Genomic DNA, 144,179 nt, shown 5'->3' with positions numbered 1-144,179 from the left:
TGTTTGCTTCAGTGTGCCACTGTGCGAGTTTGGGTTCTGTTGTGTCCCTGTTTGTATGTTTGCTTCAGTGTGCCACTGTGCGAGTTTGAGTTCTGTTGTGTCCCTGTCTGTGTGTGCATTTCGGTGTATCACTGTATGAGTGTGAGCTCTGGTGTATTTCTCTTTGTGTGTGTTTCATTGTGTCACTGTTTGAATGTGAGTTCCGGTGCATCACAGTCAGTTAGTGTGTCAGTGAATCACTCTGTGAGCGTGAGTTCTGGTGTATATGTGTCTGTGTGTGTCAAAGTACAACAGAATGAGTCCTGGTATACCTCTGGGGAGTGTGTGTTTAATTCTGTCACGGTGTGTGTGAGTACTGGTGTATCTCTGTGTGGGTTTCAGTGTGTCACTGTGTGAGTGTGAATTCTGATGTATCTCTGTGTGTAGTGTGTAGTGTGTGTGTGAGTGTGTAGTGTGTGTGTGTGTGTGTACTTCATTGTCACTGTGAGAATGTGAGCTCTGCTATGTCTCTGTCTCTTGTGTGTGTTTCATTGTGTCACTGTGTGAGTGTGACTTCTGGTGTATTTGTGTGTGTGTGTGTGTGTGAGTCTGTGTTTCTATGTGTACGTGTGTGTGCGTGCTTCAGTGTGTCACTGTGTGAGTGTGATGCTCCCATGTATGTTGGTGTGAGTGTGTGTTTCCATCGGTCTCTGTGTGAGTGTGAGTTCTGGTGTATCTGAGTGCCTGGCTCAGTATGTCAATGTATTGGTGTGAGTTTTAGTGTGTTTCTGTCTTACTATGTCTTTCAATGTGTCACTGTGTGAGTGTGAGTTCTGGTGTATCTCAGTCTCTGTCTGTGCTTCAGTGTGTCACTGTGTGAATGTGAGTTCTGCTTTACCTCTCTCTGTGTTTGTGCTTCAGTGTGTCACTGTGTGAGTGTGAGTTCTGCTTTACCTCTCTCTGTGTTTGTGCTTCAGTGTGTCACTGTGTGAGTGTGAGGCCTGGTGCACCTCTGTGTGTGGGCTTCATTGTGTCACTGTGTGAGAGTGAGTGCTGCTGTATATCTGTCTGTCTGTCTGTTAATGTATGAGAAGAGTCCTGCTCTAGCTCTGTGGAGTGCGTGTTGTATTTTGTTACTGTGTAAGTGTGAGTCCTGGTGTATCCCTGTGTGTGTTTCAGTGTGCCATTGTGTGAGTGTGAATTCTGGTGTATCTCAGTCTCTTCTGTGTGTTTCAGTGTGTCACTGTGTGAGTGTGAGTTCTGCTTTAACTCTCTCTGTGTTTGTGCTTCAGTGAGTCACTGTGTGAGTGTGAGGTCTGGTGCACCTCTTTGTGTGGGCTTCATTGTGTCACTGTGTGAGAGTGAGTGCTGCTGTACATCTGCCTGTCTGTCTGTTAATGTACGAGAAGAGTCCTGCTCTAGCTCTGTGGAGTGCGTGTTGTATTTTGTTACTGTGTGAGTGTGAGTCCTGGTGTATCCCTGCGAGTGTTTCAGTGTGCCACTGTGTGAGTGTGAATTCTGGTGTATCTCAGTCTCTTCTGTGTGTTTCAGTGTGTCACTGTGTGAGTGTGATGTTCTGGTGTAAATTGGTGACAGTGTGTGTTTCAGCATGTCTCTGTGTGAGTGTGAGTTCTGGTTTATCTCCGTCTCTTGTTTGTGTATCACTGTGTCACTAGGTGAGGTGAATTCTGGTGTATCTCTGATTGTGTGTTTCAGTGTATCCCTGTGTGAGTGTGAGTTCTGGTTTATCTTTTCTCTGTGTGTTTGATTTTGTCACTGTGTGAGTGTGATGTTCTGGTGTGTGTCGGTGTGAGTATGTGTTTCAGTCTGTTGCTGTGAGAGTGTGAGTTCTGGTTTACCTCGGGCTCTTGTGTGTCTTTCACTGTGTCACTGTGTGAGTGTGAGTTCTGGTGTATCTCAGTCTCTGCCTGTGTTTCTTTGTGTGACTGTGTGATTGTGACTTCTGATGTATGTGTGTATGTGTGTGTGTGTGTGTGCGGGCGCATGTTTGTGTGTGAGTGTGTGTTTCAGTCTGTCTCTGCGTGAGAGTAAGTTCTGGTTTGCCTCTGTCTCTTGTGTGTCTTTCATTGTGTCACTGTGTGAGTGTGAGTTCTGGTATATCTCTGAGTACTTGGCTCAGTGTGTCACTGTATTGCTGTGAGTTTTAGTGTGCCTCTGTCTGACTGTGTCTTTCAGTGTATCACTGTGTGAATGTGAGTTCTGGTGTCTTTCCCTTTGATTGTGTGTTTCAGTGTGTCACTGTGTGAGTGCGTGTTTTCGTATATCTCTGTCTTAGTGTGTGTTTCAGTCTGACACTGTGCTAGTTTGAGTTCTGGTGTATCTCTGAGTGTGTGTTTCAGTGTGTCACTGTATGAGTGCGTGTTGTGGTGTATCTCTGTCTGTGTGTGTGTTTTAGTGTGTCACTGTTTTACTATGACTTCTGGTGTATCTGTTTGTGCGTGAGTTCCAGTGTATCACTGTGTGATTGTGATGTTCTGGTGTATCTTGTTGTGAGTGTGTGTTTCAGTGTATCTCTCTGTGAGGGTGAATTCTCTGTGGTGTATCTCTGAGTCTGTCTTTCAGCGTGTTACTGTATTAGCATGACTTCTGGTGTATCCCTGTCTGACTGTGTGTTTCAGTGTGTCACTGTGAGTGCAAGTTCTGGTGTGTCTCTGCCTGTTTGTGGGCTTCAATGTGTCACTGTGTGAATCTGAGTTCTGGGGTATCTCTGTCTACATGTTTGTTTCAGTGTGTCACTGCATGCTTGTGTATTTTTGTGTACCTCTGTCTGTGTTTGTTTTTCATTGTGTCACTGTGTGAGTGTGTTTTTTGGTGTAACTCTGTCTGAGTATGTGTTTCAGTGTGTCACTGTGTGAGTGTGAGTTCTGGTGTATCTCTGTCTGAATTTGATTTTCAATGTGTCATTATGGAAGTGTGTTTTTTGGTGCATCCCTGTCTAACTGTGTGTTTCAGCGTGTCACTGTGTGATGCGAGTTCTGGTGTATCTGTGTGTCTGTGTGTGTGTTCTGTGTGTCACTGTGTGGCTGTGTTTTCTGGTGTATCATTGTTTGAATGTGACTTCTGGTGCATCTCAGTCTGTGTGTGTTTCAGTGTGTCACTGTGTAAGTGTTAGTTCTGGTTCATCTCTTCTCTGTGTGTTTCAATGTGTCACCATGTGATTGTGATATCTGGTGCATATTTGTCTGTGTGTATGTGTGTGGGTGTATCAATGTGTGTGTTTCAGTTTGTTCCTGTGTGACCTGAGTTTTGGTTGATCTCTTCTCTGTATGTTTCAGTGTATCACTGCATGAGTGCCAGTTCCGGTGTATCTCTGTCCATGTGTTTCATTTTGTCTCTCTATGAGTGTGAGATCTGGTGTATATCTGCCTGCGTGTGTCAGTGTGTCAATGTGTGAGAATGAGTCGTGGTCTACCACTGTGCACTGCCTGTTTAATTCTGTCACTGTGTGAGTGTGACTTCTGGGGTATCCCTGAATGTGTATTTCAGTGTGTCACTGTGTGAGTGTGAGTTCTGGTGTTTCTCAGTCTGTGTGTGTGTTTCAGTGTGTCAATGTTTGATTGTGAGTTCTAGTGCATCTCAGTATGCATGTGTTTGAGTGTGCCTTTGTGTGAGTGTGAGTTCTGGTGTATCTCTGTGTGTGTGTGTGTTTCATCGTGTCACTGTGTGAGTGTGAGTTCTGATGTATATCTGTCTGTGTGTGTGTGTGTTTCAATGTGTCAATGTGTGAGAATGAGTCCTGGTCTACCTCTGTGGAGAGTGTGTTTTATTCTGTCACTGTGTGTTTGAGTTTTAGTGTATCTCTGTCTGAATATTTGTTTTAGTGTGTTACTGTGTGAATTCTAGTGTATCTCAGTCTGTGTGTGTTTCAGTGTGTCACTGTGTGAGTTCTGGTTCATCTCTTCTCTGTGTGTTTCAGTGTGTCACTGCATGCGTGTATGTTTTGGTGTTTATCTGTCTGAGTCTGATTTTCAGTGTTTCACTATGGGAGTGTGTGTTTTGGTGTATCCCTGTCTGAGTGTGTGTTTCAGTGTGTTGCTGTGTGACTGCAACTTCTGGTGTATCCGTGTGTGTGTATGGACCAGTGTATCACTTCGTGAGTGTGATGTTCTGATGTATCTTGGCCTGAGTGTGTGTTTCAGTATGTCACTGTGTGAGTGTGAGTTTTGGTGTATCTCTGTCTGAGTGTGCTTCAGTGTGTCACCATGTGATTGTGATATCTGGTGTATATTTGTCTGTGTGTATGTGTGTGGGTGTGTCAATGTGTGAGTAGGAGCTGTGGTCTACCTCTGCGGAGTGTGTGTTTAATTCTGTCACTGTGTGAGTATGAGTTCTGGTGTATCTCTGTTTCTTGTGTGTGCTTCAGTATGTCACTATGTGAGTGTGAGTTCTGGGATATCTCAGTGTGAGTGCGTGTTTCAGTTTGTCAGGATATGAGTGTGAGTTGTGGTGTATCTTTGTCTCGGTGTGTGTTTCAATGTATGTGTGTGAGTTCTGTTGTATCTTGGTCTGAATACGTGTTTCAGTGCGTCACTGTGTGAGTGTGAGTTCTGCTGTGTCTCTGTCTGTGTTTTAGTATGTTTCCCTGTATGAGTGTGAGTTGGAGTATCTCTCTGACTGAGTGTGTTGCTGTCTGTTACATAGTGTATGTATAATTTGCAGCTTATCTAAGTATCACTTTTATGTTGTTGAGCTTGTGTTGAATATGATCAGTTTTACTGTGCCTGGCTGCCTGTGTCTGAGTTCCAATGTATCTTTAGTGAGATTTTTAGTGTGTTTCCATCTGAATGTGAATGATGTAATTTCAGTTTGTGTCAATCTCAGTCTGATGTGTACTGTGTGTCCTACTCTAAAGGTGAATTTCACTGTATCTTTAAGTGGGTGTTGTTGTGTGTAAAGCACCTTCACCCTGATGGCCCTGTGCATTGTGGGCCTTCTGCCTATTTTCAAATATTAACCTGGCTCCTGAAGGTGCATCCATTCTGAAGTGCCCCTCGCTGCCTCAGCAGTGCTCACCTCTGCTGCCAGGGCTATTTGTCCAGTGCTGTGCACCCTCTGATTGGGCCTTCCACCTTGAGAACCTGCCCACTGTCCTTAATTGGCTGGTGAATGGGAAGGAATCCTCTTAATTGGCTGCATCCCAGAAGGTTCCAACAGTTGGTGCACCTCTGACCCATGCAGAATTGGGATCTGGAAATGGACCCAATACCTGTGATTTCTCAAAGGATCTCAGATTCCAGCCTCCGTTTCAGTCTGAGATTTAGCATATCACTAAGTGTGAGGCTCACTGTGTCTTCATTTGAGTGTGAGTTATATAATATCTTCCTTCCTATCTTTCCACCGTGTACAAGCATGTTTAAGATTGCCCTATCATAGTTATGGGAATCAATGCTTGAGGAAGAATATGCTGAGTGTGAAAGGGAATCACATTTCGAATTTTCTGTAGCTATATGTATATGTACTACATATCTATACAGAGATTACACCTATATTTGCAAACATAAGCAATAACAACAACAATTAGCATATGTATAGTACCCATCACATGCAGGAAGTCATAGGGTACTCCCAAATGAGGAAGAAAGGTTGCAACAAACAAGGGAAAGGGGAAGCAAAACAGAATGGATAGGATGAAGGCAAAGCTAAAGGGCATGGTGGTGAGATTTTGAAAGCAGTGAGGTGACTAGGTGGAGGGAACTGGGTGGGAGTTCTAGAGGGCAAGAACATAGTGACTGTACAAGCAGTAAAAGGAAGGGGAATGAGGGGTGAAGGAAAGCCTGGCATTAAAGTGCAGCAAGCTGTGCTCATGGATGTAAAGCAGGAGATTTCAAAGAGTGGGGTAAGGAGACAGAGCGATTAAGAAACAAAGGAGAGACTTTTTAATATCAGTGTGCCTGCACAGAGTTTGCATTTACTTTTTATCAGGGTCAAAGAAGAACAAAGAACAAAGAAAAGTACAGCACAGGAACAGGCCCTTCGGCCCTCCAAGCCTGCGCCGATCATATTGCCCATCAACTAAAACATTTTGCACTTCCGGGGTCCGTAGCCCTCTATTCCCATCTTATTCATGTATTGTCAAGCTGCCTCTTAAACACCACTATCGTACCTGCTTCCACCACCTCCACTGGCAGCGAATTCCAGACTCTCACTACCCACTGCGTAAAAAACTTGCCCCGCACATCAGCTCTATAGTTTTTTCCTCTCACCTTAAATCTATGTCCCCTATTAATTGACTCTTCCACCCTGGGAAAAAGCTTCTGACTATCTACTCTGTCCATGCCACTCATAATTTTGTAAACTTCTATCAAATCACCCCTCAATATCCGTTGCTCTAGTGAGAACAATCCGAGTTTCTCCAGCCTCTCCTCATAGCTAATAACCTCCAGACCAGGCAACATCCTGGTAAACCTCCTCTGTACCCTCTCCAATGCCTCCATATCCTTCCGGTAATGTGGTGACCAGAATTGCACACAGTATTCCAAGTGTGGCCTAACCAAAGTTCTGTACAGCTGCAGCATGACTTCCCAGCTTTTATACTCAATACCCCTGCCAATGAAGGCAAGCATGCCATATGCCTTCCTGACTATCTTATTCACCTGCGTTGCCACTTTCAGTGACCTGTGGACCTGTACACCCAGATCCCTCTGCCCATTGATGCACTTAAGGGTTCTGCTATTTACTGTATAATTCCTGCCTGTATTAGACCTTTGTACGTATAGGTCCTTTGTATGAGTGAGGGAGTGCCAGTCCATCCTCTCCTTGATCTGTGTGTGACATCGATTCAAATGTTAATTTAATTTCACCTGTGTGTGTAAAGGAGTCTGAGTGTGAATATGTACGATTGCCACTAAATGTTCATCTGTTACTGTCAATGGCAAGTTTCTGCTGTAAATATCAGATTGTGAAAGTGTATAAGTATCTGCAAAGCTATTTATATCAGAGACTTTAACAGTTCTGTCAGTGTGTATCTGTTTATTTCCTTCAATGTATCATGAGGGCATCCACATCAACGTGTACAGGTGTTCCATATTGGAGGAATCTTTATATAAGGGAACAAAGTGTGTGGCATCAAAATTATTATCATTGTGTTTGTATGGGTGATTAATTCAATATATGAAGGCACTGACCAACTGGTGTGAGTACATTTTAGATAAGCGTGACAGGGCTGTGTACATCAGTGTGAGGGGTTTATGTTTATTACTGTGAGCAGCTTGTGCCTGTCAGTGTGATGGTCCTGTGAATTTCTGTGTAAGAGTTTGTGAATATCAGTGTGTGGGAATTTTGTCTATCAGTCTGAAGGGTCAATGTATATCAGGGTGGGGGATTTGTGTATATTGGTTTTAGGTGTCTGTGTATATCAGTGTGAGGAGGCATTAAATATCAATGTGAGGGGTTTCTGTAAACCATTGTAAGGCAGTTGCGTGCATCAGTGTGTATACCAATATGAGATAGTTATGTATAACTGTGAGGGATTTGTGTATATCTGTGTAAGTGAACTGTGTATATCAGTTTGGGTTTGGGTATATCATCTTGAGGGCACTGTGTATATTAATATGAAGGGGCTGTGTATATCAGTGTTAAAGATTGGTGTACATTAGTGTGAGGGGTCTGTATGTATTAGGGTGAGGGATCTGTGTATATTGGTATTACAATTTTGTGTATGTCAATTTGAGTGGTCGTGTATATCCGTGTTAGGCATTGTGTATATCAGTGTTATTATGCATTGTATATCTGTGTCTATGAGGATGATAAAATGAATGTATTTGAGATTTTTGTATCAATGTCTCGGGTGTTTATAAAACAATGTTATGGCCGGGGTTTGTAACAATGTGTGAGTGTTTGCACCATTATGCTCAGAGTGCTTCATTGTGTATATGTGTGTTTATTATCAGTGTGGTAAAGGTGTTTATATTGATATATAATGATTTTTATATTAAAAAGGGTGTTCATATCAATGTATAAATCTGTTTATATCAGCCTGTTAAATGTTTATATAGCGAGTTATTCAATTCAGTGTGTGAATCTGTTTATATCAGTGTGTTAAATGTTTATATAGTGAGCTATTCAATTCAGTGTGTGAATCTGTTTATATCAGTGTGTTAAATGTTTATATAGTGAGCTATTCAATTCAGTGCGTGAATCTGTTTATATCAGCATGTTAAATGTTTATACAGTGAGTTATTCAATTCAGTGTGTGTGAGGCAGTTTATATTAGCATATTAAGATATTACTATTAGTGTGTTAAGGTATTTATATTGCTGGGTTAAGGTGTTTTTTTCAATGTATTAAGATATTTCTATCAGTGTCTTGAGGCTGTTTGTATCAGTGCTCATGTTAGCTTCTTTATATCAGTGTGTTTATGTCATTGAGTGTGAAGCCAATTTTTTCAGTTTGTGGGTTTTTATTGTAAGTGTCAATGCAATGTTAATGAGTGAGCTGAGGGGCTGTTTCTATCAGGTATTTTATGAGGATTTTTATACCCTTGTGATTGAGGATATTTATATCATGATGTGAAGGCATTTATGTCAGTATGTGATGGTTTTTATCTCTGGGTGGAGTTTACATCAGTATGTTAGAGCGCTTCTGCCAGTGTCAAATTCAACCTCTCTCTCTCTCTCTCTCTCTCTTTCGGATGCCATGTTTGAATCCCTTCAACCTGGTTTCCACCCTGTCACAGTATTGAAATCACTCTTATCAAATTCACAAATGACATCCTATGTGATTGTGACAAAGATAAATTTTCTCTTCTTGTCCTCTCGACCTGTCTGCAGCCTTTGACATGGTTGACAACACCATCCTTCTCCAATGCCTCTCCACTATCGTCCAACTACATGGGACTGCTCTCACCTGGTTCCATTCTTATCTATCTAATCAAAACCAGAGTATCACTTGCAGTGGCTTCACTGCACCATTACCTCTGGTGTCCCCCCAAAGATATAGTCCTCATATTCCTCCTATTTTTCTTCTACATGCTGCCCTTCAGCGACATCATCCAAAAGCAGAGTTAGTTTTCACATGGTCAATGATGACACCCATCTCACTACCACCTCTCTCAACTCGTCCACTGTTCCTAAATTATCAGCAAGCTCATCCATCATCAAGCACTGGATGACCAGAAATTTCCTCCAACTAAATATTGGGAAGTATGAAGTCTTTGATCCCACTATGAACTCTGTTTCCTCGCCACTGACTCCATCCCTCTGCCTGGCACCAGATTGAGAGAGATTAGGCCAGTCTATTCGCAACTTTGGTGTCATATTTGACCCTGAGATGAGTTTATGACCACATATCCACACATCCTTAAGATCAACTATTTCCAGCCCCAAAACATCATCCGACTTCGCCCCTGCCACAGCTCATCTGCTGCTGAAACCTTCACTCATGCCTTTGTTATCTCTGGACATAATATTCCGTTGCACTCCTAGCTAGTACAGATTTACTACGTTCTGTAAATCTGAAGTCATCTAAAACTCTGCTGTTTGCATACTAGCTTGCACAATGTCCTGTTAGTTATCACCCCTGTGCTCGCTGACCTACATTGGCTCAATGTCAAGCAACACCTTGATTTTAAAATTCTCATCCTTGTTTTCAAATCCGTCCATGGCTTCATCCCCTCCCTAACTCTGTAATTTCATCTGGCCCTACAACTCTCCAAGATATCTGCACTCTTCTAATTCTGGCCTCCTAAGTTTCTCTGGTTGCAGTGCTCTGCCATTGGTGACTGTGCCTTCAGCTGCCTGGATCCTGTGTGTTTTGTGCTATTATCATTTCTTGATGAGGTTTTGCCTACCCTTTCAGTGACCTGAGATAGCCTGTACATAGTTTTTCTAGAAACTATTTTCTAAGAACTATTTACAAAGACCTCATTGTGAGTACATGGTTTTCCAGACACAGTCTGCTCTGTGTCTTGCTCTCTTTGAGCCTTTTGGTCATCTGACTCTTGATGTCATGCTTACATCATCATTAACCGTTTACTCTACACTATGCTCTGTAATTCACTTCCTACACCTCTCTGCCTCTCTACTTGCATTTCCTGCTTTAAGATGCTCCTTAAAATATATCTTTTTGAGCAAGTTTTTGGTCACCTGCCCTAATATTGACGTATATGGCATCATAATTTGCTTTATAATAGCCCTGTGAAGTGCCTTGGAAAATTTTAATAAGATTGAGGTGCTATGTAAATACAAATTGTTGTTGCATATATGTGTGTTTTGTATCAATGTCTCTATAAGGATATTTTGATCAGTATATGAGGGTAATTATTTAGGTGTGTGTCTGCTTATATCAGTTGATAAGAGGATGTTTATATTAGTGTGAGAATGTTGATATTGGGTTAAGTGAGGGTATTTGTGACTGTTTACATGAGGGTCTCTATCTGTGTATGTGAGGGCATTTACATCAGTGTGTTAAGGTTGCCACTTGGTTTCCACTCCAGAGCTGATTCCAATAATTCAATTGTCCTTTCTAAAACTATTCTCCTCCTCCTCTTCCCCTCACCAGGCTTCTCCCTTTCTCTAACATCAAACTGCCCCTCATTACTACTCTCATCATCGTCCCTTCTCATTCCATTTCAGCTCCTGCTGCAATCCGGGGCTCGAATGCTGCATGTCTGAGCCCACAGCCCCTGCCTCCCTCAGAAATCTCTGCCAGACCCATACACCAATTCCAACTGCTCCATCTTCCACTGTCTCTGACCATCACGCCCCCAGTGTGCTGCATAATGGTGAGCCCTGTGATGTCCATCCTATCCTGCTCATGCTGCTAGCACCGTGCCCACTGGACCCCACCAGTGGGTCAACAATCACTGCCCCTCTTCACTCTGTTTTCCTACTTACTCACAAAGTAGACCTTTGTCAACCACAACTTCGTTGTGGATGATTATATTCACACTGACCAATGCATGACTCATGAGTGCTGAGTCCCTCTCCCTTGCAGTAACTCTCTGTCCACCACCTGTTCCAGCCAAAGTACAATGGTGATGATGTGGCCTTTATTCCCAAGACTCACCTTGTCCTCTTTCCATACGCCTCCAGAACATTCTCCTATTTATCCCATCCAACTGCCCTTCCTGGGCCCTATGTTAACCAATGCAGAATATAGTCCCCAAAATCATCAGTTTTCACCCCGCCCTCAAAAAACCCACTCTTGAATCTTGAATTAACGTCAGCAACAATCCCTTCTTCAATCTCTCTTTCCTCTCATTGCTGCTTTTCCTTGTCAGCCTCTTATCTTTTGCCCATCATAAACTTTCAAAAATCTGTTACACATATCCTGTCCACACTAAAATCCACTCACCGATCATTCAAGTCATTGTTGACATATCTTAGCTCTTCATTCCCCAGTGTCTTCAATTTAAGACCCCACTGGATATTTTAAACACCTTCAAGATTTTGCCTGCACTTCCTTCTGCCCTGAATTCCTTCCTCTCCCTTCCAAAACTCTCGAATTTCTAACTCTTGTCTATTGTGCACTCTCCCCATACCAATATTGGCATCAGCCATCTGGCTGTTACTCCCTCAAGTTCCACCTCTAAACGTTTCTTCCTCTCTTTGCTTCTTTTCAACTTCCTCAGAACCACACCTCTTCAACCACCTCTTACTAATCTCCTTTCATGCTCACTGTCCATTTTTTATTTGCCTGTCAGTAAAACAACTTGGGATTTTTTTCCATAAAAATTGCTATGTACTACACACTACCTTTGCTTTAGTACCTGGAGAATGCTTGTCTCATTATGTATACACTGGTATCTGGGAGGATATTTCACTCACTATGTTTGAGAGTGTCTGACTATAGAATTAGGGTGATCCACAGAGACTTCAATTTTCCTTTTTTATGGAGCAGATCTTTATTTTATTGCCTATGCCAATGAAGTAAAGGCTGTCATCTGTCCTTTCAGATACAAGAACATCGACTGTCTGCTCCTGCAGCTGTAGATCCTCCAGAAGCAATACATAACACCACTTCAGTAACATCATTGTGTCTGAACCGTAGTATCATAGGAGTTTACAGCATGGAAGGAGGCCATTAGGCCCATCATGTCCAAGCTGATCAATAAGTAGCTATCTGGCCTAATCCCACTTTCCAGCTCTTGGTCCATAGCCTTAGAGGTTACGGCACTTCAAGTGCATATCCAAGTGCTTTTTAAATGGTGTGGAGGTTTCTGCCTTGATCACCCTTTCAGAAAGTGATTTCCAGATCCTGCCCCCCCATCCTCTGTATGAAAAAATTCACCTTCAAGACACCTCCAAACCATTTGCCTCTTATCCTAAATCTATCGGATAAGCTGGAGGCAGAGTTTCAGACTCTGTGATGCATCAGGAAGTTGGAAAATTACCTGGACATTTTGTTCCAGGAAACAGTCACATCTCTTAGGAAAGGGTCATCTGATTTGGCCTGTGGTCAGGGAAGGTATGACTTTAAGAGTGGCAGGTGTGGGGATCCTGAAGGTAACAATGGAGGAGGCTCAATACTTGCAATTTGCCAACACATTCTGTGTCCTTGCAGCTTGTGGGGATGAGAGCAGGGACTGCAGGGAGGATAAGTAAGCTGACCACAACATGTGGCCATTCAGGTGGGGAAGGTAAAAGGGAATGCAGTTGTAACAGAGGACAGTATAGTTAGGCGGCTAGACACTGTTCTCTGCAGATGAGAGTGCGAATCCTGAAGGCTGTGTTGCCTGCCTGGTGTCAGGGTTAAGGACATCTGATACAGGGCTGGAGAAGAACTTGGAGGGGGAGGAGTAGGATCCAGATGTCGGTAGTCCAGATAGGTACCAATGACATATGTAAGAGAAAGAAAGAGGTTCTGCTGAGGGAGTTTAGGGACTAAGTTAAAAAGCAGAACCATAAAGGTAATAATCTCTGCATTACTACCTGAGCCAGGAGCAAACTTGCTTAGGGTAACTAAGATCAAGTAGGTTTTGTGGCGCAGTGGGTAGCATCGCTGCCTTTGAGCCAGAAGACCCAGGTTCAAGTCCCACTCCAGGACTTGATGGTGTGCTCATAATGAGTAAATCCTTCTGACTTAAGCCAATGACAGGTGGTAAGAGCAGGAGAGATTCCTGGTCAGCCATGTGATGGAAAGAAATTGAAGCCTCTACCATCACTATCTGTACGTATACGGATGAATAGTATGTAAAAGTGTGCGTCGCCACAGCAACTCAGATGTCTTTGTGGGGCAGGGCAGGGGCAATTGGTTCAGTTGGATGGCTGACCAATTGTGGATCAGACTGGTGTCAACAGCATGGGGTTCTGCCCCATTCCAGCTGGGGTGGATTTGGGACCTGCCTCCTTGCTCTACCTGTATAGGGAGTTGTGGCACTGTGGGTCAGACCTGCCATTGGGCAGAGAACTCAGGAAGAAATAAGGTCAGAGAGTTGAATGCATGACTCAGAGACTGGTGTGTAAGAAAAGGTTTTCAATTCTTGGGACATTGGCCCCAGTGCTGGAGAAAGAGGGAGCTGTGCATTTGGGATGACCTTCACCTGAACTGCACTGAGACCAGTCCTGGAAAATCATTTAACTAGAGATGGGCTTTTATCTAAATAGTTGGGGGGAAAGAATGGTTCATATGGGGGATATTTGGAAATTTAAAGAGAAAGAGCAAGGCAAAAGTGCAGGATAGCAATATGGGTAATGATAACCAGAGTGTGACAGGAAGAGACAGCATGTACAAACATAAGTGTGCACCTGCCAATAAGCTCAGAGTAGGGAAAAATGCTAAAAAGATAAAATTAAAGGCTCTTTATCTGAATGCATACAGCATTCATGGATAGTGCAAATAGAAATAAATGAGTATGATTTGATGGCCATTACAGAGATATGGTTATAAAGTGACCATGGCTGGGACCTGAATATTCAAGGATATTTGCATTCCAGAAGAACAGGAAGAAAGGAAAAGGAGGCAGGTAGCTTTGTTAATAAAGGATGAGATCAGTACAGATCATTGAGAAATTATCTTGGTTCAGAGGATCAAAATGTGGAACCAGTTTGATTGGAGATAAGAAATAGCAAAGAAGAAAAGATGCTAGTGGTGTGGTTTATAGGCCTCTGTCAGTAGCTCCATTGTAGGACCAAGTGTAAATCAAGAAATAATGTGGGCTTATGAAAAGGGAACTACGATAATTGTGGGTAATTTTAATCTTTATGTCGATTGGATGAATCATATTGGCAAAGGTAGTCTGAGGATGAGTTCATAGAGTGCATTTGGGACAGTTTCTTTGAATAATACACTCTGGAACCAACCAAGAAACAGACTATTTTAGACCTGGTAATGTGTAATGAGGCAGGATTAGTTAATGATCTTATTGTAAAGGATCCTCTTGGTAAGAATGAACATAACATTCAGTTTGAGGGTGAGAAATTTGAGTCTGAAACTGGCATCTTAAACCTAAATAAAGACAATGACAAGGGTATGAAGACAGAGTTGGCTAAAGTGGACAGGGAAAATAGGCAAAAAGATAAGCCGGTAGAGAAACATTGGCAGACATTTAAGGAGATATTTCATAACTCTCAACAAAGGTATATTCCATTGAGAAAGATTCTACAAGAAGGATAAACCTGCCACAGCTGACTCAGCAACTTAGAATGGTAGCAGACTAAAAGAAAAGATGTATAATGCTGCAAAGATTAGTGGTTGGTCAGAAGATTGGGAAAATTTTAGAAACCATAAAAGGAGAGGGAGACTTTGGACTGTGAAAGAAAGCTAGCAAGAAATATAAAAACAGACAGTAAAAGCTTCTGCAAGTGCATAAAAAGGAAAAGGGTAGCTAAAGTGAATTGGTCTCTGACAGGGTGAGACTGGGAAATTAATGGCAGAGACTTTGAACAAGTCTTTTTTTATGTCTTCACTGTAGAAGACACAAGAAACATCCCAAGATTAGAAGAATATCAAGAGGCAAAAGGGGTGGGAGGGGAAAAGAAAATGGAAAAACTAATGGGACTAAAGGCTGACAACTCAACCAGACCTGATGGCTTAAAAGCCATCCTATGGTCTTAAAAGAAGTGACTGCAGTGATAGTGGATGCATTGGTTGTAATCTTCAAAAATTCCTTAGATTCTGGAAAGGACCCAGCGGATTGGAAAACTGCAAATGTAACACTTCTGTTCAAGGAAGGAGGGAGACTAAAAGTAGGAAACTATAGGCCAGTTAGCCCAACATCTGTCATTGGGAAAATGCTGGAATCCATTATTAAGGAGCTAGCTGCAGGCCATTTAGAAAATCATAATATAATCGGGAAAGTAAACTTGGTTTTTTGAAAGGAGAATCATGTTCGACAAATTTATTAGAATTCTTTGAGGATGTAACAAACAAGGTGGATAAAGGGGCACCAGTAGATGTAGTGTATTTATATTTCCAAAAGGCATTCAATAAGGTGCCACATGAAAGATTACTGCACAACATAATAGCTCATGGTGTTGGGGATGACATATTAACATGGATAGAGGATTGACTAACTAACAGGAAACAGACAGTTGGGATAAATGGATCATTTCCAGGTAAACAAGCTGTAATGAGTGGAGTGCTATAGGGATCAGGACTGGGGCCTCAACTATTTATGATCTATATTAGTGAATTGGATGAAGATACCAATTGTATTGTAGTAAAATTTGCAGATGATATAAAGACAGGTAGGAGAGCAAGCTGTGAGGAGGATACAAAGATTCTGCAAAGGGAAATAGATAGGTTAAGTGAATGGGCAAAAATTTGGGACAGATGGATTACTGTGCAATGTGATGGGAAATATGATGTAATGGGAAAATGTGAAGTTTTGGCAGGAAGAATAGAAAAGCGGGGTATTAGTTAAATGAAGAGAGACTGCAGAATGCTGCAGTACAGGGGGATCTGGGTGTCCTTGGACATCAGGCTTGTCCAGCCTTCTCACTGGGGGGGCTACATTTGCATATTTTTCTCACCCAAGGGGCTGATGAGTAAATTTTGGAAAGATAAAACACTGAACTGAATTTCAAAAAAAGCTGAGGTTTTAAGGAAAGAAACAATTGCTGAGCAAAAGTACAACAATGTCATAGCAAGAAATTGTTAACTTAAGAAAGAATAATTAATAGAAATGACCAGAGTGCGAGAGCAGCAGAATGTGTCTGTCCGGCTCATTCCCAGTCTCTGGGTACTCACTCACTCACCCTCACACGCTGTGAGTGGGTGCGTGTGTATGTGTTGTTATATGGTGGTGAGAATGAGTGAAAAACCTGAGACTGGGAGTAAGGCAGACTTGCACTCCACCACTACCACCTGTCCACACACTCAGTCTCTTGCACTCACCCCCACAAACCCACTCAGTCTCTCACAGTCACCCCCACAAACTCACTCAGTCTCTCACACTCACCCCCACAAACTCACTCAATGTCTTGTACTCACCCCCACAAACTTACTCAGTCTCTCACAATCACCCCCGCAAACTCGCTCAGTCTTTCGTACTCACCCCCACAAACTCACTCAGTCTCTCACACTCACCCCCACAAACTCACTCAATGTCTCGTACTCACACCCACAAACCCATTCAGTCTCTCACACTCACCCTCACAAACTCACTCAATGTCTCGTACTCACCCCCACAAACTCACTCAGTCTCTCACACTCACCCCCACAAACTCACTCAGTCTCTCACACTCACCCCAACAAACCCATTCAGTCTCTTACACTCACCCTGCATTCTCATTCAGTCTCTCACACTCACCCTCACAAACCCACTCAGTCTCTCACACTCACCCCCACAAACCCACTCAGTCTCTCACACTCACCCCCACAAACTCACTCAATGTCTCGCACTCGTCCCCACAAACTCAATCAGTCTCTTGCACTCCCCCCCACACACTCAGTCACTCATACTCACACACTCCCACAAACACGCTCACTCCCAGATACTCACCATGGCACAGTCAACTCCCCATGTCCGCCAAAACTTCACCCCCCCTCCCCCCAGACCCGCCGCATCCCCCGGAGCTGACATGGCTTCATGCCCCCGCAACCCCCCTCCTCCCCCCCCACCATCCCTGCCTCCGGAGCTGACGCGACCTCGTCCTCCCAGGGCCCGACATACCTGGCTCCCTAGGCTTCAGTCCCAGCGCACACTTGCTTCCCTGGGCCCAGCTGCCCTCAGCACACTCGCCAATGCCGGTGTTCACTGCTCCTCCAATCAGAGACTGTTTCTCTCCCTCATTTGCTGCTGATAGGCTTACGTTGGACAAGCCTATTGAAATGAATCACAAAAAGTTAACATGCAGGTACAGCAATAATAAGGAAGGAAAATAGAATGTTGGCCTTTATTGCAAGGGGGATGGAGTATAGAAGTAGAGAGGTCTTGCTACAACTGTACAGGGCATTGATGAGACCTCACCTAGAGTATTGTGTACAGTTTTGTTTTCCTTACTTAAGGAAAGTTATACTTGCATTGGAAGCAGTTCAGAGAAGATTCACCAGGCTAATTCCTGGGATGAAGGGTTTGTCTTATGAGAAAAGGTTGAGCAGGTTGGGACTATACTCATTGGAGGTTAGAAGAATGGGAGATGATCTTATGGAAATATATAAGATTCTGAGGGGACTTGACAGGGTGGAATCTGCAAGGGTGTTTCGCCTTATGTGAAAGTCTAGAACTAGTGGCACAGTTTCTAAATAAGGGGCCACGGATCTAAGAGTGAGATGAGGAGGAATTTCTTCTCTCAGAGGGTTGATAATGTTTGGAATTCTCTTCCACAGACAGCAGTGGAGACTGGGTCATTAAATATATTCGAGACTGAGTTGGAAAGATTTTTGATTGACAAGAGAGTCAAGGGTTATGGGGGAGAGGCAGGAAAATGGAATTAAGGCCACAATCAGATCAACCATAAGACCATAAGACCATAAGACGAAGGAGAAGAAATAGGCCATTTGGCCCATTGAGTCTGCTCTGCCATTCAATGAGAGCATGGCTGATCTGATAATCCTCAACTCCACTTTCCTGCCTTTTCCCCATATCCCCATGATCTCATTCAATGGCAGAACAGGCTTAATGGGCTGAATGGCCTACTCCTATTTCTTCTGATCTTATGAATTTTTTTCAATCTGAAATTGGTCCAGTTCCTCTTTCTGTTCTGTGTGCATTTATCAGTCTTCCCTGGATTTTGTGTGTGTATGTTACTGCCTCATTGTGAACCTGCACTCCCAACATCCCTGTGTTTATGTGTTCACACCTTGCTGTGTTTTCAAGTGTGTCTGCATTGTATGTTTACTATCTTTGAGACTGTGTTAGCATCTCAGTACGTGTGAGAGTGTGTGTGTGTGACCATCTGACTGTGTTTTTGAGAGTGTGTTTTAAGATCTCACTGTGAGTGTGAGAATGTGTATTAGCATCTCACTGTGTGCGTGAGATTGAGTGTTAGCATCTTATTGTGAGTGTAAGTGTGTGTATTAGAATCAGTGTGAGAGTGTGTGTTAGCATCTCTCTGTGAGGTGTGAAAGTGTTTGTTGGCATCACACTGTAAGCGTGAAGTTGGGTGTTTCATCTGACTGGATGTGTGAGATTGTGTGTTAACATTTCACTGTGAGTATGAGAGTGCATGCTAGCATCTCTGTGTGTGAGTGCATATTATAGCATCTCACTATGTGTGTGAGTATTTGTGTTTTAACGCCTCACTTTGCATGTGAGAGAGGGAGTGTTATCATCTCACGGTGATTGTGAATGTGTATTCCAGCATATCACTGCGGGATCTGAGACTGCGTGTTAGCATCACACTGTGGGTGAGAGAGTGTATGTTAGCATCTCATTGTGAGTGAGAGTGTATGTTAGCATCACACTGTGAGTGAGAGAGTGTATGTTAGCACCTCACTGTGAGTGAGAGAGTGTATGTTAGCATCTCACTGTGAGTGAGAGAGTGTAGGTAAGCATCTCACTGAGAATGTATGTAAGCATCTCACTGTGTGTGACAGAGTCTGTGTTAGCATCTCACTGTGAGTGTGAGAGTGTTTTTTAGCATCTCACTGTGTGTGTTAGAGATTGTGTTGGTATCTCACTGTGTGTGTGAGAGTGTGTTTTAGCACCTCACAATATGTGTTAGAGATTGTGTTAGTATGTCACCGTGTCTGTGAGAGTATGTTTTAGCATCTCACTGTATGTGTTAGAGATTGTGTTAGTATCTCACTGTGTGTGTGAGAGTGTGTTATGGCATCTCACTGTATGTGTTAGAGATTGTGTTAGTATCTCACTGTGTGTGTGAGAGTGTGTTATGGCATCTCACTGTGTGTGTTAGAGATTGTGTTAATATCTCACTGTGTTTGTGAGAGTGTGTTTTAGCATCTCACTGTGTGTGTGAGAGTGTGTTATAGCTCTCACTGTGTGTGTTAGAGATGGTGTTATTATCTCACTGTGTGTATGAGAGTGTGTTACAGCACCTCACTGTGCTAACACAGACTCTCTCACACACAGTGAGATGCTTACATACACTGTGTGTGTTAGAGATTGTGTTATTATCTTACTGTGTGTGTCAGAGTGTGTTTTAGCAGCTCACTTTATACGTGAGAGATTGTTTTAGTATCTCACTGTGTGTGTTAGAGATTGTGTTAGTATCTCACTGTGTGTACGAGAATGCATTTCAGCATCTCACTGTTTGTGTTAGAGATTGTGTTAGTATCTCACTGTGTGTGTGAGAGTGTGTTTTAGCATCTCATAGTTGGTGTTCGAGATTGTGTTAGTATCTCACTGTGTGAGAGAGTGTATTTTAGCATCTCACTGTGTGTGTTAGTGATTGTGTTAGTATCTCATTGTGTGTATGAGAATGCATTTCAGCATCTCACTGTTTGTGTTAGAGATTGTGTTAGTATCTCACTGTGTGTGTGAGAGTGTGTTTTAGCACCTCACTGTGAGTGTGAGAGTGTGTTAGCTTCTCACTGTGAATGTGAGTCTGTGCATGTTAGCACCTCACTGTGTATGTGAGAGTGTGTGTTAGCATCTCACTGTGTGTGCAAGAGATTATGTTAGCAACTCACTGTGAGTTTGAGTGTCTGATAGTATTTCACTGTGAGTGTACCTGTGTGTGTGTTAGTATTTCCATGTGAATTTGAGATTGTGTGTTACATCTCACAGTGTGTGTGAGGGTGTGTTAGCATCTCACTGTGTGTGCGAGAGATTGTGTTAGCAACTCTGTGAGTTTGAGTGTCTGATAGTCTTTCACTGTGAGTGTGCATGTGTGTGCATGTTAGCATTGCAGTGTGAGTTTAAGATTTTGTGTTACATTTCACTGTGTGCGTGTGAGTGTGTGTGTTCATTTCTAATTGTGTGTGAGTGAGTGTGTGACAGCATCAAAATGTGTGTGTGAGAGTGTGTGTATTGGCATCCCACTGTGAGCGTGAGAGTGTGCAATAGCATTTCACTGTGGAAGTGAGTGTGTGTTAGCATCTCACTCAAGAATGTGAGATTGTGTGTCAGTATCTCACTGTGAGTGTGAGAGCGTGTTAGCATCTCACTCTGTATGCGAGTATAAATATTAGCATCGAACGATGTTTGTGTGAGAATGTGTGTTAGCGTCTCACTTATTGTGTGAGAGTGTGTGTTACTGTCTAACTGTGACTGTAAGAGTGTGTGTTAGCATCTCACTGGTTGTGTGAGAGTGTGTGTTAGCATCTCATTGGGTGTGTGAGAGTTTGTGTTGGCATCTCACTGGGTGTGTGAGATTGTGTGTTAGCTTGTGTGTGTATGTGAGCATGCGTTCTAGCATCTCATCGTATGTGAGATTGAGTGTCAGCAACTGACTGTGAGTGTGAGATTGTCAGAATCTCACTGTGAATGTGAAAGTGTGTGCTAGAATCTCATTGTGTGTGTGAGAGAGTGTGTTAGCATCTCAAGTTGCATGAAAGTATGTACTAGCATCTCACTGGGTGTGTGAGAGTGTATGTTTGCATCTCACTGGTTCTGTGAGATTGTGTGTTAACATCTCACTGTATGTGTTAGAGATTGTGTTAGTATCTCACTGTGTCTGTGACAGTGTGTTTTAGCATCTCACTATATGTGTTAGATATTGTGTTAGTATCTCATTGTGTATGTGAGAGTGTGTTAGAGCATCTCACTGTTTGTGTTAGAGATTGTGTTCGTATCTCACTACGTGTGTGAGAGTGTGATTTAGCACCTCACTGTATGTGTTAGAGATTGCATTAGTATTTCACTGTGTGTATGAGAGTGTGTTTCAGCATCTCATTGTTTGTGTTAGAGATTGTGTTAGTATCTCAATTTGTGTGTGAGAGTGTGTTATAGCATCTCACTATGTGTGTTAGAGATTGTGTTAGTATCTTACTGTGTGTGTGAGAGTGTGTTTTAGCATCTCACTTTGTGCGTTAGAGATAGTGTTAGTTTCTCACTTTGTGTGTGAGAGTGTCTTACAGCATCTCACTGTTTGTGTTAGAGATTGTGTTACTTTCTCACTATGTGTGTGAGAGTGTGTTTTAGCAGCTCACTGTATATGTTTGAGATTGTATTAGTATCTCACTGTGTGTATGAGAGTATGTTTTAGCACCTCACTGTGAGTGTGAGAGTGTTAGCTTTTCACTGTGAGGGTGAGTCTGTGCATTTTAGCATCTCACTGTGTGTGTTAGAGATTGTGTTAGTATCTCACTGTGTGTATGAGACTGTGTTTTAGCACCTCACTGTATGTGTTAGAGATTGTCTTAATATCTCACTGTGTGTGTGAGTGTGTTTTAGCACCTCACTGTATATGTTAGAGATTGAGTTAGTATCTCACTGTGTGTATGAGAATGCGTTTCAGCATCTCACTGTTTGTGTTAGAGATTGTGACAATATCTCACTGTGTTTGTGAGAGTGTGCTTTAGCATCTCGCTGTGTGTGTTAGAGATTGTTTTAGTATCTCACTGTGTGTGTGAGAGTGTGTTACAGCATCTCACTGTGTGATTTAGAGATTGTGTTAGTATCTCACTGTGTGTGTGAGAGTGTGTTTTGGCATCTCACTGTGTGTGTTAGAGATTGTGTTAGTATCTCACTGTGTGTATGAGAGTGTGTTTCAGCATCTCATTGTTTGTGTTAGAGATTGTGTTAGTATCTCACTGTGTGTGTGAGAGTGTGTTTTAGCAGCTCACTGTATATGTTAGAGATTGAGTTAGTATCTCACAGTGTGAATGAGAATGCGTTTCAGCATCTCATTGTTTGTGTTAGAGATTGTGTTAGTATCTCACTGTGTGTGAGAGTGTGTTTTAGCACCTCACTGTGAGTGTGAGAGTGTGTTAGCTTCTCACTGTGAGTGTGAGTCTGTGCATGTTAGCACCTCACTGTGTATGTGAGAGTGTGTGTTAGCATCTCACTGTGTGTGCAAGAGTTTATTTTAACAACTCACTGTGAGTTTGAGTGTCTGATAGTATTTCACTGTGAGTGTACCCGTGTGTGTGTTAGTATTTCAATGTGAGTTTGAGATTGTGTGTTACATCTCACAGTGTGTGTGAGGGTGTGTTAGCATCTCACTGTGTGTGCGAGAGATTGTGTTAGCAACTCTGTGTGTTTGAGTGTCTGATAGTCTTTCACTGTGAGTGTGCATGTGTGTGCGTGTTAGCATTTCAGTGTGAGTTTAAGATTTTGTGTTACATTTCACTGTGTGCGTGTGAGTGTGTGTGTTCATTTCTAATTGTATGTGATTGAGTGTGTGACAGCATCAAAATGTGTGTGTGAGAGTGTGTGTATTAGCATCCCACTGTGAGCGTGAGAGTGTGCAATAGCATTTCACTGTGGAAGTGAGTGTGTGTTGGCATCTCACTCAAGAATGTGAGATTGTGTGTCAGTATCTCACTGTGAGTGTGAGAGCGTGTTAGCATCTCACTCTGTATGCGAGTATAAATATTAGCATCGAACGATGTTTGTGTGAGAATGTGTGTTAGCGTCTCAGTTATTGTGTGAGAGTGTGTGTTACCGTCTAACTGTGACTGTGGGTGTGTAAGACTTTGTGTAAGTATCTCACTGTTTGTGTGAGAGGGTGTTTTAGCACCTCACTGTATGTGTTAGAGATTGTGTTAGTATCTCACTTTGTGTGTGAGAGTGTGTTACAGCATCTCACTGTTTGTATTAGAGATTGTGTTAGTATCTCACTGTGTGTGTGAGAGTGTGTTACAGCATCTCACTGTTTGTGTTAGAGATTGTGTTACTTTCTGACTATGTGTGTGAGAGTGTGTTTTAGCAGCTCACTGTATATGTTTGAGATTGTGTTAGTATCTCACTGTGTGTATGAGAATGCGTTTCAGCATCTCACTGTTTGTGTTAGAGATTGTGTTAGTATCTCACTGTGTGTGTGTGTGTTTTAGCACCTCCCTGTGTGTGTTAGAGATTGTATTAGTATCTCACTGTGTGTATGAGATTATGTTTTAGCACCTCACTGTGAGTGTGAGAGTGTGTTAGCTTTTCACTGTGAGGGTGAGTCTGTTCATTTTAGCATCTCACTGTGTGTGTTAGAGATTGTGTTAGTATCTCACTGTGTGTATGAGACTGTGTTTTAGCACCTCACTGTATGTGTTAGAGATTGTCTTAATATCTCACTGTGTGAGTGAGTGTGTTTTAGCACCTCAGTGTATGTGTTAGAGATTGTGTTAATATCTCACTGTGTGTGAGAGTGTGTTTCAGCACCTCATTGTGTGAGTGTTGGAGATTGTGACAATATCTCACTGTGTTTGTGAGAGTGTGCTTTAGCATCTCACTGTGTGTGTTAGAGATTGTTTTAGTATCTCACTGTGTGTGTGAGAGTGTGTTATATCATCTCACTGTGTGTGTTAGAGATTGTGTTAGTATCTCACTGTGTGTGTGAGAGTGTGTTTTGGCATCTCACTGTGTGTGTTAGAGATTGTGTTAGTATCTCACTGTGTGTATGAGAGTGTGTTTCAGCATCTCATTGTTTGTGTTAGAGATTGTGTTAGTATCTCACTGTGTGTGCGGGAGAGTGTGTTTTAGCAGCTCACTGTATATGTTAGAGATTGAGTTAGTATCTCACTGTGTGTATGAGAATGCGTTTCAGCATCTCACTGTTTGTGTTAGCGATTGTGTTAGTATCTCACTGTGTGTAAGAGTGTGTTTTAGCACCTCACTGTGAGTGTGAGAGTGTGTTAGCTTCTCACTGTGAGTGTGAGTCTGTGCATGTTAGCACCTCACTGTGTATGTGAGAGTGTGTGTTAGCATCTCACTGTGTGTGCAAGAGTTTATTTTAGCAACTCACTGTGAGTTTGAGTGTCTGATAGTATTTCACTGTGAGTGTACCTGTGTGTGTGTTAGTATTTCCATGTGAGTTTGAGATTGTGTGTTACATCTCACAGTGTGTGTGAGGGTGTGTTATCATCTCACTGCGTGTGCGAGAGATTGTTTTAGCAACTCTGTGAGTTTGAGTGTCTGATAGTCTTTCACTGTGAGTGTGCATGTGTGTGCGTGTTAGCATTTCAGTGTGAGTTTAAGATTTTGTGTTACATTTCACTGTGTGCGTGTGAGTGTGTGTGTTCATTTCTAATTGTATGTGATTGAGTGTGTGACAGCATCAAAATGTGTGTATGAGAGTGTGTGTATTAGCATCCCACTGTGAGCGTGAGAGTGTGCAATAGCATTTCACTGTGGAAGTGAGTGTGTGTTAGCATCTCACTCAAGAATGTGAGATTGTGTGTCAGTATCTCACTGTGAGTGTGAGAGCGTGTTAGCATCTCACTCTGTATGCGAGTATAAATATTAGCATCGAACGATGTTTGTGTGAGAATGTGTGTTAGCGTCTCACTTATTGTGTGAGTGTGTGTTACCGTCTAACTGTGACTGTAAGAGTGTGTGTTAGCATCTCACTGTGTGTATGAGATTGTGTGTTAGCCTCTGTGTGTGTGTGAGCATGCGTTCTAACATCTCATTGTATGTGAGATTGAGTGTCAGCAACTGACTGTGAGTGTGAGATTGTCAGAATCTCACTGTGAGTGTGAAAGTGTGTGATAGAATCTCACTGTGTGTGCGAGAGAGTGTGTTAGCATCTCAAGTTGCGTGAAAGTATGTATTAGCATCTGACTGGGTGTGTGAGAGTGTGTGTTTGCATCTCACTGGTTGTGTGAGATTGTGTGTTAGCATCTCACTGGGTGTGTAAGAGTATGTGTTAGTATCTCAGTGTGTGAGAGTGTGTTTTAGCACCTCACTGTATGTGTTAGAGATTGTGTTAGTATCTCACTTTGTGTGTGAGAGTGTGTTACAGCATCTCACTGTTTGTGTTAGAGATTGTGTTAGTATCTCACTGTGTGTGTGAGAGTGTGTTACAGCATCTCACTGTTTGTGTTAGAGATTGTGTTACTTTCTCACTATGTGTGTGAGAGTGTGTTTTAGCAGCTCACTGTATATATTTGAGATTGTGTTAGTATCTCATTGTGTGTATGAGAATGCGTTTCAGCATCTCACTGTTTGTGTTAGAGATTGTGTCAGTATCTCACTGTGTGTGTGAGTGTGTTTTAGCACCTCCCTGTGTGTGTTAGAGATTGTATTAGTATCTCACTGTGTGTATGAGAGTATGTTTTAGCACCTCACTGTGAGTGTGAGAGTGTGTTAGCTTTTCACTGTGAGGGTGAGTCTGTGCAATTTAGCATCTCACTGTGTGTTAGAGATTGTGTTAGTATCTCACTGTGTGTATGAGACTGTGTTTTAGCACCTCACTGTATGTGTTAGAGATTGTCTTAATATCTCACTGTGTGAGTGAGTGTGTTTTAGCACCTCAGTGTATGTGTTAGAAATTGTGCTAATATCTCACTATGTGTGAGAGTGTGTTTCAGCACCTCATTGTGTGTGTGTTGGAGATTGTGACAATATCTCACTGTGTTTGTGAGAGTGTGCTTTAGCATCTCACTGTGTGTGTTAGAGATTGTTTTAGTATCTCACTGTGTGTGTTAGAGATTGTGTTATAGTATCTCACTGTGTGTGTGAGAGTGTGTTTTGGCATCTCACTGTATGTGTTAGAGATTGTCTTAATATCTCACTGTGTGTGTGAGTGTGTTTTAGCACCTCAGTGTATGTGTTAGAGATTGTGTTAATATCTCACTGTGTGTGAGAGTGTGTTTCAGCACCTCATTGTGTGTGTGTTGGAGATTGTGACAATATCTCACTGTGTTTGTGAGAGTGTGCTTTAGCATCTCACTGTGTGTGTTAGAGATTGTTTTAGTATCTCACTGTGTGTGTTAGAGATTGTGTTATAGTATCTCACTGTGTGTGTGAGAGTGTGTTTTGGCATCTCACTGTGTGTGTTAGAGATTGTGTTAGTATCTCACTGTGTGTGTTAGAGATTGTGTTATAGTATCTCACTGTGTGTGTTAGAGATTGTGTTAGTATCTCACTGTGTGTGTGAGTATGTTTTAGCACCTCACTGTGTGTGTTAGAGATTGTGTTTGTATCTCACTGTGAGTGTGAGAGTGTGTTTTAGCACCTCACTGTGAGTGTGAGAGTGTGTTAGCTTCTCACTGTGAGTGTGAGTCTGTGCATGTTAGCACCTCACTGTGTATGTGAGTGTGTTTTAGCATCTCACTGTGTGTGCAAGAGATTATGTTAGCAACTCACTGTGAGTTTGAGTGTCTGATAGTATTTCACTGTGAGTGTACCTGTGTGTGTGTTAGTATTTCCATGTGAGTTTGAGATTGTGTGTTACATCTCACAGTGTGTGTGAGGGTGTATTAGCATCTCACCGTGTGTGCGAGAGATTGTGTTAGCAACTCTGTGAGTTTGAGTGTCTGATAGTCTTTCACTGTGAGTGTGCATGTGTGTGCGTGTTAGCATTTCAGTGTGAGTTCAAGCTTTTGTGTTACATTTCACTGTGTGCGTGTGAGTGTGTGTTCATTTCTAATTGTGTGTGAGTGAGTGTGTGACAGCATCAAAATGTGTGTGTGAGAGTGTGTGTATTAGCATCCCACTGTGAGAGTGAGAGTGTGCAATAGCATTTCACTGTGGAAGTGAGTGTGTGTTAGCATCTCACTCAAGAATGTGAGATTGTGTGTCAGCATCTCACTGTGAGTGTGAGAGCGTGTTAGCATCTCACTCTGTTTGCGAGTATAAATATTAGCATTGAACGACGTTTGTGTGAGAATGTGTGTTAGATTCTCACTTATTGTGTGAGTGTGTGTTACCGTCTAACTGTGACTGTAAGAGTGTGTGTTAGCATCTCACTGTGTGTATGAGATTGAGTGTTAGCCTCTGTGTGTGTGTGAGCATGCGTTCTAGCATCTCATTGTATGTGAGATTGAGTGTCAGAAACTGACTGTGAGTGTGAGATTGTCAGAATCTCACTGTGAGTGTGAAAGTGTGTGCTAGAATCTCAGTGTGTGTGTGAGAGATTGTGTTAGCATCTCAAGTTGCGTGAAAGTATGTGTTAGCATCTGACTGGGTGTGTGAGAGTGTGTGTTTGCATCTCACTGGTTGTGTGAGAGTGTATGTTAGCATCTCATTGAGTGTGTGAGAGTTTGTGTTAGCATCTCACTGGGTGTGTGAGATTGTGTGTTAGCTTCTGTTTGTGTGTGAGCATGCGTTCTAGCATCTCATCGTATGTGTGATTGAGTGTCAGCAACTGACTGTGAGTGTGAGATTGTCAGAATCTCACTGTGAGTGTGAAAGTGTGTGCTAGAATCTCACTGTGTGTGTGAGAGATTGTGTTAACATCTCAAGTTGCTTGAAAGTATGTATTAGCATCTCACTGGTTGTGTAAGAGTGTGTGTTTGCATCTCACTGGTTGTGTGAGAGTGTGTGTTAGCATTTGACTGTGTGTTGAGAGTGTGTGTTTGCATCTCATTGGGTGTGTGAGAGTGTGCTTAAGCATCTCACTGTATGTGTTAGAGATTGTGTTAGTATCTCACTGTGTCTGTGAGAGTGTGTTTTAGCATCTCACTGTATGTGTTAGAGATTGTGTTAGTATCTCACTGTGTGTGTGAGAGTGTGTTTTAGCACCTCACTGTATGTGTTAGAGATTGTGTTAGTATCTCACTTTGTGTGTGAGAGTGTGTTACAGCATCTCAATGTTTGTGTTAGAGATTGTGTTCGTATCTCACTGTGTGTGTGAGAGTGTGTTACTGCATCTCACTGTTTGTGTTAGAGATTGTGTTACTTTCTCACTACGTGTGTGAGAGTGTGTTTTAGCAGCTCACTGTATATGTTTCAGATTGTGTTAGTATCTCACTGTGTGTACGAGAATGCGTTTCAGCATCTCACTGTGTGTGTTAGAGATTGTGTTAGTATCTCACTGTGTGTGTGAGCGTGTTTTAGCACCTCACTGTGTGTGTTAGAGATTGTGTTTGTATCTCACTGTGAGTGTGAGTGTGTTTTAGCACCTCACTGTATGTGTTAGAGATTGTGTTAATATCTCACTGTGTGTGTGATTGTGTTTCAGCACCTCACTGTGTGTGCGTTAGAGATTTTGACAATATCTCACTGTGTTTGTGAGAGTGTGCTTTAGCATCTCACTGTGTGTGTTAGAGATTGTTTTAGTATCTCACTGTGTGTGTGAGAGTGTGTTATAGCATCTCACTGTGTGTGTTAGCGATTGTGTTAGTATCTCACTGTGTGAGTGAGAGTGTGTTTTGGTATCTCACTGTGTGTGCTAGAGATTGTGTTAGTATCTCACTGTGTGTATGAGAGTGTGTTTCAGCATCTCATTGTTTGCGTTAGAGATTATGTTAGTATCTCACTGTGTGTGTGAGAATGTGTTTTAGCAGCTCACTTTATATGTTATAGATTGTTACTATCTCACTGTGTGTGTTAGAGATTGTGTTAGTATCTCAAAGTGTGTATGAGAATGCGTTTCAGCATCTCACTGTTTATGTTAGAGATTGTGTTAGTATCTCACTGTGTGTATGACAGTGTGTTTCAGCATCTCACTTTTTGTGTTAGAGATTGTATTAGTATCTCACTGTGTGTATGAGATTATGTTTTAGCACCTCACTGTGAGTTTGAGAGTGTGTTAGCTCTTCACTGTGAGGGTGAGTCTGTGCATTTTAGCATCTCTCTGTGTGTGTTAGAGATTGTGTTTGTATCTCACTGTGTGTATGAGACTGTGTTTTAGCACCTCACTGTATGTGTTAGAGATTGTGTTAATATCTCACTGTGTGTGCGAGTGTGTTTTAGCACCTCACTGTATGTGTTAGAGATTGTGTTAATATCTCACTGTGTGTGAGAGTGTGTTTCAGCACCTCACTGTGTGTGTGTTAGAGATTGTGTTAGTATCTCACTGTGTGTGTGAGAGTGTGTAACAGCATCTCACTGTGTGTGTTAGAGATTGTGTTAGTATCTCACTATGTGTGTGAGAGTGTTTTTTAGCACCTCACTGTATGTGTTAGAGATTGCATTAGTATCTCACTGTGTGTATGAGAGTGTCTTTCAGCATCTCATTGTCTGTGTTAGAGATTGTGTTAGTATCTCACTGTGTGTGTGAGAGTGTTTTTTAGCAGCTCACTGTATATGTTAGAGATTGAGTTAGTATCTCACTGTGTGTATGAGAATGCTTTTCAGCATCTCACTGTTTGTGTTAGAGACTGTGTTAGTATCTCACTGTGTGCGTGAGAGTGTGTTTTAGCAGCTCACTGTATATGTTAGAGATTGAGTTAGTATCTCACTGTGTGTATGAGAATGCGTTTCAGCATCTCACTGTTTGTGTTAGAGATTGTGTTAGTATCTCACTGTGTGCATGAGAATGTGTTTTAGCAGCTCACTGTATATATTAGAGATTGAGTTAGTATCTCACTGTGTGTATGAGAATGCGTTTCAGCATCTCACTGTTTGTGTTACAGATTGTGTTAGTATCTCACTGTGTGCGTGAGAGTGTGTTTTAGCACCTCACTGTGAGTGTGAGAGTGTGTTAGCTTCTCACTGTGAGTGTGAGTCTGTGCATGTTAGCACCTCACTGTGTATGTGAGTGTGTGTTAGCATCTCACTGTGTGTGCAAGAGATTATGTTAGCAACTCACTGTGAGTTTGAGTGTCTGATAGTATTTCACTGTGAGTGTACCTGTGTGTGTGTTAGTATTTCCATGTGAGTTTGAGATTGTGTGTTACATCTCACAGTGTGTGTGAGGGTTATTAGCATCTCACCGTGTGTGCGAGAGATTGTGTTAGCAACTCTGTGAGTTTGAGTGTCTGATAGTCTTTCACTGTGAGTGTGCATGTGTGTGCGTGTTAGCATTTCAGTGTGAGTTCAAGCTTTTGTGTTACATTTCACTGTGTGCGTGTGAGTGTGTGTTCATTTCTAATTGTGTGTGAGTGAGTGTGTGACAGCATCAAAATGTGTGTGTGAGAGTGTGTGTATTAGCATCCCACTGTGAGAGTGAGAGTGTGCAATAGCATTTCACTGTGGAAGTGAGTGTGTGTTAGCATCTCACTCAAGAATGTGAGATTGTGTGTCAGCATCTCACTGTGAGTGTGAGAGCGTGTTAGCATCTCACTCTGTTTGCGAGTATAAATATTAGCATTGAACGACGTTTGTGTGAGAATGTGTTAGATTCTCACTTATTGTGAGTGTGTGTTACCGTCTAACTGTGACTGTAAGAGTGTGTGTTAGCATCTCACTGTGTGTATGAGATTGTGTGTTAGCCTCTGTGTGTGTGTGAGCATGCGTTCTAGCATCTCATTGTATGTGAGATTGAGTGTCAGAAACTGACTGTGAGTGTGAGATTGTCAGAATCTCACTGTGAGTGTGAAAGTGTGTGCTAGAATCTCAGTGTGTGTGTGAGAGATTGTGTTAGCATCTCAAGTTGCGTGAAAGTATGTGTTAGCATCTGACTGGGTGTGTGAGAGTGTGTGTTTGCATCTCACTGGTTGTGTGAGAGTGTATGTTAGCATCTCATTGAGTGTGTGAGAGTTTGTGTTAGCATCTCACTGGGTGTGTGAGATTGTGTGTTAGCTTCTGTTTGTGTGTGAGCATGCGTTCTAGCATCTCATCGTATGTGTGATTGAGTGTCAGCAACTGACTGTGAGTGTGAGATTGTCAGAATCTCACTGTGAGTGTGAAAGTGTGTGCTAGAATCTCACTGTGTGTGTGAGAGATTGTGTTAACATCTCAAGTTGCTTGAAAGTATGTATTAGCATCTCACTGGTTGTGTAAGAGTGTGTGTTTGCATCTCACTGGTTGTGTGAGAGTGTGTGTTAGCATTTGACTGTGTGTTGAGAGTGTGTGTTTGCATCTCATTGGGTGTGTGAGAGTGTGCTTTAGCATCTCACTGTGTGTGTTAGAGATTGTTTTAGTATCTCACTGTGTGTGTGAGAGTGTGTTATAGCATCTCACTGTGTGTGTTAGCGATTGTGTTAGTATCTCACTGTGTGAGTGAGAGTGTGTTTTGGTATCTCACTGTGTGTGCTAGAGATTGTGTTAGTATCTCACTGTGTGTATGAGAGTGTGTTTCAGCATCTCATTGTTTGCGTTAGAGATTATGTTAGTATCTCACTGTGTGTGTGAGAATGTGTTTTAGCAGCTCACTTTATATGTTATAGATTGTTACTATCTCACTGTGTGTGTAGAGATTGTGTTAGTATCTCAAAGTGTGTATGAGAATGCGTTTTCAGCATCTCACTGTTTATGTTAGAGATTGTGTAGTATCTCACTGTGTGTATGAGAGTGTGTTCAGCATCTCACTTTTTGTGTTAGAGATTGTATTAGTATCTCACTGTGTGTATGAGATTATGTTTTAGCACCTCACTGTGAGTTTGAGAGTGTGTTAGCTCTTCACTGTGAGGGTGAGTCTGTGCATTTTAGCATCTCTCTGTGTGTGTTAGAGATTGTGTTTGTATCTCACTGTGTGTATGAGACTGTGTTTTAGCAACCTCACTGTGTGAGTGAGAGTGTGTTTTGGTATCTCACTGTGTGTGCTAGAGATTGTGTTAGTATCTCACTGTGTGTATGAGAGTGTGTTTCAGCATCTCATTGTTTGCGTTAGAGATTATGTTAGTATCTCACTGTGTGTGTTAGAGATTGTGTTAGTATCTCACTGTGTGTATGAGAGTGTGTTTCAGCATCTCACTTTTTGTGTTAGAGATTGTATTAGTATCTCACTGTGTGTATGAGATTATGTTTTAGCACCTCACTGTGACTTTGAGAGTGTGTTAGCTCTTCACTGTGAGGGTGAGTCTGTGCATTTTAGCATCTCTCTGTGTGTGTTAGAGATTGTGTTAATATCTCACTGTGTGTGCGAGTGTGTTTTAGCACCTCACTGTATGTGTTAGAGATTGTGTTAATATCTCACTGTGTGTGAGAGTGTGTTTCAGCACCTCACTGTGTGTGTGTTAGAGATTGTGTTAGTATCTCACTGTGTGTGTGAGAGTGTGTAACAGCATCTCACTGTTTGTGTTAGAGATTGTGTTAGTATCTCACTATGTGTGTGAGAGTGTTTTTTAGCACCTCACTGTATGTGTTAGAGATTGCATTAGTATCTCACTGTGTGTATGAGAGTGTCTTTCAGCATCTCATTGTCTGTGTTAGAGATTGTGTTAGTATCTCACTGTGTGTGTGAGAGTGTTTTTTAGCAGCTCACTGTATATGTTAGAGATTGAGTTAGTATCTCACTGTGTGTATGAGAATGCTTTTCAGCATCTCACTGTTTGTGTTAGAGACTGTGTTAGTATCTCACTGTGTGCGTGAGAGTGTGTTTTAGCAGCTCACTGTATATGTTAGAGATTGAGTTAGTATCTCACTGTGTGTATGAGAATGCGTTTCAGCATCTCACTGTTTGTGTTAGAGATTGTGTTAGTATCTCACTGTGTGCATGAGAATGTGTTTTAGCAGCTCACTGTATATATTAGAGATTGAGTTAGTATCTCACTGTGTGTATGAGAATGCGTTTCAGCATCTCACTGTTTGTGTTACAGATTGTGTTAGTATCTCACTGTGTGCGTGAGAGTGTGTTTTAGCACCTCACTGTGAGTGTGAGAGTGTGTTAGCTTCTCACTGTGAGTGTGAGTCTGTGCATGTTAGCACCTCACTGTGTATGTGAGTGTGTGTTAGCATCTCACTGTGTGTGCAAGAGATTATGTTAGCAACTCACTGTGAGTTTGAGTGTCTGATAGTATTTCACTGTGAGTGTACCTGTGTGTGTGTTAGTATTTCCATGTGAGTTTGAGATTGTGTGTTACATCTCACAGTGTGTGTGAGGGTGTGTTATCATCTCACTGCGTGTGCGAGAGATTGTTTAAGCAACTCTGTGAGTTTGAGTGTCTGATAGTCTTTCACTGTGAGCGTGCATGTGTGTGTGTGTTAGCATTTCAGTGTGAGTTTAAGATTTTGTGTTACATTTCACTGTGGGCATGTGAGTGTGTGTGTTCATTTCTAATTGTGTGTGAGTGAGTGTGTGACAGCATCAAAATGTGTGTGTGAGAGTGTGTGTATTAGCATCCCATTGTGAGAGTGAGAGTGTGCAATAGCATTTCACTGTGGAAGTGAGTGTGTGTTAGCATCTCACTCAAGAATGTGAGATTGTGTGTCAGCATCTCACTGTGAGTGTGAGAGCGTGTTAGCATCTCACTCTGCGAGTATAAATATTAGCATCGAACGACGTTTGTGTGAGAATGTGTGTTAGCGTCTCACTTATTGTGTGAGAGTGTGTGTTACCGTCTAACTGTGACTGTAATAGTGTGTGTTAGCATCTCACTGTGTGTATTAGATTGTGTGTTTGCCTCTGTGTGTGTGTGAGCATGCGTTCTAGCATCTCATTGTAGGTGAGATTGAGTGTCAGCAACTGACTGTGAGTGTGAGATTGTCAGAATCTCACTGTGAGTGTGAAAGTGTGTGCTAGAATCTCACTGTGTGTGTGAGAGAGTGTGTTAGCATCTCAAGTTGCGTGAAAGTATGTGTTAGCATCTGACTGGGTGTGTGAGAGGTTGTGTTTGCATCTCACTGGTTGTGTGAGAGTTTGTGTTAGCATCTCATTGAGTGTGTGAGAGTTTGTGTTAGCATCTCACTGGGTGTGTGAGCTTGTGTGCTAACTTCTGTGTGTGTGTGCGCGTGCGTTCTAACATCTCATCGTATGTGAGATTGAGTGTCAGCAACTGACTGTGAGTGAGAGATTGTCAGAATCTCATTGTGAGTGTGAAAGTGTGTGTTAGAAAATCACTGTATGTGTGAGAGAGTGTGTTAACATCTCAAGTTGCGTGAAAGTATGTATTAGCATCTCACTGGGTGTGTGAGAGTGTGTGTTTGCATCTCACTGGTTGTGTGAGATTGTGCGTTAGCATCTCACTGTATGTGTTAGAGATTGTGTTAGTATCTCACTGTGTCTGTGAGAGTGTGCTTTAGCATCTCACTGTATGTGTTAGAGATTGTGTTAGTATCTCACTGTGTGTGTGACAGTGTGTTTTAGCAGCTCATTGTATGTGTTAGAGATTGTGTTAGTATCTCACTGTGTGTATGAGAATGCGTTTCAGCATCTCACTGTTTGTGTTAGAGATTGTGTTAGTATCTCACTGTGTGTGTGAGTATGTTTTAGCACCTCACTGTGTGTGTTAGAGATTGTGTTTGTATCTCACTGTGAGTGTGAGAGTGTGTTTTAGCACCTCACTGTGAGTGTGAGAGTGTGTTAGCTTTTCACTGTGAGGGTGAGTCTGTCCATTTTAGCATCTCACTGTTTGTTTTAGAGATTGTGTTAGTATCTCACTGTGTGTATGAGACTGTGTTTTAGCACCACACTGTATGTGTTAGAGATTGTCTTAATATCTCACTGTGTGTGAGTGTGTTTTAGCACCTCACTGTATGTGTTAGAGATTGTGTTAATATCTCACTGTGTGTGAGAGTGTGTTTCAGCACCTCACTGTGTGTGTGTTAGAGATTGTGATAGTATCTCACTGTATTTGTGAGAGTGTGCTTTAGCATCTCACTGTGTGTGTTAGAGATTGTGTTAGTATCTCACTGTGTGTGTGAGAGTGTGTTTTTGCACCTCACTGTGAGTGTGAGAGTGTGTTAGCTTCTCACTGTGAGTGTGAGTCTGTGCATGTTAGCACCTCACTGTGTATGTGAGAGTGTGTGTTAGCATCTCACTGTGTGTGCAAGAGATTATGTTAGCAACTCACTGTGAGTTTGAGTGTCTGATAGTATTTCACTTTGAGTGTACCTGTGTGTGTGTTAGTATTTCCATGTGAGTTTGAGATTGTGTGTTACATTTCACAGTGTGTGTGAGGGTGTATTAGCATCTCACCGTGTGTGCGAGAGATTGTGTTAGCAACTCTGTGAGTTTGAGTGTCTGATAGTCTTTCACTGTGTGTGTGCATGTGTGTGCGTGTTAGCATTTCAGTGTGAGTTTAAGATTTTGTGTTACATTTCACTGTGTGCGTTTGAGTGTGTGTGTTCATTTCTAATTGTATGTGATTGAGTGTGTGACAGCATCAAAATGTGTGTATGAGAGTGTGTGTATTAGCATCCCACTGTGAGCGTGAGAGTGTGCAATAGCATTTCACTGTGGAAGTGAGTGTGTGTTAGCATCTCACTCAAGAATGTGAGATTGTGTGTCAGTATCTCACTGTGAGTGTGAGAGCGTGTTAGCATCTCACTCTGTATGCGAGTATAAATATTAGCATTGAACGACGTTTGTGTGAGAATGTGTGTTAGATTCTCACTTATTGTGTGAGTGTGTGTTACCGTCTAACTGTGACTGTAAGAGTGTGTGTTAGCATCTCACTGTGTGTATGAGATTGTGTGTTAGCCTCTGTGTGTGTGTGAGCATGCGTTCTAGCATCTCATTGTATGTGAGATTGAGTGTCAGAAACTGACTGTGAGTGTGAGATTGTCAGAATCTCACTGTGAGTGTGAAAGTGTGTGCTAGAATCTCACTGTGTGTGTGAGAGAGTGTGTTAGCATCTCAAGTTGCGTGAAAGTATGTGTTAGCATCTGACTGGGTGTGTGAGAGTGTGTGTTTGCATCTCACTGGTTGTGTGAGAGTGTGTGTTAGCATCTCATTGGGTGTGTGAGAGTTTGTGTTAGCATCTCACTGGGTGTGTGAGATTGTGTGTTAGCTTCTGTGTGTGTGTGAGCATGCGTTCTAGCATCTCATCGTATGTGTGATTGAGTGTCAGCACTGGACTGTGAGTGTGAGATTGTCAGAATCTCATTGTGAGTGTGAAAGTGTGTGCTAGAATCTCACTGTGTGTGTGAGAGATTGTGTTAACATCTCAAGTTGCTTGAAAGTATGTATTAGCATCTCACTGGTTGTGTAAGAGTGTGTTTTTGCATCTCACTGGTTGTGTGAGAGTGTGTGTTAGAATTTGACTGTGTATTGAGAGTGTGTGTTTGCATCTCATTGGGTGTGTGAGAGTGTGTTTAAGAATCTCACTGTGTGTGTTAGAGATTGTGAGAGTGTGTTTTAGCATCTCACTGTATGTGTTAGAGATTGTGTTAGTATCTCACTGTGTGTATGAGAGTGTGTTTCAGCATCTCACTTTTTGTGTTAGAGATTGTATTAGTATCTCACTGTGTGTATGAGATTATGTTTTAGCACCTCACTGTGAGTTTGAGAGTGTGTTAGCTTTTCACTGTGAGGGTGAGTCTGTGCATTTTAGCATCTCTCTGTGTGTGTTAGAGATTGTGTTTGTATCTCACTGTGTGTATGAGACTGTGTTTTAGCACCTCACTGTATGTGTTAGAGATTGTGTTAATATCTCACTGTGTGTGTGAGTGTGTTTTAGCACCTCATTGTATGTGTTAGAGATTGTGTTAATATCTCACTGTGTGTGAGAGTGTGTTTCAGCACCTCACTGTGTGTGTGTTAGAGATTGTGTTAGTATCTCACTGTGTGTGTGAGAGAGTGTAACAGCATCTCACTGTTTGTGTTAGAGATTGTGTTAGTATCTCACTATGTGTGTGAGAGTGTTTTTAGCACCTCACTGTATGTGTTAGAGATTGCATTAGTATCTCACTGTGTGTATGAGAGTGTCTTTCAGCATCTCATTGTTTGTGTTAGAGATTGTGTTAGTATCTCACTGTGTGTGTGAGAGTGTGTTTTAGCAGCTCACTGTATATGTTAGAGATTGAGTTAGTATCTCACTGTGTGTATGAGAATGCGTTTCAGCATCTCACTGTTTGTGTTAGAGATTGTGTTAGTATCTCACTGTGTGCGTGAGAGTGTGTTTTAGCAGCTCACTGTATATGTTAGAGATTGAGTTAGTATTTCACTGTGTGTATGAGAATGCGTTTCAGCATCTCACTGTTTGTGTTACAGATTGTGTTAGTATCTCACTGTGTGCGTGAGAGTGTGTTTTAGCACCTCACTGTGAGTGTGAGAGTGTGTTAGCTTCTCACTGTGAGTGTGAGTCTGTGCATGTTAGCACCTCACTGTGTATGTGAGTGTGTGTTAGCATCTCACTGTGTGTGCAAGAGATTATGTTAGCAACTCACTGTGAGTTTGAGTGTCTGATAGTATTTCACTGTGAGTGTACCTGTGTGTGTGTTAGTATTTCCATGTGAGTTTGAGATTGTGTGTTACATCTCACAGTGTGTGTGAGGGTGTGTTATCATCTCACTGAGTGTGCGAGAGATTGTTTTAGCAACTCTGTGAGTTTGAGTGTCTGATAGTCTTTCACTGTGAGCGTGCATGTGTGTGTGTGTTAGCATTTCAGTGTGAGTTTAAGATTTTGTGTTACATTTCACTGTGGGCATGTGAGTGTGTGTGTTCATTTCTAATTGTTTGTGAGTGAGTGTGTGACAGCATCAAAATGTGTGTGTGAGAGTGTGTGTATTAGCATCCCATTGTGAGAGTGAGAGTGTGCAATAGCATTTCACTGTGGAAGTGAGTGTGTGTTAGCATCTCACTCAAGAATGTGAGATTGTGTGTCAGCATCTCACTGTGAGTGTGAGAGCGTGTTAGCATCTCACTCTGTTTGCGAGTATAAATATTAGCATCGAACGACGTTTGTGTGAGAATGTGTGTTAGCGTCTCACTTATTGTGTGAGAGTGTGTGTTACCGTCTAACTGTGACTGTAAGAGTGTGTGTTAGCATCTCACTGTGTGTATTAGATTGTGTGTTTGCCTCTGTGTGTGTGTGAGCATGCGTTCTAGCATCTCATTGTATGTGAGATTGAGTGTCAGCAACTGACTGTGAGTGTGAGATTGTCAGAATCTCACTGTGAGTGTGAAAGTGTGTGCTAGAATCTCACTGTGTGTGTGAGAGAGTGTGTTAGCATCTCAAGTTGCGTGAAAGTATGTGTTAGCATCTGACTGGGTGTGTGAGAGGTTGTGTTTGCATCTCACTGGTTGTGTGAGAGTTTGTGTTAGCATCTCATTGAGTGTGTGAGAGTTTGTGTTAGCATCTCACTGGGTGTGTGAGCTTGTGTGCTAACTTCTGTGTGTGTGTGCGCATGCGTTCTAGCATCTCATCGTATGTGAGATTGAGTGTCAGCAACTGACTGTGAGTGAGAGATTGTCAGAATCTCATTGTGAGTGTGAAAGTGTGTGTTAGAAAATCACTGTATGTGTGAGAGAGTGTGTTAACATCTCAAGTTGCGTGAAAGTATGTATTAGCATCTCACTGGGTGTGTGAGAGTGTGTGTTTGCACCTCACTGGTTGTGTGAGATTGTGCGTTAGCATCTCAGTGTGTGTGTGAGAGTGTGTGTTAGCCTCTCACTGTATGTGTTAGAGATTGTGTTAGTATCACACTGTGTCTGTAAGAGTGTGTTTTAGTATCTCACTGTATGTGTTAGATATTGTGTTAGTATCTCAGTGTCTGTGAGAGTGTGTTTTAGCACCTCACGGTATGTGTTAGAGATTGTGTTAGTATCTCACTGTGTGTGTGAGAGTGTGTTACAGCATCTCACTGTTTGTGTTAGAGATTGTGTTAGTATCTCACTGTGTGTGTGTGAGTTTGTTTTAGCACTTCACTGTATGTGTTAGAGATTGCATTAGTATCTCACTGTTTGTATGAGTGTGTGTTTCAGCATCTCATTGTTTGTGTTAGAGATTGTGTTAGTATCTCACTGTGTGTGTGAGAGTGTGTTTTAGCACTTCACTGTGTGTGTTAGAGATTGTGTTTGTATCTCACTGTGTGTGTGAGAGTGTGTTTTAGCTCCTCACTGTGTGTGTTAGAGATTGTATTAGTATCTCACTGTGTGTATGAGATTATGTTTAAGCACCTAACTGTGAGTTTGAAAGTGTGTTAGCTTTTCACTGTGAGTGTTTGTCTGTGCATGTTAGCACCTCACTGTGAGTGTGAGAGTGTGTTAGCTTCTCACTGTGAGTGTGAGTCTGTGCATGTTAGCACCTCACTGTGTATGTGAGAGTGTGTGTTAGCATCTCACTGTGTGTGCAAGAGATTATGTTAGCAACTCACTGTGAGTTTGAGTGTCTGATAGTATTTCACTGTGAGTGTACTTGTGTATGTGTTAGTATTTCCATGTGAGTTTGAGATTGTGTGTTACATCTCACAGTGTGTATGAGGGTGTGTTAGCATCTCACTGTGTGTGCGAGAGATTGTGTTAGCAACTCTGTGTGTTTGAGTGTCTGATAGTCTTTCACTGTGAGTGTGCATGTGTGTGCGTGTTAGCATTTCAGTGTGAGTTCAAGATTTTGTGTTACATTTCACTGTGTGCGTGTGAGTGTGTGTTCATTTCTAATTGTGTGTGAGTGAGTGTGTGACAGCATCAAAATGTGTGTGTGAGAGTGTGTGTATTAGCATCCCATTGTGAGAGTGAGAGTGTGCAATAGCATTTCACTGTGGATGTGAGTGTGTGTTAGCATCTCACTCAAGAATGTGAGATTGTGTGTCAGCATCTCACTGTGAGCATGAGAGCCTGTTAGCATCTCACTCTGTATGCGATTATAAATATTAGCATCGAACGATGTTTTTTGTGAGAATGTGTTAGCGTCTCACTTATTGTGTGAGAGCGTGTGTTACCGTCTAACTGTGACTGTAAGCGTGTGTGTTAGCATCTCACTGTGTGTATGAGATTGTGTGTTAGCCTCTGTGTGTGTGAGCATGCGTTCTAGCATCTCATTGTATGTGAGATTGAGTGTCAGCAACTGACTGTGAGTGTGAGATTGTCAGAATCTCACTGTGAGTGTGAAAGTGTGTGCTAGAATCTCACTGTGTGTGTGAGGGTGTGTGTTAGCATCTCAAGTTGCGTGAAAGTATGTGTTAGCGTCTCACAGGGGGTGTGAGAGTGTTTGTTTCCATCTCACTGGTTGTGTGAGAGTGTGTGTTCTCATCTCACTGGGTGTGTGAGAGTTTGTGTTTGCATCTCACTGGTTGTGTGAGAGTTTGTGTTAGCATCTCACTGTGTGTGTGAGAGTGTGTGTTTGCATCTCATTGGCTGTGTGAGAGTGTGTGTTAACATCTCACTGTGTGTTTGAGAGTGTGTGTTAGCATCTGACACTTTGTGTGTGAGAGTGTATGTTAGCATCGCGACGTGCGTTTGTCAGACTGTGTTTTACCATCTCACTGTGGGTGTGAGAGTGTGTTTGCATTTCACTGTGAGTGTGAGAGTGTGTGTGTTAGCAGCTCAAGGTGTGTGTGTGTGTGTTAACATCTCACTGTGAGTGTGATATTGTATGTTTCCATCTCAGTCTTTGTGTGAGAGAGGGTGTGAGCACCTCACTGCAAGTGTGAGATTGTGTGTTTCATTTCACTGTTTATGTGGGAGTGTATGTTTGCATCACACTGTATGTGTGAGAGTCTGCGTTAGAGATTGTGTTAGTATCTCACTGTGTCTGTGAGAGTGTGTTTTAGCACCTCACTGTATGTGCTAGAGATTGTGTTAGTATCTCACTTTGTGTGTGAGTGTCTTACAGCATCTCACTGTTTGTGTTAGAGATTGTGTTTGTATCTCACTGTGTGTGTGAGAGTGTGTTACAGCATCTCACTGTTTGTGTTAGAGATTGTGTTAGTATCTGACTGTGAGTGTGAGATTGTCAGAATCTCACTGTGAGTGTGAAAGTGTGTGCTAGAATCTCACTGTGTGTCTGAGATTGTGTGTTACCATCTCAGTCTTTGTGTGAGAGTGTGAGCATCTGACTGCAAGCATGCAATTGTTTGTTTTATATCACTGTTTATGTGAGAGTGTGTGTTAGCATATCACAGTGTGTGTATAAGTGTATGTTAGCATCTCATTGTTCGTGTGTGTGTTAGCACCTCACTGTGTGTGTGTGTGTGTGTGTAAGCATCTCACAGTGTGTGTGTATGTAAGCATCTGACTGTGTGCGTGACAGTGTGTTAGAATCTCACTCTGTCTGTGAGAATATGTCAGCATCTCACTGTGAGTGTGAGAGTGTGTTTTAGAATCTCTCTGTGTGTTACCTTCATATTGTGTGCCTGAGAGTGTGTGTTAGCATCTCACTGTGTGTGTGAGTGTGTTAGCACCTCACTGTGTATGTGAGACTGTGTTCGCATTGCACTGTGTGTGTGAGAGTGTGTGTTAGCATCTCACTGTGATAGTGAGATTGTGTGTTCCCATCTCCCTGTTTGTGCGAGAGTGTTTTTCATCTCACTGTGACTGCGAGAGTGTTGGTTAACATCGTGATATGTGTTTGTCAGAGAGTGTTTCACCATCTCACTGTGGGTGTGAGGGTGTGCTTGCATTTCACTGTGAGTGTGAAAGTGTGTGTGTGTTAGCAGCTCAATGTGTGTGTGTTTGTGTTAACATCTCACTGTGAGTGTGAGATTGTATGTTACCATGTCAGTCTTTGTGTGAGAGAGAGTGTGAGCACCTCACTGCAAGTGTGAGATTCTGTGTTTTACTTCACTGAGTATGAGACATTGCATGTTAGCATCTTACTGTGAGTGTGAGATTGAGTGTTTGATCTCACTGTGCGTGTGAGAGAGGGTGTTAGCAACTCACAGTTTGTGTGAGAGTGTGTGTTAGCATCTCACTGGGTGTGAGAGATTGTGTGTCACCATCTCAGTCTTTGTGTGAGAGAGTGTGAGCATCTGACTGCAAGTGTGCGATTGTGTATTTCATTTCACTGTTTATGTGAGAGTGTGTGTTAGCATATCGCTGTGCATGTGAGAGTGTCTGTTAGCATCTCACTGTGTGTGTGAGTGTGTAAGCATCTCACAGTGTGTATGTAAGCATCTCACTCTGTGTGTGATAGTGTGTGTTAGAATCTCACTCTGTGAGAATGTGTCAGCATCGCACTGTGAGTGTGAGAGTGTGTTTTAGAATCTCCCTGCATGTGTCAGTGTGTTACCTTCACATTGTGTGCCTAAGAATGTGTGTTAGCATCTCACTGTGCGTGTGAGAGAGTGTGTTAGCATCTCACTGTGTATGTGAGTGTGTCAACATTGCACTGTGTGTGTGAGAGTGTGTGTTAGCATCTCACTGTTAGAGTGAGATTGTGTGTTCCCATCTCCCTCTTTGTTTGAGAGTGTTTTTCATCTCACTGTGACTGCGAGAGTGCCGGTTAATATCGTGATATGTGTTTGTCAGAGAGTGTTTCACCATCTCACTGTGGGTGTGAGGGTGTGTTTGCATTTCACTGCGAGTGTGAGAGTGTGTGTTAGCAGCTCAATGTGTGTGTGAGTTTTTGTTAACATCTCACTGTGAGTGTGAGATTGTGTGTTACCATCTCAGTCTTTGTGTGAGTGTGAGCACCTCACTGCAAGTGTGAGATTGTGTGTTTCATTTCACTGTTTATGTGAGAGTGTGTGTTGGCATCACAGTTTGTGTGAGAGAATGTGTTAGCATCTCACTGTGTGTGTGAGAGTCTGTGTTCTTATCTCACTGTGTGTGTGAGAATGTTTGCATCTGATTGTGTGTGAGAGTATGTGTTAGCATCTTACAGTGTGTGTGAGAGTGCATGTTAGCATCCCACTGTGTGTGTGTGTGTTGGCATCTGACTGTGTGTGTGAGTGTGTTAGCATCGCGAAGTGCGTTTGTCAGCGTGTGTTTTACCATCTCACTGTGGGTGTGAGGGCGTGTTTGCATTTCACTGAGTGTGAGAGTGTGAGTTAGCAGCTCAATGTGTGTGTGAGGGTGTGTTAAAATCTCAGTGTGTGTGTGAGATTGTGTGTTACCATCTCTCTGATTGAGTGTGTGAGTTTGCATCTGTGTGTGAGATTGTGTGTTACCATCTCACTGTGTATGTGAGAATGTGTATATGTGTGTTAGCAGCTCAATGTGAGTGTGAGAATGTGTTAGCAACTCAGAGAATTTGAGAGTGTGTTTTAGCATTTCACTGTGTGTATGAGTGTGTGTGTGTTAGCAGCTCATTGCGTGTGTGTGTGTGTTAGCATCTTACTGTGAGTGTGAGATTGTGTGTAAGCATCTCATTCCTTGTGTGAGTGTGAGCATGTCACTGCGAGTGAGATTGCATGTTTCATTTCACTGTTTGTGAGTGTGTGTTAGCATCTCTGTGTGTGTGAGAGTACATATTAGCATCTCACTGTGAGTGTGAGACTGTGTTAATATCTCACTGTGTGTATCTGTCCGTTAGCATCTCACTGTGAGTGTGAGTGTGAGCATGCATGTGTATCAGTATGTGGCATTTTTTTTCATAGGAACCATATGCAACAATGAGACACCGAATCTGCTGAGTCCCTGCCCTTGTGGCATCACAAAGTCAAGTTCATTCTGCACAGACTCTACAGCACTGGCTAAGATTAATGTCCAAGAGCCTTTAGGCAGCAGGCTAGGAGTGGATCAACCATCTCCTCACCCACCTGGCAATGAAGTAGCAACAGCAGCAATGGGCACTGTCACCTAAACCAATGTAATGAGGATTTCCTGAAGAGAAAAGAGAAGCACTCAAACTCTCACACTCAAATACACTCACATAATCTCCCACACAATCTCACAGATACACTAACACACATACACTCAGTCATTCACAGATATACATGAACACAGAGCTGGGCCCATCCTGAGCTAGCTGGCGCTCTGTCCTATCCCGTCCCGTCCTGTCCCAGCCCGGCCCGGCTCTCTCCCTCCCCCAACCTCGGTCTCGATAGTGTTAATTCCTTGTGTTATGAAGTTAATCCGCTGGTGGATTGACTATGCACGTCCTATGAATGCGTTAACCATTATCTGTGACTACCCCTGACCATCTGCTGTTGTAGGAAATTCAAAACCCTTGAGATCTACTTATATCCACATCGTAAACGAGAAAAGATGTTTTAATTAAGGGAAATCAGGTTAACTTAGCTCTAATTTACAAGCCGTCTGCTTAATGAATTGTCTGCTGCTCCTCTCTTTGTGGATAGTAAATCTTAGCATCTCATCCGCCACAGAACAGCCAATAATTAGCTGAGCCGGACTTCCAATACCAACCCCAATTCCCTCCAATAGCTTTAGCTCAAGTTGTATTGGTCACTTGCTTATACAAATTGCCAATTAAATTTGATTGATTTAACGCGAGGGAAGTTTATTTTCACTTAACTTATTCCACTCTCTCCCCCTGCCTCCTACCTCCACCTGAGTTCCTTCATCTGCCCCCCTCCCTCCCTACCAGGCAGCTTGTGTGAGCTTCTGCACTGTCCGCCTTTGTTCCCACGTATTGGCTGGGATTATTAGCATTGAAATCTGTTTCTCCCTCCGCCTCCCCACCTACCCCCCGCCCCCCCACCCCATGAAAGTGTGAGCCTCAGGATAGGGTCAAGTAGAGCTTGGTTGCACTTTTGCTCTCAAAAGCACACACACAAAAAAAAAATCGTTCGCCGTCGCCAAGCCAAGCTGCTCTCAAATCATTTAAAGATCGTTCATTATCCATCTGGCGATATCACTCAAATGATTTAATTTTTGTGAAGCAGAAAAGGGAGTCTCCTTTCCACCACAAGTGGGCAGGTTACCCAGCGCGGTGCAGGCGCTGAGAGGGGATCCTTCCCAGCTAATCGGACAGACGCCGTGAAAGGCTGGAAGATCCAAAAAAAAACCCCGAATACCCCAGGGGGTCTGCCTCAATCCTTCCCGCGGCGCGATTTTGCGAAGCATAGGTGGAGTCCAACGCCCTAGTACAAAACTTGGATGTACATTCAGGAGGAAAAAGAGCGAGCGGGGAGCTTGTGGTAGTGCAGAGGAATAAAGAAATAACGGAGGGTATGTGGTGCACGGTGCACTGAGTCAGCTGTGGAGAGGGGAGCTTCAGTTTGAGTGAGGGTGGGGGGAGTGAGGATGGGTGGCGAGAGTGAGGGTAGGTGGGTGGGGGGGCGAGAGTGCGAGTGGGGGGCGAGGGCGAGGGTGAGGGTGGGGGGCTGAGTAGGGGGGTGAGAGTAGGGGGTGAGGGTGGGTGGGTGGGTGGGGTGAGGGTGGGTGGGGCAAGAGTGAGGGTAGGTGGGTGGGGTTTGGGGGGCGAGAGTGCGAGTGGGGGTGAGTGGGGGGGCGAGAGTGCGAGTGGGGGGTGAGTGGGGGGGCGAGAGTGCGAGTGGGGGGTGAGTGGGGGGGCGAGAGTGCGAGTGGGGGGTGAGTGGGGGGGGCGAGAGTGCGAGTGGGGGGTGAGTGGGGGGGCGAGAGTGCGAGTGGGGGGTGAGTGGGGGGGCGAGAGTGCGAGTGGGGGGTGAGTGGGGGGGCGAGAGTGCGAGTGGGGGGTGAGTGGGGGGGCGAGAGTGCGAGTGGGGGGTGAGTGGGGGGGCGAGAGTGCGAGTGGGGGGTGAGTGGGGGGGCGAGAGTGCGAGTGGGGGGTGAGTGGGGGGGCGAGAGTGCGAGTGGGGGGGTGAGTGGGGGGGCGAGAGTGCGAGTGGGGGGTGAGTGGGGGGGGCGAGAGTGCGAGTGGGGGGTGAGTGGGGGGGCGAGAGTGCGAGTGGGGGGTGAGTGGGGGGGCGAGAGTGCGAGTGGGGGGTGAGTGGGGGGGCGAGAGTGCGAGTGGGGGGTGAGTGGGGGGGCGAGAGTGCGAGTGGGGGGTGAGTGGGGGGGCGAGAGTGCGAGTGGGGGGTGAGTGGGGGGGCGAGAGTGCGAGTGGGGGGTGAGTGGGGGGGCGAGAGTGCGAGTGGGGGGTGAGTGGGGGGGCGAGAGTGCGAGTGGGGGGTGAGTGGGGGGGCGAGAGTGCGAGTGGGGGGTGAGTGGGGGGGCGAGAGTGCGAGTGGGGGGTGAGTGGGGGGGCGAGAGTGCGAGTGGGGGGTGAGTGGGGGGGCGAGAGTGCGAGTGGGGGGTGAGTGGGGGGGGCGAGAGTGCGAGTGGGGGGGCGAGTGGGGGGGGCGAGAGTGCGAGTGGGGGGCGAGTGGGGGGGGCGAGAGTGCGAGTGGGGGGCGAGTGGGGGGGCGAGAGTGCGAGTGGGGGGCGAGTGGGGGGGCGAGAGTGCGAGTGGGGGGCGAGTGGGGGGGGCGAGAGTGCGAGTGGGGGGCGAGTGGGGGGGCGAGAGTGCGAGTGGGGGGCGAGTGGGGGGGCGAGAGTGCGAGTGGGGGGCGAGTGGGGGGGGCGAGAGTGCGAGTGGGGGGCGAGTGGGGGGGCGAGAGTGCGAGTGGGGGGCGAGTGGGGGGGGCGAGAGTGCGAGTGGGGGGGGCGAGTGGGGGGGGCGAGAGTGCGAGTGGGGGGCGAGTGGGGGGGGCGAGAGTGCGAGTGGGGGGCGAGTGGGGGGGCGAGAGTGCGAGTGGGGGGCGAGTGGGGGGGCGAGAGTGCGAGTGGGGGGGCGAGTGGGGGGGCGAGAGTGCGAGTGGGGGGCGAGTGGGGGGGCGAGAGTGCGAGTGGGGGGCGAGTGGGGGGGCGAGAGTGCGAGTGGGGGCGAGTGGGGGGGGCGAGAGTGCGAGTGGGGGGCGAGTGGGGGGGCGAGAGTGCGAGTGGGGGGGCGAGTGGGGGGGGCGAGAGTGCGAGTGGGGGGCGAGTGGGGGGGCGAGAGTGCGAGTGGGGGGCGAGTGGGGGGGCGAGAGTGCGAGTGGGGGGCGAGTGGGGGGGCGAGAGTGCGAGTGGGGGGCGAGAGGGGGGGCGAGAGTGCGAGTGGGGGGGGGCGAGAGTGGGAGGGGGGGTGAGGGTGGGGGGTGAGGGTGGGGGGTGAGGGTGGGGGGTGAGAGTGAGGGTGGGGGGTGGGGTGGGAGTGAGAGTGGGGAGGGCGAGAGTGAGGGTGGGGGGCGAGAGTGAGGGTAGGTGGGTGGGGTGAGAGTGGGGGGTGAGAGTGAGGGTGGGGGGTGAGAGTGGGGCGGTGAGAGTGAGGGTGGGGTGAGAGTGAGGGTGGGGGGAGGGGGAGAGTGAAGGTGGGGGGTGAGAGTGAGGGTGGGGGGAGTGTGAGGTTTGGGAGGGGGGGTGAGAGTGGGGGGTGGTGGGGGTTAGGGTTGGGAGGGGGGGTGAGATTGAGGGTGGTGAGAGTGAGGGGGGAAGGTGGGAGTGGTTGGGGGTGAGGGTGGTTGTAGGGGGTGGGTGGGGTGTGAGGGTGGTTGGGGGTGAGGGTGAGTTGGCCAGGGGTGGTGATGCCCTGTCAGGGTGGGAGCAATGGACGATTGTGGGGGGCAAAGCAGCTTCAAGTTGGGAGGTCAAAGTGATGAAATCTCCAGGAATGCAGTCAGCCAGAGTTGGCAACCCTAACCTCACACAGAAAGAATCCAGCATTCAATAATAATAACAAAAAAACTGCGGATGCTGGAAGTCATGAGGACTCGAAACGTCAACTGTGTTCCTCGCCGCTGATGCTGCCAAAACTGCTGAGTTTTTCCAGGTATTTATTATCTTTTTTCCAGCATTCAATAAACTCGCTCGCTGTGCTAAAAGGGGGGCCAAATCATTCTTGTAACTCTTTCAAGTACAAACCCGTTTCCATTTGTTTCACATGAAGTTACGTTGTTTCATAATTTGCCATTGTGAGATTTGAACTTTTGATCTTGGGGTTACAAACCCAGTACCATAACCACTTGGCTATTTAGGCCAAGCCAAATCACTCTTGTACTTGGTGGAACTTTGATGTGCTGTTAATCTTCACCAGTTCATATCCTGAGGCAATGAGGTGGATGACTGTCCCTGCTGAAGGACCAACACTTGCCTGAAATTGTCACCCACAGAATTCTCAGGGATGATCCCAAAGGAATGGAGTCTGGAGAGCCCAGCTCGGGACTGTGACCTCCAGTGAAAGGACTATGTTCTGGCGACCCTGTGTGGCACGCCTCGGAACTGCAAGCAACTCCAGGAAATGTTATCTGCAATTCTGCCTTTAGTTTCTCTTGGTGGTTTATAGAGGGGAATAGGTATACAATCGACTGTTTCATCAGGGAGCAAGAACAAACTATACTCACCCCTCCAACACGGCATTCGACAGTCCCAACAAAGAATGCCAGGGTTTGAGACCCCCATCACCCAACTCAACACAATTCTGCAGAGGGACTTTCCCTGCCTTGTCTCACCATGAAATCTCTGGTGGGCACCCTATACTCTCCCATCCATGATGCTGTACTGAGGGAATGCTGTACTGTCGGAGGTGCAGTCATTCAGATGAAAAGTTAATCTGAGGCTCCACCTCCCCTCTCAGGTGAATGTCAAAGATTCTATGACACTATTTTTGAATAATCAGTTTAGGCCTGTTCAAAAACAGTCAAAAAATAGTACTGCTGGTACTAGTACAACTGGAGTTTCATTCTGGCGAGTGCAGAGCCAGTTCGGCACAGTTTTGCTGGTACATTTATCAGTTTTACTCTTTAGTGACCTTTTACCCCTAAGTCCAACACTAAAATCAGATGGTCATCTTTTTATTGTGGTTTGTGGGAGCTTGTTGCTGAACCTTGCACATTACAACAGTGATTACACTTCAAAAGTGATCCAATGACTGTAAAGCATTTTGAGGTGGTGAAAGGCATTATATAAATTAAATATTATTTTTAGTGCTCAGCGAGATAACACGTCCAGCATCAGGCTCTGCTTTCTTTATTTTTCCACGTAAATAATTTTCTCCCTTCTTCCCTTAAAGGCTCCTTGCTGGGATATGGTTCCACAGGGATAGGACTGCTCTGCCTTTCTGTGCTCCTAAATGACCATTCTTCTTTCAGGAGGCAGTAAGCGATAACATGAGAAGCATCAGGACTGAGTTGGATACATTCCTCACCTGGCAACCCATACTTTCCAGTTATTCACTGGATAATGGTTGGGAATGGGCTAATCTTTTTCCATATTCCAGGGCAGAGTGGCTGAGGCCAAATGTGGTGTTAATATGACTAGAGGCATCTTTGAGCTCAATGTGAAGCATTGGAATGGAAGGAGTCCATTCAGCCAGTCAATCCCATTCTACCTTTCTATTGAATTGTGGCTGGTCTGTATTTCAGTTCAATTTATCCACTTTTGCTCCATATCGCTTGGTACACTTATTCAACAAAAAAATTATTGGTTTTAGTCATGAAGGCTTCATTTGACAACCACCCCCCCCAATATCCACAGCCATTTGGGGTCAGAATTCCAGATTTCTACCACCCTTTGTGTGAAGACGTGCTCCTTGATTTCACAGCTAATGGACTAGCTCTTGTGTACAATAGCAAAATACTGCGGATGCTGGAAATCTGAAACAAAACGGAAAATGCTGGCAATACTCAGCTGGACTGACAGCATCTGTGGAGAGAGGAACAGAGTTAATGATTCAGGTTGATGACTTTCCATCGGAGCTATTAGGTATTAATACCATTTATACATAAGCACAAGGCTTGGGAAAAGGTTGGGCAGTTGTGGGGTGTTGAGTAAAGATCAAAATTGAATGTCTGTGATAGGTGGGAGTGATTAAGTGACAAAAGTGATAATGGTGCAAGACCAAAAGAGGCTGGTAATAGGACAAGGAAAGAAATGAAAGATGGATCTCAGAGGTGTAAAAGGCAACAAAAGAATCATTACAAAGGTTACAACCTGAAATTGTTGAACCTGATGTTGAGTCTGGAAATGCTTAATCAGGGGATATGGTGCTGCTCCTCGAGCTTAGACTGAACTTCAGTAGAAAAGTGTAGTACAGAGAGGTCAGGGTGGGAGTTGGATGCACTGCCCCACAGGTGAGTTAAAAACTTCTTCTGGATTCTTATTGTTCAGTTATCAAGCAGCCAGGAAACCAGGTAGTGGAAATCCTAGACATGGCCATGCCTGTGAACTGAATTATAAGTACACAGCTACCTTACTGAATGGATGGCCACTCCTGGGAGAAGTTTGCATCCAATTTTCACACATATTATAACTCTGGTCAGTTGTTTTGGTGGAAATGAATACCTTCTCCTGAATTAACAATGGTGTCACATTCATTCTTTAGCATCTATTTCTTTCTCACCTGTCCATTTTTTCCTTTCTCCCTCCATCTGGATCCCAATATTTCTGTGCCTTTACATATTTTTCTCCTTCACTTTCACACATTCATCAACACCTCTTCAATTGACGTTTCTGCCACTCTGTAGGAAGTACAGAGTGCTACTATCTTCTGCTCAATTAGCTTACTGCACTTTCAGCTTAATTGCACAAAGGGCTGAAATTTGATCTACACGAGTGAATTCACACTCTCACCAGGTTCGGTATCATTTTATATACTCTCCTTGTTATTCGCTCTCAACTCCCCTTCAAACCTGCCTTCCTTTTTCTCTGTACCACACTGTTTCTCTCCACTTTACTAACTTTTCCTGTTCACTGGTTTTCCTGCTTCTCTCTATATTCTCCTTCTTCCTCCTCTGTTCCTCTGACCATTGTCATTTAGCAAACCTTTGGATTAGTGGTTGCCATTCCTTCTGCTTGGTCAGAAAGTTCAGGTTCAAACCCATTCCAAACAATCTGGGAGACCAGGACTTGGGCCCTGTGTTGGTAGCATTTCTCTAAAATACCCTACCCTGACAGTTATACATAATTCGGGCTATTATACACCCCCTACCTGTTGTACACACCCTCATCTGATACACTGCACTCTGCCTGTTGTACACACCCTCATCTGATACACTGCACTCTGCCTGTTGTACACACCCTCACCTGATACACTGCACCCTGCCTATTGTACACACCCTCACCTGATACACTGCACCCTGCCTGTTGTACACACCTTCGCCTGATATACTGCACTCTGCCTGTTGTACACACCCTCACCTGTTTTCCTGCACCCTGCCGGTTGTACACAACCTTGCCTGATACACTGCACCCTGCTTGTTGTACACACCTCCACCTGATACACTGCCCTCTGCCTGTTGTACACACCCTCACCTGTCACATTCACCCTACCTGTTGTACACTCCCTCGCCTGTTATGCCCACCCCGACTGTTATACCCTAACCTGCCTCTCATACACCCTCTATTTGATTATCCTTTCTATTGGTTTCAATGCCTTTATCTAAACATGTATCTACTAGCAGAGCCTATAATTATGTTTTAATTTAATACTGTTGAATTAAATTGTCAAATTAGCTCATTAACCAGTAAAAATGTCCTTTACATTTCCAGTCGATTGAGGATTTTCCCCCAATGGTTTGATGTTTGATTTTGAGTTGAGCAGGGCTGTAACTTATAAACTCTATAAGGCACAATGAACATGTTTTCCTTTGTGTCTAAAATTAAAGGAGAAGATCTTCCATTGAACTGTAATGTGTGGCAGTAAATGATCAAGCTGCAACATTGAGAAATGGACAGGCTGGTTTGAAATTGTCAGCCACTGACAGCCAGTGAATTGTAGATTTGTGCTGCCCCCTACAGGTTTGCTGGGCTATTTATTGTCAGCCTTGCAGTTTGCTGATGTTCTCTGCAGCAGTGCGAGCTCTGAGACCACACGCTTTGTCCCTCAAATCCCAGACAACTCAGACAACTGGCCATTTGGAAACTGCTTTTCACATGTTAGTTGCTTTGTTGTTGGATAATTCAGAGCACCAAGACATGTTACAAAAGCAAAATACCGTGGATGCTGTGAATATGAAATGGAAACAGAAAATGCTGGAAATGCTCAACAGGTATGGCAGCATCTGTGAAGAGAGAAACACAGTTTATGTTTGAGGTAATTGATCTTTCATCTGAAATGCAGCACCTCACACAGAGTAGTACTGTCTTGAACACACTGAAGTGTCGGCCCAGATTGTAAGCTTAAATCCTGGAGTGGCACTTGAACCTACAGTTTTCTGATTTCGAAGCAAGCGTGCTATTATTGAGCCCTGGCTATCATGTTACATAAATGAATGACAGTATTGTTTTAAACTTTATACATGGCTCCATGATACACATCTGTGCTGACCTCAAAGTCAAGAAACTGGTACAGCTCTGCCCTACAGGTTCATGTGTTACTGTAAGTACTGTACTGTAAGTTTGGTGAAGGTTCGTGCATTACTGTATCAGCATGGCAGCTGGGTGACAGCCCTGTCAGATTCACGGTCACCATTTAATGCATAAACACTTCCTCTCCTCAATCAATTCCTCTTCTACAGATCCCAGTCTTAAATTCTGCTTTCATGAGCTGGGCTGTAAAATCAATGAGCCTGTAAATAAATCATCACCACTTGCTATTTTAAAACTCAATTTGTTAAATTAAGCAACTCCATATAATTTTTTGCAGATTTAATATTAGAATAAATTCCTCTGAAATAAATGTAAATGTTGACACAAACGCAGCTTTTTAATGAAATGCTTTTCCTGAAGATCTCACAGTTAATTGTGTTGGTTGTGCATGTTACTTTTCTGCTGAACATTTTTCAACTTGTGTTAAGTGTGTACCCCTTCTGTAATTAAATTAATTTAAATTGTTACCACGGTTACTGTTTGGGTAACCCTCACCGCAGGTTCCTTGTGTTACTATAACTTGCAGTACGTATTGCAGTTTACTGAGGACACCTTCAGGCTTGACTTTTCCCTGAACATGTTATCCAATCCAATTGCTTTGTTGTATGTCCAGTGATTTCTAAAATTACATCCAGATACCAGAAGGCAGATATGTGAACTGACACCCACGATGTGGAAGCATTTATTTATTTATTCATGCACGGGATATGGGCTTCGCTGGCTAGGCCAGAATTTATTGCCCATCCCTAGTTGCCCTTGAGAAGGTGGTGGTGAGCTGCCTTCTTGAACTGCTGCAGTCCATGTTGGGTAGGTACACCCACAGTGCTGTTAGGGAGGGAGTTCCATGGTTTTGACCAGCGACAGTGAAGAACAGTGATATATTTCCAAGTCAGGATGGTGAGTGACATGGAGGGGAACTTCCAGGTGGTGGAGTTCCCATCCATCTGCTGCCCTTGTCCTTCTGGATGGTAGTGGTCGTGGGTTCAGAAGGTGCTGTTTGAGGAGCCTTGGTGAATTCCTGCAGTGCATCTTGTAGATAGTACACACTGCTGCTACTGTGCGTCGGTGATGGAGGGAGAGATTGTTTGTGGATGTGGTACCAATCAAGCGGGCTGCTTTGTCCTGGATGGTGTCAAGCTTCTTGGGTGTTGTGGGAGCTGCACTCATCCAGGCAAGTGGGCAGTATCCCATCACACTCCTGACTTGTGCCTTGTAGATGGTGGACAGGCTTCGGGGAGTCAGAAGGTGAGTTATTCATTGCAGGATTCCTAGCCTCTGACCTGCTCTTGTAGCCACAGTATTTATATGGCTAGTCCAGTTCGGTTTCTAGTCAATGGTAACCACCAGGATGTTGATATTGATAGTGGGGGATTCAGTGATGGTAATGCTATTGAATGTCAAGGGGTGATGGTTAGATTCTCTCTTGTTGGATGTGGGCATTGACTGGCACTTGTGTGGCGCGAATGTTACTTGCCAGTTGTCAGCCCAAGCCTGGATATTGTCCAGGTCTTGCTGCGTTTGGACATGGATTGCTTCAGTATCTGATGAGTCACGAATGGTGCGGAACATTGTGCAATCATCAGCGAACATCCCCACTTCTTACCTTATGATGGAAAGAAGGTCATTGATGAAGCAGCTGAAGACAGTTGGGCCGAGAACACTACCCTGAGGCACTCCTGCACTTTTGCCCTGGAGCTGAGATGATTGACCTCCAACAACCACAACCATCTTTCTTTGTGCTCAGTATGACTCCAACCAGTGAGGAGTTTTCCCCCTGATTCTCATTGACTCCAGTTTTACTAGGGCTTCTTGATGCCACATTCGGTCAAATGTGACCTTGATGTCAAGGGCAGTAACTCACAATTCACATCGGGAGTGCAACTCTTTTGTCCATGTTTGAACCAAGGCTGTAATGAGGTCAGGAGCTGAGTGATCCTGGCAGAACCCAAACCGAGTGTCAGTGAGCAGGTTATTGCCACTTGATAGCATTGTTGATGATCCCTTCCATTACTTTACTGATGATCTAGAGTAGACTGATGGGGTGGTAATTGGCTGGGTTGGATTTGTCCTGCTTTTTGTGTACAGGACATACCTGAGCAATTTTCCGCATAGCCAGGTGGATGCCAGTGTTGTAGCTACACTGGAACAACTTGGCTAGGGGCGGGGCAAGTTCTGGAGCACAAGTCTTCAGTACTATTGCTGGAATATTGTCATGGTCCACAACCTTTACAGTATCCAGTACCTTCAGCTATTCCTTGATATCACGTGGAATGAATCGAATTGGCTGAAGACTGACATCTGTGATGCTGGGGACCTCCAGAGGAGGTCAAGATGGATCATCCACTTGGCACTTCTGGCTGAAGATTGTAGCAAATGCCTTATCTTTTGCACTGACGTGCTGGGATCCTCCATCATTGAGGATGGGGATATTTGTGAAGTCTCTTCCTCCATTGAGTTGTTTAATTGTCTACTGCCATTCACAACTGGATGTGGCAGGACTGCAGAGCTTAGAGCTGATGTGGGATCTCTTAGCTCTGTCTGTCTATCACTTGCTGCTTATGCTGTTTTGCGCACACGTTGTCCTGTGTTATAGCTTCACTAGGTTGACAACTCATTTTTAGGTATGCCTGGTGCTGCTCCTGGCATGCCCTCCTGCACTCTTCATTGAACCAGGGTTGATCCCCTGGCTTAATGGTAATGGTAGAGTGGGGGATATGCCAGGACATGAGGTTACAGATTGTATTTGAGTACGATTCTGCTGCTACTGATAGCCCACAGCACCTCATGGATGCCCAGTCTTGAGTTGCTAGATCTGTTTCAAATCTATCCCATTTAGCATGTTGGTAGTGCCACACAACATGATGGAGGATAACCTTAATAGGAAGGCAGGACTTCATCTCCATAATGACTGTGCACTGGTCACTCCTACCGATACTTTCATGGATAGATGCATCCGTGGCAGGCAGGTTTGTGAGGATAAGGTCAAGTATGTTTTTCCCTCTTGTTGGTTCCCTCACCACCTGCCGCAGACCCAGTCTAGCAGCTATGTCATTTAGGACTCGGCTAGCTCGGTTAGTAGTGGTGGTACCAAGTCCCTCTTGCTGATGGACATTGAAGTCCCCCACCCAGAGTACATTCTGCACTCTTGCCACCCTCAGTGCTTCCTCCAAGTGGTGTTCAACATGGAAGAGGACTGATTCATCAGCTGAGGGAGGCGGTACGTGGTAATCAGCTGGAGGTTCCCTTGCCCATGTTTGACCTGATGCCATGAGGCCTCTTAGGGTCCAGAGTCGATGCTGTAGACTGCCAGGGCAACTCCGTCCCAACTGTATACCACTAAGCCGCCACCTCTGCTGGGCTGTCCTGCCGGTGGGGCAGGACATATCCAGGGATGGTGAAGGTGGTGTCTGGGACATAGTCATCTTCACAGAATCATATCTTACAGACAATGTCAGGCTGTTGCTTGACTAGCCTGTGAGACAACTGTCCCAATTTTGACACTAGCCCCCACATGTTAGTAAGGAGGACTTTTCCAGGTCAACAGGGCTGAGTTTTCCATTATAGTTTCCGGTGCCTTGGTCGATGCTGGGTGGTCCGTCCAGCTTCATTCCTTTTTGGAGGCTTTGTAGCGGTTTGATACAACTGAGTGGCTTGCTAGACCATTTAAGAATCAGCCATATTGCTGGAATCATGTGTAAGGATGGCAGATTTCCTTCCCTGAAGGCATTAGTGAACCAGATGGGTTTTTATGACAATCATCAACAATAGTCATCATTAGACTTTTAATTCCAGATTTTTATTGAATTCAAGTTCCACCATCTGCTGTGACAGGATTCAAACCTGGGTCCCCAGAGCATTACTCTAGGTCTCTGGATGACTAGTCCATCAACTATACCACTACGCCATTGCCTCCCCATTGCTTACATTCTCAAAGAAAGCAGCAGACTACGATTCAGGATCCGAGCAGAACAGCTACAGGGTCAGAACCTCATATTAGAAGAGGAAGGCTGAAAAGGCAATTTACATGTAGCTACTTGATATAGAGGGTGGCAGGTGTATGAAATAGACTGTCTAGGGAAGGAGTGGTGACTGAGTGGTAACAAGTGTGAACCATGGCTCAGATGGTAGCTTTCATACCTTAGTGCAGAAGGCTATGGGTTCAAGCTCCAGTCCAGAAATTTGAGCACAAAATCATAGAAATTTACAGCACAGGAAGGAGGCCATTTAGCCCATTGTGCAAGTGCTGGCTGAAAAAGAGCCATCCAGCCTAAACCCATTTTCCAGTTCTTGGTCCATAGCCTTGTAGATTATAGCACTTGAAGTGTATAACTAAGTTTATAACTAGCAGCTATGTCATTTAGGACTCAGCCAGCTCGGTTAGTAGTGGTGGTACCGAGTCCCTCTTGCTGATGGACATTGAAGTCCCGCACCCAGAGTACATTCTGCACTCTTGCCACCCTCAGTGCTTCCTCCAAGTGGTGTTCAACATGGAAGAGGACTGATTCATCAGCTGAGGGAGGCGGTACATGGTAATCAGCTGGAGGTTCCCTTGCCCATGTTTGACCTGATGCCATGAGGGTTTCTGTCTCTACCACCTTTTCAGGCTGTGAATTCCATACCAGCAGTCTCTAGATGAAAAAGAAATCTACTCCACTCTAAGCCTTCTACCAATTACTTTAACTCTATGTCCCCTGATTTTTGGCCTTTTTGATAAGAGAAATTGATCCTTCTATCCATTCTATCTAGACCCCTCAAATTTTATACACCTCAATTAAATCACCCTTCAGCCCCCTCTGTTCCAATGAAAACAAATCTAGCCCATTCAATCTTTACTCATGACCAAAATTTTCCAGTCCTGGCAACATCCTCATAAGTTTCCTCTCTATTCTCCCTAGTGCATTCACATCCTCCTTGTAATGCCATCACCAGAACTGTACATAGTACCCTAGCTGTGACCTAACTAGTGTGTTTTACAGGTCTAGCATAACCTCCCTACTCATATTTTATAGCTTGTCTAATAAAGTATACTTAAAGCATATTTTCTGAATGACCTTATCTACCTGTACTGCTGCCTTCAGGGATCTGTGAACATGCACTCCAAAGTCCTTCTGTTCCTCTATACTTTTCAGTATCCTGCCATTTATTGTGTATTCCTGTCATCTTTGCCCTCCTAAAGGCATTACCTCACACTTCTCTGGATTGAAGTCGATTTGCCACTTTTTTCACCCATCTGATCATCCAACACTAAGGGAGTGTTGCAGATGCTGTTGTTTGAAGGAGACATAAACTGAGGTTCTGTCTGCCCTCTCAGGTGGACTTTTAGTCACTCTTTCAAAGAGAAGGCGTGTTCTCTCTGGTTTCAACATTGAAACAGATTATCTGGTCAATATTTTATTGCTGGTTGTGGGATCTTCCTGTGTATAAATTGGCTGCTGTGGTTTATGTTATCCAGAGGTTGTGAAGTGGTTTATATGAATACAAGTCTTTGTTTCTTCCAAACTTTGTGTAGTTTTTCTGGGGGAAAAGGAGGCAGATAGAGTAGGATGAATTTTCATATTAAGGAAAGCTATGCCGATGTTGGGAAATTTATTTTTGAGGATAACCAGGAACAATGAAAAATGTCATAGAATGGAACACGTTTGAGGGAATGAATGGCCTACTCCTCCTATGATGACAAGGCTGAGTTGTAACATTTTGGTGTGCAACAAGGAGCTGTTCCCGCCCTCCACACCCACACAAAATATAACCTGGGTCAACACTTTAGTATAAATATAGACATGATACATTGGAAAATCTAGAACTTGGGGCCACTGTTTAAAAATAAAGGGTCACCCATTTAAAACTATGAGGCAAAATTTTTTCTTTCAGAAGGTCGTGAGTCTCTCTTCTGGGAGCAGTGTCTTTGAATATTTTTAAAGCAGAGGTGGATAGATTCTTGGTAAGCAAGTGGGTTTTGGATTATTGGGGGTAGGCAGGATGCAGATTTGAGGTTACTATCAGATCAGCCATGATCTTATTAAATGGCTTAATGGCCGAATAGCCCACTCCTGCTCCTTGTTCATATATAAGAGGTATTCTCTTCCAGGCAAGCCATTAAGCTGAAGCCCCATTTGGATCCCATTGCATGAAAGAAATGTTCCTTGTGTTCTGGCCAACATTTATCCCATGACTAATACTGACAAAACAGATCAAACGGTCACTTGCCGTGCACAAATTGGCCACTACAATTGTCTAAAAAAAAAGTTTTCTTTTTTGCATAGCAAAGGTTCATGGGCTATCTTAAAGTGCTGCACAACCAAAAATCATTTAAAGGCAATCCTAAAATGAACATTTCTTCTTTTATCATTCTGGGACTGACTGGAAGTGTCGGTCACATTAGGGCAAAGGTCAGTCCAGTAACACCCAACTGTAAAAAGCATCAGTTAACATTCCAGCAATTGTACTGGGTGGCTCATTTACTACCAATAATGCAGTGACTTGACTAGGCATTGGATTTTCACTTTGTTCAGCTTACTGACACATTAAACTGCACAATTGCCAAGCAGAAAGAAACTAGCTCACCCGAGTTTGACACTTTTACATAATCCAAAATGGGAACACCATTCCAGCAAAAGTTTAAATAATCGGAGTATAAGTGAAGAAAAGCTCTTCCATGAATACAGAAACATCTATTTAAATAAATGCAATCAAAAAATCATTATGCTTGAAGCTGTAGTTAAACAATTCAATTTAACATTCAGAAAAATTCAAACAATTTCACTTCTGTTAGAAGTGAAGATTGTAGGTGTGACTATTCAGATGATCCACTTTAACAGGTTTCATATGCAACTTTACTGATAAAGTTAATTGGATAAATCAATCTGGGAAGTGGTTTATTTAAAAATTCTTTATTTTACACAATAGTATTAGTTTTAATCTTCTGAAAATGTTCAGAGCTGCTTCCAGGAAAAACTGCAAATACAAAACCAAAAGAATGCAGCAGAGTTTTAAGTGAAAAGGAAACTGGACGAAGGTGATGGTGATTAAATCAACTTTTGGGTAGGAGGACAAAACAGGGACCCAATAATAACCCATTTTACACCCACCTGTGTGGAAGAGAAAATTAGTGGGGTGTAAAACAGGCTGCTGATCTGCTGTCACTCAGTGCACTGCTGCTCATGGCCAATTTCTTCCTTAATCTCTCAAGAGCTCCCTGATGCCTGAGTGGGTAGAATATCCAAACAATGAGCCATAGGAGACCAAAAGGTCCCATGTTCAGTCCCCACTCTGGGACAAGTTAGCTAGGCAGCAAAGTTAACCAAGATTCCTGCTCAAGACCATCATCCAGAGCCAATCACCATGAGCCTGGGTAACACGTGCAGAATGAGGCTGAATTGGATTACTTGTGATGCCAAACTGAATTGCCTGCCAACATTAATTTAGACAAAGAATGGGCACTTTGGGAGGCTAGGAATAGGAGCCAGTCTTCAGCCAGGTAGAAGGAAGTAGTCTTCCCACCAGCCCCGCATTTCCCTTCATATATACAACACTGCAACTCTTTGGATAGACAACATGAATCACTTAACACCATTTTTAAAATATTTTATTCTTAGAAATCATCAATACCATACATAATCATGATTAAATAGGATAGCTGCACTTTGTGCACACTGCTACTATACACATTGCTTTGCTCTTTATTATTCAGTTAGATATAAATTTATAAGAATTCAACAGAAAAACTCAGATTTCTTAATAGAATCATACAGAGTTACAGGAACATTCACTGGGCAAAGGGCATTTATTTCCTTAAACCAGAAGCTCGATTTTTCCTTCCCCCCAGGAAGTGTGGTCCAGTCCCAGGCTCCATGGACATGGATTAAGAAATCGAAAATAAGGTAGTGTCACAGTCAGAATGCCAGGGTCAAGATAGTTTACATGGCAAGGACCTGGAACCTCGCTGTTGTGTCTGAAACAAAAAGAAAAAAAGTTGGCACCCACGAGCACAAGAAACATGGAGGATTAGCATGTTGGTCAGTGTCACTTGCCCACGAGCCTGTGGAAAACTATCAACTCCAGATAGCTTAGATAGAAAATCTCAAAGCCACCTGCCCCTATATGTCAACCATTTCCAATTAGCCCACTTTCCTGCTGCATTTGACACTCTACAACATTTTTAAACAGCGGTCAAAGCCTCAGACTTGGTTCACTTCTGTTCGATGACTCTGCTTTTGGTAACTGCAATAAATGAATTCTTTTAGGTAACCTTCCCTAACTTGGGCAGTTAATTTGCCTGTACTGTTATCCTAACTATCTCTAGGCTATTGTGCCATAGTAACCCTGGCAATGACTTGGTCTATAAAACAGTTAGAACTACTAGGCAGAATTAACTGCCTTGAATAGAGCCAATGGGATCGTTTGTGACAGCTAAAGAGAAACTATACATGTGGTTTGCCATCCCATCTGAAGATGGCACCTCCAAAGGTGCAGAACTCCCTTAGTTGACAATGTTGGCCTAGATTCTGTGTTCAGGTCTCTGGAGTGGGATTTGAATCAATGACCTTCTGACTCAGGAGTGCGTGCTACCTGCTGGGTCACAGTTAATTTTTTTTAAAAAAACTGAGTTCTAGCTAAGAACCGGTGTTACACCATTAAGAACCAGTAACATCAGTTACTGCAGAGAAATGAAAAATAAACAAAGCCAATGTCAGCATGATAGGAAATGCACACCCATTTAAGATTTTTAGAAGAGAATCCTCTTTAGAAACAGTATTGATGGGAAAGTTTGTGTGGGTTGGGCTTTGATACTGATGTTCCATTGCTCACAATATTGCAATGGGTACTGATAGCGAGAGAGGGACATTGAATACAGGGATGGAGAGGTTGGGGGGGGGGGGTGCGCGGAGGGGTGGTCACTCTACAAGAAAAGTCAATGCAACACAAGGTGTTCCTAAAAACTTCCCTCTCCACAAGCCTTCCATCAGCCATAATACATGAAGAATGAGAGAAGAATTTAAAGTTAAAATTTGCCTGCTCCTGAAGTCATCTGAAATTCAAACTAGACTCCTTGATTTTATTAATTTAACGCTTCAGTGAATTTCATTGATGTCAGAGAGTTATCAGACGCCGTTGACAGGCAGCTGGGGCAGCTTAGCAGGAAATCCTTTCATGCTTTACACACACAAAAAGAAAGAGCCTTCATATTTTGCCCCCCTTCCATCAGTGTTTTTAAATGTGGCCCGAGTCTCAATCAGAGCCTTTTAAAAAGTAATTAACTTCAAGATTTGTTTCGGATTATTTTTGTTCAAACCGTGGTTACCAATTACATAATAGGAGAATTGGTTAGGAATTAAGAGTCCAATTGTGGCAGAGGCTTGATCCAGTCATTAAGGCAACCAATTGAGTGTTTTAGTGACACTGCCCACATAACTTTACAAATTTAGCAGCCATAAATGCTTGGTAATTCTAAATCAGTTTTCCCAATTACACAGTGCTCATGATTTTAATTTGAAAAAATAGAAAACTAGTAAATTACTTTCAAAATGAAAGTGGCCTAAAGAAAAATGCAATCTTTTCCCTACAACAGCAATATAGAGAGCATTTGTGTAATTTGGCCTACAGGACATCTGCAAAGTTACAGTTCATTCCTTCAGCCTGAAATTACCTGCTGCTGTTGTCTGCGGAACTCTTCCTCACTAGCAGCAATAGCACGGGCCAAGGCCAAGTCCTCCTGCTCCTCACGGCTAAACATAGGACAGACAAGGTTGGGGAAGAAAAAGGAAAGATAAACAACCTAATATATGTATTTCGACCAAATGTCAGATGCAGCACACAAGTCTCTTGTTAACAGAATTGAAAGTAGCCAGAATAGAAATAGTTTACATAGAATTTACAGCACTCAGTGATCTATGTGGGCGTTTAAGCTCCACGTTTATTACAGACCAAGGCCTGAAGTCTTTGTCCTAGTTACCTACTAAAACCAAACCCGAAGTGCACATATTGCAACTGAATTAGACAGGCCACAGTCACTGAGAATTATACCATGTAGCCCAAGTAAAACGTCACCAAGTCTGCAGGCAGCTTTACAACAAGGATTTCTGTTCCTCAGAAATGTCCTGCAGAACTTGGGTCTGAAGAGCCTGAGAAACCTTGACACAAGAACGCCACCATCTCTGGTGACTGAGAAATGCCATATTTAAACCAGAACGGCCTGTCAATTTCATGTCACCGTCACCCTGTCCGTGAACCAAGCTAATTTATATGGTGAAGAAAACAAATAGGTTATTGCCCTTCCAGTTTGTGTCAGAGAAATCCAAAAAGTGCCATAATGCAAATTAATGTAAATCCATGTTAGTTTTTTAAAAAATAAAATAGATGTACATCTTATCATTGGGGCCTTTTTGAAAGATTGTGAAACATGAAGGAGTGAGACTGCAGTGCAGGATAGCACCAGGTTTCTAACTTAACGAATGAAAGATAAGTGACTCCGAGTTTGGAGAATATAAAAGGCTGGATGATTGTAGTAGGATAAGGACACTGGTGGGACTAAGGAGAATACTTAGTTTAAGATCCTTGAGGGTACTGGAGAGTGAAAGAATCTCAATGTTTGGTCTATTTAGAGACCCACTTCCAATCGCTTCAAGTCCAATTCCCTTTTTCCAGATGGACCATTCTTGTGAATTTTACAAATAGAAGCTGAATGATCTCAGATACACTGGCTCAATAAGGGAATTCGATAAATCCTTCAGGTGGAATTTTGCAGCAGAATGGGGAAAGAGCAGTAAGACCTAATGGGATAGCTCTTTTAAAGAGCTGGCAGACTCGATGGGCCGTATGCCTTCCTTTGTGCCATATGATTCTATGAAAGCAGGACATCCCTTCTATTATTCTATGAAAAACATTCCCCCAGCTGGCTTGCATCTTGATCATCCTCACGAGCTTGCTCCAGCTGAGGGAACAAAGCAGTGCAGGCCACAAGCTCCGTTAAAGCAATCAGCAGGAGATTCGTAGCCAGGGTATGAGGTAGGCAAGACTAGATTTTTTCGGGAGATGCTTCACCTTAGTGGCCAATTGTAAATACAGGACTAGGGGATGGATTTTTTTTCCTCCTTTCCTTCTCTGTTAATTAAAAAACCCCAAATCGGAAAATAAAAAACCCCAAATCGGATATATACAAAACATAGCAACTCAAGTCTTTAAAATAAAACTTGCCTCTGATCCTCATTGACCCCGCTGCGTTGACCCACTGTTTTCACAATTACACCATTGTTTAAAATCGCCATGTGAGATTTTACATTTTCCTTCCCTCTCCACTCATCTAAGCTCTATGTAGACAGTCTAGCTGAGCCTAGCAACCATCTGAGAATCCCAATGAGGCTACGTCCGGCCTTTCAGGACAGTGTACTGGCTGCCTACACCCCATGTCATCAGACTCCATTCCATTGAACACAGGCACAGTGCCTAAACTCCTTAGAGTGCTACCCTCAACCCAGATCATCTGCCACTGGTTGAAATAGCTGCTCACTCAGTTTGAATGCCGACTCTTGTTCACTGCACAAACTACAAAGTCGTAGCTTTGCTTCATGGTTGACAAAGTGACCCTTCACTAGCTTGAAGTTAATGCCCACAATCCTAAATTGTGCTCTGCTTGAGGTACATTTGAACATGGAGTGGTGGGTGATGGGACCGAGCTTCTGATTCAAATGCATTAGATAGACTAAAAACAACAGGTCTGACAGCTTCATTGAAACCATTGGCCCTTTTCATTTGCTTTATGGATGCTGGGACAGCATATACTACCCAACAACCTTCCATGATTTCCATCTTGAAAGTAAGGAGGGGGAAAATAGCTAAACTGTATCAGCCTGTAAAATCTAAAACCCTGAAGGCAGGCTTAAAGAACTCCATTTAGCCACTAACAAGGCTATCGTTTGGCTCTGTGACTATGCACACATGAAATAAATAAATAAATCCATAAACGAAGGCCCAGAAGCATGTAGTATTAAGTGTTTATGAAATCATCAAAATATAGCCACAAGCACACTCAGGCTTATTACAGAATCACAAGCTGGGCTGTTATCACTGTGATAGATCAGTATCTTTACTCTGTCCATGACCTTTATTCTAGTTGTTGCTACTTGTCATCTAGTTTCAGTTTCCTGCAAATATTGCTCAACATCCATTGATGCAACACAAGATAATTGTTACTGTTTAATTTGTCTGATCCACAGCTTCAGGGCTGCACTCCACCCTCTAGTGTTCTCACTGTCAAACACTCCTCAGTGAACTTAATGACTGAAGACGCAGCTTCACAATGAAAACTAAATACAGAGCTCCTCTGGCAGCATCGGGTACCAAATACAGAACTCCCTGAGCAGCTCAGTTGGTGAGTGGAGTGTTCATGTTAAACCAAATCATCAAAATAGGAAAGCCCTGCTGTTAGGGCTACAATTCAGCTCAGTAAGGCACCGGCAAGACTGTAATAAAATGATATCAATACCTCTATCTCAAATGAGGGAGGAAAAAAAGCATCACCAAGGTAACCCTGCTATAAGGTAAGCCTGTGCCTCCCAAAGTGTGCATAGGGATGGGACAGAACCAAGTTTAGCTGTGATCAATAGCCTAAGACTCTGTCTAGGCTAATATAGGAAATGCCACTTGCTCTGGCGGAAGCAGCCACCAATGAAAGCAGCGCATAGGTTAGTAGATTTAGTTATGAATGGGATAAAAGTGAGAAACAGCAACATTTGGTGGCTGCGTGAATAAGACTTTCTTGAATGTTAAAATTCTAAACTTAGACAGGAACAGGAATTTAATAGATCTTGGAAAAGCTGACATTGAGGCTTTACGTCTTACCTGGGAGCTGCATTGCTGGAAGATTCAGCCAACGATCTCTCCAAAGCTCTCTGCAGTGCTTGCTCTTCACTCTTCAAAAACACAGGAGAAATTCATTCATACTGATGCTGCTTTAGTTTATTTTATTACTTTATTACAATACAGGTTTAGTGCATGGTGTCCTTGCAATTTCTGGAGCCACATCTTAACCATAGCTGAATCAGAACAGCAATTTTTATAAATCCAAGTCCTTAAAAAAATGTCTGCATTTACTGTTCCATGCTAGAGTTTTCAACTTTGAATAAGACTGCTTACAAGCCAATTATATTATTTCCCCAATATACTGGTACTGTGGGCTGATCCAATAACTATTGAACTGTGCATGTTGTGCTCCACTGACGTCTGGGGAAAACTCAGAAGGGCCAATAATAACAAAAACACAGTGCTGGCCTGAATTGATAGTCCACCCAAAGCCAGACCAGAGACAGCAAACTTGTTGAGTGCCAAAACCTGTAACTTTGCAGCTGATGACTGTTATTGCTAGGAGTCACTTAGGAGAGAAACCCCTGCCCAAGGCAGGCCTGGGAACTCACCAGCATCTACTGCCAGTTAATTTGCTTCCCGTGACACCTATAAGCGCACTCTTGCGAAGAGTTCACCATGTAAACTAAAGTCGGTACTGCTCGGCCTGTGCTGGTTTCAAGGGTCTACTGGTGTATACGTCCTCATACCAGATATCACACCACTTCTGCCACAACTGTCCATGTCTTTATAGGGTTTTAATTTAAACCAACCCTGGCACTATATTGAACTCATTAGGGACTACACGTACCCATGAAATAGTTATGTACCTGTGTAAAGAGGGGAGCCATTTATTCCCATATAGTTCAACATCTGTAATTCTTAATGTACAATCTGAAAAGTTTGTAGCAGCTCATTTTAGCTGCCACTTCCCAATAGGCTCATTTTTATTAGCTAGCTAAAATAGCCAGCCAGGCCACTGAATGACAAGGCAGGGAACAGTGCTGAGTCATTCCTGTTCCAGGTAGAAACAGGTCAGTCCATTTTTAGAGCCTTGTTTACAGAGCCATTTTCAAAGGCGAAGTCTACCACACTACGGAATAGCCTAGAAATCCCATCTACAATCAGATCCAAACCCATCGGGATTTGACCTTTTGGTTTCATGTACCCAACACACCAACATACATGCGAAGGATCAAAAATGAAATAGAAAAGGCACAGGTCAGCATGTTGGGGAGGAAAAGAAGTTAATGCTTTGTAGTGTGGGCATACATCAGTCTCAAAAAAAGGTCACTCTTGCTGTGTATTTACAGCATTTGGTGCTTCTTTTAATCTACTCTTACTTGACCATCCATTACCATGTTCTGCAGATGTGAAAATTATAATTGCTTTTCCACTGGTCAACTCAGTCAGAGTTGCTTCAACAGGGTACCTCTGCTTTTTTTTTAAAAAAAAGAGACAACACCCTCTATGATGCAGATTCAAGCATACATTAAACACACACATGCAGAAATGCACTTTGGATGTCTTTGGATTATGAGGAATTGATAGGCATCTAGACTCACCTCACACCATTAGTGTTTGTGTGGCAGATAATTGCGGATTCATGTTCCACTGCAGTACAGGGAGTGCTGCACTGTCAGAGGCACTGTCTCTTCAAATGGTTAAACAGAGGTCCCATCCTGTATATAATTCAAGGAGGATCAGGCAGCTCTCTGTTTTAGATAACAATTCCCCTTCTATCAATACCACCAAAAGACTGATCGGTTGCTCATCTTACAGACACAGATCACATTTGCCTACACAGAATGCAGTTCAAATGAACAGATTTTTTTATTCATTCATGAGATGTGGTTTGTTAGGCCATTTCAAAGTTAAGAGTCAACCACATTGCTGTGGATCTGAAGTCAAATAGATCAGACCAGGTATGACAGATCTCCTTCCCTAAAGGATGTCAATTAACCGGATGAGGTTTTTCTTTCTTCTTTACAACAAGCCGGTAGTTCCATGGTTGCCATTACTGATACAAGTTTTTTTTTCAATTCTGGCTTAAGTGGTTTCTACTATATTTTCGACAAGCGAATTTTTTTTTTTAAAAAGAGCTACAAGGAAATGTAACAGATCACACAAACAGAGCCTGCGATATTGTTCTGTAAAGTTAGAAAGTTTCTGAATATCCTTTTAGAAGGTTTCCATCCCATTTCCCTTTAACCAAGTTACGTAATAACATTTACTTAGTCAGGATATCGGCACAATACTGAACCCCTGTCCTCATTACTTTAAAAGGTAATCTCACACTGCTGCAGACTTACCAATCCTCCTTGCAGGGATGCAGCTGGAGGGACGGGTCTCTGTGATGGTCTTGGTGGATTACTGTGATTAAAACAAAAAGCACAGAATAAATCAATTTCTAATCTCAAAGGCAACTGCATTTCCAAAAGTGACAACAGCCAGCTTAAGCAAGACCCTGTGTCACCTCTTTAAACTCTCTCGTAACAAACAGAGGAGCCATTTATTCCTATGTAGTTCCACATCTGTAGTTCTTAATGTACAATCTGAAAAGTTTGTAGCAGCTCACTTTGGCTGCCACTTCCCAATAGGCTCATTTTTATTACCTAGCTGAAATAGCCATCCAGGCCACTGAATGACAAGGCAGGGAACATTGCTGGGTCATTCCTGTTCCAGGTACTGCACCTGTTTCCACCAAGTCCCAAGCATGATCCCTGGTCTGTGATGAGTTAGCTGATGTTAGGTAGGATTATAGTAGTGAGGCTCCAATTGTCCTCAACATCCCTGTTGTCATGCCCAGTACAAGGATGTCATTATGAGTTTTTAGTCAATACTTGGACACACACAAGCTGTTAAAATGGCTACCACAATCAGGTGACTTTTGGCATTTGGACTACAGGCAGCATCACGTCTCTGGCGAATATCTAATTAAATATGGATATAGGCAAGGGTACCTCACAGTTATTTGTAGAATTCACACATTTCATTTATTTAAGGATGGGCCAACACCTAAAGTCTATGGACCATCCAAAATAGATTGGGTGGGCCTCAGAAGTGTTAACCCAGTCATGTGATCAGAGCTGGTTTCAGGTGCTGCACCTTTATTACCTCAGGACCCAGATCATCAAAACTAGTCATCAACCAGTCTGAGAACCAGACTCTGAAACCAGTGACAAGTCATCAAGCAGCCAAAGTACTTAATCTGTCCCAGTTTCAAAGTTAATTTGAGAACCAACCTCCTAGATATTCAACCACAAGGAACCTCGCAACCTGCTGTGCACACTTAGATTTACAAGGAACTCACTTCAACTATAAATCAATGATTCCATTCAAGAAACCACAGGCCTGCCACTGGAAAGTGATAGACTGGAAATTGTAAATCAGAGACCGAAGTAACTTTAATCTGCAAAAGTGCACTACATTTATCTCTATACGGTGTGTGTGTGCCCACGTGTGAGACAGTGTGTGACGTGATAATTCAGGTAAGTGTAAGAGAATAAATAACCTTTATTTTAAACTCACAAAAGCTTGCTGAATTATTTAATTGGAATATACACACACCTCTTTCCATACAAAAGATACTGATTACAGGTAGTAGGAGAGCAGATACATGTGCCTGTGACACCTGAATTGGGGAAGGGTGAAGTGTGAGGAACAGCACAAGACAAAAATTAATAGCCTAGTCATATGCAAATGTTTAATTCTGCATGGCCTCTGAACAAACCATCCTGCGATCCAGTAACCACAATTACATGCAGAAATCTCTCAACAATGATGGCTGAATTTGAAAAGATACTGGAAGCCTCCCACTGCTAGCCGTATACAACATCCCCATTATACAAGGAAAAATGGGCGGGTAGGAATAAAAGTGGAGAGAAACCATCCCAGGATCCTGGGCACATCATTCAGCAGCCAAATAAAATAAAAAGACAATATTAGGTTAAGCCTATGAGGTACTGGGAAATGCTGTGTGGCATGGAGTGTCTGAGGAACAAGAAGAAGCACAAATGGCCACCAGTGTTTTAAAGTTCCCCAAGCTTTGTGAAGAACCAAGAACTCAAATGCAAGAAGAAAAAAAAATTGAATTTATATAGTGTATTTTATGGCCAACAGACATCTCAACACACTTTACAGCTACAAAGTACTTTTTTTGAAAAGCAGTCTGTTGTAACATAGGAAAGCTGGCAGACCACTTGCGCAAAGCAAAACCCCACAAACAGCAATGTAATAATGACTGGATAATCTGTTTTTTTTGCAATATTGATGAGAGATAAATATTGGCCAGGTACCAGAGATAACACCCCATTCTCCTTCGAAACAGTGCCATAGGAACTTCTACATCCACACAAGCAGGGACACGGGGCCTCAGCTTAACATCTCGTCTGAAAGAGGGCGGATGAGACAGTGCAACACTCCCTTAGTACTGCCCTGGAGTCTCAGCCTTGATTTTTGTGTTCAAGCCCTGGAATGGGACTTGGAACTCGGAACCTCAATACTCAGGCAAGAATGCAACTGCTGAGCCATAGCTGGCACAGGAATGTAGCAAAGCATTCCAATACAATTCAAAAGTGTGTTGCCAAAATCTGACATCAAAAGCCACATCAGGAAATATTAACACATGGCCTTGGTCAAAGAGCTTTACTATGCATCTTAAACGGAGAGGGTTTGAGAGGTAATTCCAGAGCAATTAAAATTGGAGATCAGAAGAGCCCAGAATGAGCAGCACCAAGATCCTAGGATTATGGGATTGGAGGAGCTTACAGAGGTAGAAACAAGTCAAATTTAAACCTCACTACTTGATCTATTTTATGATACCCTATTGACAAGTATTTTCCAAAAGGAAGTCATGGTATATAAATACATCCAGCTCACTTTCAGGCATTTGCTTCAGGAACTGCATTAGAAGCCCAGAATTATATTATCAGGCAGTTCCCTGAGCCAGGTAATGATGAGGGCTGCAAAACAGCTAGTGCAAAAAAAAAAAAGTCATTCTGATTTCAAACGCTTTTTCTAGGGAGAAAGGAAAATAAATGGCTCACCTGCACCACTGTTCAACTACAGGCAACTAACCCATGCGCAAACAACTGTTTCCTGCAGATGTGGACCAGGGCAGAAAAATAGGAACAGCAGTAGGCCATTCAGCTCCCTGAGCCTGTTCTACCATTCAATTAGATCATGACTGATCTGTACCTCAACTCCAATTACCCACCTATGGTCCATATCCCTTAATACTTGTGTGTGTGGTCTGTTGACTGTACCTGTTATAATGTGGGTGGGCCGATGCATTCAGTCCATTTGGCCGGCTGCTAGATGCCTCTTTGCTTGTAGATGGCATCGCACTGGATTTTGAAGTGCCCCGAACTCTCTCAATGGCAGCATTACTTTTAAAAAAAAATATCAGTTAAAATAACACTAAAAACAGCCATTTGGCAGATGGACTTTAACATGGATAAGTGTGAAGTTATCCATTTTGGTTGGAAGAATAAAAAGGCGACTTATTATTTAATGGAGTGAAACTTCAGAATGCTTCAGTGCAGAGGGATCTAGGTGTCCTCGTGCATGAATCGCTTAAAGCTAGTATGCAGGTACAGCAGATAATAAGGAAGGCAAATGGAATTTTGGCATTTATTGCTAAAGGAAGAGAGTATAAAAATAGGGAAGTATTGTTGTAACTGTACAAGGCATTGGTGAGTCTGCACCTGGAGTATTGCGCACAGTTTTGGTCCCCTTACTTGAAGAAGGGTGTAGTTGCATTGGAGGTTCACGAAATTGATTCCAGAGATGCGGGGCTTGTCTTATGAGGAGAGATTGAGCAGTTTAGGCCTATGCTCGCTAGAGTTTAGAAGGATAAGAGGAGATCTAATTGAGGTGTATAAGATGCTAAAGGGGATAGACACAGTAGACGTGGAGTGGATGTTTCCCCTTGTGGGGCATTCTAGAACGAGAGACCTTAGTTTTAGGCTAAGGAGTGGTAGATTTAAATCAGAGATGAGGAGGAATTACTTTTCTCAAAGGGTCGTGAATTTGTGGAATTCACTACCTCAGAGTGCAGTGGATACCGGGACGCTGAATAAATTTAAGGAGACAGACAGATTTTAAATTAATAACAGGTTGAAAGGTTATGGGGAGAGGGTGGGAAATTGGAGTTGAGGCCGAAATTAGATCAGCCATGATTGCATTGAATGGCGGGGCAGGCTCGAGGCGCTGAATTATCTACTCCTGCTCCTAGTTCTTATGTTATGTTCTTATTTAAGGCTACTTCACACATGGAAATTTCAGCTGTCACTAGTTCTGCTTTAGTTACAGCTGGGATCCTTGTTAGGAGTCACAAGGTATGACTGTCATTTCCTGTCACAAAAGTAGTCAGTGTAGATTGAGAGACATTTCACAATAAAACTGCAGACTAAATCATGTAATTCAATGCTAGAAGTCTGCAGCTTGAACACATTTTATACAACATATTCACATCATAGCTTGAGCTCTCACAGAAAATGATATTTCAGCACAATTATCTAAGTCCTGTGCAGAATTTCAGGCCCCTTTTGGGCTGATTTTACATCGTCCCGTTTTTTTCCTGCTTTCTTCCAAGTTGTTTAGTGTTGAACTAATTACCCAATACCTTTTGGAAAGCAGTAATCGATTTAGCATTAATCATTAGTCCTACAGTGCTATCGCCAAATGAAATCAATGGAACCACATCACCCCATAATTACTAGCAGAGCCCAGGAGGAAAGCAAAGATTTCAATGGGTGATGATAACAAACCTGGAAGTATCATGCAGCATACCTAAAAGGCAAGAGCACAATTTAAAGAGATAAGTGATGACTTAACGCGGAAACAATTTCCCCCCCCCAACCCTTCTTTGAGTCGCTATCAAGTAAATATTGAGGTAAAACAATATTTAACAGTAATTGTTGTGCTGTCATACCAGACTCAACTGTCCATTAATCTGAAGACAATGAATGTGGAAAGATGATGTGTATAATTCTGCATTACAACACTCGACTGCAAGCATTTTTGAAACTGGAAAGCTATATTTGGGAGCACAATAAATGCCACTTCACAGGGTTACCATACTCCTGTTTTTTGCCTTTTGCCATTGAAGCAAGGTATTGGCAAAAGGTTTGGTTTAGATTTCCTTACCCAGCTTTGGAGACACGTTTCCCATCAGCCTTGCACTCATGATCCAAAGGGTGCCTGTGCTTTAAGCAGAAGTTTAAGTGACATTGGTCACATGTCACTTTGATCATCTCTTTCTGTTTGCATCCGGTCTTTGAACACTTGTTTGTAAAAATCTGAAAGAGTTATTTAGGTGACAATTTAGCAGGAGATCTTCACTATTGCTACCCAACTATACAGCTGTTCCTTGGTTAAAAAAAAAAGGGCTACAGTGGCCATCACCTAAGGCCAGCATCATGAAAATAGACAGGGCTCTTTCCCTGACAGCATATGGAGATTAACCCAGGATGCAGAGAATTTTGATTTGAGATTTGGAGGATGAAAGCCTATGAGCACTAATGTCAGCTCTGGTATTTAAACTCAAAATGTCCAAAAACCCAAACCATCAGGACTACTTAACTGCCTGATAAGCTGGGGGTGGGATGTAAAGTGAACCTATTTTACTCTTGTTGCTTTCTCTTTCCCTCCCAACTCACCACCACCACCACCACACCACCCCCCCCACCCCATCATCCAGAGTTATATAACTTTCACCCATCTACCAATGTACCTCTTGAGGAAAAACACTAAATTAGGGGAAAAAGACTTGCTCTCTGCCTCTCTGGTGTTGCGAGATCTCCAGGTGGGGTGGTGCAAGGGTGAATCACTGCAGCAAAGCCTAGTTCACGGTATACTGGTTTATCAACACCACTTTAAAAACAAAACAAAAACAGAATTACCTGGAAAAACTCAGCAGGTCTGGCAGCATCGGCGGAGAAGAAAAGAGTTGACGTTTCGAGTCCTCATGACCCTTCGACAGAACTTGCGTTCGAGTCCAAGAAAGAGTTGAAATATAAGCTGGTTTAAGGTGTGTGTGTGGGGGGCGGAGAGATAGAGAGACAAAGAGGTGGGGGGGGGGGGGGTGTGGTTGTAGGGACAAACAAGCAGTGATAGAAGCAGATCATCAAAAGATGTCAACGACAATAGTACAATAGAACACATAGGTGTTAAAATTAAAGTTGGTGATATTATCTAAACGAATGTGCTAATTAAGAATGGATGGTAGGGCACTCAAGGTATAGCTCTAGTGGGTTTTTTTTTTATATAATGGAAATAGGTGGGAAAAGGAAAATCTTTATAACTTATTGGAAAAAAAAGGGAAGGGGGAAACAGAAAGGGGGTGGGGATGGGGGAGGGAGCTTACGACCTAAAGTTGTTGAATTCAATATTCAGTCCGGAAGGCTGTAAAGTCCCTAGTCGGAAGATGAGGTGTTGTTCCTCCAGTTTGCGTTGGGCTTCACTGGAACAATGCAGCAAGCCAAGGACAGACATGTGGGCAAGAGAGCAGGGTGGAGTGTTGAAATGGCAAGCGACAGGGAGGTTTGGGTCATTCTTGCGGACAGACCGCAGGTGTTCTGCAAAGCGGTCGCCCAGTTTACGTTTGGTCTCTCCAATGTAGAGGAGACCACATTGGGAGCAACGAATGCAGTAGACTAAGTTGGGGGAAATGCAAGTGAAATGCTGCTTCACTTGAAAGGAGTGTTTGGGTCCTTGGACGGTGAGGAGAGAGGAAGTGAAGGGGCAGGTGTTGCATCTTTTGCGTGGGCATGGGGTGGTGCCATAGGAGGGGGTTGAGGAGTAGGGGGTGATGGAGGAGTGGACCAGGGTGTCCCGGAGGGAGCGATCCCTACGGAATGCCGATAAGGGGGGTGAAGGGAAGATGTGTTTGGTGGTGGCATCATGCTGGAGTTGGGGGAAATGGCAGAGGATGATCCTTTGAATGCGGAGGCTGGTGGGGTGATAAGTGAGGACAAGGGGGACCCTATCATGTTTCTGGGAGGGAGGAGAAGGCGTGAGGGCGGATGCGCAGGAGATGGGCCGGACACGGTTGAGGGCCCTGTCAACGACCGTGGGTGGAAAACCTCGGTTAAGGAAGAAGGAGGACATGTCAGAGGAACTGTTTTTGAATGTAGCATCATCGGAACAGATGCGACGGAGGCGAAGGAACTGAGAAAATGGGATGGAGTCCTTACAGGAAGCGGGGTGTGAGGAGCTGTAGTCGAGATAGCTGTGGGAGTCGGTGGGTTTGTAATGGATATTGGTGGACAGTCTATCACCAGAGATTGAGACAGAGAGGTCAAGGAAGGGAAGGGAAGTGTCAGAGATGGACCACGTGAAAATGATGGAGGGGTGGAGATTGGAAGCAAAATTAATAAATTTTTCCAAGTCCTGACGAGAGCATGAAGCGGCACCGAAGTAATCATCGATGTACCGGAGAAAGAGTTGTGGAAGGGGGCCGGAGTAGGACTGCAACAAGGAATGTTCCACATACCCCATAAAGAGACAGGCATAGCTGGGGCCCATGCGGGTACCCATAGCCACACCTTTTATTTGGAGAAAGTGAGAGGAGTTGAAGGAGAAATTGTTCAGTGTGAGAACAAGTTCAGCCAGACGGAGGAGAGTAGTGGTGGATGGGGATTGTTCGGGCCTCTGTTCGAGGAAGAAGCTAAGGGCCCTCAGACCATCCTGGTGGGGGATGGAGGTGTAGAGGGATTGGACGTCCATGGTGAAGAGGAAGCGGTTGGGGCCAGGGAACTGGAAATTGTTGATGTGACGTAAGGTGTCAGAGGAATCACGGATGTAGGTGGGAAGGGACTGGACAAGGGGAGAGAGAAGGGAGTCAAGATAACGAGAAATGAGTTCTGTGGGGCAGGAGCAAGCTGAGACGATCGGTCTACCGGGGCAGTTCTGTTTGTGGATTTTGGGTAGGAGATAGAAGCGGGCCGTCCGAGGTTGGGAGACTATCAGGTTGGAAGCTGTGGGAGGGAGATCCCCAGAGGAGATGAGGTCAGTGACAGTCCTGGAAACAATGGCTTGATGTTCAGTGGTGGGGTCATGGTCCAGGGAGAGGTAGGAGGAAGTGTCTGCGAGTTGACGCTCAGCCTCCGCGAGGTAGAGGTCAGTGCGCCAGACAACAACAGCACCACCCTTGTCAGCGGGTTTGATGACAATGTCAGGGTTGGACCTGAGAGAATGGAGTGCAGTAAGTTCAGAGAGAGACAGGTTAGAATGGGTGAGAGGAGCAGAGAAATTGAGACGACTAATGTCGCGCCGACAGTTCTCAATGAAAAGATCAAGAGAAGGTAAGAATCCAGAGGGAGGGGTCCAGGTGGAGGGAGAATATTGGAGATGGGTAAAAGGATCCTTTGAACTGGGAGAGGACTCCTGCCCAAAGAAGTGAGCCCGGAGACGAAGACGGCGGAAGAAGAGTTCAGCATCATGCCGAGCCCGAAATTCATTGAGGTGAGGGCGTAAGGGTATGAAACTAAGTCCTTTGCTGAGCACTGAACGTTCAGCATCGGAGAGGGGAAGGTCAGGGGGTATAGCGAATACACGGCTGGGGTTGGGATTGGAAGAAAGGGTGGGGACGGAGGAACAGGCAGGGGTGGAGGGTCCTAGATGGGTGTTGGTGTCAATGAGTTGTTGCAGCTTGCGTTCCTTAGCACTTGAGAGAAAGAGAAAAAGTTTCTTGTTGAGGCGTCGGATGAGCCGAAGGATAAAATGAAACTGGGGGCACGCGCAGCTTTGAAAAAGGGTACGGCGGTGCTGCTGGAGGGAGAGGTCGAGTGTGTTCATATGGCGGCGCATGGCACTGAGTGTGGATTTCAGAATGTGACGGGAACAGCAGTCCGAGAAACGTTTTATGTCCCGGAGATACCTGTAATCCTGGGTGGGTTCGAAACATGAGGAGTGGAATTTCAGTTGAAATCCACGTGGGGTAAGTCGGAGACGGAGACAGTCACTGAGAAAGGAGATATGGCTGTGAAAGCGGGTTTTAGTAAACACCTTGTCAAACACTAGGAGGGAAATGGAAAGCAAGGAAGGTGAGCAAGACAACAGAGAGATACGGAAATCTTGTCGCAGAGAGGAACAGAACTTCTTCAAGGAGGTAGGCATTTCTTGAAGAGCAGTGGCAGTCAATTAAACACAGAGATAAAAACAAAAAAACTGCGGATGCTGGAAATCCAAAACAAAAACAGAATTACCTGGAAAAACTCAGCAGGTCTGGCAGCATCGGCGGAGAAGAAAAGAGTTGACGTTTCGAGTCCTCATGACCCTTCGACAGAACTTGCGTTCGAGTCCAAGAAAGAGTTGAAATATAAGCTGGTTTAAGGTGTGTGTGTGGGGGGCGGAGAGATAGAGAGACAAAGAGGTGGGGGGGGGAGGTGTGATTGTAGGGACAAACAAGCAGTGATAGAAGCAGATCATCAAAAGATGTCAACGACAATAGTACAATAGAACACATAGGTGTTAAAATTAAAGTTGGTGATATTATCTAAACGAATGTGCTAATTAAGAATGGATGGTAGGGCACTCAAGGTATAGCTCTAGTGGGTTTTTTTTTATATAATGGAAATAGGTGGGAAAAGGAAAATCTTTATAACTTATTGGAAAAAAAAGGGAAGGGGGAAACAGAAAGGGGGTGGGGATGGGGGAGGGAGCTTACGACCTAAAGTTGTTGAATTCAATATTCAGTCCGGAAGGCTGTAAAGTCCCTAGTCGGAAGATGAGGTGTTGTTCCTCCAGTTTGCGTTGGGCTTCACTGGAACAATGCAGCAAGCCAAGGACAGACATGTGGGCAAGAGAGCAGGGTGGAGTGTTGAAATGGCAAGCGACAGGGAGGTTTGGGTCGTTCTTGCGGACAGACCGCAGGTGTTAAAAATGTTATTACACCTACAAGACACACAAAGTGCATCATCTGGTGTAATAGCGAACCATACAGACAAGAAAGGTACCAGTTTCAGCCACTGGTAACTCAACAGAGTGAGCATTATTCATGTGCATGCCTCGTCAGCAGACAACTCAACTACAGTGGACTTTGCTATCAGGTTTGATCCTGTCCTCACCCGACATCGACATATCGCTGGATGGCAATCAAGAGCAGTGATTCTGCTTTATTTTATTCACCCTAATCTGGGTGGGTACCCAAGCTAACCATAACACCCAAGTAACTAAGCAAAGGCTAGGGAAAAAATTCTAGGCCTTGGTCTCACATATGGTTCAATAACCCACTGGATAAACTCGCCTGGTGGCAGGCTTGTCCTACAGTTCTGCTCCAGAGATCCAAATAATCTAAGAGGACAGCAGTGGGGTGCTACAATCCAAATCCAGAACCTGCGGCTTAGAAGGGGATAAAGGAATAGAACAACCAGGATTCTAGCACCCTATTTTTTATCCAGCGTGCTCTGTTGGAAAGATATGCTCACATCAGCTCAGAATAAGATTAGCTACAAAGTTAAGTAAAAATATATAAAGTGCTACCATTTAAATAGCACCTCTTGCAACCTCAGGTCATCCCAAAACACCTTATGTCATGAAAGACACTAGAATGTTTCACACCGAAGCACCTGAGGTACAGTCATTGTCGTAATGCAGGAAATGTGGCTGCCAACTATCGCACAAAAGATCCCAAATAAAGCAATGTGATTAATGACCAGATAATCTTTCCATTTTTATAAAAGTAATTTGATACAGTGCTATGGGATCTTTCACATCCACCTGAGAGGGTTAGCAGGACCTCAGTTTAACATTTCATCCAAAGAACAACACTTCCAACAGTGCAGAACCCTCCCTACAAATGCATTAACCTATATTATGTGGAGTCATACTTGAGCCCACAAAGTGACTCAGAGGAGAGATTGCTACTGACTGAGCCACAGTTGACAACTTACAGATACACTAACTAAGCTCACCTAAGAAGAATGGCAACTTCAGCACGATACTGGATGACGACTAACATCATGGCATTGTACTTCAGCATGAGACAGGATAAGGAAAGGGAAAGAAAGGTAGAAAAGTGATAAAACTCAACAATCTGATATGTAAATAGAGAGATGGTCTTACCTTACGCTTTTTCTGGGCAGGGTCAGATTTACACTCTCTGTCTATATGCTCACCAACTCGAATATCTGGCATTTCTCCCCTTCTGACAGGAACTGGTATGTTACACAATGGACACACTGGTACCTGAACATCCTGAAGATAATCAAGTACACATTAAATATAGCTCAACAAAGCAGTTTCCCTTCAGATCACACATGACATGTGGTCATATGCTAGTGTTCCTTCATTGTCACTGGGTCAAAAATCCCCAAATTAAAACCATTATGGGAACATGGGATGACAAAACATCTTGCTCATATGAACCATAACCCTCCCTCATTTTACATCTATATGTGCTCCATCCCCTTGAAAACAGAGGAAGATATTAAAACACATGCTGCAGCTAGATCTGTAGTCAAGGTTCATAAATAAACCAAAGATCAAAGAAGATACATTCAGATAATTCTTGATGCTGAGCGTTATCCAGTGACTTTTGCTTGAAAGTGCACATAGATAGGCTCAGGTTTGGTTGTGATGCCCTCCACAGTCAGATACTGACACCAACGGTCTCGGCTCATAGGAAGAATCATCATTGATTCAAGGCACCAGAAAGCTCCCGTAGGAGTCGGTCCCATCAGGGAAGGGAAATGAAAAGGGAGAAAACTGAAGAAAACTTTTCCAGAAACTTTGTCCTGCATTTTCTGAAATTATTCCGGAGGGAGTGGCCACTTGAGTTATTGGGAAATGTCATACCTCAAATTAATTTGATAAGAGTTTAAAAACAAGTTCCACTGCCATAGGTGGACATACCAAAGCGCACATATAAGAATGGTATAAAAACCTTTTTATAGGAGGATGTACACTTGTGCTGTGCATAGCTGATGTGGTCCTTGCAGAAGATCTGTGAACATGCATCACACTTCATGGGAAGAAAATCTGAAAGGAACAAGAGGTACTTTAGCAGGGCAAAAGAGACAACAGAAGAAATGGATTCAGCACATAAAAAGCGCTATATAAATGCAAATTTAATATAGCACCTTTAACATAAAAATACATCCCAAAGCACTTCACAGGAACATAATCAGAAAAAAAACTGACACTAAGTCAAAGGAGGAGACATTAAGGTAAGTGACCAAAAGCTAGATCAAAGTTTTAAAGTGTGTCTTAAAGAGGTAGATGGTGGAAAAGTTTAGGGAAGGATTTCCAGAGCTATGGGTCTAGATTGTTGAAGTCACATCCAGCTATAGTGGGACAAAGGAAGTGTTGCATGCACAAGAGTCCAAAGTTAAAGGAACGCAGAGTTTTGAGGTTAACAGCCAGGGGAGGTTACAGAAAAAGGGGAGGTCAAGACCATGGAGGGATTTGATCGCGAGGATAATTTTAAAAACAAGGCATTGGTGGACCAGGAGCCAGCATAGGTTGGTGAGCACAGGGGTGACAGGTGAACAAAACTCGGTATCGTTAAGATACAGGCAACAAAGTTTTGGAGGTATACAGAAGATGGAGAATGAGGTGCCAGCCAGCCAGAAGCACATTGGAATAATGGAGTATGGAGATAACAAAAGCATGGAGGAGGGTATCAGCACCAGTTAAGCCAAGGTAAGCAATGCTAGAGCGAGATTTAGGCAGTTTTTTGTAATGGAGAGAATATGGGGTCAGAAGCTCAACTCAAGGTCAAATAGATGAAGTTGCAAAGAGTCTAGATCAGCCTAAAACAATGGTAGAAAGGTATGGCCATGAACTTGTTCAGCAGATGTGAGATAATGCCACAAAGCTGCCTTTGTTACAAAGAATACTGTATGGAGTTTTGGTCTCCATATTTAAGGAAGGATATACCTGTCTCCAATGCAAAAATGAGAGGGTTGTCCTCTATGAGAAGCTGAGTAAACTGGGTCTATATTCTCTGGAGTTTAGAAGAATGAGGGGTAATCTCATTGAAACATACAAGGTTCTGAACGGACTCGACAGGGTAGACACAGATTGTTTCCCTGACTGTAAATCTAGGACAAGGGGGCATAGTCTCAGGATAAGGAGGATATAGGACTGAGATGAGGAGAAATTTCTTCACTCAAAGGGATAAGAGTTTTTGGAATTCTCTAACCAGAGGGCTGTGGATGCTCCATCATTTATTATGCTTAAGGCTGAGATAGAGAGATTTTGTTCTCTCAAGGAATCAAGGTTATGGGAGCTGGCGAGAAGGTGGCATTGAAGCCGAAGATCAATCATGATCATATTGAATGGCAGAGCAGGCCTGATGAGCAGTACGGTCTACTCCTACTCCTATTCCTTATGTTATGTAGAATTAACAATGGAGAGATTGGGGATGGGAGAAGTGGTGGGAAAGCTGTGGGGAGAGAGAGAGAGAGAGCTGGGAAAAAAAGGTTAAGAACAGTCACTCAGGAATGCCAAAAATAACTTGAATTTTCTCTTAAATGGAAAAGCTTTCTCTCTCCTATTCTACAAAAGGAAATACAACACAAGCATTTGAAAGATAAAATATTTTGATGAAGTATTCACCCTTACCCAGTCTTTTGCAGGAATTCTCAGAACAGTGCTTCCCCAAGTCAGGGAACTCCATTTTTGGACATGTATCCCCTCAATATTATTGTTCAGGCGCTGGTGTGTCCAAATCTGACTTGGCTGTTCTTATTACCTGTTACAGCATATGAGAGTTTAATTATTTGAAGTTTCTATACAGAGTGCAAAGAGACAGCTCACTAGTGTTGGCAGTCAGTAAATTTAGCACGGTGATAGAGACAATTGCATTAATATCTTACGATAGAACAAAATATGACAAAAGAGTGGATGCCCAAGTCTTTTACTGGTCTGTGGTGCAGGGCAGGGTACTGGTTGGGTAGGGAGAAGTGACTGAAAGCTTGATTGAAGAGATGTGTAGGAGATTTTTTAAGGCAGCCAGGGGATCTGGAAAGGAAGTTCCACATAGGAGGGCTGAGCTGCTGGAGGTATTGGCACAAGATGGAGCACAGTGTGGGGAAGTTACAGGAACGTGGAACATACAGAGCAGAGTAAAGGAGTGAAGGGCATTGGAAGAGAAGTCTGGTAAATATTGCCGAGAGTAAGGGGGTGGAGTGGAAAATGAGGCTATGGAGCATTTTGTAGATGGAAATTTAAAATTGCTTGAAGAACTGATGTTTACTTCAAGTTGCTCACACCACAAGGCAAGACCTGGAATTACCAGTGCTTCAAAGGCTTTATTTTTACTCCTATATACATTGTTTAGTATGGATTTAACATACCAGGACAATGTCAGTTTAATAAATAATAAAACCTCAAATTGTACAGCACGGTGTTTTCATTGGATGCTGAAATTTTAGTGACATTGTCACAATTTCAGTAAATGAACATAGGTCCATGATAACATTGCCAAATAGATGGAAGCTCAAAACAAACAATAAATATGTATCAATATCGATCTTACAGTTGCTGCGCAATCAACACTGCAGCAATTCTGTATGCAAGAAGTTACACCAGGGGGCAGGAGGGCAGAGTCACATGCACTCTTACCATCTGAAGGGTCCAATCTAATCAGAGCCATCAAGTTGCAATGGGGTACTTCAAAGAGAAAATAGTGCATACTTCCTTAGCAGCCTGTTACATTGATTAGGTCAGTTTCCTAACCCCGCCCCCCCCCCCCGCCTCAGTCAGGTCAATGCGTGTTGTGTACTGCATGTGGAAGTAATGAGGCATTAATATTGCAGTACAAAAACAAAAATACCTGGAAAAGCTCAGCAGGTCTGGCAGCATCTGCGGAGAGGAGCACAGTTAACGTTTCGAGTCCGAATGACCCTTCAACAGAACTAAGTAAAAATAGAAAAGAGGTGAAATATAAGCTGGTTTGGGGGGGGGGGGGGGGGGGGCACAAGTAGAGCTGGATAGAGGGCCAGTGATAGGTAGAGATAACCAAAAGATGTCACAGACAAAAGGACAAAGAGATGTCGAAGGTGGTGATATTATCTAAGGAATGTGCTAATTAAGGGTAGAAAGCAGGACAAGCAAGGTACAGATAGCCTTAGTGGGGATGGGATGGGGTGAAGGAATCAAAAAAGGCTAAAAGGTAGAGATAAAACAATGGATGGAAATACATTTAAAAATAACGGAAGTAGGTGGGAAAAATCTATACAAATTATTGGAAAAAAAGGGGGGGAGGGGAAATCGGAAAGGGGGTGGGGATGGAGGAGAGAGTTCATGATCTGAAATTGTTGAACTCAATATTCAGTTCGGAAGGCTGTAAAGTGCCTACTCGGAAGATGAGGTGCTGTTCTTCCAGTTTGCGTTGAGCTTCACTGGAACAATGCAGAAAACCAAGGACGGACATATGGGCATGAGAGCAGGGTGGAGTGTTGAAATGGCAAACGACAGGGAGGTCTGGGTAATGTTTGCGGACAGACCGAAGGTGTTCTGCAAAGCGATCACCCAGCCTGCGTTTGGTCTCTCCAATGTAGAGGAAACCGCTTTGGGAGCAACGAATGCAGTGGACTAAACTGAGGGAAGTGCAAGCTACTTCACTTGAAAGGAGTGTTTGGGACCTTGGACGGTGAGGAGAGGGAAAGTAAAGGGGCAGGTGTTGCACCTTCTGCGGTTGTATGAGAAGGTGCCGTGGGAGGAGTTGAGGTGTAGCGGGTGATGGAGGAGTGAACCAGGGTGTCACGGAGGGAACGATCCTTGCGGAATGCTGCCGGGTGGGGGGCTGAAGGGAAGATGTGTTTGGTGGCGGCATCATGCTGGAGTTGGTGGAAATGGTGGAGGATGATCCTTTGAAGGCGGAGGCTGGTGAGGACAAGGGGGACCCTGTCATGTTTCTGGGAGGGAGAAGGTGTGAGGGCGGATGCGCGGGATATGGGCCGGACATGGTTGAGGGCCCTGTCAACCACCGTGGGTGGAAAATCTCGGTTAAGAAAGGAGGAAGACATGTCTGAGGTACTGTTTTTGAAAGTGGCATCATCAGAACTGATGCGACGGAGGCGAAAGAACTGAGGGAATGGGATGGAGTCCTTACAGGAAGCGGGGTGTGCGGAGTTGTAGTCGAGGTAGCTGTGGGAGTCGGTAGGCTTGTAATGGATATTGGTGGACAGTCTATCACCAGAAATTGAGACAGAGAGGTCAAGGAAGGGAAGGGAAGTGTCAGAGATGGACCATGTGAAAATGATGGAGGGGTGGAAATTGGAAGCAAAATTAATACATTTTTCCAGGTCCAGACGAGAGCTTGAAGCAGCACTGAAGTAATCATCGATGTACTGGAAAAAGAGTTGTGCGAGGGGGCCGGAGTAGGACTGGAACAAGGAATGTTCCACATACCCCATAAAGAGACATAGCTGGGGCCTATACGGGTACCCATAGCCACACCTTTTATTTGGAGGAAGTGAGAGGAGTTTAAGGAGAAATTGTTTAGTGTGAGAACAAGTTCAGCCAGACGGAGGAGAGTAGTGGTGGATGGGGATTGTTCGGGCAGCAAGCATGATCCATTGGTTTGCAATGGGAGTCACTGCACTACAAGCTATTCAGCCCTCTCTTGGCCAAATACACAACTAATCCACTTAGGTATTTGTGCTGGCAGAGGCAACAGTCAAAAACCACTTTTGCTGATGCACAAAATGTATTTACTGTCAAAAGTGCAGCAGCCAGTGGCAACCTACATGAGCAAACTACAACAGTTTGATTAATTTAATTTTAGTTGTTTTAATATAAAGGATTAGTTTATTTTGCAACAAGAGAGACAATAGCCAGGATTAAAGTTTTTAACACCAACATTGATACCATAAATTGAATAGTCAGCAATTTATTTTAAGCTTTATGACAAAGTATTTTCCCTCTCACGCACACGTCAAAAGGGTTAACTGTAGAATCAATCTCCGTGGTCAGTTTCGGGAGGAATCTGAAAACTAGACAGAATTACTTTCTTGCTGACTGGTTCTTACTGTACTGCGAGGGGTTAAGCAAACTCACTTTCGACTCTACATTGAAACGAGAATTGAACAGGAGGCAACATTTGTGTGTGGAGCAGGATGCATCTCAAGGTTTGGGACTGACCATTTCAGAACTCAAACACAGAACTTGATCCTCACAGCTTACTGAGCTAGCATTAAAGAGATATAGGGCAACCATCTGAGGCAAGATCAAATATCTCCATGAATCAAGTTGACTGGATAACATGATAAATATAGTCCCCTGTGATGCTAATCATATTTCACTGACAGCCACTGTAGATTCTGCAGCAGTTGCTATAAATTGTAAACTAATTTAACTGATTCCCAATGGTTCAAGTGAGTCATGGCACTGAGCCACATGGCCACACAATTAGATCCAAATAAACTGGCAGCTGTGGTACTATCAGCACCCTGGGCTAGAGATGAGGGTGAAAAGTGCAAGCCAGTATTTTCATTCTCAATTGCTACTGTAAAGGGACCGTGCGAGATCTGGGTCAGGCTTGGCTGCAATATTTTTGCCCCAAGTTCAATATCCTGTCAAAGCCCTCCATCTAGGCTCTCATATGAGCAGTGAGAGCTTGAGAGACACACCAGAGGGCAAACAAGACCCACAGAACCATGCTTGTCAGCATCTGAGGCCAGATTGTGTTTTAAAGTTTGCTTTGTTGACTGGGAATATAAATTGAAATTGCATCTGATCAGGCTAGTGGCAACTAAACTTTCAACTTAAGACATGTTTACAGCAGTTCTGTGAAGGAATACCAGTGGAGCATGTGATGGAGCTACCAATGGGAATAAAAACAATTGGTTACAAAACATGTTTATTGGATACTACAACTAAACTCAATGTTGCCAGAAAGTGTGGCATTAAACTGGATTATGTTCTGTTGAAGAGTCATACGGATGCGAAACATTAACTGTGTTCCTCTCCGCAGATGCTGTCAGACCTGCTGAGTTTTTCCAGGTATTTTTATTTTTGTTTTGGATTTCCAGCATCTGCAGTTTTTTGCTTTTAACATTAATCGAGGATGTATTCAGTAACAATGTTCCTGCTCCCAGTTCTGTTATCCTGCACCATGACCAAATTTCATCACACCAATGTCAAACTCCTCCATACTCAAGATATGGAGAAGTAGCTCATACCAAACAAAAGCAGCTGCAATGTTCAGATGTTGCAGAAATATACAAAACATTGGCCTGAAGTTCCTTCCCACGGATTCCTGTTTCAGATGCTGACTCATATTTCCAACCCTTTGTTATTTCAGATTTGCCATAGTCACTGATCTTCTTTACCACGTGATCCACGATAAGAAATAGGAACAGGGGTAGACCATTCAGCCCTTTGAGCCTGCTCCACCATTCAATAAGGTCATGGCTGATCTGCTTGTGTTTCGAATTCCACATTCCCATCTAACCCCAAAACCTTTGATTCCCTTGCCTAACAAGAATCTATCCGCCTCTACCTTAAGAATATTCAATGACTCCGCCTCCACCACCTTCTGAGGCAGGGAATTCCAAAGTAGCACAACCCTCAGAAAAAAATTCTCATTTTTGCCCTAAAAGGGTGACCCTTAATTTTAAAACTGTTCCCCCTGGTTCTGGACTCACGCACAAGAGGAAACAACCTTTTGATGTCCACCTTATCAAAGCCTTTCAGGATCTTGTATATTTCATTCAAATCATCCATCACTCTTCTAAACTCCAGTGGAAACAAGCCAAGTCTGTCCAACCTTTCTTCACAAGACAACCCACTCATTCCAGGTATCAATCTAGTAAACTTCCTTTGAACCACCTCCAATGCATTTACATCATTCCTCAAATAAGGAGACCAAAACTGCACACAGTATTCGAGTTGTGGTCTCACCAACGCTCTGCATAACTGAAGCATAACATCCTTACTTTTATGTTCAATCCCTCTTGTATTAAAGGATAGCATTTTAGTCTTAATTACTTGCTGTACCTGTAAACTAACTTTTTGTGACCCATGTACCAGAACACCTAGATCTCTCTGCATCTCAGAATTATGTAGCCATTCTCCATTTAAGTAGAATTTTACTTTTTTGTTCTTCCTGCTAAAGTGAACTCACATTTTCCCACATTAAACTCCATTTTCCAGATCTTGAGGCCAGCCAAAACTCTGCTGCCCATGTCCTTACTTGCATCAAATCCCTTTCCCTGTCCCCTCCCCCCCAATCATCCCAATGCTCACTGATCTAAATTAGATACCAGCCAAGCAATGTCTTGGTTTTAAAATTCTCATCCTTACTTTTAAATCCCTCCATGGCCTCACCCCTCCCCATCTCAGTAATCTCCTTCAGCCCCATAACCCTTTGGTGTTCCATATTTACATATTATTAGACACCAAAGAGAAAGGTGGCAGGAATGATGCAGTGCTGTTAACGCTCCAACCTGTTATGTCATGAACTGAACAGGCAGTAGTCTGTATCCTCAGTTCCTTATACTGTAGTAAATGCAGAGCACAGGAAAAAGTATTACGAACTTGTATTTTTATAGCACTTTTAACATAGTAAAACATCCCAATGAGTTTCACAGAAGTGTGATAAAGAAAAATTTGAGTCACATAAGGTCAGACAGCTCAGATCCCGTGAATGAATAAAAAAAAGGCTGCAGATAGGTCGAGAAGGATGAGGGGGGATAGTTTACCTTTGTCACAGCCGTAAAGGATGTCATGGCTGTATCAGGGGAGAGAGTACTGGTTTTAATGAGGACTAGGACAAAGGTGAAGTTGAGGGTGTGGTTGATTAGTTCAGTTGTGGCAGAAATGTCATGATGAACAGAGAACAAAGTGTTACTGTTGGGATTTTGAAAGTGCAGTTGAACATAACCAGGGGATAGCATTTTTTCCAAGACTGGATGTGGACGGGTGTGGGTGGAGGGTGAAACAAGGAAGTGGTCAGAGATGGTCTTATCTGCAATTGATGTCATGGGTGTAGCAAGGCCTCAAGATATGGTAAAGGTCAAGTGGTGGCTGAGATCAGTTGGCAACTTTACATGGTAAGAGTGATTAAGGAAGGATGGAAGGCAGTGAACTCAAGAGGACAGAGCGTGATAAGCTGAGATGCAGGTTGAAATTACCAAGGACGAGAAGTCATTCAGCGTGGAGGCTGAAGAAGGAAAGCAGTGAAGATATGAGAAAAAAATTCTCATACTTGGGTGAGTGGTAAAGGATGAGGATTTGAAATGAGAGACGAGAGGGGTGGGAAAGATGTGATACTCAAGTGGAGAAAGAGTCAAAATAGGTTAGGCCAAGGTGTGATTTGGCAATAAGAGCCACAGTGCCATTGTGACAATCTTGATAGGGCAAGTGGCAGAGGGTATAGGGAGGTGGGGAAGCTTTATTTAGGAAGGTGCCCTCACCCCAGGTTAAATCAGGTTAAAAGCAATCCAACCAGATTGCAAGTATACCTGTGCTACAGGTCGTTTTTCTACATAGTTAGGTAACATACTACATCTAATAGCCTGCATGAATACAAAGCTAGTCTTGAATTGCATTTTCAAATGCAGCAACTCCTCTACACAAAGTGACAAATTTTAGCATAATTTTACATGCGAGTGCTTCAGATTCATTACTGAGACAGCAAGTGTCTATGCTTTGCACTATTCATGGTGAATCTGGCATTTCAGCAATGATTCTGCCTCATCAAAACCATGACAAGATGTTCAGTGACAGGGAGAGGCTCACATGTAAACCTGGAATGCTTACACCATCAACAGTTTAATATTATGAGCCTCCACAGTCACAGCAAAAAAAATGAGCATTACATTTACGCCACAGAGGTAAATGAGACAACACTTCCAGCTCAAGGAGTCTAGACTGGTTTAAAACAAAAAAGGGAAAATAAATATATGTTTGAATGCTTTTGGGAGACCCCAATGGGGCGTTAGTAAACTGGACACTAAGAAAGGGCAAGACTTCTACATTTACAAGGCAGAAAGAAGCTAAAGCAAACTTTAATATATCTCAACTCTACTATAATAGTATAGAAAGCATGCTTTATTTGCCTTGAGATCGTTCAACAAACATACAATCCATGCAAGTTTGACCATGCACCATTCTATAATACAAAAACACAGTGTTTTTTTTCTAGTAACTTCTGCAGGAAGTTGCATCCAGACAGTAACATGGAGAAGCCATCTCCAGTGATTGCTGGCTGACAATATTTTTTGCCACAGAAAGGCTAAGTGGTCAGTCTCTCCATACTGATGTTATTACCATGTAAAAATCTTTCCAAAGCATCTGGGGTGTGTACAGAATAGTCAAGGGATAGACAGATTTTTGGTCTCTCCGAGAATCTAGGGACATGAGGATCAGACGGGAAAGTGTAATTGAAGCCCAAGATCAGCCATGATCATAATGAATGGCGGAGCACGTCGACAGGCTATATGGTCTATTCATGTTATTTCTTGTGTTTTTGTATTATAGAATGGTGCACGGTCAAACTTGCATGCATTGTATGTTTGTTGAACGATCTTAAGGCAAATAAAGCCTGCTTTCTCTACTATACTAGTAGATTTGAGATATATTAAAGTTTGCTTCAGTAGCTTCTGCCTTGTAAATGCAGAAGTCTTGCCCTTTCTCAGCATCCAGTTTACTAACTCCACTGGGGTCTCACAAAAGTATTCAAACATATATTTATTTTCCCTTTTTGTTTTAAACAAGACTGTCACAAAAAAGAAGTGACATCTATTCCACTAATAGAGCTTCACGCCGCAAGTCAGGACTGTGATGGAATACCTTCCCTGGCCTAGCTGAGTGCAGCTTCAACACAAAAACCTCAACACCCTCCAGGAGAAAGTAACCTGCTTGATCAGCATCCCATCCACCACTTTTAATATTCAGTCCCTCCACCCACTTGGTGCACAGTGGCTGCAGTGTATACCATCTATAAGCCGCATTGCAGCAACTCGCCATGGATTCTTCGACTGCATCTCCTAAAGCAGAACCTCCGTCACCCCAAAGAATAAGGGCAGCAGACGCATGGGAACACCAGCACCATCAAGTTTCCCAAGTCATACCTCAGCCTCAGTCAAAAACATTTTGCTGTTCTTTCATCGTCACTGGATCAGAAGCCAGAAATCCCTACTTAACACCACCATGGTATACCTTCACCTCATGAACTGCAGTGCATCAAGAAGTCAGCTCACCAAAATATTCTCAAGGGCAATTAGAAATGGATGATGGTTGACCTTGCCATCAATGCTCACATCCCATGAGTGAATAAATAAAATTTGAAACGTTAGCATGGACAGCAGCAAAATCATTGCCAGTGAGTGAAAACATCCAATTTGAGGTGGGATTCTCTCATTGCCTCACTATGGTGAACAGCTGCACTGCACAACCAAGTGTGGGAGACTCATCAATATATCTGTCATTACAGAGGGCATGCATACACTGGGAGAAAGTTGCCTCGGGAGTCAATTACCCTCACAACGTGGGAATCATGCACAAGGTCCACGATTAAAAAACTACATTTTCTATCTCCATGAATAGTCCTGTAGGATGCAGTTGAGCCATATAAACCATGAAGGTCCTCTGTTTCATCCTCCAGCTGCGCTCCTCTGAGCCAGTAGCAGGATTCCTACAATAAGCTTCAGTTCCTTGAGGGTTAGGGAGGAGAAAAATAGGGAAGGATTCCTGCTTTGAGTCAGTCAGGTCTCTGGTACTGATACTGGGGGGACACCCTGCATCTGTAGCACCTTACCCAAGCAAGGAGCTTGTACCTTTAGAGAGAATTAGCCCCTTGTTGTGGCACTTGGTCATGGAACCAAAGTTTCATTGATTCAGAGAGTTAGCTCATCTCAAACGGGGTGGGAAGATTGGCACAATTCACCCTGACGCCCTGGGCTAGAGGGGGAAACTGACAGAGATGTCAGGAAAGGGCAAGATTGGCAGTGATTCTGCCCATTTCCAAATACTCTGCTAGTCATTGTCTGAGCTTACCAAATGAAAAACAAACATCGTTGAGTTATTGGAGTGAAACTAGTAACTGTATAAACACCCCAGCATGAGTAAGTTATGATGCTAATGACAGAAGTTGTGAAATCTCATGTAAGACTTATATCAAAAGTGCCTTTGTACAGCAGAGAACCCAACAGAGTGTCAGAATCCAGTTTACAGCAACAAGGTCTTGCAATTTTACCCAGACCAAAAGCAGCAGCAGGGTTTAGGTCAGATATTAAACAATGCACAGGTTTACATGAAATTTGCACAAGCAAAGAGCAGGCATCATTATGCGTGGACTGAGCTCACAAGCCTCGTCTATTTACCACACCATCATATATCTAAAACTAGTGAGGGATAGGTTATTATCACTCAAAATACCAGACAGATACAATCCCCAAGTTTTAAAGTGCAGCTTTCAGGCCAAGTTTGTTTAAATCAATTCTTATTCAAGCTTTCAAATTATCAGCCATGCCACAACAGCATTACATTCAAAAATCTACCCAAAGACCCAATTATGAACATATACCACTTATATTCAATACTCTGGAGCTTTCCTTAAATCATTTATTCCAACTTTTTTGAATCAGTTGCAACAAACTAAAGCTGACAATACATCAATCACCCATTCTAACACACCAGCCTGAGTTACTGACAGCCTCCAGTCTCACACCACCTGCATTCCCTGGTGAACCAATTTCGTTAAATAAATGACACACAGTCCAGGATACAAAACATGAAGATGCCAAGTAGACAGTTGGAGCAGTAAAACTCCATTCTCAGGGGCTGTTCTGAGATTCATCAACATGCTTCCCAACTCCTGGAGTGAGTCAGAGCAACTGACATTTTCAGAGTGTTTAGTTTAGTCAAACTTCCTGAGGTGTCTCAGAGGAGGGGAATGAGTCACGAATTGACACTAGGAAGGGGCTTTAGGAGAGCCGACAGCAAGTTGGGCCACAAGGGGATTCAGGGAGTCAATACCAGGCCTCAGGCCACTGAAGGCACGGTCACCAATTCCTACATGGAACCCCCGCCACCCCCTCCCCCAAGCCAGGTATTCAGACACAGGACAGTTTTGCAGCTGCAATTGAGGATCGGTCTCAGGGTAGCACAGGCCTGAGACCTGGGAATTGGTGACTGGGCAGCTCCATCCTGAGCCCAGTTTGAAGCCAACCTCAGTCGCAGTTGCCTAGGTCCCCAATACACTGGCCCCTGCCACACGCATGTCTCTCTCTCTCTCATATCCCAGCCCCTCCATCCTTCATCCCAACCTTCTCCCACAGCACCCCTCCCCACCCCCAAGCACACCATCCCCAACCACCATATCTCTCTCACCCACTCGGACTCACCACCCCGCGGTCGCTCACCCATGCCAAACCCACCTTTTACTCACTCACTCAACCGTCCCCACCTGCCTGCGCACCCTCTCGCCTGCCTTTTCTCTCTCTCCAGCTCCACCCAGTCCCCCGCACCACCTCCTCCCCTGCACTCTCCCCCGCCCGCCTCCTCCCCCGCACTCTCCCCCGCCCGCCTCCTCCCGCCTCCTCCCCCGCACTCTCCTCTGCCCGCCTCCTCCCCTGCACTCTCCCCCGCCCGCCTCCTCCCCTGCACTCTCCCCCGCCCGCCTCCTCGCCCACCTCCTCCCACCTCCTCCCCCCGCCCGCCTCCACCCACACACCCTCCCCGCCCGCCTCCACCCTCTCACCCTCCCCGCCCGCCTCCACCCCCTCACCCTCCCCGCCCGCCTCCACCCCCTCACCCTCCCGCCTCCACCCCCTCACCCTCCCCCGCCCGCCTCCACCCCCTCACCCTCCCCGCCCGCCTCCACCCCCTCACCCTCCCGGCCCGCCTCCACCCCCTCACCCTCCCGGCCCGCCTCCACCCCCTCACCCTCCCGCCTCCACCCCCTCACCCTCCCCGCCCGCCTCCACCCCCTCACCCTCCCCGCCCGCCTCCACCCCCTCACCCTCCCGGCCCGCCTCCACCCCCTCACCCTCCCGGCCCGCCTCCACCCCCTCACCCTCCCCGTCCGCCTCCTCCCCCTCACCTTACCCGTCCGCCTCCTCCCCCGCACCCTCCCCCGTCCACCTCCTCCCCCGCACCCTCCCCCGTCCGCCTCCTCCCCCTCACCCTCCCCCGCCCGCCTCCTCCCCCTCACCCTCTCCGCCCGCCTCCTCCTCACCCTCCCCGCCTGCCTCCTCCCCCTCACTCTGCCCCGCCCACCTCCCTCCCTCACTCTCCCCCGTCCACCTCCTCTCCCTCGCCTATCTTCCCTCTCCCTTACTCTCGCCCGACCACTATCCCTTCCTCTCTCCCCTGCCCACCTCCTCTCCCCCGCCCACCATCACTCCCTCCTAACTTTCCCCCCGCCCACCTTCTCTCCCACCCCCCCGCTCACCTTCTCCCCCCGCCCAACTTCACTCCCGCACCCCGCCCAACTTCCGTCCGCCCCTCTCTCTCACCCACCTTCACCCACTCTCCCTCTCACCCACCTTCACCCACCCTCCCCCTCACCCACCCTCCCCCTCACCCACCTTCACCCACCTTCACCCCCTCACCCACCTTCACCCCCTCTCCCACCTTCACCCCCTCTCCCACCTTCACCCCCTCTCCCACCTTCACCCCCTCTCCCACCTTCACCCCCTCTCCCACCTTCACCCCCTCTCCCACCTTCACCCCCTCTCCCACCTTCACCCCCTCTCCCACCTTCACCCCCTCTCCCACCTTCACCCCCTCTCCCACCTTCACCCCCTCTCCCACCTTCACCCCCTCTCCCACCTTCACCCCCTCACCCACCTTCACCCTCTCACCCACCTTCACCCTCTCACCCACCTTCACCCTCTCACCCACCTTCACCCTCTCACCCACCTTCACCCTCTCACCCACCTTCACCCTCTCTCCCTCTCACCCACCTTCACCCTCTCTCCCTCTCACCCACCTTCACCCTCTCTCCCTCTCACCCACCTTCACCCTCTCTCCCTCTCACCCACCTTCACCCTCTCTCCCTCTCCCTCTCACCCACCTTCACCCTCTCTCCCTCTCACCCACCTTCACCCTCTCTCCCTCTCACCCACCTTCACCCTCTCTCCCTCTCACCCACCTTCACCCTCTCTCCCTCTCACCCACCTTCACCCTCTCTCCCTCTCACCCACCTTCACCCTCTCTCCCTCTCACCCACCTTCACCCTCTCTCCCTCTCACCCACCTTCACCCTCTCTCCCTCTCACCCACCTTCACCCTCTCTCCCTCTCACCCACCTTCACCCTCTCTCCCTCTCACCCACCTTCACCCTCTCCCTCTCACCCACCTTCACCCTCTCCCTCTCACCCACCTTCACCCTCTCCCTCTCACCCACCTTCACCCTCTCCCTCTCACCCACCTTCACCCTCTCCCTCTCACCCACCTTCACCCTCTCTCTCACCACCTTCACTCTCTCTCTCTCTCTCTCTCACCCACCTTCACCCTCTCACCCACCTTCACCCTCTCACCCACCTTCACCCTCTCACCCACCTTCACCCTCTCACCCTCTCACCCACCTTCACCCTCTCTCCCTCTCACCCACCTTCACCCTCTCTCCCTCTCACCCACCTTCACCCTCTCTCCCTCTCACCCACCTTCACCCTCTCTCCCTCTCACCCACCTTCACCCTCTCTCCCTCTCACCCACCTTCACCCTCTCCCTCTCACCCACCTTCACCCTCTCCCTCTCTCACCCACCTTCACCCTCTCTCTCTCTCACCCACCTTCACCCTCTCTCCCTCTCACCACCTTCACTCTCTCTCTCTCTCTCTCTCACCCACCTTCACTCTCTCTCTCTCTCCCTCTCACCCACCTTCACTCTCTCTCTCTCTCCCTCTCACCCACCTTCACTCTCTCTCTCTCTCTCCCTCTCACCCACCTTCACCCTCTCTCCCTCTCACCCACCTTCACTCTCTCTCTCTCTCTCTCTCACCCACCTTCACCCACCCTCCCCCTCACCCACCCTCCCCCTCACCCACCTTCACCCACCCTCCCCCTCACCCACCTTCACCCCCTCTCCCACCTTCACCCCCTCTCCCACCTTCACCCCCTCTCCCACCTTCACCCCCTCTCCCACCTTCACCCCCTCTCCCACCTTCACCCCCTCTCCCACCTTCACCCCCTCTCCCACCTTCACCCCCTCTCCCACCTTCACCCCCTCTCCCACCTTCACCCCCTCTCCCACCTTCACCCCCTCTCCCACCTTCACCCCCTCTCCCACCTTCACCCTCTCTCCCACCTTCACCCCCTCTCCCACCTTCACCCTCTCACCCACCTTCACCCTCTCACCCACCTTCACCCTCTCACCCTCTCACCCACCTTCACCCTCTCTCCCTCTCACCCACCTTCACCCTCTCTCCCTCTCACCCACCTTCACCCTCTCTCCCTCTCTCTCTCACCCACCTTCACCCTCTCTCCCTCTCTCTCTCACCCACCTTCACCCTCTCTCCCTCTCTCTCTCACCCACCTTCACCCTCTCTCCCTCTCACCCACCTTCACCCTCTCTCCCTCTCACCCACCTTCACCCTCTCTCCCTCTCACCCACCTTCACCCTCTCTCCCTCTCACCCACCTTCACCCTCTCTCCCTCTCACCCACCTTCACCCTCTCTCCCTCTCACCCACCTTCACCCTCTCTCCCTCTCACCCACCTTCACCCTCTCTCCCTCTCACCCACCTTCACCCTCTCTCCCTCTCACCCACCTTCACCCTCTCTCCCTCTCACCCACCTTCACCCTCTCTCCCTCTCACCCACCTTCACCCTCTCTCCCTCTCACCCACCTTCACCCTCTCTCCCTCTCACCCACCTTCACCCTCTCTCCCTCTCACCCACCTTCACCCTCTCTCCCTCTCACCCACCTTCACCCTCTCTCCCTCTCACCCACCTTCACCCTCTCTCCCTCTCACCCACCTTCACCCTCTCTCCCTCTCACCCACCTTCACCCTCTCTCCCTCTCACCCACCTTCACCCTCTCCCTCTCACCCACCTTCACCCTCTCCCTCTCACCCACCTTCACCCTCTCCCTCTCACCCACCTTCACCCTCTCCCTCTCACCCACCTTCACCCTCTCCCTCTCACCCACCTTCACCCTCTCCCTCTCACCCACCTTCACCCTCTCTCCCTCTCACCACCTTCACTCTCTCTCTCTCTCTCTCTCACCCACCTTCACCCTCTCACCCACCTTCACCCTCTCACCCACCTTCACCCTCTCTCCCTCTCACCCACCTTCACCCTCTCTCCCTCTCACCCACCTTCACCCTCTCTCCCTCTCACCCACCTTCACCCTCTCTCCCTCTCACCCACCTTCACCCTCTCTCCCTCTCACCCACCTTCACCCTCTCTCCCTCTCACCCACCTTCACCCTCTCTCCCTCTCACCCACCTTCACCCTCTCTCCCTCTCACCCACCTTCACCCTCTCTCCCTCTCACCCACCTTCACCCTCTCCCTCTCACCCACCTTCACCCTCTCCCTCTCACCCACCTTCACCCTCTCCCTCTCACCCACCTTCACCCTCTCCCTCTCACCCACCTTCACCCTCTCCCTCTCACCCACCTTCACCCTCTCCCTCTCACCCACCTTCACCCTCTCCCTCTCACCCACCTTCACCCTCTCCCTCTCACCCACCTTCACCCTCTCCCTCTCACCCACCTTCACCCTCTCTCCCTCTCACCACCTTCACTCTCTCTCTCTCTCTCTCTCACCCACCTTCACCCTCTCACCCACCTTCACCCTCTCACCCACCTTCACCCTCTCTCCCTCTCACCCACCTTCACCCTCTCTCCCTCTCACCCACCTTCACCCTCTCTCCCTCTCACCCACCTTCACCCTCTCTCCCTCTCACCCACCTTCACCCTCTCTCCCTCTCACCCACCTTCACCCTCTCCCTCTCACCCACCTTCACCCTCTCCCTCTCACCCACCTTCACCCTCTCTCCCTCTCACCCACCTTCACCCTCTCTCCCTCTCACCACCTTCACTCTCTCTCTCTCTCTCTCTCACCCACCTTCACTCTCTCTCTCTCTCCCTCTCACCCACCTTCACTCTCTCTCTCTCTCCCTCTCACCCACCTTCACCCTCTCTCCCTCTCACCCACCTTCACCCTCTCTCCCTCTCACCCACCTTCACCCTCTCTCCCTCTCACCCACCTTCACCCTCTCTCCCTCTCACCCACCTTCACCCTCTCTCCCTCTCACCCACCTTCACCCTCTCTCCCTCTCACCCACCTTCACCCTCTCTCCCTCTCACCCACCTTCACCCTCTCTCCCTCTCACCCACCTTCACCCTCTCTCCCTCTCACCCACCTTCACCCTCTCTCCCTCTCACCCACCTTCACCCTCTCTCCCTCTCACCCACCTTCACCCTCTCTCCCTCTCACCCACCTTCACCCTCTCTCCCTCTCACCCACCTTCACCCTCTCTCCCTCTCACCCACCTTCACCCTCTCTCCCTCTCACCCACCTTCACCCTCTCTCCCTCTCACCCACCTTCACCCTCTCTCCCTCTCACCCACCTTCACCCTCTCTCCCTCTCACCCACCTTCACCCTCTCTCCCTCTCACCCACCTTCACCCTCTCTCCCTCTCACCCACCTTCACCCTCTCTCCCTCTCACCCACCTTCACCCTCTCTCCCTCTCACCCACCTTCACCCTCTCTCCCTCTCACCCACCTTCACCCTCTCTCCCTCTCACCCACCTTCACCCTCTCTCCCTCTCACCCACCTTCACCCTCTCTCCCTCTCACCCACCTTCACCCTCACTCCCTCTCACCCACCTTCACCCTCACTCCCTCTCACCCACCTTCACCCTCTCTCCCTCTCACCCACCTTCACCCTCTCTCCCTCTCACCCACCTTCACCCTCTCTCCCTCTCACCCACCTTCACCCTCTCTCCCTCTCACCCACCTTCACCCTCTCTCCCTCTCACCCACCTTCACCCTCTCTCCCTCTCACCCACCTTCACCCTCTCTCCCTCTCACCCACCTTCACCCTCTCTCCCTCTCACCCACCTTCACCCTCTCTCCCTCTCACCCACCTTCACCCTCTCTCCCTCTCACCCACCTTCACCCTCTCTCCCTCTCACCCACCTTCACCCTCTCTCCCTCTCACCCACCTTCACCCTCTCTCCCTCTCACCCACCTTCACCCTCTCTCCCTCTCACCCACCTTCACCCTCTCTCCCTCTCACCCACCTTCACCCTCTCTCCCTCTCACCCACCTTCACCCTCTCTCCCTCTCACCCACCTTCACCCTCTCTCCCTCTCACCCACCTTCACCCTCTCTCCCTCTCACCCACCTTCACCCTCTCTCCCTCTCACCCACCTTCACCCTCTCTCTCTCTCACCCACCTTCACTCTCTCTCTCTCTCTCTCTCTCTCTCCTCGCCGGCCCTCCTCCTCCTCATTCTCCTCGCCGGCCCTCCTCCTCCTCATTCTCCTCGCCGGCCCTCCTCCTCCTCATTCTCCTCGCCGGCCCTCCTCCTCCTCATTCTCCTCGCCGGCCCTCCTCCTCCTCATTCTCCTCGCCGGCCCTCCTCCTCCTCATTCTCCTCGCCGGCCCTCCTCCTCCTCATTCTCCTCGCCGGCCCTCCTCCTCCTCATTCTCCTCGCCGGCCCTCCTCCTCCTCATTCTCCTCGCCGGCCCTCCTCCTCCTCATTCTCCTCGCCGGCCCTCCTCCTCCTCATTCTCCTCGCCGGCCCTCCTCCTCCTCATTCTCCTCGCCGGCCCTCCTCCTCCTCATTCTCCTCGCCGGCCCTCCTCCTCCTCATTCTCCTCGCCGGCCCTCCTCCTCCTCATTCTCCTCGCCGGCCCTCCTCCTCCTCATTCTCCTCGCCGGCCCTCCTCCTCCTCATTCTCCTCGCCGGCCCTCCTCCTCCTCATTCTCCTCGCCGGCCCTCCTCCTCCTCATTCTCCTCGCCGGCCCTCCTCCTCCTCATTCTCCTCGCCGGCCCTCCTCCTCCTCATTCTCCTCGCCGGCCCTCCTCCTCCTCATTCTCCTCGCCGGCCCTCCTCCTCCTCATTCTCCTCGCCGGCCCTCCTCCTCCTCATTCTCCTCGCCGGCCCTCCTCCTCCTCATTCTCCTCGCCGGCCCTCCTCCTCCTCATTCTCCTCGCCGGCCCTCCTCCTCCTCATTCTCCTCGCCGGCCCTCCTCCTCCTCATTCTCCTCGCCGGCCCTCCTCCTCCTCATTCTCCTCGCCGGCCCTCCTCCTCCTCATTCTCCTCGCCGGCCCTCCTCCTCCTCATTCTCCTCGCCGGCCCTCCTCCTCCTCATTCTCCTCGCCGGCCCTCCTCCTCCTCATTCTCCTCGCCGGCCCTCCTCCTCCTCATTCTCCTCGCCGGCCCTCCTCCTCCTCATTCTCCTCGCCGGCCCTCCTCCTCCTCATTCTCCTCGCCGGCCCTCCTCCTCCTCATTCTCCTCGCCGGCCCTCCTCCTCCTCATTCTCCTCGCCGGCCCTCCTCCTCCTCATTCTCCTCGCCGGCCCTCCTCCTCCTCATTCTCCTCGCCGGCCCTCCTCCTCCTCATTCTCCTCGCCGGCCCTCCTCCTCCTCATTCTCCTCGCCGGCCCTCCTCCTCCTCATTCTCCTCGCCGGCCCTCCTCCTCCTCATTCTCCTCGCCGGCCCTCCTCCTCCTCATTCTCCTCGCCGGCCCTCCTCCTCCTCATTCTCCTCGCCGGCCCTCCTCCTCCTCATTCTCCTCGCCGGCCCTCCTCCTCCTCATTCTCCTCGCCGGCCCTCCTCCTCCTCATTCTCCTCGCCGGCCCTCCTCCTCCTCATTCTCCTCGCCGGCCCTCCTCCTCCTCATTCTCCTCGCCGGCCCTCCTCCTCCTCATTCTCCTCGCCGGCCCTCCTCCTCCTCATTCTCCTCGCCGGCCCTCCTCCTCCTCATTCTCCTCGCCGGCCCTCCTCCTCCTCATTCTCCTCGCCGGCCCTCCTCCTCCTCATTCTCCTCGCCGGCCCTCCTCCTCCTCATTCTCCTCGCCGGCCCTCCTCCTCCTCATTCTCCTCGCCGGCCCTCCTCCTCCTCATTCTCCTCGCCGGCCCTCCTCCTCCTCATTCTCCTCGCCGGCCCTCCTCCTCCTCATTCTCCTCGCCGGCCCTCCTCCTCCTCATTCTCCTCGCCGGCCCTCCTCCTCCTCATTCTCCTCGCCGGCCCTCCTCCTCCTCATTCTCCTCGCCGGCCCTCCTCCTCCCGATCCTCCTCCCCGGCCCTCCTCCTCATCCTTCTCCTGATCCTCCTCCTCCTCCTCCTCCCCGGCCACCCTCCTCCTCCTCCTCCCCGGCCCTCCTCCTCATCCTTCTCCTGATCCTCCTCCTCCTCCTCCTCCCCGGCCACCCTCCTCATCCTCCTCCCCGGCCACCCTCCTCATCCTCCTCCCCGGCCACCCTCCTCATCCTCTTCCTGATCCTCCTCCCTCCTCCTCCTCCCGATCCTCCTCCCCGGCCCTCCTCCTCATCCTTCTCCTGATCCTCCTCCTCCTCCCCGGCCACCCTCCTCCTCCTCCTCCTCCTCCTCCCCGGCCACCCTCCTCCTCCTCCTCCTCCCCGGCCCTCCTCCTCATCCTTCTCCTGATCCTCCTCCTCCTCCTCCTCCTCCTCCCCGGCCACCCTCCTCCTCCTCCTCCCCGGCCACCCTCCTCATCCTCCTCCCCGGCCACCCTCCTCATCCTCCTCCCCGGCCACCCTCCTCATCCTCCTCCCCGGCCACCCTCCTCATCCTCCTCCCCGGCCACCCTCCTCATCCTCCTCCCCGGCCACCCTCCTCATCCTCCTCCCCGGCCACCCTCCTCATCCTCCTCCCCGGCCACCCTCCTCATCCTCCTCCCCGGCCACCCTCCTCATCCTCCTCCCCGGCCACCCTCCTCATCCTCCTCCCCGGCCACCCTCCTCATCCTCCTCCCCGGCCACCCTCCTCATCCTCCTCCGCGGCCACCCTCCTCATCCTCCTCCCCGGCCACCCTCCTCATCCTCCTCCTCATCTTCCCCGGCCCTCATCCTCCTCACCCTCCCTGGCCCCCCGCCGCCACCCTGCTCCTCCTCCTCCAACCCGCCGGGCCCTCTTACCTCTGTCTCCGCCGCTCTCTCCGTCCCGAGCTCTGCTGCCGACCCCGCCCTTCACTGCCGGCGCGACCTGATGATGTCATAGCTCCGGCCTAAATATAGATGCAGTAGCTTCACTCTCTCTCGCCCCAATATTCCCTCCGCTTCCTTGTAAAGTCTCCACCTCTCGCGTTTATTTCTTTCAAAAGGCGTAATCGTAATTCTATGGTCGCGTATCGATGACGTAAGACGTCTTGTGATGTCCAACACCGATTACATCAGCGATGAGTCAGAGCGGCCGGGATTTCATTCATAGAAACTGGTTCCCAGGCCTGATGGTGTAGTACTAGGAACCCCCTTCCCCAAGTAGGGGGATTGTAACAAGTATTCACATATGGGTTGAAAGCGATAGGTTGCACTTTACACCATTAATGTTATGATAAAAACAAAAAACTGCGGATGCTGAAAATCCCAAACAAAAACAGAATTACCTGGAAAAACTCAGCAGGTCTGGCAGCATCGGCGGAGAAGAAAAAAGTTGACGTTTCGAGTCCTCATTAATGTTATGGTTTAACTTATACTCTATTCAATAGTTGACTTTAACAAAGAAAGAAACAAAGGAAGTGTCATGATAATATAATTGAGAAAAAGTAGTCATTTTTACGATTGCATTGAAAAATGCACTGTCATTGTTTACAATTATTTAATTGAAAAGATGCATTGTCATTGTTTATTTGATGGTATCGCTACACTTCCTAAGTATTTCCTTGTTTGTAAAGAGCTAATGGTTGTGAAAGCCACTATATTAACAAGTCTTACTCTTAAAAAGAAAGCATGAATAAATTGTTCACACAGCGCCTGTTACAACCTCAGGATGTCCCAAAGTGTATTGCAGCAAGTGTACTTTTTGATGAGTAGTCACTGTTGTAATGTAGGAAATGTGAATGCCAATTTACTTACAGCAAGGTTTAATAAATGACAACATAATCTATTTTAATGAAGAAGGTCAAGGAATAAATATTGGCCAGAGCAGACCAGCAAGAGTTGGCCATACCATAAGAATTTTAATATATAAATTTTATATTGTCAGCCAGTGTCTGATATGTATAAAACTGATCACAATGCTTAAGAGTTTTCAAACGAAAGTACCAAAGGATTCACAAGTGTCCATTTACCTGACATGCAGTCTACACACCACTGAAAAGGCACAGAGATAAAAACAAAAAAACTGCGGATGCTGGAAATCCAAAACAAAAACAGAATGTTTGGAGAGACCAAACGTAAACTGGGCGACCGCTTTGCAGAACACCTGCTGTCTGTCCGCAAGAATGACCCAAAACTCCCTGTCGCTTGCCATTTCAACACTCCACCCTGCTCTCTTGCCCACATGTCTGTCCTTGGCTTGCTGCATTGTTCCAGTGAAGCCCAATGCAAACTGGAGGAACAACACCTCATCTTCCGACTAGGGACTTTACAGCCTTCTGGACTGAATATTGAATTCAACAACTTTAGGTCGTAAGGTCCCTCCCCCATCCCCACCCCCTTTCTGTTTCCCCCTTCCCTTTTTTTTTCCAATAAATTATAAAGATTTTCCTTTTCCCACCTATTTCCATTATATATAAAAAAAACCCACTAGAGCTATACCTTGAGTGCCCTACCATCCATTCTTAATTAGCACATTCGTTTAGATAATATCACCAACTTTAATTTTAACACCTATGTGTTCTATTGTACTATTGTCGTTGACATCTTTTGATGATCTGCTTCTATCACTGCTTGTTTGTCCCTACAACCACACACCCCCACCCCCCCCTCCACCTCTTTGTTTCTCTATCTCTCCGCCCCCCACACACACACCTTAAACCAGCTTATATTTCAACTCTTTCTTGGACTCGAACGCAAGTTCTGTCGAAGGGTCATGAGGACTCGAAACGTCAACTCTTTTCTTCTCCGCCGATGCTGCCAGACCTGCTGAGTTTTTCCAGGTAATTCTGTTTTTGTTTAGTACTGAAAAGGCACATCTCACTGAGCTAAGCTCTGAGAACTTGAGCACAGGCGAGAGATCCCATGGTGCACATAGGAATATGGCTGGAGATTAACTAGCTCATTGTATTGGTAAAATTGTCACAAATTGAGAAAGGACCATCTCACCCATTTAGCACTGGCTTGCAAGATTATAAGGAGCCAAGTCTGAAAGAATCAGAGTTCTCACTGGAAAGATGATAGATAATGAGCCAAAAATTAGAGTTCCTTGGAAGAAATAACTTGTATTTATATTGTGCGTTTCATAACCTTAGTGGAAGTGAATTAGTTCAGTTAGCTAGATGGTTAGGGTGTGATGTAGAATGATGCCAATGGCACAGGCTCGATGCCTGTGCCAGCTGTGGTACTTCATGGAAGACTGCTTCCTCACCTTGCCCCACACTTGCGGAGTGGTGCCCCTCAAGCTGTTATAACAGTTGTCTCTCTTGAATGGCGAGGCATGCCAATGGTACTTTGCGGACTATGACCAATTACCTTACCATGATCTCAGGATGTCCCAAAGTGCTAAGGGACAACAAATATTTTAAATATGTCATCACTGTTGTAATACAGGAAAACATGGCAGCCAATTTGTGTATAGCAAGATTTCACTAACAGCAGTGAGATCACTTTCCAGAACATCTGTTTCAGTGATATTAATTAACCCTGCTCTTTGAATAGTGCTCTGGGTTTTCTTAATGTCCACCTGAAAGGTATTACTGTCTCATTCAAAAGATGGCACCTCCAACATTACAGCAGCACTCATTACTACAAAGGAGTGTCAGCCTGATTACCTCCTCAAGTCTCTAGAGTAGGGCTTTAAACTGAGAAGATGAGAGTATTACCAATACTCAGAGCCAAGGTTGACACACCAGTGACAGGTCTCCCCCTCCAGGTCCCAATAATGAGCCAGAGTGATTGAACAATCGTTAGTAGTTCCCTGGCTGAGGTCAGCCAGGCTGACATCAGGCAATTATAGTAAATAACAAATTGTATTTTTTAATAACACCTTCAATGTAGTAAAATGCCCTAAGGCACTTCACAGGAATGCCATCAAACAAAATTTGACATCAAGCCACATAGAAGCTATCAGGGTAAATGATCAAAAGCTTGGTCAAAAATGTAGGTTTTAAAGAATATCTTCAAGGAAGAGAGAGATAGAGCAGTGGAGAGTTTTGGGGAGGGAATTCCAAAGCTTAGGGCTTTGGTAGCTGAAGGCACGGTGGGACTTATCTACCAGAGATGGCAACAAAGCGGTATACAGTCAGGAGGAACTGGCCCTAGGAGTCCTCAACATTTACCTCAGACCACTTGAAGTCTCACGGCATCAGGTCAAACATGCTTAAGGAGAGCTCCTGCCATTTAACACCTACTGCCCTCCCTCAGCTAGTGAATCAGTAGTCCTCCATGTTGAACACCACTTAGTAGAAGCACTGAAGGTAGCATGAGCATAGAATGTACTTTGGGTAGGGACTTAAATGCCCATCATCAAGAGTGGCTTGGTGGCAGTGATGGAACTGGCCAAATCTTGAAGGATATCTGCCTGACAGGGCCTGCAGCAGGTGGTGAGAGAGTCAACAAGAGGGAAAAGTCTACTTGACGACATTCTCACCAATCTACTTGTCACAGATACATTTGTCTGAGACAGTATTGGTAGGAGTGATGCTTATTGGCACAGTGCTTGCAGAGACAAAGTCCCATCTTAACAGTGAGAATACCCTCCATCATTTTGTTTGGCACTACCTCTATGCTAAATGAGATAGATTCACAACAGATCTAGCTGCTCAAAACTCATGATCAAAATCCATGAGACACTGTGGGACATAAGCAGCAGAGCTGTACTTTACCATAATTTGTAGCCTCATGGCCAGACATATCCCTAACTCCACCATTACTATTAGATCAGATGATCAACCCTGGTTTAATGAGGGGTATAGGAGAACATGCCAGGAGCAGCACTAGCAAACCTAAAAATGATGTGCGAACCTAGTGAATCTAGAAAACAGAACTACATAAACACTAAACAGCAGAAGCAGCATGTTATAGACAGAGTTAAACAACCTCATGGATCAGATCAAAGCTTTGCAGTCCTGCCACATCCAAACATACTGCTGGACAATTGAACAACTAACAGGAGGAGGAAGCTTCATAAATATCCTCATCCTCAGTGATGGCAGAATCCAGCACATTCATGCAAAAGGAAAGGCTAAAACATTTGTAATCATCTTTAGTCAGAACAGTGTCACTGGTTGGAGTCATACCTGACACAAACGAAGCTGGTTGTGGTTTTGGAGGCCCATGGTTTCAGCAGCAGGAGTTCCTCAGGGTAGTGTCCTAGACCCAACCACCTTCTGCTGTTTCATCAATGACCTTCCTCCCATGTGGTTTGCTGAACAGTGTTCAGTTCCATTCATAACTCCGCAGATACTGAAGCAGTCTTTGCTCTCGTGAAGCCAGATCTGGCCAACAGTCAGACTTGGGCTGATAAGTGGCAAGGTCATTGATGAAGCAGCAGAAGGTGGTTGGGTCTTGGACACTACCCTGAGGAACTCCTGCTGCGATATCCGGGTGCTGAAAGAATGGGCCTCCAAAACCACAAACAGCTTTGTTTGTGTTAAGTAGGACTCCAACCAGTGGCACTATTCTGACTAAACATGATTACAAATGTTTCAGCCTTTCCATTTGCATGTTACTTACCACTTATCAGCCCAAGTCTGCAAGTTCCAGGCAATGGGTTTTAAAATTCATTTTATGGGATGTGGACGTTGCTGGCTAGGCCAGCATTTGTTGCTCATTCATAATTGCAGCACCTCCCACAGGTAATAAATGCTGGCCTAGCCCACATCCCGTATGATGAAATTTAAAAATGACCATCTCCCGCCGTTTCATATCACCCCTGATCAACACCCACATCTACAGGGGCTGCAGTTCAATACAGCTCTCTTTTTGATAGGTGGCTGTAAATAGATGTCCGTCTCTGATTGGCTTCAGTGACTAGCGTTCGATCTCTGATTGGTTGCAATGAATAACATTTCCTCGCTAACTGGTTGCAATACTGCTGGTCAGTGATTGGCTGCTGGGGTTTGAGCACATTCTTCTTGTTACTATAATAAAAAGATAAAAGCAAAAAACTGTGGATGCTGGAAATCCAAAACAAAAACAAAAATACCTGGAAAAACTCAGCAGGTCTGACAGCATCTGCGGAGAGGAACACAGTTAATGTTTCAAGTTGGTATGACTCTTCAACAGAACTAAGTAAAAATAGAAGAGAGGTGAAATATAAGCTGGTTTAAGGGGGGAGGGTGGGATACATAGAGCTGGATAGAGGGCCAGTGATAGGTGGAGATAACCAAAAGATGTCACAGACAAAAGGACAAAGAGGTGTTGATGGTGGGGATATTATCTAAGGAATGTGCTAATTAAGGGTAGAAAGCAGGACAAGCAACGTACAGATAGCCCTAGTGGGGGTGGGGTGGGGTGAAGGACTCGAAAAAGGCTAAAAGGTAGAGATAAAACAATGAATGGAAATACATTTAAAAATAATGGAAATAGATGGGAAAACAAAAATCTGTATAAATTATTGGAAGAAAAAGGAGGATCGGAAAGGGGATTGGGATGGAGGAGAGAGTTCATGATCTAAAATTGTTGAACTCAATATTCAGTCCATAAGGCTGTAAAGTGCCTAGTCGGAAGATGAGGTGCTGTTTCTCCAGTTTGCATTGAGCTTCACTGGAACAGTGCAGCAAGCCAAGGACAGATATGTGGGCATGAGAGCAGGGTGGGGTGTTGAAATGGCAAGCGACAGGGAGGTCTGGGTAATGCTTGCAGACAGACTGAAGGCATTCTGCAAAGCGGTCACCCAGTCTGCATTTGGTCTCTCCAATGTAGAGGAAACTGCATTGGGAGCAATGAATGCAGTAGACTAAATTGAGGGAAGTGCAAGTGAAATGCTGCTTCACTTGAAAGGAGTGTTTGAGCCCTTGGACGGTGAGGAGAGGGAAAATAAAGGGACAGGTGTTGCACCTTCTGCAGTTGCATGGGAAGGTTCCGTGGGAGGGGATTGAGGTGTAGGGAATGATGGAGGAGTGGACCAGGGTGTCACGGAGGGAACGATCCCTGCGGAATGCCGCCGGGGTGGGTGGGGGGGCGGGGGGGGTGAAGGGAAGATGTGTTTGGTGGTGGCATCATGCTGGAGTTGGCGGAAATGGCGGAGGATGATCCTTTGAATGCGGAGGCTGGTGGGATGATAAGTGAGGACAAGGGGGACCCTATCATGTTTCTGGGAGGGAGAAGAAGGTGTGAGGGCGGATGCGCGGGAGATGGGCCAGACACGGTTGAGGGCCCTGTCAACCACCGTGGGTGGAAAAGCTCGATTAAGGAAGAAGGAAAACATGTCAGAGGAACTATTTTTGAAAGTGGCATCATCAGAACAGATGCGACGGAGGTGAAGGAACTGAGAGAATGGGATGGAGTCCTTACAGGAAGTGGGGTGTGAGGAGCTGTAGTCGAGGTAGCTGTGGGAGTTGGTAGGCTTGTAATGGATATTGGTGGACAGTCTATCACCAGAAATCGAGACAGAGAGGTCAAGGAAGGGAAGGGAAGTGTCAGAGATGGACCATGTGAAAATGATGGAGGGGTGGAGATTGGAAGCAAAACTAATACATTTTTCCAGGTCCAGATGAGAGCTTAAAGCAGCACCGAAGTAATCATCGATGTATTGGAGAAAGAGTTGTGGGAGGGGGCCAGAGTAGGACTGGAACAAGGAATGTTCCACATACCCCATAAAGAGACAGGCATAACTGGGGCCCATGCGGGTACCCATAGCCACACCTTTTATCTGGAGGAAGTGAGCGGAATTTAAGGAGAAATTGTTCAGTGTGCGAACAAGTTCAGCCAGACGGAGGAGAGTAGTGGTGGATGGGGATTGTTCAGGCCTCTGTTCAAGGAAGAAGCAGAAAAGAAGCTGGAAAAATTTATTAATTTTGCTTCCAATTTCCACCCCACCATCATTTTCACATGGTCCAACTCTGACACTTCCCTTCCCTGACCTCTCTGTCTCAATTTCTGGTGATACATGCATGATGCCACCACCAAACACATCTCCCCTTCATCCCCCCTGGCGGCATTCTGCAGGGATCGTTCCCTCCGGGACACCCTGGTCCACTCCTCCATCACCCCCTACACCTCAGTCCCCTCCCACGGCACCTTCCCATGCAACCGCAGAAGGTGCAACACCTGCCCCTTTACTTCCTCCCTCCTCACCGTCCAAGGGCCCAAACATTTCATTTGCACTTCCGTCAATTTAGTCTCCTGCATTCGTTGCTCCCATTATGGTTTCCTCTACATTGGAGAGACCAAATGCAGACTGGGTGACCGCTTTGCAGAACACCTTCAGTCTGTATGCAAGCATTACCCAGACCTTCCTGTCGCTTGCCATTTCAACACTCCACCCTGCTCTCATGCCCACATATCTGTCCTTGGCTTGCTGCTTTGTTCCAGTGAAGCTCAACGCAAACTGGAGGAACAGCACCCCATCTTCCGACTAGGCACTTTACAGCCTTATGGACTGAATATTGAGTTCAACAATTTTAGATCATGAACTCTCTCCTCCATCCCCACCCCCTTTCCAATTCCCCACCCCTCTTTTTTTCCCAATAATTTATATAGATTTTTCTTTTCCCACCTACTTCCATTATTTTTAAATGTATTTCCATCCATTGTCTTATCTCTACCTTTTAGCCTTTTTTGATTCATTCACCTCACCCCACCCCCACTAAGGCTATCTGTACCTTGCTTGTCCTGTTTTCTACCCTTAATTAGCACATTCCTTAGATAATATCTTAGATATTCCTTAGATAATATCTCCACCTATCACAGGCCCTCTATCCAGCTCTACTTGATCCACCCCCCCACCCCCCCACTTAAACCAGCTTATATTTCACCTCTCTTCTATTTTTACTTAGTTCTGTTGAAGGGTCATTCGGACTCGAAACGTTAACTGTGCTCCTCTGCAGATGCTCCCGGACCTGCTGAGTTTTCCCAGGTATTTGTGTTTTTGTTTTGGATTTCCAGCATTGGCAGTTTTTTGCTTTTATCTCCTTTCTGTTATGAAGGCTGTTGCTGAAAATATAAGTAAGCAGCTTGATGTAGTGTGACAGCAGTTTAGAACACATGGGGTTTGGAAGGCTCGGGTGTGAGCGCTGAGACAAAGCACGTTTTGTTCCAAATTTCAGTTGGGCAGTGTGTCAAAATGTTGAGTTCTAGTTGTTACTTTGCTCCTTGTGACCAAAACTAGATTTGGAGGAAACAATTATTAACAGTATTTCAGCTGGTGAGCTTATACAGGACCTAAGTTAGGGTTTGTTACAACTCTGCATTGTGCTGCTTGTGTTTGTAAAAGTAATGCTTACTAGCTTTGCAATGACAATGAAAGATTTGAACTCTGAATCCCTGAAAGTCTGGCTTCTTGAGCACCCCTCTCTTCCTTTGCCCCATAGCTGTTGTCTACACCATCATCCACCCAAGCCTAAACTAGATGCCCCTTAAATCCTACTTCTTGACCAAGCTTTTGTTCAGCTATCCTAATATTTCGTTGTGTGGCTGGGTGTCAATTTTTTCTCTGATTACGCTTCTATACAGACAATAATTTGCATTTATGTAGCACCTTTTAAAGTAACAAAACATCCCAAGGCATTTTGCAGGAGCATTATCAAACAACATTTGACACTGAGCCACATGAGATAGGAGTTCAGATGACTAAAAACTTGGTCAAAGAGGTACATTCTAAGGAATGTCTTAAAGGTAAAGAGAGAGGCAGGGAGGTTTCAAGGGGAAATTCCAGATCTTGGGGCCTTGGCAGCTGAAGCACGGCCACCAATGGTGGAGTGGTTACAATCATGGATGCTAAGGAGGGCAGATTTGGAGGAACGCAGATATCGCAGTGGGTTGCTGGGGCTCAAGAGGTTACAGAGGTAGGGTGGGTTGAGACCATGAAGGGATTTGAAACTAGATGCTGCTTAAATCCTACAGGGATGCACATTTTAAAAATTGGGGCATCGTTTAATTGGATTGAAGTGTAGGTCAGCGAACACGAGGGCAATGCATGAATGGGACTTGGTGTGAGTTAGGAAGCGGGCAGCAGAGTTCTGGGTGAGCTCAAGGTTACAGAGGGTAGAACATGGGAGGGCAGCCAGGAGGGCTTTGAAAAAGTCAAGATTGGAGGTAACAAAGGCACGGATGAGGGTTTCGGCAGCAGATGAACTAAGGCAGGGCTGGAGTCGGCTGATGTTACCGAGGTGGAAATAGATGGAATGAAGTGCGTTGGGATGCTTTACTACATTAAAGGTGCTATATAAATACAATTTGTTTTAGGACTAAAAAGTACATGGTTTGCATGGCGAGTAGAAATTTACCTTGCATATCAATAGGTGCTCCAACAGATCGAGAAATCTGTAGTCCTCTTAAAATAATGAGTTAGCTGTGCCTCCCATAATCTTGTCCGTGTGGTTACTCAGCTTTTGCACAAGGAAGAAGTGTCAACAAATATGTGATTTGCAGACTCTTTGTTTATTTCTCAATTGCTGGTTCAGGTGGCATTGACAGAGCTTTGGTCAGAGTATACATCCTGATCATTAATTACAGAGTAGCTGTATCTCACTCAACAAGTCTCTGTCTTTCCAAATGGAGTTTTTATGCCCACTTTATTTAGACTATCCTTACAATGGATGAAATAATCTTCTGATATCCACTTTTTACCGCCAGATTCAAATTATATTGTTAGCTGCATCTTGCTGTCTGGCTGAGGAAATCTAGACTCAATATAACAATTTGCATTTATATAGTGGCCTTTAATGTAGTAAAACATCTCAAAGAGCTTCACAGAAGCAATTATAAAACGAATTTGAGACTGAGCCACATAAGGAGATATTAGGACAAGTGCGCAAAAGTTTGGTTGAAGAAGTAGGGTTTAAGGAATGTCTTAAAGGAGGTGGAGAGATTTCAGGATGGAAGCAGAATCCATAAAAAGATTTAAGTAAAGAAAAGTGAATGAATATTTTTTTAAAAATAAGAATTTCAGAGGGGAAAGCGTGTAGCGGAACAGAACTTTGTTGGTAACTATTTTCAGTGAGCTGGCATTGGCATGATGGCCTGAATGGCTTCCTGTGTTGTAGAACTCTATAATTTAGAAAGGACATCTAAAAAATATTTACTGTGGGTTTTTCTTTGGTTCTTGTCCAACTGTTACAACAGCAAAGTGTATCCTGAGCTGGTCTCCAATCTGTAAATGATTATACAGGATTGTTGAAACATTGTTTAGAGTGACGATTAAGCAATTTTGAGGTTGTTGACCGAAGCAAGCTCCAGGCTCCATTTTTCTTGTGCCACCTTTATGCTTAATGCAGCTGAAATCCTGACCGGAAGAAAGATTTTCAATCATGGCAAATGTCATTGGTAAATCCTCAGACAACTGGGAATCCCAAACTGCAATGTTGGTGGAACCCCTTAGCACCAATGATCCAGAGGTAAGTAAAAATGTAAAATTATTTTGTCAATTTTCCTTTAAGAAGTGACTTGTTTCTTAAAACTGTAATGGGCAAAGGCACTGCCCATTGTGGGTACCAAGCAGTACTGACTTGAAGTTTTCAGTTACCAGAACTGAGAGGTTAAAATTAACAGGAAATACTAAACAGGCTAGGCTCTTTTCTTCAGAAAAGAGAAGACTGGGGGCTGGCCTAATAGAGGTCTTCAAAATTATGAAGTGGTTCATTAGGATAAATGTAGAGAGTTTTCAGAGTGGCTCAAAACCTAGGGTCATAAATAGAAGAAAAAAATCACTAATAAATCTAATTAGGAATTCGAGAGAAGCGTCTACCCAGAGAGTGGTTAGAATGCAGAACTTGCTACCACATGGAATGGTTGAAGCAAATAGCATTGATGCATTTAAGGAGAAACTAGATAACTAGAAGGAGGAAGGAATAAAATGGAAATCCTGACAGGGTTATCTGAAGCAGGGTGGGAGAGGCTTGTGTGGAGCATAAATAGTAGCATAGGCCAGTCAGGCCGAATGGCTTGCTTCTGCGCTGTATATTCTATGTAATATAGAGTAGATAGGGCTTTAAACCCACAAGCTGGAGGTGGAGGGGAGTAGGAAAATTCAGATCTGGATAAATTTATAAGTCTTAAGAGAAAAGTCAAGGCCGTAGACCAGAATTTTGATTTGGGCAAAATCAAGCAGATTGTGTCAAAAAGGCATAGATAGTTTAACAATGGCCATAGGGCAATAGCGACAAAGGCTACATTAGGGAAAATAGTAAAAAATAAATTTAAAGGCACAATATCTGAATGTGAGGTGCATTTGTACTAAGATAGATTAATTCATGGCACAAAAAGAGATGAATGCATTTCATCTGTTGGCATTACTGAGGCATAGTTGGAGGGTGACCAAGGTTTAGGAACTAAATATTCGAGGGTGTGTGACTTTGAGAAAAGATAAGCAAAATGGAAAAGGAGGTGGGGTAATAAAGGATCATTTGAAGCTGTAGAAAGAAAGGATCTTAGCCCAGAAAATCAAGGTATAGAATCAGAATGGGTGAAACTAAGAAATAACAAACAGCAAAAAACATTAAAGTAGTTTTTGTGGGCATTCTAAGGATATCCATTGTGCTGGACAGAGTATAAATCTGGAAATTAGAGGAGCATGTAACAAGGGTTATGCAATAATTGTCAGGGACTTCAATTTTCATATAGTCTGAGTAAACTTATTGGAAAAAGTATCTTTAAGCATGAGTTCATGGAATGCCTATGAATCAGTTTTCTAGAATAATATTTCAAGGAACCAACAAGGGAACAGTCTATTTGTAATATTTGTATTGTGTAATAAGACAAAGAGTTAATTAATACTTTTATTAATAGATTATCTAGAGGAGAGAGATCATAATATGACACAATTTCATAAATTGAGAGTAATGTAATAAGTTTGAATCTCTTAAATGTAAACATAACCAATTATAGCAGAATAAGGGGTGAGTTGGTTAAGTTAAATTGGAATTTAGGTTTAAAAATATATAGATTAGCAATGGTGACGATTTAAAGAAATAATTCCCAATTCTTAACAAATGTATTTTCCCTTTAGGAATAAAAATGCCACAGGAAAAGCGATACAATCATGGTTAATTAGGGAAGTTAAGGATAATTAAAAAGAAGAGGCTTACGAGTTGCCAAAAAAGAGAAGCAAGCCTGAATGTTGGAAGGGTTTTAAAAATCAGTGAAGGCTGACCAAGAAATTGATTTAAAAAGGGGAGAAAATAGAATGAGAGTAAACTAGCAGAACAATAAAAAGTTAATTATAAGAGCTTTTGTAAGTATGCTAAAAGGAAGACAGTGTAAATATGGGTCCCATAGAGGCAGAGACAGGAGGAATTCTAATGGGAAATAAGGAGATGGCAGAGATTTGAAACACATTTTTATTGATCAGTCTTCATAATAGAAGACACAAAGAACATACCGGAAGTAGTGGGGAACTTAGGGTCTATTGAGAGTGAAGAACTTAGTAATTAATATTAGTAAATAAAAATTATTAAAGAAATTAATGGGGCTGAAAGCTGACAAATTCCCTGGACCTGTTAGTGTACATCCTAGGGATTTAAAGAGATGGCTGCAGAGATAATGGATGCGTCAGTTTTGATCTCCTAGAATTCCCTAAATGACCCCCATTGGTTGGAAGTTAACAAATGTAACCCCACTGTTAAAGAAAGGAGGGAGAGAGAATACAGGGAGCTGATCTTAGCCCCAGTTAGCCTCCTATTGGTAATGGAGAAAATGCTCAAATCTATTATTAGGGACATATTAATGGGGCATCAGAAAAATCACAATATGATTAGGCAGAGTCAATAAGGTTTTATGCAAGGGAAATCATATTTGACAAATCTATTAGAATTTTTTGAGGGTGTAACCAACAGGGTAGATAAGGGGAACCAGTAGACATAGTAAGCTTGGATTTTTAGAAGGCATTTGACAATGTTCCACAAAAGAGGTTGTTACACAAATTAAAGGCCCATGGGATTGGGGATAATATACTAGAATGGATTGAGGATTGGTTAACAGACAGAAAACAGGGAGTAATAATAACGGGTCATATTTGGGGTGGCATGTTGTAACTAGTGGAGCACTAAGAGATGTGTTCGGGCCTCAGCTGTTTACAATCTATATCAATGACTTAGATGAGAGGACTAAGCGTAACATATACAAGTTTGCTGATGATACTTTCTCATCTAGCTTTGTAAGGCATGAGGAGGACGCAAAGAGGCTGTAAAGGGATATAGACCGATTAAGTGATTGGGCAAGATCATGATAGCTGGAGTATGATGTGGTAAGAAGACTGGAAAAGCAGAATATTTTTTTTTGAAATGAGACGCTGATAAATGACACTCCGAGATTTGGGTGTCCTTGTACAAAAAACACAAAGTTAACTTGTGGGTACAACAAGCAATTAGGAAGGCAAATTGTTTGTTAGCCTTTATTGCAAGGAGATTGAAGTAGAGGAATAAGTCAGTCTTGTTGCAAATATATGGGGCGTTTTGGTGAGATCACACATGGAGTACTGTAGTCAGTTTTGGACCCCTTAACTGAAAAGTACAGTTACCTTAGAGGAGGTGCAACGAGGGTTCATTAGATTGATTCTGCAGATGATGGGGCTGTCACATGAGGAGAGATTGAGTTGAATGGACTATATGCTCTGGAGTTTAGAAGAGAAGAGTTTAGGTGATCTTAATAAAACAAAATGTTTTGGCGTTAGATGCTGAGAGGCTATTTTTCCTGGCCAAGATGCCAACGAGGGATCATAGTCACAGCATAAAGCATCAGCCATTTAGGACTGATGTGAGGAGAATATTCTTCACACAGAAGGTTATTTATCTTTGGAATTATCTAACCCAGAGGGCTGCAGATACTTAGTTGTTGAGTTTGATAGATTTTTAGGCAGCAAAGAAATCAAGAACACTGGGGATAGGGCAGGAAAGTGGACTGGGGTAAGAGGTTCAGCCGTGATCTTATTGAATGGTCTAACAGGCTCAAGAGGCTGTATGGTCTACTCCTGCTCCTATTTCTTCTGTAAAAAGAGCAGACATGCTATAATTGGATAAAGTGCCTCAGGCTCAGGAGTAGTGATGAGAATGCAGTGAGGGAGAAAATTAGATTGAATTCCAGCTCCTGATTTCTGGACTCGAGTGACTCAATCTAAGAATGAGTTACAATAGATGGTGACAATGAGACCTTACTTTTGTGTAGGGAGGGTTCTTAACCCTTGACCTGTACTGAGAAACAGCATTTATGAAGATTTTTAAAAAAATTTCTTTTTCCCTGCCAGGTGTATGAGATCATTAAGAAAGAGAAGAGTCGTCAGAGACTTGGTTTGGAACTCATTGCCTCTGAGAACTTTGCGAGCCGAGCTGTGTTGGAGGCTCTGGGCTCCTGCATGAATAACAAATATTCAGAGGGGTACCCTGGGCAGAGGTACAGAATCAATACTCACCCTTGCCTTAAATAACTTAATTCTTTGTTCTGACATGTGACTGCACCTTTTCTGTGCCGGGGGACAAGATTTAGAAGTCAAATCCTTCAGTCCTCCCAGATGCCGTGGAACAGCAACAAATTGCACTTATACACAGAGCCCTTGACTTAGTAAATCTCCCAAGGTGCTTCACGGGAGTGTTATCAAAGAAACAGTAGATGGGATAAGTTTATTATAATTCATTTATTTCACCTGTTGACTTGTTTTATTGGTCTGTTTTCAGCTTTCAGCTTGCAACACTTCCATTGCCATAGTGATTATGCTTCAGAAGTACTTAATTGACTGTAAAGTTCTTTGGGATGTCCTGGGTCGTAAAAGACACTATATAAATGCGAGTCCTTTTTTTCTTCTTTTTACTGCTTTGGAACTTAAATAGCAACGACAGTCTGTCTTCTGACCCTTCAGAGCTGATTGCTTAATATCTATCCTCAACATTAATACCCTCAATTGAGCCCAATTCAATCACGCAACCAATTCAACTGCTGTGTTCTCTGAGCCTAGTTAAGTAATTGTTAACAGAGTTGACAATGAGGAGAACTCATCAGTTAAGATCTGTACTGCGTTAGGGATTTTTACTTCAACAGATATTTTGGGCCCTATTTTAGGAACTGGACCCTGTGAGGCCCCCTTTTTACATGGTATTGGGGCTAGACAGGTTCTTATTGTTCATTGCATGGTTTGTTCATCTATGGTTTCATGGCTCTAAGAGGCCTACAGTTCCTGAAAGTTGGCCATTAGGTGTGCAGTCAATGTAACAGCTCTTTTTAGAGCAAATTCTAGGTGGAAAACAAGCCTTCAGCTGCGGAAATGATGATTTCTCCCTCTCTACCTTGGTCCCAATTCTCAGTGTTCTCCATTGTCATTCACGTGACTGAATAGATTTGTCATTGTAGGAATGAGGAGGTCATTCAGCTCCTAAGCCTGTCTGCCATTCAGTTAGATCCTGATTGGTCCGTATCTTAAATCCATTTGGCTGCCTTTGTTCAGTATCCCTTGATGCTTTTATGTAACGACAAAACTATGGATCTGGAAGTTCCAATTGAACGCCAACCTCAACAGATTTACTGGGGGAGAGAATTTCAGATTTTCACTACCCTTTGTATGAAATGATAAAGGTGTAAAGTAAGGTGTGCCATGACTTGCATTATCTGTACTGCTCCTGCCGAAGCGCCAAGATAACATATTTATGGTTTTCCAGCAAGCCCTTTTTTTATTTGTTTGTCACATGGCCTGTTTTGATTTAGAGACTGCCTTGTTTCTGTAGGTATTATGGTGGCACCGAGTGTGTAGATGAATTGGAGCAGCTGTGCCAGAAACGAGCATTGGATCTGTACAGCCTTGACCCACAGAAATGGGGAGTCAATGTTCAGCCATATTCAGGTAAACTCTGCAGGTATAATTAATTCTTCCCTTACTATCCCAAAACTACCCCCTCCTCTATTGAAGGCACTAGTTCATCCAGAGGCTACACAGCCTATTGGAACCACAAGAACCCTTGCTTTATATATTTACTTAGGCATTGAGTGTCAACCATCTGTTCCACCATGGGTGGAGATGGGGCCTTCTTTACTCCCCAACCAGGCTTGTGTCACCTTGGCAGAGATCAGTCAGTAGAGTGGCTTGCTTGCCTGCTGGTTGTGTTCTCTGGAACAAAGGGCACCTTGGGATCGACTGGCAACATTTAGCGTCAGCCTCCTGGAGCTTCAGCATGCGATTGGAGATTTTGAAGGAGTGTCAGTAATCTATGTTTCTCTCCTTGGGCTTGATAGGGTCCCCAGCAAATTTTGCAGTTTACACAGCTCTCGTGGAGCCACATGGGAGGATCATGGGATTGGATCTTCCCGATGGTGGCCACCTGACTCATGGTTTCATGACAGAGAAGAAGAAAATCTCTGCTACGTCTATCTTCTTCGAGTCAATGCCATACAAGGTAGGAGCATTTGGAAAGTAACTCAATATTGAATTAGCAGTTAATTCTTCACTGCCCATATATTTTTAACGCAAAAAAAATCTCACAACAGCATAGGAAGTTGTTTGACTCACCATGCCTGTGCTAGTTTATTGAAAGAGTTATTCAATAAAACCTACTCCCTCCCACCCTTCCCCCAGAGCTGTGCACATTTTTTTTTTCCTTTCGGGTATTTATATAATTTGCAATCAATCTGCTTCCTCCACCCTTCTTGGGGAGATCATTCCAGATCACAACAAATCTCACATGACTATGCTTGAGAAGTGTGCTTTCCTCCTTCACCATTTGTCATACCAAAATGTAAAATTTGAAATGTAAAAATTTGCTGTAACTTCCTTTAAGAAATGTGTGAAAATAGGTAATGCACTTCTGCATATCACATAAACTTAAAATCATAGCAACGTGATCATTTATTGCATAGAAGGAGGCCATTCGGCCCATCGAGTCTGTGTCAACTGAAAATGAGCTATCCAGCCTAATCCCACATTCCAGCTCTTGATCCATAGCACTGAAGGTTATGGCACTTCAAGTGCATGTCTAAAGTACTTTTTAAATGCAAATAGGGTTTAAGCCTCCACTGAGTTCTAGGCTCTAGATCATCCTTTGAATGGGAAAAAAAGTGTCCTGAATTACCCTACAATCCGTCTGCCAATTCTTTAAATCTATGCCCTGGGATTATTGACCTGCCTGGTTAGGGAAATAGGGCTTTCCAACCTACTTTATTTAGATCTCTCATAATTTTACATGTCTCAATTAAATCTCCCCTCAGCTGCCTCTGCTCAAGCAAAGATAACCCAGCTTGTCACATCCTTCCACATAGCTAAATTTCTCCGTTCCTAGTAACATCATTGTTGTAAATCTCTTCTGCACTCTCTCAAGTGTCTGCAAGTTTCCTGTAACGCAGTGACCAGAACTGTATACAGTACTCTAGCTGGGCTTTTTTAAAGTTCTAGCTTAACTTCCCTGCTCCTACATTCTGTGCCTCAGCTAATAAACGGATGTATTCTGGATGCCTTCTTAACCACATAAGAAATAGGAATGGGAGTAGGTCATTTGATTCTTTGAGACTGCTGCGCCATTTAATACGATCATGGCTGCTCTTCTACCTCAACTCTGCCTTTCCACACTCTCCCATGTCCCTTAATTCCCTTAACACCCAAAAATTTATTGATCTCTGTCTTGAATATACTCATAATTGAGCACCTACGGCTCTCTGATGTAGAAAATTCCATAAATTGCCAACCTTTTGAGTGAAGAAATATTTCTCAATCTGTCCTATATCGGTAAACCTCTTGTTCTGAGACAATTATCCCTAATTCTCGACTACCAGCCAGGGGAAGCATCTACCCTGTTAAGTTCCTTAAGAATTTTATATGTTTCAATGAAATATCACTCATTCTTCTAAATTTTAGGGATATATAGGCCTAGACTACTCCGTCTCCTCATAGGAAGTTCCACATCTTGGGAATCAGATTAGTGAACCTTCATTGCACTCCCCGCAAGGCAAGTATATTCTTTCTTAGGTGAAGAGACCAAAACTGTACAAATTACTCAGGTGTGGTCTCACGAAAGCCCTATTCAATTGCAGTAAATCTTCACTCTTATACTCCAATCCCTTTGTAACGAAAGCTAACATACCATGTGCCTTGTAATTACTTGCTGTACCTTCATGTTAATGTGATTCAGATTCTTCTGAACATATGAAATAGGGGCAGAAGTAGACCATTCGGCCCCTCGAGCCTGCTCTGCCATTCAATAGGAGCATGGCAGATCTGTTTGTGTTTCAAATTCCACATTTCCATCTACCCCCAATAACCTTAGATTCTTGTTAGGCAAGGAAATCAATCTACTTCCGCCTTAAAAATATTCAATAACTCCACCTCCACAGCCTTCTGATGCAGAGAGTTCCAAAGTCGCGCAACCCTCTGAGAGAAAAAAAATCCTCCTCATCTCTGTCCTAAAAGGGCAGCCCCTAATTTCAAAACTGTGCCCCCTAGTTCTGGACTCGCCCACAAGAGGAAACGTCCTTTCCACATCCACATTGTCGACACTGTTCAGGATCTTGTATACTTCAATCAAGTCAACCCTCACTCTTTTAAACTCCAGTGGAAACAAGCCCAGTCTGTCCAACCTTTCCTCATAAGACCACCTGCTCATTCCAGGTATCAATCTAGTAAACCTCCTCTGAACCACTTCCTATGCATTTACATCCATCCCTAACTAAGGAGATCAAAACTGCAAACAGTATTCGAGATGTGGCCTCACCAATGCCTTGTAAAACTGAAGCATAACATTGTTACTTTTATGTTCAATTCCTCTCGTAATAAAGGATAGCATTCCATTAGCCCTCTTATTTACTTGCTGTACCTGCAAACTAACTTTTTGTGACTCGTGCGCTAGAACACCTAGATCCCTCTGCACTTAAGAATTCTGCAGTTGTTCTCCATTTGAGTAAGACTGCTTTTTTTTTCTTCTTGCCAAAGTGAACAACTTCACATCTTCCCACATTATACTCCATCTGCCAGATTTTTGCCCACTCACTCAACCCATCTATGTGTCTGTAACCTACTTCACAATATCATATCATTGGGCCATAACTTCTTCGGAGTGGCAATCAGCGCAGGATTGCCACTCTGTGCCTAATTATTTATGGGAATTTCATCCATGTCTGTCTCATCCAACCTCCCTACTCAGGCTGGGCAGGATTTAGGCAGTGCAGCTGTTTCCGAAGCCCAGCATCGCATCCAGCAGAGTCAGACTGAAGAAGGACATGCCCTTTTCTTTACAGCACAAGGTGCCATAAACCAGGTAAGTTTGAAATTAACAGGCCAGGGGGAAGATAAATGGATAGGATTTGGGGGATGTGAGGAATCAGAGGTCAGAGGGTGGGTAGGGGGATATTGGATGGGGGTGGGGGCTGGGGGGGGGGGGGGGGGGGGGGGGGGGCGAAAATCAGACATCGGGGGTGGGGCCTATGGGGGGGGTGGAACTCAGACATTGAGGGTGGGGCCTGTGGGGACGGGGACCAGAGATCGGGGGTGGGGGCTGGGGGGGATGTTGGACATCGGGGGTGGGGGCTGGGGGAACGGGGACGTCAAACATGGGGGCTGGGAGGGGGGGGTTGCGATATTGGACACTGGGGGTTGGGAGATCCGACTGGGATAGGGGGTAGGGCCTACTGTGGGAGCTGTGGGCGGCTGTCTGGTCGGGGTGAGGGGTGGGGTCGGGTTGGCAGTGGGGGGTGCCTGGTAGGGCCTGTGGTGGGGGTGTCTGGTTGCGTGGACTGGGGGTGTGGGAGGGGTGAGTTTGGGCCTGAGGAAGCGGGGAGAGGTGGTGGGACGGGTTTGTGTTTGGGCCTTGGGTGGTGGTGACAGTGGGGTGATACTACGGGGTGTGGTGACAGGCCTTCCGGGTTGGGGGTAGATCGAGGTTGTGGGGGGGTGTTGACTGGCCTTCCAGGGTGGGGGGGATCGAGTCGGGTTGGTGGGGCTTCCCATGGGTAGTTGGGTTTGGGGGTGGGAATACGGTGTTGGGCATGTCCCCTGGGGAGCTCGGGTGTCGGGCGTGTCCCCTGGGGAGTTCGGGTGTGGGAAGGGTCCCCTTGGGGGGTGGGGGGTGGCAGCGAGGGGCGGTCTGTCTTATTACAGTAGTTCCTAGAAGTTAGAAGAGGTTTTAATTCTTCTAACTTTTTCTGAGTAACTCGATCGGTAAAATTTAGCTTGGTGAGCAGGCACACGCCCGACCTGCTCGGGCATAAAATGATGAGCATTGATGTCAGGCGAGTGTCCCAACGTCAACGTGCCGTCGTGCAATATTCCGTTCGGCGGGCACGCACCGAAGTTGGCAGCGTGCCCACCGACAATTAAAAGGCCTGCAAAGGCTACTAAATGATCAATTAACTTGAATTTTTTGCTGACTGTCTAATCTTACGGTTGGCTGGCAGGCGAAAATACCTTTGCACTTTTTAGAAACCTCATTTAATGGCGGGATGAGGTTTCCCAAAGCAAATAAAAATAAAATAAAAATTTTTAAATTTTATTAATGACATGTCCCTGCTCATGTGACAGAGTCACATGAGGGGACGTTTCATTACATTTTCATTTTCTTTATTTTTCTATATAATACTCCATCTCCCTGAGGCTGGGAGGTTATGAAGCTCACAGTCACGTGCACGCCACTTGCGTTAATCGGCCCACTAGCGTGAGATTGCTTTCCGGCTCTGATCACGGGCAGCAATCGGCTTCCTGACTGCCCCTGCCCACCTCGAGCCCACCCTACGTGGGTGAAATTCTAAATTCTGCCCTTTATGTAACACAGCCAGAACCGTCCAAATCTTGCGATTTAAGTCGCATTTTCGGATGGTTCCCAGAGCAGGGCAATTGCCCAGAAGAAGTGTGCACTTCGGGGCAACTGCCGTGCAAACGCTTACTTTTGAAATTCCGAGAGGGGTTCCCCAGTGCATCTTTGGGGTACCACCCCCCACCCCCCCCCCACCACCACCACCAAATCCAATGCTGGGGAGCTCGGATGTTATGGCCCAAGGGGGAAAGCGAGCAGCCAGGAGGATGCAAAAAGGCTGCCATGGGATATGGACAGGTTGTGATATGGGGGGGGGGGCCGCGTGAAGATTTTTGTTATTGTTGATAAAAGAGGCATGCTATTGAAGCTTTTCATCTTGCACTCATCAATACAATGACGCAAGATAAACCAACAGTAAAGGGAACAACAATTTATACTGCATGAGAAGAAATTAATTTTGTTTTTCTTCCATGGGATGTGAGCATCACTGGCCAGCATTTGTTGCTCATCCCTAACTGCCCTTGAGAAGGCAGTGATTAGCTGCCTTCTTGAACCACACCAGTCCATCTGGTAAGTTATCCATTTTGGAATGAAAAATAGAAGAAATTAGAATATTTTTTAAAATGGTGAGAGACTGGAAAATAACCGTTGTGTCATTGGCAAACTTGGAAGCGTTACTCTTGGTCTTCTCGTCTAAGTCATTGATATAAATTGTAAATTTCTGGGGACCAAACACTGATGATCCTTGTGGGACCCTGCTATTTAGCCTGCCAACCTGAAAATGACCCAAAATTCCTACTCTATTTATTAACCAATCCTCAATCTATTACTCCCCCTGCCCCCCAATACTATGAGCCCTAATTTTACGTAATAACCTCTTGTGTGGCACCTTGTGGAATGATTTTTAAAAATCCTGCTACCTTCAAGGATCTGTGGACATGCACTCTAGGAACCTCTTCTCCTACACTCCTCAGTATCTTTATTTAATATTGATTCATTTCCCTTTTGTCCTCCCCAAATGCATTACCTCACACTTCTTCAGGTTGAATCCCATTTACTAATTTTCAGTCCACTGGGATAAGGCAGGGGACTGGGATTAGGTGGAATACGCTTTCAGAGAGCCGGTAGAGACTCGATGGGTCAAATGGCGTGCTGCATTGTAAAGATACTATGGTACTGTCTGGTCCATTGATATCTTCCTGCAGTCTACCGCTTTATTCCTCACTGTGGGCAGAATTTCCTGCTTGGTGAGCGGGGACGGGGCCTGCTCTCCAAGTTGTAAAATTACACACGATGATGTCGGGCGTGCATCATTCACCGCGTGCCATTCAGATTTTCAGTACGACAGGCATGCAGCTGAATCAGCTGCACACCCGCCTAACTGTCAAAGGCCTATTAAGGCCGGTTAACTATCAATTAAAGCAATAAACTGAGCTGCTGGTCCAGCCTTAAAATTGGCAGGCAGGTGAAGAGCCCAGGCGGCCTTCACATTTTTCATGGAACCTCATCCATGGATGGGATGAGGCTTCATGATCAAGTCTTGTAAAAAAAAATTAATAAAATTAATAGCCATGTCCCAGCTCATGTGACAGTTTCACATGAGGGGACATGTCTTAAAAGTTTTTTTTTCCCTTTATTAAATTTTTTGGTACGTAAATTAATCCCCCTGAGGCAGCTCTGTGCCTTGGAGATTTCTGCGCCCATGAAAGAGTGCAGGCCCCGACTCATGCAGCACCCCCTCCCAGCCCACACAGGGAGCACTCAGCGCTTCCAGGCGTGCGTCACGATGGGCGGGCCTTAATTGGCCCACCTACGTAAAATGGTGGCGCCCAGCTGATCACGAGTGGCAATCGGCTGCGCGCCCACCTATGCCCACTCACGACCAGCCCCCCAGATGGGGAGAAAATTCGCCCCTATGAAACAGATGGCCAGTTTTTGTATCATTTGCAAACTTCTGAATGAGGCCCCCTAATTAATAGTATATTGATGTGCACCACGAAAAGCAAGGGGATGAGTACTGAGCCCTGCAGAACTGGACTGGAATCAGCCCTCCGGCCACAGGAATACCTGTCGACAATTACCCTTCAATTTTGCCACTGAGACAATTTTAGATTCAGCCTGTCACTTTCCCTTGGATCCCTTTTCTAACCAGTCGGCATGTGGGATCTTGTCAAAAATCTATGTAGACTATATCAAACACAGTATCCTCATTGATCCTCCTGTAACCTTTTCAAAATATTACATCAAATTAGTCAATCATTAACAAATTAACTGACTACTGTTTGTCATTGATGAATCCATGCCTGTGTGAATGAAGGATTTGTACTGTCCCTGAGAAATATTTCCAGTAATTTGCCCACCACCAAGTTTAGGCTGACTGAGTTGTAATTAGGACTATCCCTTCCTCCATTTGTTTTCTTAAAACAAAACATTGTAATTTTAGCTGTCCTCTAGTTTGTCAGCATAAGAACATAAGAACTAGGAGCAGGAGTAGGCAATTCAGCCCCTCGAGCCTGCCCCACCATTCATTACAATCATGGCTGATCTCATTTCGGCCTCAACTCCAATTTCCCGCCCTCTCCCCATAACCTTTCAACCCATTACTAATTAAAAATGTGTATCTCCTCCTTAAATTTATTCAGCGTCCTGGCAACCACTGCACTCTGATGTAGTGAATTCCACAGATTCACGCCCCTTTTGAGAAAAGTAATTCCTCCTCATCTCTGATTCAAATCTACCATCCCTTAGCCTAAAGCTATGGCCTCTCGTTCTAGAATGCCTCACAAGGGGAAACACCTACTCCACGTCTACTGTGTCTATCCCTTTTAGCATCTTATACACCTCAATTAGATCTCCTCTCATCCTTCTAAACTCTAGCGAGTTTGGCCTAAACTGCTCAATCTCTCCTCACAAGACAAGCCCCGCATCTCTGGAATCAATCTAGTGAACCTCCTCTGAACCGCCTCCAATGCAACTACATTCTTCCTCAAATAAGGGGACCAAAACTCTGCCCAATACTCCAGGTGCGGTCTCACCATGCCGATAGCCAGTGTGGACTGGAAAATGATGACCAGAGCCTCCACTCTTTCCTACCTTGCTTCTTTTCATAACTTGGGATAACATTTCATCTGAGCCTGGGAGTTTATTTACTTCCAAAGTTGCTAAACCCCTTAATATTTCCTTGCTCACTATGTTTATCCCATCTGATGTTTGACATTCCCTCCTCCACATCTACAATGTTGGTATTGTTCCCCTCTTTGGGAAGGCTGAAACAAAGTTTTCATTAAGAATCGTGCTCCCATCTTTCTGCCTCCACACATGAATAATCGTATTGGTCTCTAACAGGCCCTACTCTTTCCCATTGCTCTTTATATATTTAAAGATATCTGGGTTTTCCTGGCCAATATTTTTTATGCCCTCTCTTTGCTTTTCTAATTTCCTTCATAATTTCACCCTGTACTTTTTATCCTTCTCTAGGCTTACTCTAGTATTGAGCTCTCAGCATCTGACATAGCTTCTGTTTTTTTTGCCTTATACTACCATGTGTGCTCCTTGATATCCAGGAGGCTCCAGATTTAGGAGTGGCTTTCATTTTTTTTTTGTGGGAATGTACTTGTTCTGAACCCTCACTCTTCTTGAATTCCTTCCACTGATCTGACACTGATTTACTTTCAATTATCTTTCTCCAGTCCACTTTTGCTTAATCGTATCTCAGCTTATGACAATTGGCCTGTCCATAACCGAGAACTTTTACTCCTGGTCTATCTTTGTCCTTTTCTATAATTACACTAAATCTAATTGAATAATAATCAATACCACTAAAATGTTCTCCCATTGATAACCTTTCCAGCTGCCCAGCTTCATTTCATAAACCTAAGTTCAGAATTACCCTCTTTTGTTGAACTTGCTGTGTACTGACTAAAAAACATTCTGCTGAATACATTTTAAGAATTCCATGCTCTCTGTACCTTTTACACAGACTCTATCCCAGTCATAATTAGGATAATTGAAATTTCCCCTACTATTAATGGCCTATTTTCTTGCACTTCTCAGCAATTTGGTTACATATTTGCTCTTCTATCCACCTCTGACTGTTAGGATCCATAATTCACTGTCAGCAATTTGATTGTTCCTTTTTTGTTCTTCTGTTCAACCTACACGGCCTTATAAGATCCTGTTTGACTATCATCCCTCCTCACAGCTGTGATGGTTAATCAATATTGTGACACTGCCCCTCCCCACATCCTTTTTTATCTCATTCACTATTTGACCTGAAAATTCCGTAACCAGGAATATTGAACTGCCATTCCTGCCCTTCTTTAAGCCATGTTTCAGTCATAGCTATGATGTTATATTTCGAAATGTCTTTCGAAATGTCTTTCTGTGCCCTCAACTCATCTGCTTATTCACTAAACCCCTGTATATACCATTAAATACTGCCCAACTCTCCTCTTGTCTATCTTCTAGCCTCTGTTTCCTCTGCCTTCCACACTTGCTTACTATTTTTCTGCCTTCCATTTCCAGCTTTGCTTCTCTTGTTCCTGAATCTACACTCAAGTTCCCAGCCCCCCTGTCAAGCTAGTTAAAACCATCCCCAAAGCACTAGCAACCCCCCCCTTGGAAACTCTGGAGCCATCATGGTGCCTGCCAATTCACCATTCTCATCTTCCCCAATATACACTAAGGACAGGTTAGGTGTTTCTCACAGGAAGAGAGCAAGAACTAGACTTGAAAGGTACCAGGGACGATGACTCCTTCGTGCTTCAATGTGGGCGGCTCAGAGATTGTCCTTGGCAGGGGGATGGGAGTGAATTGTCTAGCTTTTTGCTTTTTTTAGCCAGAACTAAAGGGAATGCAAGTTGGGGGGGCGGGTGGGGGGGGGGGGGGGTCGCGCGCGCGGTGATGATGGTACAGAGCTAAAGCCCATCACGAGCTGCTTGTGAGCTGCTTCCCCTGCAGCTTGATGTCTGACTGGCACCTATATTGGTTGGCTGATTTGTTATAGTTTGGCTTCAGAGCAGAGTCTCTGGAGTGCTAGTTTCCAAGTGACTACAAGTTGTTGGGCCTAATCTAACATTTGGTGCTGCAAGGACTCGCTGCTCATTGGTCTTGGGGTGGGGAACTTCCTGACGTTAAGCCAAAGGCTCATTGTTGGAGTAGTCAACCTGCCCTGGGAATCTTTAGCCATATTTGTATTGGAAGTGGAAGAGTCCCATTCCCTAGATTTCAGGTTTGCAGATGACTTAGACTCATAGATGTTTACAGCACAGAAGGGGGCCATTCAGCCTATTGTATCCACACTGGTCAGCAAAGGTCTGACTACATTAATCCCATTTTCCAGTGCTTGTCCTATAGCCCTGGAGGCTATGGCAACGCATGTGAATATCTGAATACTTCTTAAATGTTATGAGAGCTTCTGACTCATCCCCCTTTCAGGCAGTGAATTCCAGACTCCACCATCATCTAGGTAAAAAATTTTCTCCTCAACTCCTACCCTCTTAGCCTTCTACATCTTGTCTTAAATCTATGCCCCCTGGTTATTGACCCCTCTACTAATGAAAAAAGTGCCTAGCCACCCTATCTATGTCCCTCATAATCTTATACATCTCTATTAGGTCCCCTCTCAACCTTCGCTGCTCCAAGGAAAATAACCCCAACTTATCCAATCTTTCCTCATAGCTCAGACCCTCCAGCCCAGGCAGCATCCTGGTAAATCTCCTCTCCAGTGCAATCACACTTCTAAGTTACATAGGATAATAAGTTATACAGACAGGAAAAGGAAGTTGCAAAGGGTCATGGACGGATTAAGTGAATGGGTGAAAATATGACAGATGGGCATATGTGATTGTTGGGCCCGGGCAAAACGAATCTGAGTTTTTTAAATGCTGAGAAATAGGAACAGTGCGGTCGCAAAGAGACTTTGGAGTCCCGAGTATACAAATCATTAAAAGCCAGTAGACTGGGACAAAAAGCTGTCAAAAAGGTTTATGGAACATTGGTCTTTATCTTAAAGGTGTTGGAATACAAGAGGAAGTTATGCTTCAATTGAATAGAATCTGATCTGTAAAATATATATAATCCAAACATGTTGCACTGCCCCTTTCACTGATTGCCCTGTGTTCACGGAGCTACACTTCTGATCCAGCAATGCCTCAACTTTAAAATTTTCATCCTTGTTTTCAAATCCCTCCATGGCCTTGACCCTCCCTACCCCTGTAACCACCCCCAGACCTATAACACTCAGATATCTGCGCTATTCCAAATCTGGCTTCTTCTGCATTCCTTTTTTTTGTTCCACCATTGGTGGTCCTGCTTTCTGTTGTGTGGCTGAATACCATCCCTAAGCATTTCCATTTCCCTCCAACCCTACCCCCTCCCCCCCACTACTCCCCATCGTCTTTGAGGACATCCTTAGAACCTATCTCTTCACAAAGTTTTAGGTCGCCAGTCCAAATATCATCATTTTTTGTGGCCCAGTATCAGATTTTTTTTGATAATCACTCCAGTGAAGCACCTTGGGACATTTTAATACATTAAATAAGGTATATAACTGCCATTGTTGCTGATGTTGAATGGATCCTCAGGGTCAGGCACAACAGCAAAATACAAAATGACTTTTGTGGCTGAGCTCCATCTGAAGAGTTGCTGTTTGGTTTATGACAGTTGCACATTTATTGTGTACACACCTTGTACATGTATTTTTTATGATCAGAGCATTAAGTTAAAAGGGGAAGAGCAGGAATGTTGATGGCTCAGGCAGTAAAATAAGGTCCATGAACTCATTACTACCTGTTTGACTACATTTTACTGTATCTGCAGGTTGAAAACTGGACAAACCTAATTCGGGGCAGCAGCAGCATTTGCACTTTTCAGTCTGATCTTCTCGCATGTGGCTAATGTTCAAATACTTTTATTGTGCTCAAAAAGTGAAAAAGACCTACCTTGCATTTATAATATCTGAACAAATCATGCTGGAAACACTCAGCAAGACATGGCAGCATTTGTGGAGGGAGAAACCGAGTTAACGTTTTGGGTCAATGACATTGTCAAAACTGGGAAATGTTCCAGATGTAACTGGTTTTTGCCTTTGCATTTATCTAATGCCTTCTAACTCCATGGGACATCCCAAAGGGATTTCATAGGGACTGCTACTGAAGAGTAATTGCTATTGTCACCTAGTCAAATGCAGAATCCAACTTGTGCACAGGAGGACTCCACAAACAGCATTGAGACGTGACCTTCCATCTGTTTTTGGTGGTATTGGGTAAGAGATGGCTGTTGCTCAGGATGTTAGTGGAACTCCCCACCCTTATTTAAATAACACTATGGAATCTTACATGGCTCCTTGAACAGGCTGTGGGGGCCTTAGTTTAATCTCTGATCCTAAAGAGTACACTCCGACAGTGCAATGCCCCCTTGGGATTGATGCTGGGCTTGTTAGCCTAGATTATGGCTCATGTCCTGCTATGTGGCCCAAACTCATGATCTGACTTGGATAAGATTTCTACCAATAGATAAAGCTGCCACTTAAGAATCGAGACCCATGATGCAGGATACAAGCAAGGGAGATGGATGACAAAATAGAGGGTAAATTATCACAAGTTTAAAAGCCTGAAGGTTACAGAAGAGAAGACTGAAGGAGATGAGGTGTTCAGCGGGGCAAGATGAATTGGAATAGAAGATGGTGTGAACTTGACTGCCCACATGCTAACTCGCATCAAGTCCTCATTCCCCCTGAACTCACTGACCTTTCAATCTGGCAACACCTCAATTTTAAAATTCTCATCCTTGTTTTCAAATCCCTCCATCCAGGGGAAGTCTGCCAGTATAGAATGGTTCTCTAGTTCCCTCTGTTGTATAACTGCATTTTGAAGGTGAGTTTACATCTTATATGAAATACGTATGTGTCTCTGACTACGTCTGGCCTACTTGAGAGATCTGACTGAAGGCTACCCTCTTAATAACTTCCTCCAATTTCCTCTGCACCTTTTATAAAACAAATATAAATGTGTACTTTATATCATGTTTACAGATAACACAGAAATATATGAGGAATGTGGTATAGTGGTTCTGTTATTAAACTAGTGATCTAGAGGTCCCACCACAGCAGCTGGGAAATTTAAATTCAGTTGATTAATAACAATCTGGTATAAAAAGTTAGTATCAGTAATGGTGATGCAGTGACTACCAAGTTGTTATAAAAATCCATCTGGCCCCACCTTTGGGGAAGGAGATCTGCTGTGTTTACCCAGTCTGGTCTTTATGTTGACTCTTAACTGCCCTCTGAAAAGGCCAAGCAAGCCATACAGTTAAGGTCAATTAGGGATAGGAAATAAACAAAGGCTTTGCTGGTGATACACATGTCGTTGAATGAAAGAAAGTTCCCTGCTGTTCATTCCCTTTAGGTAAACCCTGAGACTGGTTATGTTGACTACGACCGGCTAGCAGAGAATGCTCGGCTCTTCCACCCGAAGCTCATCATTGCAGGTAAGTGCCGGTGGCACCCAGTTGAGAGTATCCACAACTTAATCCCTCCCCCACCCCAAATTCAGAATCTTCATTGTGGGTGGGGTCATTCGCTCCATTTGCTGACCACAGCAAGTTCAGGTCAGGATTCCTGCAGGATGATTCTAATGAATCACTACTATCTGCTGCTGCTTTTCGCTGGGTAACAGCTGACTGGATTGGGAAGGGACTTGTGTGCGGCTTTCTTCTTTGCAGAGCTTTGAAGTAGGCGGTATATGAAAGAAAGGCAGCATGGCCAATAGTTCCTGAAAGAGTGGGGGACCCTTCTCCTCCCTGGATGATGTTTTCTTCTAACCTTCCTCTGGTTAAAGGGTTGGGTTCTAAAGATCGTCTTTAAAGGAGAGGAGAGAGAGGCGGAGAGATTTAGGAAGGAAATTCCAGACATCTGAAGGTGTATTTGGTTGGGGGATTGTAGCAGGAAGAGTCTCTATTCACGGCAGGTTCCCAATCAGCTGAACTTGAATTGTTGGTTTCCCCAGGCATTAGTTGCTACTCCCGTAACCTGGATTATGCAAGGATGAGGCAGATTGCAGACGAGAATGGTGCTTACCTGATGGCGGACATGGCACACATCAGCGGCTTGGTGGCGGCTGGAATGGTGCCCTCTCCTTTCAAGTACAGCGATGTGGTCACCACAACAACTCACAAGACTCTCCGTGGCTGCAGATCCGGGATGATCTTCTACAGAAAAGGTGAGGAAAAGTGTTTGGCTGGAGTGTTTCCCAGCCCCATCACAGAATCACACAATGCAGAAAAGGTGCATCGAGTCTGCACTGACACAAGACCCATGTCTCGGGTAAAATGCTGTTTCTGAGGTTGTAATTTGTTGGCACAACACTGGTGAAATTAACAATTGCTGTTATCAACAGGAGTGCCGGGGTCAGTTGACCATCATCTTATATAGTTAGCAGTGCCACTTCAAGTTGGTACATTGCAAACAAACATCTAATTTTTTTATTCTATCACGGGATGTGAGCATCGCTGGCCAGGCCAGCATTTGTTGCCCATCCTTAATTGCTCTTGAGAAGGTGGTGGTGAGCCGCCTTCTTGAACTGTTGTAGTCCATCTGGTGTAGGTACACCCACAGTGCTGTTAGGGAGGGAGTTCCAGGATTTTGATCCAATGATTGTGAAGGAACAGTGATAGAGTTCTAAGTCAGGATGGTGTGTGGCTTGGAGAGGAACTTGCAGGTGTTACCATGTATCCGCTGCCTTTGTCCTTCTAGGTGGTAGAGCTTGCTGGTCCGGAAGGTGCTGTCGAAGGAACCTTGGTGAATTCCTGCAGTGCATCTTCTAGATGGGACACACTGCTGTCATTGGTGGAGGGAGTGAATTTTTAAGGGGTGGATCAAGCGGGCTGTTTTGTCCTGGATGGCGTTGAACTGCTTGGGTGCAAATGGAGCTATACTCATCCAGCAAGCAGAGAGTATGCCATCACACTCCTGATAGGTGTTTGAGGACAGGGATATACCATGTCTGTGTCTTTCTACTTCTCTCCCTTACTCAATTCAATGGTGGGAATCTCCGTTACTTCAAAAAGGCAGCCCACCATCACTTTCTCAAGAAGAAGCTAGGGATGGGCAATAAATATCAGTGTTGTCAAAGATGCCCACATCCTCAAATGAATCTTTAAACAAAAAAAAAAACACTTTTATTGATGTCTGATAACCCACGAGTTGTGCTTTGCTCACTCTGCAGGAGTCCGCAGCAATGACCCGAAGACAGGCAAGGAGATCATGTACAACCTGGAAAGTCTGATCAACCAAGCAGTCTTCCCGGGGCTGCAAGGTGGGCCCCACAACCATGCCATCGCAGGTAAAATGCGTAGATAGCATCAACCCAGCCTTTGGTGTCATTCTGAAAAGGAAGCTGATTTACAGATTGCTCCACTGTGTTCTGGTTCTCAATCCTTCTGCCAATGGGAACAGTTTGTCTCTTTCTGCTCTGTCCGGACCCTTCGTGATTTTGAACAGCTTTATTAATTCTCCTCTCAACATTTTCTAAGAACAGCCCCAGCTTTTCCAATCTATCCACGTAACTGAAGTCTCTTGTCCCCAGAATTATTCTCATAAATCTTTTCTGCATCCTCTCTAAAACCTCCAGATCCTTCTTAAAATGAGGTGTCCAGAATTGGATGGAATATTCCAGTTGAACCAGAACCAGTGTTTTGTGGAAGTTCACCACAACTTCCTTGCTTTTTTTTACTCTATGTCTCTGTTTATAAAGCCCAGGATCCCATATATATTTTTAAATCATTTTTCTCAACCTCCCCTGCCATTTTCAATGATTGGAGCACATAGATCTGCCAGGTCTCCTCTCTTTCTTCTTTTTTTCGTCTTTATCTGCAGTAAGCATTACATCATTTCCCTTATCTTAGGCTGAAGTTGGTAGGGTTCTTTACTTGTCCTGCGCAGACCTAATTAGAAACAAACTGTATGTGAATTACTTTACTCATAAGGGAAAAGTTTGTCCTTGTACAATCTATGCTGAAATCTTCCCTACGTCTGTCTGGACAGGAGTTGCTGTCACACTCAAGCAGGCGATGACTCCGGAATTCAAGCTATACCAGAAGCAGGTTGTGGCCAACTGCAAGGCACTTTCCACAGCATTGGTGGATATGGGATACAAGATTGTTACTGGTGAGAATGTTGGGAACAGCCTGGACAGATGCTCAGTCTCCAAAGATGGAATCAACCATCTCCTACTTGTAAATTTGACTAACTTAGCAAGTATATTTAAACTTATCTCTAAAGTTTTAGTGAATGAGTTTAACTAAAACACTTGGTATGAGCTTAGCACTAAACATTGATTTATACTAACGTTTAAAACACTTAACTGCAGATCCAAAGTTATATCCAGGTCACTTATGCTTTTAAATGTTCCTAGCAAAACACATGCGGCAAATACAATTTGAGGACATATGAACAAACAAATTAGGAGCAGGAGTAGGCCATGCGGCCCTTTGAGCCTGCTCCGCCGTTCAATAAGATCATGGCTGATCTGACTGAAGCCTCCCGTCTACCTCCAGTAACCCTTCACCCCTTTGGTTATCAAGAATCTATCTAGCACTGCCTTGAAAACATTCAGAGACTTTGCTTCCACTGCCTTTTGAGGAAGGGAGGTCCAAAGACTCTCTACCATTTGAGAGCAAAAATTTCTTCTCATCTTTGTCTTAAATGGGCGATCCCCAATTTTTAAACAGTGATCCCTTGTTCTAGAATCTTTTCTCTTGCTCTTTCCTTCTACATTTCAAATGGTGCTGTTTCCACCCACTTTTCCTCTTCCAGCTTCTTCACACCATCTCCCAATCTTCATTCATTGGCTCAAATCTCAAAACTGTGGAACTGCTCACCTCCCTCAGTCTTCCCCTACTTCAAACAATCTTTTAAAAGTCAAAGCTGGGTGCCACACCATGACTTTCATCTTTCCTCCTATTCTCTTTGACTTTGATACTCATCTAACTTTCTGAATGTTTTAAAGACAAGCCCTCTTTCACTAATTTCCAAAAGGACACACTGCGTTTTTCCAAAAACCTTGCCAACCAGGACCCTGTAGAGACAAATCTGCCCCTTGTGAGCCACACTCAATTGATTTCAGGTTCTATTTCAGTCCAACAGCTTGAAGATTATGGAAATGTAAGGGTTAAATGTAACCTGGGTAGGAATGAGTCGAGGTGCAATCCTGTTTACCAGAAATAATGAGCAAATGGCTTTGACCAGCCTGATTGAATTTGATAGGCATTTTGAGCTGGGTTAAACGTCTTTGAGGAGAGTGCACAAGTTTAATGTTTTTAAATCAAACTTTTCTCTGCTGTCCCTCTCCAGCCAATGATACATTCCCTTTAACCTACTTTGAGCCGCAAAAAGCAGAATATCTTGACAGTGCGATCTGTCATGTAGAACTGTCCGTTTCTGTCAGTGGCTCTCTTTCAGATACCTCCTTGGATTTGTATAGAATGTTACTTTTAGGGTAAGCAAGATCCCAATCAGTCCTTGCTCCTCCATATTCCTCGATCTCTCTTTGAGACTCTAACCTAATTGCCTTGACCATGGTTCTGCTGCTCACTGTGATGGCTGTTTCCTGGTGACCTAATCCATAAATTTGCTTCCTTTGGTGTAGAGATGGTTAGCTCCAGGTCCTGTTTAATAGCTTTCAGGTGAAGCAAGTCTCATAGAGAGATGCTTTGGGTCTGAAATTCCTTTAGGCCGCATTTTCAGACCTGAATTGGCCATCACGCATCTTCCCCACCACCCCCCCACCCCCCCCCACCCCACTGCCAAGACTAGTAATCCAGAAACTGGGCCTTGAGGCCTTGTTGGTACCTGGATTGGCTCTGGATGAGAGACAGGCCATTTGAAGGGAATGATAATTGGGCTATAGGCAAATCCTGGGAGGAGGGGTATAAAGGGGTAAAGAGCGGGGGAGTGGGGTTCATTCAGATACTGTGGAATGGGATAGGGAGGGCAAGAAGAGGGGAACACTCTTTTAACTAAAGATGTAACTTCTGTTGGCAGCCAGTGCTTGGGCCAAGCTGAATGCTTGAGAATTCCGATGAGAGCAGATCTGGCTCCTGTTCTACTCTGCTCTACAATACTCAATTTATCAGAGTGGAGCTTAACCCAGCCTTTAGCCTCCTTGTTTACCTGTGCAGGAGACCTATTGCCAATTTTGGGCGGCTATTATGGAAATGTGTCTGCATGGGAGCTATTTTATTTTAATCTGCTCCTTTAATTCTTTTTCTGCCTTAAAGCTCTGTCCTCTCTCTGATTAATGCAAGCAGCCTATCCCTATATACTTGAATATAGCCCGTCTTAATCACAAAGTCTCTATCCGGTTACTCGTTTTGACTCTAGTAACTTCATAACTGTCCCAAATTACTACAGTCCCCCTACCCGCACTCTCTACCCACCCAAGTAACATCCTTACAGATATTACACACTGACCATTTGGAATGCTGAAAGCTATGCTAGATTGTGCTGTGAAAAGATTGTGCTCTGCATTGCCCTCCTTATACAGGTGGTTCAGATAATCATCTGATTCTGGTGGATCTACGCAACCAAGACACAGATGGGGGCAGAGCAGAGAAGGTTCTGGAAAAATGTGCCATTGCTTGCAACAAGAACACCTGTCCAGGTATGCATCAACAACTTTACATTTGTATAGCACCTTCAACGTGGTAAAAGGCCTCATGTTCCAAGGACTGTTACCAGGCCTAATCTTAACAGTGAGTCACATAAAGAGTTATGAAGGCAGGTGACCAAAAGCTTGGTCAAAGAGGCTGGGCTGTCGTAAAAGATGACAGAGAGATAGTGTTGGGACAGGCTTAGGGATGGAATTCCAGAGTTCCAGATGTATTTAGAGCACAGACAAAATAACTGGGTGCCAAGGCCACCATGATTTCTTGCTTTGGCCAGGCACTAGCATTAAAACACTCACGAGTTGATAGGAATCAGAGTGTGGGAAGTCAGAGATCTTGAAAGTTTGACCTTGCCTGGGTGGGCAGATAGGTAAATGAAATCTCTTGTAATTGGGCAATTTAAATAACAGAGATGTGAAGATTAGGTCTCCATAGGCTTTGCTGTGTAAAGAAAGTGTCAGAAGAGATTCCCTGAGCACACAGATTGTAGAGATATTGCGTGTCGCATTGATTGATGTAAGATTACCTGGGACACGACGAGGGAGTAGTCACATGGAGATCACGCTTCTACCTAGGATGTAAAACATAATACTGTTGCATTTTGATACTACAGCTCAGGCATTAGCAAGTCTCAAGTCTTTCTTATATTGAATAAAATATAGCCACCATCTTCAATAAGGATTATCACATTGAATTCATTTCAGAACTTGGCATGAAGGGGTTAGAGGGTTACTTTGACTCGGTTACCCAGAATTCTGACTGACAGCATTACTGACAGAGTGCTGCACCATCAGAGATGCTTTCTTTCGGATGAAACAATAAACCGAGGCCTAGTCTGCCAGAAGGAAGTTCCCCTTCAGGCGGACATAAAAGGTCCCAGTGACACCATGTTGAGGGAGAGCCAATATTTATGCCTGAGTCAGCATCACTAAAATTAGAACTAGGCCATTGAGGGGTGATGTCAGGAAGCACTTCTTCACAGAAAAGGGAGTGGAAATCTGGAACTCTATTCCCCAAAAAGCTGTGGAGGGCTGGGTTATCAATTGAATATTTCAAAATTGAGATTACTAATTTTTTATTAGCCTAAGGATAGGGAACCGAAGGTTTTGGTGAATGGAGTTAAGATACAGATCGCGTATGATCTTTTAAATTCACGGAATAGGCTTGAGGGGCTGAATGGCTCACTCCAGTTCCTATCCTACAACAAAAAGGGGAAAAAACACCCAGGTATAAAATTGTCCCTGGCCATGGAAAAGATGTGAAACGATCAAGTGGGAATGCGGAGATTTTAATCTGTTATTGTCCTGCAGGCGACAAGAGCGCCTTACGGCCCAGTGGCCTCCGTCTGGGGACACCAGCCCTCACCTCCCGAGGGCTTCAGGAGAAGGATTTCCAGAGAGTGGCTGCTTTTATTCACAGAGGTAAAGTTGTTTGGTACTGCTCGGGAATACTGAAACCACCAGGGCCTTCAGGAAAGGGCAGTGGGGTTCCTCAGAACATAACAGGCGAGGCTTGTGAAGGTTTAGTCAAGTGGGAGAGGGTGGACGTATCACCTGAGGCGAGTGAATTGCAAAAGAAAACAAAGATTCATCACCTGTGGCGGGAGGGGGAGTGGAGAGTCAAACCCCACTGGATCAGGGGTCGGGGGTGAGGGGAGTCAAACGCTACTGGATCAGGCGTCGAGGGTGAGGGGAGTCAAACCCCACTGGATCGGGGTCGAGGTTGAGGAGAGTCAAACCCCACTGCATCAGGGGTCGGGGGTGAGGGGAGTCAATCCCAGCTGAAGCAGTGGTCGGGTAGGGGGTGTCAAACCCCACTGGATCAGGGGTGAGGGGAGTCAAACCCCACTGGATCAGGGGTAGGGGGTGAGGGGAGTCAATCCCACCTGAAGTGGGGTTGGGAGAGTCAATCGCAGCTGGTGCAGGGGACTGGGAGGGGGGTGTCCATCTCAGCTGAAGCATCTATCCCATTTGGAATGAGGGTGTGGGGGTCGATCCCAGTTGAAGGAGGGTACAGGGCTGCTTTATAATATGGTCAGCCAAAGTATCAATGGATTGTGGAGAGTTCATCCACTCCTTACACCCCCCCCCCCCCCCACCCCCCAGAGAAGGGGTCAGGGTGTCCATCCCAGCTGTGAAGTGCTTGGCAAGATGACTGCCCTGGGTTGGATCTCTCAGCTACCCGATGTCACCTGAGGGCTTCTTGGTGCCTGTAGCTGTACAGCTGAGAGGCTGACTCGTGCTGATATCCATGGGGGATTTTTCTTTTAACCTCTACAGGGATCCGGATAACCCTGGAGATTCAGAGAGACGTCGGGGCAAAGGCACCACTCAAGGAATTCAAGGAAAGGATGATGACGGACAAAAACCACCAGAACAAGATCAGACAACTGAAGGAAGAAGTGGAGATATTTGCGTCAAAGTTCCCAATCCCCGGGTTAGCTGATCTTTAAAGGGGAAGAGCCTGGCATTGCTAGATCCAGCAGTTGCAGCTAAGCTATGGGATTTGTTTTGTTTTAAACACACAGTGATGAGCTTTTTCTAGCTGCCCTATCTGCAAATTGATTAAAAAGTCAATTATATGCAGGGCCTCCCATGACTGAATAATTCCAGTTCCTTTCTTAATACACAGGATTCCAGAGTTTTCACTGGCATTTTGACCATTGCATTTCATGATTCTAGGCACTTTTCCCATGATCATGGAAAGACAATGACCTAGCTTATAACTCTCACGTCTTCTCCTCCTGTCCACTATGGTCAGGATCACTGCTTTACTGTCAACCGATAAAAACCAAATTACATTTTGTTACATGGAGTTTTGGGGATTTTTTTTAAAATCAATTTGTACAATTTATTTTTTTCCCTGAAGACCACAAACCAGTCTCCTTAATCATAAGTTGTGTTTAATATTGATGCCCCATGCAAGTACATCAGATTCCAGATAATGTGCCTCATTTACAACAGCAACAACAACCTGGCCTCTTGAGCATTGCTAATTTCAATCGTTGCCCTAATGGTGGCCGTGACCTGCTTGGGACTGCCCCTCTCAGAGTGAAATTGAATGCACCTCAGTGGCAAGTTTAGAGGGTGGGTGGGTAGGGGGGGCGGCATTTAATCAGATGGGAGGGTGAGGACCGGGGACACCCCCCCCCCCCCCCCCCCCCCCCCCCCCCCCCCCCAACACTCCCATTCCCATCCTGGCTTGATTTTCACTCCATCCACCAGCTTAAACATTCGTTAATTGGCAATAGTGTGTACCATTTACACAATGCTTTGCAGTGACTTACCAAGGCTTCTTCAACAACACCCTCCAAACAAGCACACAGCATTGGAACACCACCACCTGCAAGTTCCCCTCCAAGTCACATCCCATCCTGATGTGAAACCATATCACCGTTTCTCCATTGTCACTGGGTCAAAACCCTGGAACTCCCTCCCTAACAGCACTGTGGGTATACCTACACCACATGGACTTCAGCAGTTCAAGAAGATGGCTCACCACCACCTCAAGGGCAATTAAGGATGGGCAATGAATACCAGGCTTCCCAAAAAGGCTGAATTAGATTTGTGATCTGTGATGAGTTGGGGATTATATTTGGGGAAGGCAGGAAAGTGGAGTTGAAGGCACAATCTGATCAGCCCACATCCTGTCAATGAATAAAATGTATTTTCTTCTTTCTCACTAAGCCAGGAATTGGCTACAGTCTCCTTACCCTTACTGAATCGGATGCTGAAAGACATGCAGTTGTTAGCATCCTGTTTATACTCCGCCCACAGCCTCCCCACTGGAGGAGGTACCACTGCAACAGATCATAGTTATAGCTGACTTCTGCTTTATGGCTTTCCAGTCTCCATTGCCCAACGGGGTCAGTCAAACTTTTCAAGAGATCATCAGTGGAATGTTCCAGAATGTGTTTGCTAAGGCAAGGCCTTGTTACAATTAAAGGAACAGGCCAAAAAAGGAAATCTGTCCCAGTTGAATTATGTAACTATTGTTGATCATGCAACTCCAGTGGACCTTTCAATACGAATATTTTGGTGGCAATTAAAACAAAATAAGGGAAGTGTGAAAAATCAGGATTTTAGATCTTGTAGCTCATTTTGCCAGGTTGATTTTGGATGGGATTTTTGTTGGCAAGCTGATACAGAGCAAAAGCAGGCAGAATGAATTGCTGTACAGATCAACTGTGATCCGGTTCTACTATGAAACAAACAGGGGGACTGAATGGCCTGTTCCCACGCAGTCCAAAGTGTGGGAAGTGGTGTGCAAACTGAGGGGAAATTGATAAAAGGAACAGCAGTGCATAGTGGTGTTCAGGAGCTGTAATGAAGCGCGGTATTGTTTTATATCACTTAAACAGGAGGGGAGATGGAATACAAATGAGTGCTGAAAAAACACTTTTCAGGAAAGTTTGAACAGGCTGGGGCTCTTTTTCTTCAAAGTGAAAGCTGTGCTCTTTAGGATTCTGATTGGGTAGACATAGAGAAGATGTTTCCATGTGGGGAGACCAAAGCTATGGGCCATAAATATAAGATGGTCACTAATAAATCAAATAGGAATTCCGAAGAAATCTCTATACCCAGAGTGGTCAGAATGTGGAATCTACTACCACATGGAGTAGTTGAGGCAAATGGCATAAATGGTTTGAAGGGGAAGCTAGATAAATGCATGAATTTGAAAAGAATAGAAGTGTATGTTGATGGGATGGGATGAAGTAGGGTGGGAGAGGCTTGTGAGGAGCAGTCGGCTGAATGGACTTCGCTGTAAAAATGGACGGGATTGCTGTGTGGGTTGTTGGTCAGACAGGAGAGTGCAAGTCTGGTCACTTAATCAGTGGGGATTACTGGCTGCAGAGAGGGAATACCTGTAGAGGGCAGGGATAACTGGTTCCAGGTATTGGGAATTGAAACTGGAGTTGTTTTCTCATTGGGAAGGGTGGGAATGCAGAGGGAAACTTGTCATTGAATAAATGGTTTGCTCCAGGTCTGAAAGCCACAAGGCTTTATTGTTCACAGTGATTAGCAATTCAGGTTGGACAGACTATGAGTTGGAAGTTACAGTGTAATAATCACAAGATTTTATGAAAAAAGTTTTGAAACTCTTGCAATAATTATTGATCATAGAGAATGTAAAAGGAATGCAATTTTTAATCATATTGTCAAAATCGAGCTGTAAAGGTCCCTGAATCCCAACAGCAAAGCCCTTCAGTGTAGTTAGTAGGTCAAGGGCATAGGTCATGGCCAGATACATTTGTCAGGAGGATGAGGATGCTGTGTTTGTGTTATGTTAATCTGTGAGAGCTGCTGTTTCTGCAGGGGGGGGGGGGAGGGGGGCGTGGTGGTGGTGGTGGTGGTGGTGGTTCGAGTCAGTGTGGCTGCAGTCTGGCCGATGAAGAATCTGTTTATTGCTGGGCAGGTGGACTGACTTGCCGCATTAACTAACTAGGTTGAAATCACAGCCACTGTCTCAAATTGACCAAAATGGTTCTCTGAGAGCACAGTAGGCCAGTGCAATATGGAACACAGGTCATTGTAACCCAGAGTGGTATAGAACACACCAATACAAATTCCAAAGCAGATATCAAACATTGTTAATCCAAAAGATGGTTAAATGGCTTTCAGAACAAACTGTCAGACTGTGTGGAGATAAGCATGTATCTGACTGGAACATGTGTACTACTTAACAAGATACTAATATTGCACAAAGAGACGGCTTCCTCAATTATCTGGTAACGGTCATCTACAGGATGTCTGAGGAAGAAACAAGAGCTTGAAGGTCACATTGTTTATTGATGTTGGAATGAAATTATACTTCAAAATAAAACCATATCAACTTCAAAATCTTCATTCTCACCTTCAAACTCCAAAGGCACCATCACGCACCTTTCAATCAAACCTTAATCCTACATCCCGCTGCACACCCTCCCCTACATCCCACCACTCACCCTCCCTTACATCCTGTCACACACCCTACATCACACCACGTATGCTCCCTATATCCTGTCACATCCTCCAGACTAATCTTCAGTCCTATGTACTATCATACACACTGATTCTAGTGTAATGTCCTGAACCCCTTACCTTCATCTCTATCCAACTTACAGTCCCTTTCTCAAAATCTACCTGCTCAGCTTCCTCCTCCTTGTTCCATGCCCACTGCTTTCCTTTTGTCAGGTGAAAGGCTCAATATAAATATTGTAAACCTAATTTAATTTTCACATTGTTTTGTTGGCAAAATATCATACTTCAAGAGTGTGACCAGCAGGACGTGATATTGTGTGAGTGACTGTTAGTGAGTCACAGTACCAAGGATAAGGGTCTTCTATTATGGGAAAAGACTGGAGAAGCTGTGATTGTTCACCTTAAGTGTAGAGAAGGCTGAGGGGAGGCCTTGAAAAATATGAAGGGTTTTGATGCAGTAGATAAGGAGAAGTTGTTTCCACTGGCAGGAAGCCAGTAACCAGATGACTTTGATTTAAGGTAATTGCCAAGAAAGGGGTAAGATGGGAATTTTTTTAATGCAGCAGGTTGTGATCTGAAATGGTGCTGGAAGATTATATAACTTTCAAAAGGGAATTAGACCTCTGTTAAAATGAAAAATGTTCTGGGCTATGGAAAAAGAGCGGAGTGAGACTAATTAGATAGCTCTTTCAAAGTGCTGGCACAGGCACAATGGGCTGAATGGCCTCCTTCTGTGCCACATGATTCTGTTTTGTAGCTTACCCTTCCCATGTGCATTGTGAGAATATTACCACAGGGGGGTGTCTGAGTGCAGCAATCAAAAATTAGCCAAGGCCAGAGTTCACTCATTGTAAGGATACACACTCTGACCACCCTCACAGATAGAGCTAGGTACTGCCATCTGGTGGCAGCTACTGGTGTTTTACCTATGGATATTTTATCTTCTGGTCCCAGGTTAATAATTAAAAAAGGATTTAGTATCTGAGGGGCAGGTAGTAGCTGCACAGATGTAATGTTGGCATCTTGACTGGGAAACCAGCGTAGCTGATCTTCAGACATCCCCAAGAGAAGATGAAATTTTGTTGGTCTCGACAGGATGATGTCAGCAGAATGCAGAAGAATCTAGTATTGATTGTACTTTAAAATGATTCAAACTTCATTCAAAACTCTGCTGAAATCCAAGTCCTGTTCATCCAGCACCTCTTGTGCTCCCTAACCTACATTGATTCTGGGACACCCTGGTCCACTCCTCCATCACCCCCTACACCTCAACCCCATCCCACGGCACTTTCCCATTCAACTGCAGAAGGTGCAACACCTGCCCCTTTACTTCCCCTCTTCTCACCGTCCAAGGGCCCAAACACTCCTTTCAAGTGAAGCAGCATTTCACTTGCACTTCCCTCAATTTAGTCTACTGCATTCGCTGCTCCCAATGCGGTTTCCTCTACATTGGAGAGACCAAATGCAAACTGGATGATCGCTTTGCGGAACACCTTTGGTCTGTCCGCAAGCATGACCCAGACCTCCCTGTCGCTTGCCATTTCAACACACCATCCTGCTTTTATGCCCACATGTCCGTCCTTGGCCTGCTGCATTGTTCCAGTGAAGCTCATAGCAAATTGGAGGAACAGCACCTCATCTTCCAACTAGGCACTTTACAGCCTTCCGGACTGAATATTGAGTTCAACAATTTTAGATCATGATCTCTCTCCTCCATCCCCACCCCCTTTCCGATCCCCCTTTTTTCCAATAATTTATATAGATTTTTCTTTTCCCACCTGTTTCCATTATTTTTAAATGTATTTCAATCCATTGTTTTATCTCTACCTTTTAGCCTATTTCGATCCCTTCCCCCCACCCCACCCCCAATAGGGCTATCTGTACCTTGCTCGTCCTGCTTTTTACCCTTAATGTCCCCATTAGCACATTTCTTAGATAATATCACCACCTTCAATACCTCTTTGTCCTTTTATCTATGACATCTTTTAGTTATCTCCACCTATCACTGGCCCTCTATCCAGCTCTACTTGCCCTACCCCCCCCCAACCCCCCCACTTTAAACCAGCTTATATTTCACCTCTCTTCTATTTTTCCCTAGTTCTGATGAAGAGTCATATGGACTCGAAACTTTAATTGTGTTCCTCTCCGCAGATGCTGCCAGGCCTGCTGAGTTTTTCCAGGTATTTTTATTGTATTTTAGATTTCCAGCACCTGCAGTTTTTTTACATCTTTACATTGATTCCTTCTCTGGCAACACCTCGATATTAAAATTTTCACCCTTGTTTTCAAATCTCCCCTTGGCCTCACCTCTCCCTGTCACTGTAACCTCCTACACGCCTACAACCAATGTGCCCTCTATTTTTATGGTGTGCGTGGCTGATTCTTTTCAGTGCATGGGCCCTTTAAATTATTTTGTGAGGCTGCATACATGGAGTAACTTAAAGGAACCAACTTGTGCAGCTCGCATTGGAACTTTTGGGTTGCTGCACAGTCATGCAGCTTAGAGGAAACATTGCCTATAACTGAAGAAGAGTCATTCGGACTCGAAACATTAACCGTCTTCCTCTCCACAGATGCAGTCAGACCTGCTGAGTTTTTCCAGCTATTTTTGTTTTCGTTTCAAATTTCCAGCATCCGCAGTATTTTGCTTTTATATTATATTGCCTATAACTTCCCGAGATTTCTACATTCCTCCAATTCTGGCCTCTTCTGTGTCCCTGATTTTCATCATCCAATCATTGGCATTCATGTCTTCAGCTGGTTGGATTCCAAGCTCTGGAATTCCCTCCCTAAACCTCTCCACCTCTCTCTCTCTGCTCCTTTATGACATTTCTTAAACCTACCTCTTTGACCAAGCTTTTGATTGCAATTCTGACGTCTCTCCCATTGTTTCAGTGTCAATTTTAGCCTGATTACATTCTAGTGAAGTGCCTTGGAAAATGTTACAAGATTAAGCGCACTATGTGGATACAATTTGTTGTTGGCAAACAAAAGGTTAACATCTGGAGTAAACAATTTATAGCAGCTTCCATTTCCATCCCATTTGTTCCTTTATCATGAATCACAACTGCACAGTAACCACATCTACCTGCGTTAGGCTTAATTAAAGAAACAGTGCATGAGAAGGGAGTGAAAACCAAAAAAGTAAATAAATTCCAAGGGGAAGGCTAAATAGGGCATTCAGAATTGGTGGAGCATGTGAAACTTTGAATGTGCAAAGGTGAGTACAGCCTGAATACTTTGTTGAGTTCCTTACCCCTTTATCCTCATACATGCCCAATCTTAGTCGCCCCAAGAAAATGGTGGAGACTTCCTGAGTTTTTGCAATCCATATGTCAATGGTCATTTTACAATTGGTGATTTGCTCGGCTATTTCAGAATTTGGGTGGGGCTGGAGTCATAGGAGGTGTACCAGATTGGGATTAAACAAATTTATTTTCCTGAAGGACATTAGTGAACCACATGATTTTTGGCAATCCCCCTCTGGAATTTTTTCCCTTAGCAGAATTATTGAATTAAATTTTACATCTTGCTACTGTAAGATTTGAACTCCGCACTCTGGTATGCCAGTTTAGTACCAGTGCCTTTCCATCTCAGGAACAATGCACCTCACCATATCCCCAGCCAATCACATCCCATGGGATGAGAGACCAGTATCGTAACAGCTACACAAACATTGATTGTGTGAGATGTTGGAAGGTAAGTTTGCATGGGAAGAAAACCCCTTCATACCAATTTGATCTCATCCATTACCCTCATGTTACAATATCTGCCTCCTTCGTAAATAAATCCAGTGTGTTGGCCTCAATTTACCCTTCCTGGAAACCTCACATGGAACGAACCA

The 144,179-nt window shown here is 44.9% G+C and overlaps 2 protein-coding genes across 4 annotated transcripts; one reads left to right on the top strand and one right to left on the bottom strand.

The window, feature by feature from the left end:
- Positions 1–59,582: 59,582 nt before the first annotated feature.
- Positions 59,583–100,040, bottom strand: zfand2a (zinc finger, AN1-type domain 2A). Of its 3 annotated transcripts, XM_041207068.1 has the most exons (11): positions 99,880–100,032; positions 81,637–81,665; positions 80,424–80,553; positions 78,742–78,836; positions 77,922–78,053; positions 72,003–72,154; positions 70,118–70,240; positions 67,163–67,223; positions 64,851–64,921; positions 61,660–61,738; positions 59,583–59,964 (listed from the first exon to the last, which is right to left on the bottom strand). In XM_041207068.1, the coding sequence occupies exons 3-11, from the start codon at positions 80,476–80,478 to the stop codon at positions 59,920–59,922; spliced, it is 813 nt and encodes a 270-aa protein (XP_041063002.1). In that variant the 5' UTR covers positions 80,479–80,553; positions 81,637–81,665; positions 99,880–100,032; the 3' UTR covers positions 59,583–59,919. The 3 variants fall into 3 exon arrangements, with proteins under 3 accessions (XP_041063002.1, XP_041063001.1, XP_041063003.1); XM_041207067.1 differs by lacking the exon at positions 81,637–81,665 and having other exon boundaries at positions 99,880–100,031; XM_041207069.1 differs by lacking the exons at positions 70,118–70,240; positions 81,637–81,665 and having other exon boundaries at positions 99,880–100,040.
- Positions 100,041–107,857: 7,817 nt separating this feature from the next.
- Positions 107,858–136,959, top strand: shmt1 (serine hydroxymethyltransferase 1 (soluble)). Its single transcript, XM_041206074.1, has 12 exons — positions 107,858–107,920; positions 110,280–110,399; positions 114,242–114,387; positions 115,710–115,825; positions 116,215–116,375; positions 129,119–129,200; positions 129,719–129,931; positions 130,937–131,053; positions 131,755–131,877; positions 134,255–134,371; positions 135,686–135,796; positions 136,655–136,959. The coding sequence occupies exons 2-12, from the start codon at positions 110,313–110,315 to the stop codon at positions 136,825–136,827; spliced, it is 1,446 nt and encodes a 481-aa protein (XP_041062008.1). The 5' UTR covers positions 107,858–107,920; positions 110,280–110,312; the 3' UTR covers positions 136,828–136,959.
- Positions 136,960–144,179: the final 7,220 nt, after the last annotated feature.

The sequence above is a fragment of the Carcharodon carcharias genome, chromosome 15 (assembly GCF_017639515.1).
Source record: "Carcharodon carcharias isolate sCarCar2 chromosome 15, sCarCar2.pri, whole genome shotgun sequence".
In the NCBI taxonomy this organism is placed as follows: Eukaryota; Metazoa; Chordata; class Chondrichthyes; order Lamniformes; family Lamnidae; genus Carcharodon; species Carcharodon carcharias.
The sequence above is the reverse complement of the archived record's forward strand: the minus strand, read 5'-3'. Positions and strand labels throughout refer to the sequence as shown.

What these genes read in the sequence shown, in the direction of transcription:
- zfand2a (XM_041207068.1), bottom strand. Translation starts at nt 80,478, where the DNA reads ATGGAGTTCCCTGACTTGGGGAAGCACTGTTCTGAGAATTCCTGCAAA. An exon ending in GAATTCCTGCAAAAGACTGG is followed by an intron (nt 78,837 to 80,423) that starts GTAAGGGTGAAT and finishes TGTTCCTTTCAG; the next exon opens with ATTTTCTTCCCATGAAGTGT. An exon ending in TCCAGCAATGCAGCTCCCAG is followed by an intron (nt 61,739 to 64,850) that starts GTAAGACGTAAA and finishes TCCTATGTTTAG; the next exon opens with CCGTGAGGAGCAGGAGGACT.
- shmt1 (XM_041206074.1), top strand. Translation starts at nt 110,313, where the DNA reads ATGGCAAATGTCATTGGTAAATCCTCAGACAACTGGGAATCCCAAACT. An exon ending in TCGAGTCAATGCCATACAAG is followed by an intron (nt 116,376 to 129,118) that starts GTAGGAGCATTT and finishes CATTCCCTTTAG; the next exon opens with GTAAACCCTGAGACTGGTTA. An exon ending in GATGATCTTCTACAGAAAAG is followed by an intron (nt 129,932 to 130,936) that starts GTGAGGAAAAGT and finishes CTCACTCTGCAG; the next exon opens with GAGTCCGCAGCAATGACCCG.